At 45.4% G+C, this 144,179-nt stretch overlaps 3 protein-coding genes across 6 annotated transcripts; 2 read left to right on the top strand and 1 right to left on the bottom strand.

The window, feature by feature from the left end:
• The first annotated feature begins 6,784 nt into the window (after positions 1-6,784).
• Positions 6,785-40,250, top strand: MGARP (mitochondria localized glutamic acid rich protein). Its single transcript, XM_069978618.1, has 8 exons — positions 6,785-6,995; positions 11,613-11,716; positions 15,623-15,713; positions 17,154-17,162; positions 26,970-27,248; positions 35,035-35,208; positions 38,057-38,111; positions 40,058-40,250. Exons 1-7 carry the CDS (start codon positions 6,920-6,922, stop codon positions 38,107-38,109), a joined length of 786 nt encoding a protein of 261 aa, XP_069834719.1. The 5' UTR covers positions 6,785-6,919; the 3' UTR covers positions 38,110-38,111; positions 40,058-40,250.
• Positions 40,251-54,543: 14,293 nt separating this feature from the next.
• Positions 54,544-111,775, top strand: ELF2 (E74 like ETS transcription factor 2). Of its 4 annotated transcripts, XM_069978614.1 has the most exons (10): positions 54,544-54,629; positions 60,184-60,262; positions 77,528-77,685; positions 79,380-79,545; positions 103,509-103,622; positions 104,898-105,071; positions 105,208-105,294; positions 106,143-106,335; positions 107,412-107,744; positions 110,254-111,775. In XM_069978614.1, exons 3-10 carry the CDS (start codon positions 77,611-77,613, stop codon positions 110,876-110,878), a joined length of 1,767 nt encoding a protein of 588 aa, XP_069834715.1. In that variant the 5' UTR covers positions 54,544-54,629; positions 60,184-60,262; positions 77,528-77,610; the 3' UTR covers positions 110,879-111,775. The 4 variants fall into 4 exon arrangements, with proteins under 4 accessions (XP_069834715.1, XP_069834716.1, XP_069834717.1 ...); XM_069978615.1 differs by lacking the exons at positions 54,544-54,629; positions 60,184-60,262 and adding an exon at positions 77,307-77,395; XM_069978616.1 differs by lacking the exons at positions 54,544-54,629; positions 60,184-60,262; positions 77,528-77,685 and adding an exon at positions 77,967-77,993.
• Positions 111,776-118,251: 6,476 nt separating this feature from the next.
• NOCT (nocturnin) lies at positions 118,252-127,184 on the bottom strand. The gene is made up of 3 exons (XM_069978613.1): positions 126,776-127,184; positions 120,287-120,556; positions 118,252-119,296 (listed from the first exon to the last, which is right to left on the bottom strand). Exons 1-3 carry the CDS (start codon positions 127,056-127,058, stop codon positions 118,461-118,463), a joined length of 1,389 nt encoding a protein of 462 aa, XP_069834714.1. The 5' UTR covers positions 127,059-127,184; the 3' UTR covers positions 118,252-118,460.
• Positions 127,185-144,179: the final 16,995 nt, after the last annotated feature.

Below are 144,179 nucleotides of genomic sequence, written 5' to 3'. Positions count from 1 at the left end.
TCCGATACATCAAATAGATATGAGGTTGTGAAAAGAAGTTTATTTGATGTATCGTTGGCAGAACTTTTCTCCAAAGGGTCTGAATGAGGTCTTAGACACTAGAATTTGCTGAAAGGTTTTTTTTATTTTTGCAACTTATGCTGCATGTAACGATCGTATTTGCAATAACGATCGTATTTGAGCGATAATCGGCTTCTGTAAACCAGGGCTGTGGAGTCGGTAAGCCGCAGCTCCAACTCCATCTCAGACTCCTGAATTTTATCAGGACCGACTCCAACTCCAGCTCCTTCATAAATGACCGGTCATATACCAGGGGAGATATCTATCACACTGGCTAAGCAGCTTCTCCCTAATGTCCTACATGATCCTGGGCCGACTTGTGAGGGAATAAGGAAAGATATAAAGCAGCTTCTCCTGTGTGTGCAGTGGATGCAGCCAGTCTCCAGCCTCCATGTCCTGAACTACTCACAACTAGACTAGATGGAGCAGGTGGTCTTTTCCTGCTGACAGTCTTCTATGTTTCTAACTAAATATTCACCATATACACAGAAACACTTCTAACAATGCCAGATACCTGTAATATAGAGGTCAGCCATAGTCACACAGGGGGTCACACACAGTGATATAGAGAGAGGTCACACAGTCATATAGAGGGGTCACTGTGGGGGCAGGCAATAGCATGCACACACACACTGCCTGCTGCGGCCATAGCACACATACACACAGCCTGCTGCGGCCATAGTGCACACACACACACACACACACAGCTTGCTGCAGCCATAGCACACACACACAACCTACTGCAGCCATGGCACGCACACACGCACACACACACACACACAGCTGCAGCCATAGAACACTGAAGAAAAACACACAATATTGTCCCAGAGAGAAAACACCACACTGAGGACAGAGGACTGAGGACTGCGACACTACTTATGTCTCTTCCTCCTCTATATTACACAGGATATCTCCATATTACACTGCTGCTCATATACAGTCATCCAGCATCCAGGAAGAGACCAGCACAGATCTCCCCCCACACAATGGACTCTTCCAGCTCAGAAACAAACTGCCAAATAGTGACCAACAACTTTTCCCCGACCATCCTTATGTACTAGGGCCAGTGTCCTATTACTGGTATATTCCCCGACCACCCTTATGTAATAGGGCCAGTGTCCTATTACTGATATATTCCCCGACCACCCTTATCTAATGGGGCCAGTGTCCTATTACTGATATATTCCCCGACCACCCTTATGTAATGGGGCCAGTGTCCTATTACTGATATATTCCCCGACCACCCTTATGTAATAGAGCCAGTGTCCTATTACTGATATATTCCCCGACCCCCCTTATGTAATAGAGCCAGTGTCCTATTACTGATATATTCCCCGACCACCCTTATCTAATAGGGCCAGTGTCCTATTACTGATATATTCCCCGACCACCCTTATGTAATATGGCCAGTGTCCTATTACTGATATATTCCCCGACCACCCTTATGTAATATGGCCAGTTTCCTATTAGAATGTTGCTCATAATATATATTCATGAGCAAAACTTGTAAAATTCATATCAAAATTCAATTTTACATTTTTTAAAAGATTTTTTTAAAGCTGGAGTCGGAGTCGGTACATTTCTTTCCGACTCCAGCCAAACCTAGCTCCGACTCCGACTCCACAGCCCTGCTGTAAACACAGCGAATGATCAAGCGAATGATCAACTTTGTAATCGTGTTTCTTAGCCAAATATGCCATTATCTGCATTTAAAAAGCCTTTTCCCAGGTCCCCCCCTCCTTCCTCTTTTCCATCCACTGCAAAAAATCTGGAAATTGTGACTTGTTGCATCAGACGTACCCTGTCTGTTCTAGGGAGAGGGGAGGGGGGAGGAAGAAGGAGGAGGGAGTTAGCTGACAGCAGAAGGCACGGAGCTGGGTGACAGCGGTAATCAGAGCTCAGAGAGGTCAGTGCTGACTGTCAGAGGAGATAGAGGGTGAGGTATTTGCAGATTAACTCTTTCTTGTCCTGTTTTGGTCTTTTATTTAGATCTCTCCATAGGAGAACAATAAAGACAGGGGGGAGAGCTTTAACCTGCCTTTTCATTATAAAAATGCATTTTTTGGCTAATAAACCCAATGACAAAGTTTCTTTAAATCGCCTGTACTATTGATTTCTCCCCCAAAAAATTTCACGACAGTCACACTTTAAATCGTCGTTGGTAGTTCGCTAAAAATTCGCAGATCGCTTTGTGCAAAGTCTTTCAAAGATTCACCCTATGTGTGAGATGGGCTCAAGCGATCTTAAAAATGATTTAAGACACAAGAGGCAGCAAGTGCTTTATTTTGTCAATGCTCCAGTCATTGTACATAGTCGCAAAGTGCCTATAGGTGATTGGGCGAGCTAGTCAAACGCCATTGTCTTGGTTCAGGTAGAAAGTAGATGGCACCAAGGAGGTAATAGAGAGGATGAAGAAGGGATAGCAGAGAGGAAGACGAGATTAGGGAATGTTATAAGTAGAGATGGGCGATCCGGCCGAGGTTCGGGTTTGTATGAACCTGAACTCTCGGCTTCTGATTCCCGCTGTCTGCCCGCTCCGTGGAGAGGGTGGATACAGCCTGAGGACCGCCTGGAAAACTGGGATACAGCCATAGCCATAAGCTTTATACCAGTTTTCCAGGCGGTCCTCAGGCTGTATCCACCCTCTCCACGGAGCGGGCAGACAGCAGGAATCAGAGGCCGAGAGTTCAGGTTCATACGAACCCGAACCTCGGCAGATTCGCTCATCTCTAGTTATAAGCCTGAAAAGATGAGTCCTCAGGGAGCGCTTGAAACTGTGGGAGTTGGAGATCAGTCAGGTCTTTTGGTAAAGCGTCCAGAGAACTGGTGCAGCACGAGAGAAGTCTTGGAGGCCGGAGTGTGAGGTTCTGATTATAGAAGATGTTATTTTGCTTCTGTGCTGATTGCCAGCTGGGATAGTACCCATCCCCCTATGAGTAAATGTGGCAGAGTTCTGCAGTGGAACCATGTCAATTCTTTGTGTGAAGAGCGGCAGGAGCAGAGGCGCCCGAACCCTCTCATAGACAGGTGATGGCACACTGAGGCAGGTGGGATTCCGCAGCGGAATTCCGCCCCATTTACTCAGTGTGAACATATCCTACGTCCACATGTCATTTCCTATAAATAGGGTTCATGATTTAGTTGAAGATTTGCACCGACCTGAAGAAGAAGTCATTTCGGCTCTGAAACAATCTTTCTATTTGGTACACTTGCTTTTTTATTTTATTTTTTTAACATGGTGCAGCGCCTTATGCGGTTTATTTCTCCCTCAACTCTTTTCCTCTTGGTATTTATTGCAGCTTATTTGCGCTGTTTCTGGTACTGTGCACCACTGATATCCATATATTGCCCTGGCATGACAAGAATAGGAAGGTAGAGGACAGGGTGGAGAGTCAATTTAATATTTTTGCCTTGTATTTATTAAAAGAAAACAAAAAAACTTTTTTTTTTTTTTTTTTTTATGCAAATGTACCATCAGGTACATTGCTGGTGCAGGGATGCCGGTGATGCGCTACTTTTTTTTTAAAAACACTGCCTGGTTCCCACGCTCGGTGCCAGCCTTTTTCCGAGTACCAGCCTGCCCTAGAGCACTGGGGGCAAGCCCGCCACCCCCCAGTATGGAGATATCCCCTCCCCTCAGAGGGGATATCACAGAGGGGAGAGGGTTTTGCCACACTGGGGGGGCTCTGGGGCAGTGTCTGCAGTGAAATGAGATGTTCTGCAGCTTTGAGCGAGGAGCTGGCAGGAGTGCTGGGGGAAGGGAGCAAGCAGGGTGGGAGGGCTGTGATGAATGCATTCTGGGACTTGTACTACACAACTGTGGCCAAGGGAAGACTCTGCTAGTAGTTTTATAAACTCCATTGTAGAAAACTAGGTCTAAACTAATTCCAGTTTACATCGTGGTACCCGGCCAGGAAACTACATCTCCCAGCATGCATTGCACCTCAGAGCCATCTGCTTGGTGCCCTCCCCTATCTTGTAGTATCTGCTCACCACTGCCTCCATCTGCTGCTGCTTTGCACAGTAAACACAGAGGGGGAGATTTGTCTTAGTCGCCCCCAGCAACCAATCAGATTTCATTTCCTTTCATTTTCCAAAGCGTCTGTGAGAAGTGAAAGGTGGAATCTGATTGGTTCCTAGGGGCAACTGGGACAGTTCTACTTTACACCAGTGTGATAAATCTCCCCCAGTATCTATCTATCTATCTATCTATCTATCTATCTTCTATCTATCTCCTATCTATCTATCTATCTATCTATCTCCTATCTATCTATCTATCTATCTATCTATCTATCTATCTATCTATCTATCTATCTATCTCCTATCTATCTATCTATCTATCTATCTATCTATCTATCTATCTCCTATCTATCTATCTCCTATCTATCTATCTATCTATCTATCTATCTCCTCTCTATCTATCTATCTATCTATCTATCTATCTATCTATCTATCTCCCTTCTATCTATCTCCTATCTTTCTATCTATCTATCTCCTATCTATCTATCTATCTATCTATCTCCTATCTATCTATTTATCTATCTCCTATCTATCTCTATCTCCTATCTATCTATCTATCTATCTATCTCCCTTCTATCTATCTCCTATCTATCTATCTATCTATCTCCCTTCTATCTATCTCCTATCTATCTATCTCCTATCTATCTATCTATCTATCTCCCTTCTATCTATCTCCTATCTATCTATCTATCTATCTCCTATCTATCTATCTATCTATCTCCTATCTATCTATCTATCTATCTCCTATCTATCTCCCTTCTATCTATCTCCTATCTATCTATCTATCTATCTCCCTTCTATCTATCTCCTATCTATCTATCTATCTATCTATCTATCTCCCTTCTATCTATCTCCTATCTATCTATCTATCTATCTCCCTTCTATCTATCTCCTATCTATCTATCTCCTATCTATCTATCTATCTATCTCCCTTCTATCTATCTCCTATCTATCTATCTATCTATCTCCTATCTATCTATCTATCTATCTATCTCCTATCTATCTATCTATCTCCTATCTATCTCCCTTCTATCTATCTCCTATCTATCTATCTATCTATCTCCCTTCTATCTATCTCCTATCTATCTATCTATCTATCTATCTCCCTTCTATCTATCTCTCTATCTCCTATCTATCTATCTATCTCCTATCTATCTATCTATCTCCTATCTATCTATCTCCTATCTATCTATATCTATCTATCTATCTATCTATCTCCTATCTATCTATCTATCTATCTAGATCAGATAGCAAAAGAATATTACCGCAGCACTCCAATATGCGTGAAAAAACGATGAATAGTTTATTTAAAGCATCACACGGTACAGCAGCTGTACCGTGTGATGCTTTAAATAAACTCTTCATCGTTTTTTCACGCATATTGGAGTGCTGCGGTAATATTCTTTTGCTGTATATCACACCAGGGGATCTGGTGATACTGCAGGCACCCACCGACACTTTGTTGCATTGAGTGCTGCGTCAATTTTGTATTTTTCTATCTAGATCAGATAGAGAGATGAGACAACAGTGTCTCCTTTCCCCTTTACTGCTCAGGAGAGGCTGTTGTTTCCCCGCCCTTGGTCAGGTGATCACTGAGTGATGTCATTGGTGGGTGGGGTTACAGATGAGGCGTTGCAGCTTGCCTGACAACAGAAGAGACAGAGATCATGTGATCTCTGTCTCCGAAGGGAGGGGGAGGACAGAGGAGTGGAGACAGTGTGGACCAGGAAGCGAGGATTTTTAGCAGCTTCAGGACATGTTCACACACTGTATTTTTTTTTGTAAAACACACAATGGCCGTTGTGTATGAACAGTGCTTAATTGAATGGCAGTGAACGGGACAACGGCCATAGTGTATATACACAGTATAACACTACAACCGAAAATAATTAACAGATCTGTTTTTATGACCGTAATTCGGTGAAGAGTGGCCGGAGAAAATAAACAGTGTAAAATACGGCTCCCGGCTGTACGTTACACTGTGGTTAATGGTCCATTGGAGCGCGGTTACACCCGAACCTGCCCACATTCTAATAAAATAAAAACTGATGTCCATCCGGCCGAGGTGAACATGTAGGACAATGGCCGTGTCAAACAACGGCCGTTGTCTTACATAGTGTGAACATAGCCTAAGGGTGTATATCAGGAGGTGCTGTAGACAAACAAAACCAATTCATGTAACAGAAATTTATTACACACCCACTTAGATGATGGGTGGGGATGGAACCCCTGTTAAATCTTTCTTAACTTAAGTTCCCCTTTAAGTACAAATATAAATGCATTTTTAAAAACCGCATGTTTCATACACACCTGAATGATCTCAATTGGCAACAGTCTGTCCATATTATATACAGTAATAGAGATCATATTGCAGAGACCAGACTGTATAGCTTCTAGTCAGGTAAAGAAAGAAAAACGCAACAAAAACGCAGACGTGGAAACAAAGCCTTTAGCTAAATCTCGCCCAGTATTGTCTATCCATTATTGCACAGTCTGTTATTACTAACGATCCTGCACATTACTCTCAGTAACACGTGACACTAAGAATAGCCGCAGCCTCGCAGCCGCATACACACACACACTTGCGTCTTTCTCCCAATAAGGATTATGTGAGCGGCGCATGCGCACTGCAGCTCCTCTAATCTCGCGCATCCGGCTCTGGCACTCAGCCAATAGAATATTGCAGAACATGCACCTGCGGACTGAGGGGGCGGGGAATGCCGGAGGCCCCGCCCCGTGACATCACCTGCCCTTGCCAGTTGCCGGCACCTCCCTCCCCGCCTGTCATCCTCGCTCCGCCGTGCTGTCCGGACAGTGATCTCCGCCAGTCCCCGTCATCATGCATCTGTGCCGGAACGCCTGGCAGAAGCTGGCCCCGCTCACCCACCGGGGAGCCGCCGCTCTTCTCCGCAATGGTGAGATCCTCCTCCTCCTCCATCATCTCTCAGAATGGATAGTGATAGTCGCCATTGTGTCATATAAGGTCATCAAGTGTGAGGAAATCCGGCGCCCTCCCCCCTCACTGAGTCACCATCCCCAGCATTGGAGTCTATGGGGGGTGCTCTTACTCACTTGGTCATATGTCATGGTGTCCTCTGGGCCCCTGTGCCCGCCGGTCAGTGTGGTCACTTAGAGGTCATCCAGTGCACAATGCAATATGGAGGAGTCTCATATATATATATATATATATATATATATACACACAGGATACACTGCAGATCCTTAGAGGCTGTTGCACCAGAGAGGAGAGCTGAAGGTCACACAGGGTATATAGGAGCCTGCAGGGAGGAGGGTGGTCGGCCGCCCTATATTCCGCATTCTTCCTGTGGAGGACGTTGTGGTGTTGGTTATAGTAACCTGGTTATTTATTAGCCGTCTCCGCCTGTTGTACATGTTATTACTGTCATGTAGCTGAGGAATGTGCCGTCCATTGTCTGAGGGATGAGACGCCGCATCTGGCTTATGTCTCCCCAGATCCCGCCAGGCTGAGCTCATTTCCACCTCGTTGCTTTCCTGCGGTATATGGTATATGTGTGGTATATGTGCGGTATAAGTGGCGGGTGGTGTATGTGCGGTATAAGTGGCGGGTGGTGTATGTGCGGTATAAGTGGCGGGTGGTATATGTGCGGTATAAGTGGCGGGTGGTATATGTGCGGTATAAGTGGCGGGTGGTATATGTGCGGTATAAGTGGCGGGTGGTATATGTGCGGTATAAGTGGCGGGTGGTATATGTGCGGTATAAGTGGCGGGTGGTATATGTGCGGTATAAGTGGCGGGTGGTATATGTGCGGTATAAGTGGCGGGTGGTATATGTGCGGTATAAGTGGCGGGTGGTATATGTGCGGTATAAGTGGCGGGTGGTATATGTGCGGTATAAGTGGCGGGTGGTATATGTGCGGTATAAGTAGCCTGTGGTATAAGTGGCGGGTGGTATATGTGCGGTATAAGGGGCCTAAAGCATGCAGTATATGGATGGTATAAATGGCATGTGGTGTAAGTAGCCTGCGGTATATGGATGGTTTGAGTGTATGGTGTATGGATGGGCTGAGTGCACGGTGTACGGATGGGCTGAGTGCACGGTGTACGGATGGGCTGAGTGCACGGTGTACGGATGGGCTGAGTGCACGGTGTACGGATGGGCTGAGTGCACGGTGTACGGATGGGCTGAGTGCACGGTGTACGGATGGGCTGAGTGCACGGTGTACGGATGGGCTGAGTGCACGGTGTACGGATGGGCTGAGTGCACGGTGTACGGATGGGCTGAGTGGCGTGTGGTGACGGCCGCCTGCTTCCTCTGCTTTGTGACAGATGATTTGGAGTTAAGCTGATTTATAAATCTGTCAGAGACGAAAATCAGATACAACATTGTCCGGCTGATGGCGGCCGATCCCAGCTGAGATTTATCTTCCGGTGACGTCTGTGATTGGTTGTTATCTGACTGATTGATAAATCAGGGTTACGGTATTTTTGTTGGGATTGTAGTCAGGAGTACCAGGAGTTGGGTCCAGAACGCTGAAAAGGTGGAAGTGTTTCTGCTGTGTAGAAAGGCGTATTTTTTTTTTTTTTTTTTTTTTAAAGCCTATCTTAAACATTAAACCCTGCCTAGTTTGTGTATTTCCTGCCGACTGGTTGTGAGCTTTGATTCTGATTGTTGAAAATCTGTTTAAAGGGGCACTCCGGCAAAAATATCTTTCTTTTAACTGGTTTAAGTAAGTTATTTAGATTTGTAATTTACTTCTCTATTTAAACCTCTCCAGTCTTCCAGTACTTACCAGCTGCTGTATGTCCTGCAGGAAGTGCTGTATTCTCTCCAGTCTGACACACCGCTCTCTGCTGCCACCTCTGTCCATGTCAGGAACTGTCCAGAGCAGGAGAGGTTTTCTATGAGGATTTGCTGCTGCTCCGGACAGTTCCTGACATTTATATAAATTTCTGAAACCAGTTGATTTGAAAGAAAAAGATTTTCGTCAGAGTACCCCTTTAATATTATTATTATTAATAATATTTATTCTAGTCCTGGGCTTTGGGAAGATGCACAGTACAGTATAATATCATGGAGAATTAGTACTAGTGTACAGCTTAGATTGGGGATAGTCCCGCTGTGGCTCCCACAATCCTCTCTCTATATGTTGGATATATTTCAGGTTTTCTTATATGCGTCTCTGTCGCCTTTGTTAGTAATCGGCCCCCTAGCCGGGATGGGCCGTGTGTCGTGTGACCAGGAAGCCGTCCGTCACTGTAGTGTCGCTCTGTGGCTGTTTGTTTACTTCCTCACTTAACCCATCTGACTCCTGATCTCGGATGTGTAGTGTGAGTGATGTCTCCCGGCAGGCTGCTTATATTATAAGTGTTTCTAGCGCCGGCCTCACTACTGCGGGGGAAGCCGGACAGACGTCTACCCTGATGCCATCCCTGCCTGCAGGAGCTCGGTGCCTGATCCTTGTCCGGCTCTGTAACCTGGCTCCGGTATATTACGGGCTCACAAAGAAGCTTTGGTCAGTTTTTGCTTTCTGGTATAAAAGTGACTGGTGGTTTTACTCTGTGTGAACTGTCCCTTATTATGCAAATGGCAAAATACCAGGGTGGCACCTTTAGCATCAAAGACAAAGGGCCCTATTACATGGGACGATTATCGTGCAAAAAATCGTTACATCGTTCAAATTTAAATGATGATCGTTCTGTGTAATTTCAGGTAAAGATCGAAAAATCGTTCCGATGTTGCTGATCGTTAATTTAGATCTGAACCTAAAATTATTGCTAATCGTTCGCTGTAATTCCACATTCGTTCGCTCAAGTTCCGCATTTTTTCACTAATCGTTCAGTGTAATAGCACATTGCCCGTTGTTTTCCTGAGATCAGAAGGAATAAACGATCATAGTAACGATTGTAATAACGATCGCATCACTAACGACCATCGTTCCGTGTAATATGGTAAACGATTTCAGGTTAACGATAAACAATTTCAATTGCGATCGTTAATCGTTAAAAAATTGCTCCGTGTAATAGGACCCTAACTCAGTTGCGAGTATTGCGACATGACAAGGTTTACCTAAGCCAGGCGTCCATCCATAGGGTAATCGCCCCTCGTCAGTGTGGAGCAGGATTTTGGCTATCAGGGGCAATGAATAGTAGACCAACAAAACACAACAATCACTGAGCTCAGGGAGATCAGTGAAAAAAAAAAAAAAATCTAATGGAGTACTCACTCAATACTCTACATTTACACATTGCCCCCCGAAAAATTTGAATATGCAAAAGCAGGGTCCGTGGAGCCTCAGTTACGAGTCTCAACCCCCCCCCCCCCCCCCCCCCCCCCCATGGGGCACCTTATGCTCCTCTAGTGGAGAATACCTCTGTGTATGTTTGGTTCTGTTCACATCTAGTTTCCCGGTATGCCGATGTGAATCATAGCGCACTTACAGAGGTCCCAGTGGAGCTGTTGACTACTGGTGCACTGACTATGGATGGTCCTATTAACTCTCTGCATGCTGCAGTACAAGGCATACGTGGTTGCTGATGTATACCTTACCGGAGAAACAAGATGGACACAGCCTTATGGTCCCTTTACACGGAGCGATAATTCACCCAATCAAATAATTATCGATTTCGAAGTAATAATGTATTTTTTATAACGATCAGCGTTTAGATATAACTATATATCGTTTGGAAAAATCGTTACTGCTATCGTTTTAAGATCGCTTAAGCCCATCTCACACACAGGGTGAATCGGGGAAAGACTGTTTACACGAAGCGATCTGCGAACTTTTAGCGAACGACCAACGACGATTTAAGAACCTGTTGAAAGATCACAATGAACGATTTTTCGCTCGTCGCTTGATCGTTCACTGTGTTTACACGAGCCGATTATCGCTCAAATGCCATCGTTATCACGAAAATTCGAACGATAATCAATCCGTTCAGCATTAGAGTGCCACAATATGTTCCACCCTACAGATTCCAAATGCTTCCATTGGCATCAGGTGTTGGGGTCCTATTACACGGAGCCATTTTTAACGACTAACGATAAACGATCGCAAACGAGATTGTTTATCGTTAACCTGAAATCGTTCACCATATTACACAGAACGATGGTCGTTAGATACAATCGTTACTATAATCGTTATTGCGATTGTTACTATGATCGTTTACTCCTTCTGATCCCAGCAAAACAATGAACGATGTGCAAATACACTGAACGATAAGTGAGATCTAAATGAACGATCAACGACATACAAGCGATTTTTCGATCATTTTCTGCAATTACACAGAATAATTATCATTTAAATTTGAACGATATAACGATTTTTCGCTCGATAATCATCCCGTGTAATACGGCCCTTACTATCATTCTCCCTTTGTAAAACTGCTATACACGGGCAGCATTGCTAGATACGTATGTAACAGCTCTGTGACATGGAGAAAGTGGACGCTTACAGCCAGCAGTCCCATACGGAGTCCTATACTTATACTATACTGTAGCAGTGTGACGCCTGTATCATGTTGAGTATTTATTGTCCGTTTTCTTTCTCTAGCTCCTGTCCGTCAGATGTCCGCCAGCAGCGTGCCCGGCTCTACCGGAGAGTCTCTGCCTTACTACCTGTTGGTCGGTGTTGCTTTGGCCAGTGGTGGATATTACGTGAGTATTATTCCGATGTCTGCCTGCTTTTTCTGGTATTTTTATATGTTTCCCTAATTCTAGTTTCTGCAGAGGCCAGCTTGTCGTGAGGCTTAGTTCACACTTTTTTTTTTTTTAAATACGTTCCGCTCTTTCTATCCAATGTCTTGTTTTTGCTGTATACAAAGAAAAAAAACGTTGCAGCCTGTATATCTTTACTATGTAATTCAATGGGAAATGAATCCAGCTCTATCAGCAGCATCTGGTTAACGTATACGCTTTTATAAAATGTTTAAAGTGTGTCTGTCGTTTAATTTATTTATTTATTTATTTTGCAGAAATCAATAGTACAGAAGAAATAGAAACTTTATAATTGGGTTTATTAGCCGAAAATGCATTTTTATCATGACAAAGCAGTTTGAAGCTCCCCCCCTGTCTTTATGGTTCTCTTATGGAGAGGGGAGGGCTGGAGGGAGATGAGGCACCAAAACAGGACAACAAAGAGTTAATTTACAGTTACATCACGGGGCTATCTCCTCTGAAGTCAGCACTGACCTCTCTGACCTCTTTCACACAGGTCCCGCTGTGTAATCCTTTGTTCTCTGCTGCATACTAATCTCCCTCCTCCCCTCTCCATAGGTTACACAGGGCTCGACTGATGTAAGAGTCGAGATTTCCTGATAATGAGCAGTGGATGAGAGAGAGGAGGGGGGACCTGGGGAAAGTCTTTTTGAATGCAGATAATGGCAGATTTGCCTAATAAACCCAATTACAAAGGTTCTTAAAATATACATCAGTAGACCCTATATGAGGTGTGACTACTTGGTGGTCCTCCGCACACAGGAATCGCCATCTTCTGGGTCTGTGACACGTTACACAGCTCTCTCCAACACACTGATGTTTTGGCTGCAGCTTCCACAAGCCTAGCACCGTCCATGTCACTTTTATGCTGGGGTCCATCACCCACTAAGCTCTAAGACAGTGTTCCCACGCTGCATTTGTGTGCTCCCCAGTGCTGCCAGGATCGATTATCGACATTGCGCAGCTATTGGTGACCGCATAAGGTTGTGGATTTTGCCGCATGTAGTAGCCGCGGCCTAATGGAGCTCTCTGAGGTGGTTACTCAGTGATTGTGGAGCAGGTAGAAGGGAAGCCATATCTGTCCACCGCTCCATATTGTCCACTCGATATTTTATTCAGCCAATTACGTACCAACATAAGGTGAAATAAGATGTACTCGCCTGCCCTGATCCCCTGCAGCTGCTGTGCCCATATCCCTGGGTCCCGGCAGCCTCTTAGGGTCCTATTCCATGGGCCGATGGGGGCCCGATCAATAATGTAAACAAGTGTCGATTGGCGCTCGTTTACTGGGCCTATTACACTGCCTGATAATTGTTTAGCGAGGGCTGCAGGGACATCGTAACCAATGTCCTTGCAGCCCTTGTTTAAACACCATACTTTACCTAGTTGCAGGTCTTCTCCTGCGCTCCTTCTTTATCCCGATCCCGTGCACAGCAGCAGCTTTGGTGCGGCCCGTCTGAGCTGACAGACCGCTCAGCCAATCACTGGCTGTGGCGGTCCTGGCCAGTAATTGGCTGAGCGGTCTGTTAGCTAAGACAGGCAGCACTGAAGCTGCTGCTGCGCGCAGGATCGGGAGGGAGAAGAAACGCAGGAGAAGATCTGCAACATGCTTTGGTAAAGCATGGTTCTTGTGAAATCGTCGGTCACCCGCTGCGCATCGCTATTCCATGCAGCGATGCACAGTCAGTGCCCGATAATTTTAGGGTGGAACCTAAATTAACGATCAGCCGATGACACGATCATCAGCTGATCGTTGTCTCTATTCCACAGAGCGATAATCGTCCGATTATCGTTTCGTGGAATAGGACTCTAAGGGCCCTATTCCACCGGACAATTATCGTTCAGATTATCATTAAATCGTTCTAATCTAAACGATAATCGTTCGGTTGAAATGCAGTTAACGATTAACAACCAAACGAGAAATCGTTGATCGCTTTATAAGGCCTGGACCTATTTCTATCGTTGCTCGTTTGCAAAACGTTCGCATTGAATAAGACGTCGTTCGCAGTAGATACGAACGCAATAGCGAAGAAATAGCAAAGAAAAAACGATCGCAAATACGATCATAACTAACGATTATCGTTCCATGGAAATGACTGAATGTTTTTAGGTCTTTCGCAATAGCGGTCGTTTGAGATCGTTATTGATTATGCGAACGATAATCGTCCGGTGGAATAGGGCCCTTACTTTAGGTGGTGCTTTGTTAGTGCAGGAAATGCAGACTGCAGCAGAGACCTTCTGGCTAAGGAGATTGGCTGAGTGAGCATTTCCTTCACTTACAAAACCTTCTTGGACCCAGCGAGGACCAGGAGACCTCAGAACGACAGCTGCGGGGGGAGTGGGGGCAGCGAGTATGCCTTCATTTTTTTTTTTTCCCCTATTGTAAGCAACCACATGCTTAAAACATCCCTGGAGATAAATCATCCTAGACTGGAGCTTTGTTCCAACAAGCTTCTCAGCCGTCTCCCTGACTGATGGTTCTCTCCTTATTTGTGTGTGAGCCCGGCGGGGCGGAGAGAAGTCGGCCGGGACCGTCCCAGTGACTCTCGCAGCTTCGTAGCCGGATGTTTTGTAAACTGTTTTCTCTAAAATGTAAAATAGTTTCCGAGTGAATCATAGGCGGCTGTAATACAGGAGCCTGTCCGGTCTCACGCTGCGGAGGCTTCTTCACTGCTCCTGTCCTGTCACTTTAATATCATCCCGAGTGGAAATTTTCCACAGTGAACACGAGGAAACTTTTACTTTTATTACTAACTGGTGACTTATATTATCCGGAGGTGTGATCCTAGAATCCCAGCCCAGAATTCTAAGCCATTGTGCCAGAACTACTCTGGCTACTTAAAGGGGTACTCCACTCAATCATACCTTTTGATATGTTGCTGCCAATGGTGAACTATATAGAAATCCCGGCACTCACCATTTGCATCATATACTTTTATTCGGTTCCATAACCATTGCAATGTGAACAGCAGAACATGTTTCGGCCATATGCTTTTGTCAACTCCTGGAATAAAAGTATATGATGATGCAAATGGTGAGTGCCGGGATTTCTATATAGTACATTGTATCTGGGACTGTGCTCCTCTCCTCGTGCACCACCAGCTGACACGGAGTGCCGCTCTCATCCTTCTCCGCTGCCAATGATGAGACTAGCAATTCTTTTCATACTTATTATTATCATCCATTCAGTCTCCTTCCCCCAGTTCTGAGCTGTTGCTTTCTGCTGAAAACACAAAAATCTGTGTGTGAGCTTTTCTTTGTATCCCCCCCCCCTCCTAAGACAGCTGATGTAAACAAGTCCCTGACTGGCTGTATCTGCAACATTGTAGCTTCTTTGTAATACTGGGAGGATTGGTCAGAGTCAATTCATTAGCAAATTGACCTCAGAATAACCCTCCCTGCATTACAAAGAAGCTACAATGTTGCAGATACAGCCTGTCAGGGACTTGTTTACATCAGGGGGAGGAGGGGGAGACAGAAAGAAAAGCTCACACACAGATTTTTGTGTCTTCAGCGGAAAGCGGCAGCTGAGAACTGGGGGAAGGAGACTGAATAGATAATAACAAGTATGGAAGGAATACCCCCTTTAAGCATGAGCTCTTTTTGCTGTGGCCGTGGACGGTCCGTCTGTGGTTAGGATTGTAGGGTGATAAATATCCCTCAGTCAGAAGTTTTCATTTCCTGAGAAGGCGATGTGTGCAGATTGTTCTGGTTTTCGGGCTGCTTGAGGATTCGGTAGGCGGACAGTGTTACTTGCTCCAGGCCGGGCTCCATAGTGAATTTAGCCCAGTATCTGCTTTACAATCCCCATAGCTAGATCCTTCTAATTTCCTTGTGTCATTGCAGGCTTACCGAACAGTGAGCAGAGACAAAGCGCGTTCCCATGAGCGCCACGAATTCATCAACACACAACTGAAGCCTGTGTTTGAGGAATATGGTGAGATTATTCACTCCTTACATTGCACGCTGCTCCTGTATGTGGTCGATGCCGGAAGGCTGCTCATGTACTGTTACAGAAGAGAACCAGGATTGTGCAAATGTGCTAAGGTTGGGTTCACACTACCTTTTTGCAATCCTTTTTTTTTTTTATAGAGTTTTTGCAAATAATGGATGGGAAAACAGATGCATTTGTTTTTCCATTAACTTCCATTATAAAAAGCATCAAAATGCATCAGTGTTTTTTTAATGTACACAAAAATAACGTCAGCTACATTTTTGTGTATGTAAAAAAAAAAAAAAAAAAAGGAAGTTAATGGAAATACAGATCAAAACTGATGCACACAAATGCATCAGTTTTTTGCAAAAACCTAGTGTGAACCCAGCCTTACTTTAGTTGCAACACTGTTAGGGTTTGTTTACACTGCAGCATCCGCAGCAGTTTTAATGCTAAGTTCAGTTATTTAGATCAAATTTGCTGCGATATGGTATGTGTGAACTACACTTAGGTAGTCCAGAGCAGTCATGACCGGTGATGGCTTTATCCGTATGCACAGTAAGGGCATGTTCACACAGTGGATTTTTCTGTCAGAATCCATAGCAAAAATCTGAGACCCAGCCTTAAATTTCTGCTTCAGATTTGTAGCTTGTGTGCTGCAGATGTGGCCATAACTTTAAAAAGACACCAGGATGATACTTTATGGTGCATTTACACACACAGATTATCTGAGATTGTTGAAGCCAAAGCCAGGAATGCATTTGAGAAGAGAAGAAATCCCAGTCTTTCCTTTATGATCTGTTCCTTGTTTATAGTCTGTTTCTGGCTTTGGCTTCAAAAATCTGTCAGATAAATTTTACTTTATAAAGGCACCCTTAGTGCCATTAAACGCCATGAAAAAGTTTTGACCGGTTTGGGTCCCCACCGATCAGAAGAGCAAGTTAGAAAAAGAGAGCGATGGCGTATTTTACTCCCTGGATCACAGTGATCTCTGTCTAGGCCAGGGGTGTCAAGCTCAGGCCCTCCTTCTGCTGCAAAACTACAATTCCCATCATGCCTGGACAGCCAAAGCAATAGGACATGTTGAAAGGTCACGATCGCCAGTCTGCTGTGTGCCGCTCCTTGTAACGGGATCGGTGGCAGCAGACAGCCGCTGACTTCATTGGGCAGGCAGCCCCTCCCATTGCCCCCACTCGCTATCGTGCATGTAATAGCACAGGCAGCGATGGGGAAGCAAGCTTACAATGACTCTGTATCCTCCAACCCACTCCTCCAAACCGCTAGTACCACCTGACCAATGAGAGTAACTCCTTACCGGTCGTGCCTTTTAAAATGCATCCGGTGCCTTGGTTGGGGTACAAAAATTTTGTTACTGACGTTTTTTTTTTCTCATATTCAAACTTGTTAACTGTATCTTCTTTTCTTTTCCTTTTTTCCCTACAGAGAGTAAAAGTAAGTGGGTTTTCTATCCCTTTTCTCTCTCCTATATATGTGCTTTTCCTATTATTTGTTCCTGATGTCGGCATAATATATATTGCTTGGCCGGGTCGGTTTCCCTGTTGCACCAGTAAGGTTTGTTACAACTGGTTTCTATATGATAAATACCATATACTGGGAACCCAGGCCACGCAGTATACATGGCATGAAAACACCGCTCTCTTCTGAACAAGGATTTAAAAAAATTTTTTTTGCCTATTATTCTAAAATCTCTAATTTCCAATCTTGTTGTCCATATTCTTCTATTTAGATTCATTACATAGGTGTCTGTATAAGTTTGAAAGCTTTGTCCAGTATATCCTTGTTCACAACCGAGCGGGCGTGGTGTGTTCTTGTTTTCCTGTGACTGTGTATGGAAGGTTTTGTGGCGTCTGTTAATTCTGGTTAGATTGTGAATTTAAACTGTATTAAAAAAAAAAAAAAAAAAAACTAAAATAAATTAAAAAATGGCATGAGCAAAGAATTTTATTTTTTATTATTTTTTTTTTGGCTCATGTGAATTTTTCTCTAATTGTCACTTTTACTTCTTACAATTTCCAGAATAAACTCCATGGGGGATATCTACCCAAACTTGAAGCTATAGGAGCAAAAAAAAAAAAGGGACAGTCCATCTTGCCGTGCAGCCTAACTAGTGATGATTATAGTGTCACGTCAGCCCTTAAAAACACCAACTCTTTATCTTAAATGTTTGCGTTTTAACCAATCTTCTGTTTTAATACTGTATGTACAGACCTGTGGTGAATGAGCGGGTTGTATCTGTTGATGATTCTGTAAGAAAACCCATTTATAATCTGTTCAGTCCATTTGATACGGCTGATCGCTCTGATTCTCTGTGTGTAAATGACTGTCCAATAAAAAGACCGCTCTGAATGTTGCGTCTTGACTGCCTGTCCTTTTATTTATTTATTTTTTTTAATGTCGGGGATTTCTGGGTAGTGTAAGTTTCTTTGAGGTGACTAAACATTTCCTAAAATGAGACTAACTTTAATAGTGTGGGGTTTGTGTGTCTTATGTGACTAATGCCTTTGCTTTGCTTGCCGTCCTTAATGCACAAGGCTTCACCTTTTGTAGATTTAGCTTAGTTAGAAGCGAGTGTTTCCTAGCACTGTCTGATTCCTAGATCATTCATGTATTCATATATATTCTATATACTAATGCAATTGTGCTTCTGTCCTGGAATACAAATTCACTTTATGGCCAAAAGTATGTAGACATTTCTTCTAACAAGTAGGTTTAGGTTTAAAAACATTAAAACCAACCAATTTTGCCAACCATTTAAAGGGAATCTGTCACTAGTGCAGTGTAAACTTCTGAGAGAAATGCAGAACAGATCGGAGTATTACGTACATCATTCTGTTCAGCCGTTCTCCTAATATGCAGGAGAATAGGATTCTTGCTACACCCCTCCCTCCAGCTGCTAATTGACAGTTAACTGCCTATACACAGCATGGATAGATAATTGCCAATCAGCAGCTGGTGGGCGGAGTTTTCTGAGTCTCATGAATATCCAGGACTACTGAGCTCATGCACATAATGGAGAGGACTACTTATTGTCCATGTTATTCTGGGGAGATCTCTGGATCAGCTGCACAGAACAATGTAAGTGATACATCATTCTGTTCAGCTTCTCTGTCACTAGTTTATGCCACCCTGCGATAGGAGAGTATAAACCTACTGACCGAGTCTCTTTAAAGGGCTCGTAGGCTCAGAAGGGTTACAGTGTAACTGCTTAAGAATAAAAAGCAGCTATACTCCAATGCCCCTAGTCCCCACCATGCCTTTTGTTTAGGCCGGAACTTCCCACATGGCCCAGTGATTGGGTGAGTGGGCGATTCCTACCCAAACAGAGCGTCACGGGAACAAGTAATAAGACAGTAACAAGGACCAGGAGTATGGCAGGGGAGCAGTGCAGGTAAGTATGGCTGCCTCCCTTCATTTCAGCCCAAGCTAGTACACTAAACCCCCTTTAACTGTATATATGTTTTTCAGAAAGATAAGCTGCTGCCAGGGGTGTCAGGACATGTGCACACTCACTCCACATATCAAAGAACCTGGGTTTGGTAGCTGGAATGAGAATTTTTCATAGCATTTGGCCATGGATCACTATGACACCTAGCGATGTGCACCCAATGATTTTAGGTCTGGACCTAAAGAAACAATCAGCTGGTGATGGTTTCATTGGCTGATTGTTGTCTCTTATTTTTACACAGGGCGATAAGTGGCGGAATCAGGCCGATTATCGCTCCTAGTAATAGAGCCCTTACACATGGGTAGTCTCTATAAAATTTCTCCAGAACAAGAAGCACTCTATCCAACTACTCTCCCTGCTGGACAAAGGATGAGAATTGTAAATGAAATCCCCCCCCCCTCCTTTGTATCGGGATATGTAGTTGTTTTTTTCCCTCTAAACTAGATTCCCCCCCCCCCCCCAACATAGAGGACCATGATAAGTGTTCACATCTCCTCCCTATCACTAACACTATGTGGTGCGGTTACGATCTTGAACACTTCTGCCACTTCTGCATGCCTATATGTCTGAATCACACCTGACTGCATGATACTGATGAGCTGTTAATCATCCCTGTTGGCTGCCCAGGTGTTGCCCACCGATAGAGATAGGAAGAGACAGACTATATAACACAATGCACTGAATTTATCAATGGTTACAACCAGAATGCTGTCTGATCACCTGCTGTTCTTCACCCTGTTTCTTACCTGTCTGCTGTTCGCCCTTTGCAGTTTGTTGTAAGTTTATTAATGCACTTATGCAAAATGATATGTACAGGAGCGGTTTGTGATGATGCCACTAATACCACTTGTTGCTGCTTAGTCGCATTACTTTACAGATATTGACCGTCTTGCAGTATATTGGAATATAGAAAAAAGTTTTTTTTAAGGGTAAGTTCACACTTACCGGATCCGCAGCTGATTTTCTTTCTTTATTTAAATAACTGAACACAGCATTAGATCTGCACCATCAAATCTGCTGCGGATCCTGTAGGTGTGAACGCACCCTAAATGTCCTGTACTGTATAATGCTTCAGAGACGTTATTTATTGAAGACATCTTCTCTTAAACGCCTTTTTAGATCAAAAGTAAAGGGAGCTATGAATTTCTACAAGTGATGGCTAGAATAAAGGATCTGCAGCACTTTCTAGAGGTTGTAGACTCTAAGGTCTCAGATCTATGAGTTGTTTTCTTGAAATGGACTCTCGTCACCTCCAAAACGCTTCCTAAACTTAGAAACAAAGTTGATTTTGAGTCTTCAATTTTTAACTTTTTACATTCTTTTGCTATAAGCCAACAAATGGAGGTGTCTAGTCCCCTCCGTTATAATCCTGAGCTAAGTAGACCTCTCCTATGCATCAACATGCCAAGTTTGCAGGCTTTGAAATGCCAAAGAATTGAAAGATACAGATTACAGATTTGGAATCAGCATTGTTTATCCGATTTGGTGGTTGAGGGAGGTGGGGGGAAGGTGAAAGACTCCCTTTAAAGTGGAACTATTAGCAGGTTAGACTAATGAAACCTGCTGATATGTTCTTATTGCACAGGAGGTGCCGAGGAGGAAGATATGTCTTTTACCTTCCCCTTCTCCGAGCCGTTTCAGTGCAGGAAGTAGTTTGCTCCACAGTCCGGTGAGACCGTTAAGAGCCCTGCCGTGGGCAGAGTGACGCTATAGGGTTGGGCAGTGCTCCCAACGGTCTCACTGGAACGCCGCAGAGAAGAAAGATAAGAGACATACCTTCCTCCTCAGCGTGTCCTGTGCAGTAGTGGCATATCAGGCATATCAAGTTAGTCATCTAACCTGCTGGTAGTTCCCCTTTAACTGGAAGTACACTAGAATATTAACCTCTTAGGGACATATGCCGTACCCGTACAGCATATGCCCGCAAGAGGAGTTCAGAGGGGGGCCCCAGCTCTGAACTGCCGCGATCCCGACTACTATCTGCAACATGACAGCTGCATCTAACAGTGTTAAAGGGAACCATTCACCCCGTGGCCCCCGTTAGAAACAGACAAACAGTTACATAAAGGTCAATATACTTACCATATCGCTCCCGGTCCCGTCCCGGATCTCGTTGTTGACACGGAGAAATCGCCGATTCTTCTTCTCCCGCCCATTATGGTAATGAGCTGAGATGAGTCCAACGTCCATAGGAAACGACGGACGAGTCCAACTTATTCATGAGGTCCTCTTCTCGTCGCCGCCCATCCACGCCTCCTGGAACTTGATTGACGTCTTCAGTCTTCAGTTTCCTCACGAATTCCCGCGCAGGCGCCGTTGCGAAGGTCTCGTCATCTCTTCTGCGCCTGCGCGGTAAACAGGATACGTGCTTGTGACGTTCCTGTGTACCGCGCATGCGCGAAGTCCAACACGTCACTTCAGCTCTGACAATCGGCGCACGCGCAGTAAACATTGAAGCTGTGGAGCGGCTTCAATTGTGAACTGCGCATGCGCCGAAAACGACCGTCACGGCGCCTGCGCGGGATCCGGCGAGAAGAAAGAAGACGAGGAGGAAGAAGACCCGGCGTCAATCAAGTGTCGGAGGCGGGGAGAAGGCTGGACTTCGGGCCGGCGGCGCTCATTACCATAATGGGCGCGAGAAGAAGAATCGGCGATTTCTCCGTGTCAACAACGAGATCCGGGACGGGACCAGGAGCGATATAGTAAGTATATTGACCTTTATGTAACTGTTTGTCTGTTTCTAACGGGGGCCACGGGGTGAATGGTTCCCTTTAAATGCAGCCCATCCATGGTGTCTAGTGGCGGATCCCCCCCACCACGATCCGATCACGCAGGGGGGATCCCTTGGTCTTACCGAGCTGGGCCTCAGCGACGTAATGACGCTGATCCCGACTCGGCATTCTATTGCAATGGTCTGCAGCAGACCAAGGCAATAGAGCACTGATCTGATGGATCGGTGCTGTATTATACAGCTACACTGATCTCCATGAGAGATCAGTGTAGCTGTATTAGAAGTCTCCCAGGGGGACTTCAAATTAATGTAAAAGTGAAAAAAAAAAAATTGTTCTTACAAATACAAACCCCCCCCGCCCCTAATAAAACTCTGAATCACCCCTCTTTTCCCATTTTATAAATAGAAATAAATAAACACATTTGGTACCGTCGCGTGCGTCTATTAATTTATCAGATTTCTGATCTTGCAAGGTAAACGGCTTAAAGAGTCACTGTCGTATTTTTTTTTTTGCAGAAATCAATAGTCCAGGCGATTTTAAGAAACTTTGTAATTGGGTTTATTAGCCAAATCTGCCATTATCTGCATGTAAAAAGCCTTTTCCCAGGTCCCCCCCCTCCTTCCTCTTTTTCATCCACTCTGAAAAATCTGAAAATTGTGACTTGTTGCAGGAGACGTCCCCTGTCTGCTCTATGGAGAGGGGAGGGGGGAGGAGGAAGGAGGGAGTTAGCTGGCAGCAGAAAGCAGATAACAGAGGATTACAGGCACGGAGCTGGGTGACAGCTGTAATCTGAGCTCAGACAGGTCACTGGTCACTGTCACAGGAGATATCCCGTGAGGGATTTGTAGATTAACTCTTTGTTGTCCTGTTTTGGTCTTTTCTTTAGCTCTCTCCATAGGAGAACAATGAAGACAGGGGGGAGAGCTTCAAACTGCTTTTTCATGATAAAAATGCATTTTTCGGATAATAAACCCAATTACAAAGTTTCTTAAAATCGCCTGGACTATTGATTTCTGCAAAAAAAAATTTACGACAGTGACACTTTAAGCGCAAATACCCACCAAATTGCAAAAATTTTTGGTCGCATCAAATCCAGAAATTCAGTAATCCAGTAATGAAAAGCGATCAAAAAGTTGCATATACGCAATCAAGGTACCAATAGAAAGTACACATCATAGCGCAAAAAATGACACCTCACACAGCCCCATAGACCAAGGATAAAAGCGCTATAAGCCTGGGAATAGAGTAATTTTAGGGAATGTTTTTTTGCTATAGAAGGTTTTATTTATTTTTTTAAAAGCCATCAAATACTATAAAAGTTATGCAAGTTGCATATCGTTTTAATCGTACCGACTTGAGGAACATATATAGCACGTCAGTTTTTCTATAGAACAAATGGCCTTAAAAATGAAAAAACCCCAAAGAAAAAGAATTGTTTTTTTTTTTCCATTTCACCTCACATTTAATTTATTTCTGGTTTTGCAGCATATTTTATGCAAAAAGTAAGTATGCCATTGCAAAGTACAATCAGTGTTGCAAAAAATAAGGGCTCATGTGGGTTTCTAGGTGAATAAAAAGCAAGTGCTATGGCCTTTTAAACACAAGGAGGAAAAACCGAAAACGCAAAAACAAGAATTGGCCCCGTCCTTAAGAGGTTAAATGGGAATTCCAGAGCTTCCCCCTGCACACTTTGGAGCGAGCGGCCGGAGCTGTTCGCTTCATAGTGTGAACTGACAGGGTTTCCTACGGACGCAATTCGTTGAATTGCGGCCGCAGAAAACTGACATGTCAGTTATTTGCGGGGCCGCACGGGATCCTGGCCGGAGCGTATACGATGTGTATACGCTCCAGCCGGGATCCCATTGAAACCAAGGCATTGTTCCACCCCGCAAAAACTATGGCCGTTGTTGCCATTGGCAACAACGGCCGTAGTTTTACGTAGTGTGATAGCCTAAAAGGCAGGCAGCTGATAAGCAGACTGCCGAGCTAACACAACGATTAACTTTGCGGCTAGAAATTAGCAAATTTACAGTAACAACAAACTCTCAAGTCATGCATTAGAAGCCTATTATAAACGAGCATAGATTATGGGTGGAGACTAAACGGGTTTAAATCTTTCTTAAAGGAGAAGTCCAGCTCAAAGCGGAGCATGTGCGATCCTAACATCCTGATTTCTGGGGATCTCTCCCACCTGCTTTTTTCCGTCAGCTGGATTCCCTCACCGGGACTGGAGTCTAGAGTTAGCCACGGCGCCCTCCCGCTGCGGCAATTAGGCTGCTTGCTGGTGTGGGGCTGCTCCGGGTGGTTCTGTCTCCCTTCATCTCATCACGCCGGAGCCGTCATCCTGTTTGCACCAACACAGCAGCCGCTGCAATGCCCGCACTTTCGGGAGTTACAGCGTCGCTGGACTGGAGAGAGAGACTCGCTGATTGGCTGAGCTGAAACTGCATTAGGGCCCTATTCCACAGGAGCGATAATCGGCCGATTATCGCTCGGTGGAATAGAGAGAACGTTCAGCCGATGATCGTGTCATCGGCTGATCGTTTATTTAGGGCCAGACCTAAAATCATCGTTCCCCCACCGCGCATCGCTATGGTGGAATAGCGGTGCGCGGTGGGCGACCGACGATTCGAGAAGCACAATACATTACCTGCAGGGCTTCTCCTCCACTCTGTCTTCCTCCCCGGGTCCCACGCGCTCTAGCTTTAGGGTGGCCTGTCAGCTGATGGAGCACCGCAGCCTGCAATTGGCTGAGTGGCCTGTCAGCTGACAGGCCATTCTGAAGCTACAGCATGCGGGACCCGGGGAAGAAGACAGAGCGGAGGAGAAGACCTGACAGGTAATGTATGCTGCAAGGGCTGCAAGGACATCGGTAACGATGTCCCTGCAGCCCTCGCTCGATCAACGATCATCGTTGATCGGGCCCTGCTCGGCCCGTGGAATTGGACCCTTAGTCTCTGCTCAGCCAATCAGCTGCTGCAGCGGTGTCATGCCTCAGCCGCTGATTGGGTGAGCGGACATTTGAATAGTCAGAGCCCGGAACACATGAAGCCCAGAGTGCCAGGTCTGGTGAAGAAAGAAGTCAGAATTAAAGGAGTATGAATTTTCCCCATCTCACTGTGCCCATCCCAGCAAGGAAGGGGGGTCACTTAACCCCCTTCCTTGCTGGAACGGGTGCAGTGTGAGACCAGTCTGGCCCGTATGGGGTTAAGTGGGTATGCAATGCATCCTGACTTACTCCCTGGGGCCAAACTCTTCTGTGTGGCACACAAGGAGTTAAGTGTCTGTACAGATGCTGCATACTCCAAGGGCCCTATTACACGGGACGATTATTGTGCAAAAAATCGTTAAATCGTTCGTATTTAAACGATAATCGTTCTGTGTAATGGCAGGCAAAGATTGAAAAATCGTTTGTATGTCGTTGATCCTTGACTTAGATCTGAACCTAATATTGTTAATCGTTCGTTGTAACTCCACATTCGTTTGGTTTTTTCACTAATCGTTCAGTGTAATTGCACATTGCTCATTGTTTTGCTGGGATCAGAAGGAGTAAACGATCATAGTAACGATCGCAATAACGATCATAACTAACGATTATCGTTCTGTGTAATATGGTGAACAATTTCAGGTTAACGATAAACAATCTCTTTTGCGAACGTTTATCGTTAGTCATTAATCGTTAAAAATCGTTCAGTATAATAGGACCCTTAGGTCCAAGAACACCTGTCCAAATGGTGGGTACTCTCTTCTCCTGTCGATGACCAGCAGATTTTTATGCTTTAATAAAATGGTCAATCGGGTGTGGGGGTGTAAAAGAAGATTTTTCTTTTTGTATTGTCTTTTTTTCTTTACAGGCTTAGTAGTGGAAGCCGTATGATAAACTGCATCCATTACGAAGGTAAACTGGCTAATATTAACCCCCCCACACCCCCATTATTACCTCAATAGCCACCGCCAAAGGGGTACTGGAAAGAGCCAGGTACCCAGTAGTCCTGGTGTGTCAAAAAAAAAAGGTGCTCTTAGAGTGGATGGTGGCACCCTTGTACTACTAGGCTTCTGCTGCTGCTGTTTGGTTTTTGACCTGGCTGGTTATGGAAATGGGGAGAACCTTACACACTTTTTTTTTCATAATTTTTTTCTTAAAATTGGGAATGGTATCCCCCATTTCCATAACCAGCCAGGTAAAAAAAAAAAAAAAAAAAACTAACAACAGCAGCCTAGTAGTACAAGGGTGGGGATAGCCAGCCTGCCAACATCCACTCCAGGAGCACCATTTTTTGATGCCTGGAACTACTAATACCCGCCTCTTTCCAGTCCGCCTGTTGTGGTGGGTACTGGGGTAATAGTGCCCCCCATTATTACCAGTTAATGTTAGCAATTTTACTGGCTAGCACTAAGCCCCGGCTTAGTAAAGGATGATGTCTATCAGATGCCTTTCACTACTAAGCCTGTAAAGTTAATAATAAAACACAATACACAAGTGAAAAAATATTTTTATTTAAATAAAGACACCCCCACACCCCTAATTGACCATTTTACCGCTGCTGATTGACATAGTCCACCAAGTCTGATATAATCCTCAGGATAGCAATATCTGAAAAAAATAAGGAGCGAGAAAAAAAGGGCAGGAGCAGAGCACCCATAATTTTGACAGGTGTTCTGGCATCCAAGGGATTACATGAGGATGCATAGCATTCCCACTTAACCCGTTCGGTGTCATAAAGAACAGTCTGGCCACCAGGGAGTCAAGTGAGTATTCACTGCATCCTCACTTAACGCCCTGGGGGTCAGACTGATCTCACACTGCACCTGTGCCAGCTGGGATGTGTGGGGGGCTCTGCCTCCTCAAATGTCTGCTCAGCTATAACATCATCTGTTGTGAATGATGGGGCAGTAATGTAATTATTGCAGCAGCAACAGGTATAAAGCACACAAATATATTACAACTAAGTGGCGGTATGATTTATGTCTTCATTTTGCATAAGTGTTTGAGAGTGCTCCTAGAATATGTTGAATGTCTTATCATGGAGCCGTGTCATCTTTACTCACCTCCTTTAAAAGGTGATAAAGTGGAAGCCAGTGCAGTGTCTGAGACCATAGAAGAGGCTGTAGAATCAGCCATCGAGGAAGTTGCTGCAGAAGAAGAGGTCACCGAGCAGGAGACGGCACCTGCTGCACCTGTGGAGGAGGAGACAGCGGCAGAAGCTGCATCAGCATCTACAGAGCCGGAGGCCGAATCAGCACCTACAGAGTCCGTGTCTGCATCTACAGAGCCGGAACCTGAGTCAGCACCTACGGAGCCAGAACTAGAAGCAAGCACTGAGGCTGCAGCAGAGCAAGGTTAAAGCAAACATTAGATGCAATATTAAAGGGGTATTCCACTTATACATAACTTTTGCTATGTTGCTGCTCAACATAGACAAAAAATTGCTTCCATACTTGTTATTATCTATTTAGTCTCCTTCTCCCAGTTCTGAGCTGCTGATTTCTAATGAGACACAAAAATCTGTGTGTGAGCTTTTCTCTCTGTCCCCTCTCCTCCCTCCTCCCTTCTGAGACAGCTGATGTAAACAAGTCCCTGGCAGGCTTTATTTGCAACATTGTAGCTTTTTTGTAATACTGGGAGGATTAATCACAGTGAGTTTATCAGCAACTTGATCTCAGATCCTTCCAGCGTAAAAAAAAAAAAAGCTATAATGTTGCAGGGACTTGTTTACATAATCTGTCTTAGTAGGAAAGGGGGAGTAGAGAGACAGAGAGAAAAGCTCACACACAGAATTTTGTGTTTTCAGCAGAAAGCAGCAGCTGAGAACTGGGGGAAGGAGAATGAATAGATAATAATAAGTATGGAAGGAATTGTTAGTCTCACCCTGGGCAGCAACTTATCAAAAGTTATGTTTGAGTGGAGTACCCCTTTAAATTAGTTGGATTCAGATGTGAAACATTCCTATGACTATACATATTAGTATTTTATAGTTTTGTGTTCAGAAAGGAAAGAGCATTTCCAACAGTGCCCATTTTCTGTAAACTCCTACAAAGTTCTGACCAAATCTCATCTATAAATGACGTAATTTATAGCGTAATGGTAAAGTTTTAGTAAGAAAATTACACCATGAATAGGCAGCTTGTATTTTTTTTTTGCCCAAAGCCTTGCTGTGTCCAATAAACAGATGAAGAGGATTTTTTTTATGTATTCTTTAGTAATAAGCCGTATTGTACTTGATTCATGGGCTAAAATGACGGCCAGTCAGATTTCCCACTAAACAGCTTATAATGAATGAAGAACCATTCGGAAAGATATCGTTTACCCTGCATTATCTGGAATCAAAGTGTTACCTTAAAGGAATCTGTCAGCTGCAATTCATGTCCGAAACTGCTGACACTGTTCAATAAATGTCAGGACAAGAGGACACATGGTACCGGTCATATACCGGTCTGTGCTTCCAGAATGCACCGTGTCTGCCGCAGCTGCTTTATCACAGTGCCGCAGAGATTCAGACACTTTCCCTGCTCCACTCTACTACAGGGCTTCCCTGTCCATAGCTTCCGTAAAATAAGGGACGTTAGAATAAGCCCTTGCTTTAAAGGGGTACTCTTTTCTTTCATACCAACTGGTTTCAGAAAGTTATATAGATTTTTTAATTTACTTCTATTTAAAAATCTCCAGTCTTCAAGTACTTATCAGCTGCTGTATGTCCTGCAGGAAGTGGTGTATTCTCTCCAGTCTGACACAGTGCTCTCTGCTGCCACCTCTGTCCATGTCAGGAACTGTCCAGAGCAGCAGCAAATCCCCATAGAAAACCTCTCCTGCTCTGGACAGTTCCTGACATGGACAGAGATGGCAGCAGAAAACACTGTCTTAGAGTGGAAAAAAATACACCACTTCCTGCAGTGTATACAGCAGCTGATAAGTACTTTTTTTTTTTTTTTTTAAAGTAAATTAGAAATTTCTGGAGCTTTCTGGCACCATTTGATTTGAAAGAATTTTTTTTAATGGTGAACTATTCCTTTTAATGTATTTAAAACAGCAACAACTCTAAAACATTTACTTACAGATCTATTTCTGCATGCAGATAAAATAGAAAACTTTCCTAAAACTGCCCCCATTTCAGTACACACGTCTCACCGACCCTTAAAGGCAGTTTTCGTAATGAAGCTTTTACTTCTGACAAACACGGTGCAGGAAAATTCCACCGGATTTACAGAACCTATCCCATTATGTCAGCCTCACCTCTCTTCCCTGTGTCAGCGTTTGGACATGACAACGTGCATTAGTTACAGCTCTCTCACTGGCAGCCTGACAGCTCCGAGCACATTGTCTGGGGGAATTGGTGTGTGCCAAATCCTCAGCTACCATTGCACCAAATACCACTTGTACAGATTCTGTTTGTAATGTTTATTACATATACAGATTGTGTTCTTTTATATTCTATAGTGACCTGTAAAGTGTTTTTAAAGGGGTATTCCTATCTAATTAAGCAATATAATTATACTGTACATATAAGATAGGTATATGTCTGTGCTCTCAGTTTCCAGATCACAAGACATCTATACTTACCACACTGCTTGTGATCTGGCATATGGTTCTCTGTCCTGCGGCTGTCGCTGTATCTTCTGGCCCCACCTCCTCCAGAATGATTGACCGCCAAAGAAGGCGGGGCCTGAAAATACAGTCAGCATGAGGACTAGAGAGCCACCTACCAGATCCAAAGCAGGAAGGTAAGTATAGATTTCTGTTAATCTGGAAACTGACGGCATGAATATATACATATCTGTGCTGTCAGTTTGCATGGCTGCATGAACGATACAAGGATTGTTCATGCGGCCCATCTGCTCAATTTCTAAATCGTCTAAGGGCAGTGCAAATGAGCTAGTCATCTCACTTATCATTGTTTGTTTGCAGCCCCCCACGGCCGAGAAATCTGTGTGTGTAAAAGGACCCTTAGAGTCCATTCAGACATACAGGATCTGCAGCCGATATCAATGTAGGTAAATGACTAAAGGACAGCATCAAATCTGCTGCAGATCCTGTACATGTTAATGGACCCCTAATAGTAATCAGATCTGAAAACACTCGAGCCGTCCGTGTTTCACATCTAAATACTATGGGGGAGATTTATCAAACATGGTGTAAAGTGAAACTGGCCCAGTCGCCCTCGGCAACCAATCAGATTCCACCTCTCATTCCTCACAGACTTTTTGGAAAATGAAAGATGGAATCTGATTGGTTGCCGGGGGCGACTGGGCCAGTTTCACTTTACACCATGTTTGATAAATTGACCCCTGTGTCTTTTGAATAATTTTTTTTTTATTAGGCCTTAGGCAGTATGCCGACGTCCGTGATACTCAGTCCACAAACTGACTTTATACCAAGGGCTGCACTCTTCACCTCTTATGGAACTCTCGGCATCATAATTTATATATTTCCTTGCAAAGACAGCACCCCCCCTGCCCTCAGGATGTGTCTGGTTTTAAAATTCAGCTTCATTCACTGTAAGGGTATGTTCACACTGAGTAAAGCAGTTGGAATTCCGTGGTGGAACTTTCCGCCGCGGAATCCCGACTGTCTTAGTGTCCCATAGCACATCTATGGGAGAGTGCGCGCTCCTAAGCAGTCGCCGCTCTGTCACTTCCCTGAGCGGAGAGCGGCGGCAGCAGAGGAGCGCGCACCCTCTCATTCACTCACAGCGGCACACAGCACAGCAGGATGCCGCGGCACCGTTTACCGCCAGTGTGAACATACCCTAAAGGCCCTGTGACACGGAGTGTTAATCAGCCGAATTGTTCTGTGTAATAGAGAGACCAATCAGCTGATCGTTTATTTAGGTCCAGATCTAAAATTGTTGGGCCGACGGCTGATGATTGTAGTATGAGACAATAAAGTATTAACTCCCCTTACCACGTTCCCTGGTGTCTGCAGCTCTGACGTCTGTTCGGGTCTCTGCACTGACAGGCCATGGCCAGTGATTGGCTGAGCAGCTGGCGGCTGGAACAGAAGGCAGAGCTGCAGACACCGGGGAACGTGGTAAGGCGAGTTAATACTTTATTAATTTAAGACTTTATTTAGGGTTTTTTTTCAAAATATCTTAACAATTAGAAAAAAATTCAGCCGAACACATAAGTTTGTTGCTTCACCAGAAATACGAAAATGTACCATAGAGAGACAAGAGCGCGGTTATTCCATATCCGGATGTACGAAGGAAAGGTGCAGCACAGCTTAGGCAGCCAGCACAGACTGCTTCTAGGATCCATATGCGGAGTAGTGTTCCAGCCAGATAACAAGACAAGACAATCATTCACAGCCACATCCATAAATACTTTATTAATTTTACACTAAAGGCAAGGGCTGCACAGACATCACTAATGATTCATAAAAAACAAGTTATACTCACCGGTGCCCGTGCCCGTGCAGAGCCGCATCCTGCTTCCAGACCCCACCAGCCCTCTTCTGAGCTAGATAGTGACCCAGCTGGCGGATACCCTGCCCAGCCAGTCAGTGATTGGGGTGGAACACCACTGCTGTCACTGATTGGCTGAGCAGGCTAAATCCCACCTGACTGTAATGTGGATCCCAGGTTGTGAAGAACCGAGGAGAAGATAACAGCTGGCAGCGCCTGGAAGCTCTGTGATCTGGCGCAGCACGGGCAATGGGAGCGTTAAGCATAGTGTCTTTTTTATTTTCCCCCCACCCCCAAGTGCCCGTAATGATTTTTTATCCCCCGACCGGAATTCTCCTTTGATTGCTGCAATAAACTGATCAATTATTGCAATTACATGATGCAGTCACATTGGATTTTCATTGCGTTACTGCATGTGTGCACACGGCCTTATCAAACTGAGCTGCATATTTCACTTTTATTAGTATTTTTTTTGTAGTTGCAAATTGCATCCCCCTACTGTTGGTGTATATAGCATGTGTATATAAAGGACAGGGCCAGAATCTGTATATTGGGCTGCTTCTGGAGCTGTCCAGCATAATATGAAGAGGGGCCAGGGAAACGCTCAGTACAGGGATCTCGTCTCCTTACTGTGGCTGCAGCCGGGAGATCAGACAGTATTCTTCTCAGCCATGTAAGCTGCATAAAACAGCAGATGTTCCATTCCTCCCCCGGGCTGTGTATACAGGGATCAGCGGGATCAGTGGCTCAGAGGGGATGGCAGATTCCCTATGACTCCATTTCTTTCACTTATCCAAGTCTTTGAGTTAACCAATAAAAGGCATCATAACTCATAGTAGTATTATTATTATTTTTTTTTTTTTTTAGCAATAATATATAGCTGGTTATCTCAGTAACATTTCCATTCCATTGTATGATCACTGACACTTACATCTGATCTGAAGTCTTGGGAGTTTGTGTGTTGCCTGAAGGGGCAGAAGCATCTGGTTCCTGGATGAACTGGAATGGCAGCTATGAAAGGGTTCAGGTCCAGGACAGACGGGATTAGACTATAGGGAGGTAACATGTTAAAGCAGAGAGCTGAATAAGTAGAAGTGAATTAAAGGGGTATTCCACTCAAACATAACTCTTGTTATGTTGCTGCCCATGGTGAGACTAACCATTCCTTCTATACTTGTTATTATCTATTCCGCCTCCTTCCCCCAGTTCTCAGCTGCTGCTTTCTGCTGGAGACACAAAAATTTGTGCGTGAGCTTTTCTCTCTGTCTCCCCTCCTCCCCCCTCCCTTTTCAAGTCCCTGACTGGCTGTATCTGCAACATTGTAATTTCCTTGTAATGCTGGAGGGGGTAATCTGAGGTCAAGTTGTGGATGAACTCACTGGGGGGTATTTATGAAGACAAGTACGCCAGTCTTATATTAGACCCCGCCCCCTTTTCCCTGGCAGGATTCACTAAGAGGTGCACGCCTCTTAGTGCATCCGGTTGGCCGAGCGCCCGAACCTACGTCAGGTGTAGATTTGGATTATGATTTACGCCTTCAAGCAGGCGTAAATCATGATAAATGAGGCGCGGGAGGAGGCCTCCTCCCCGCCTCGTCATGCCCCCCCCCCCCCAAGCTCCCCCAGCCCTCCCATCGGGGGAGCGGGGCATGCGGGAGGCGTACACCAGGGAGAATGGGCGAATCTGCACCTTCTCCTTGGCGTACGCCTTGGGCGGACGCTTCGTAAATGTCTCTCACTGTGTTTTACCCTCCCAGCATTACAAAGAAGCTGCAAAGTTGCAGATACAGTCAGTCAGGGACTTGTTTACATCAGCCGTCTCAGAAGAGAGGGGGAGACGGAGAGAAAGGCTCATACACAGATTTTTGTGTTTTGTGTCTTCAGCAGAAAGCAGCAGCTGAGAACTGGGGGAAGGAGACTGAACAGATAAGAAAAAGTATGGAAGGAATTGTTAGTCTCACCATGGGCAGCAACATATCAAAAATTATGTTTGAGTGGAATACCCCTTTAAGAAGTGGTGGAAAGCAGATGGGACAAAAGTCGCATATACAGGTGCACAAACCAGAGAACCAGAGGCTATGTTCTCACTCTGTAAGAGACCGGCCGTTCCGTGACCCCGGCCGGGTCACGGAATGGCCGGTCTCTGCACAGATCATCCCGGCCTGTACTGCAGTATCGGGCAGATGATCTTTATGGCCGTGGTGTTCTGATGTGAACTCCCCATAGGACACAATGAAGCAAGCGGCTGAAGCCGCTCGCTCCATTGTGTGAACTGACATGTCAGTTATTTGTGGCTCCGTCTGGGATCCCGGCCGGAGCGTATACGATGTGTATACACTCCGGCCGGGATCCCATAGAACAATAGGCTATGTTCCCCTCCGCACAAAGTACGTCCGTTGTTGCCGATGGCAACAACGGCCGTACTTTTACGTAGTGTGAACATAGCCTTATACTGTAAAATTTAGAGATGCCTGGGGCTTTGTGCGCATAGTAAAAATATCAAAATGCACCTGTCACACCAATACCACAATTACAGCAAAAATGTGGGGGGAAAAAGCGTGAACACATCATCACCTCAAATATTCAGTGATCGCGCCACGTATTGAGGTGCACAAGCCATTACAGGTATAAAACGTTTTAGATGCTCATAATCCAATCAAAACACCATAAACACAAACATATCTGAGCATAGCTACCTCCTATATGGTTAGTATAAATGGCCACATAAATGCTGTAGCAATAGGGATATTGTATAATGTCACAGTCCTGTAGTTTAGCCAGAATTTTAAGATGAATGAAAGAATTACACTGAATTCCTTTTTAGCCATACTGACTACTACATCCGCACTGAAATGATTTTCTATCGCTACATTTCCTCTGAAGCCTCTGGCTTTGCAGAGAGAGACAGAGAGGTAGGAGGACATTTTCTACTCTCCATAAAACCCCTTTAAAAGGAAACTCCGCAAAAATATTTTTTCTTTTCAACTGGTTTCAGAAAGTTATATAGATTTGTAATTTACTTCTATTTAAAAATCTCCATTGTTCCAGTACTTATCAGCTGCTGTATGTCCTGCACGAGGTGGTGTATTCTCCTATTCTCTCCAGTCTGGCACAGTGCTCTCTGCTGCCACCTCTGTCCATGTCAGGAACTGTCCAGAGCAGGAGACGTTTTTTATGGGGATTTGCTGCTGTTCTGGACAGTTCCTGACATGGACAGAGATGGCAGCAGAGAGCACTGTGTCACACTGGAAAGAATACACCACTTCCTGCAGGACATACAGCAGCTGATAAGTACTAAAAGACTTCAGATTTTTAAATAGAAGTAAATTATACATTTGTATAACTTTCTAAAACCAGTTGATTTGAAAGAAAAAGATTTTCGCTGGAGTAAAAGTAAGGATATGTCTATATCATCAACCCCTTTTTTTTCCTCTATTGCATCTAAAATAAAAAAAAAACAAAAAATGAGGAAATGGTCTTTATCTAAAATTGTCTTTCGTTTTGTGAATACGGCTTCCATACAGACTTTTATGGCTCTAGACGACTAAAACAGAGTAGCATTATATATATATATATATATATATATATATATATATATATATATATAGGCAGAGATACAGTTTATACAACAGACAATACAGTATAACAACATGACCTTACTAGTCAGCTATGAATAACATAGTAAATCCCATTAAATGTATATATATATATATTCGTGTATCTGTCCAGTGGAAGCTGAGAATATTGAACCTGTTGGAGAAACATTGGAAGAGACATCTCCTGTGCTGGAAGCAAGTTCAGAAGACATCACTGAGGAGCTGGCATCGGCAGCAGAAGACTGGCCTGAACTAACAGCCAGGAAACCAGAGGAGACTGAGGTGGATAGTGCGCCTGCAGCCCAAGGTAACGACACTCCCTGCAGTAGTCAGAGGACCCTAGGTCTAGTTTGTATTTTGTTTCTGACCCTTAAAGGGGAACTATCAGCAGGTTAGACAAATCCCTACTGCACAGGAGACGCAGAGGAGGATGATATGTCTCTTACCTTCCTCCTCGGCGCTGTTCCTGTGCCGTTAGTCGTTTGCTTCATGGTCCGGTGAGACCATTAGGAGCACCGCCCCACCCCCATAGCGCCGATCCCTTCACACGTACCACAGCTAATTTCACACTGCGACTTAGTAGCGAAATCCGCACATGCAGCTGCGAGCCGCGGGAGGTTATAAGGGACGGGTTACATCATTTTCATTCCGCTGCGGGTATGTAACCCCATTGAACTTCACACTACATGGATTCGCAGCAGATTTCGCTGCAAACCGGAACGGTGCGATTGCTGCATCGTTCTTGCAGCCATTAAAGTAATAATTCAGCAAAAAAAAAAATTCTTTTAAATCAACTGGTGCCAGAAATTTGTAATTTACTTCTATTAAAAATATCCAGTCTTCCGGTACCTATCAGCTGCTGTATGTCCTGCAGGATGTGGTGTATTTCTTCCAGTCTGGAGAGCAGGAAAAGTTTTCTATGGAAATTTGCTGCTGCTCTGGACAGTTCCTGACATGGACAGAGGTGGCAGCAGAGAGCACTGTGTCAGACTGGAAAGAATATATCACTTCCTGCAGGACATACAGCAGCTGATAAGTACTGGAAGACTCAAGATTTTTTTTAAATAGAAGTCAATTAGAAAATCTATATACCTTTCTGGCACCAGTTGATTTAAAAAAAATATTTTTTTTGTAAACAATCCCTTTAAAATTCATTGTTATTGGCCGCACATCTCTTTGTGATAATAAAAAAAAATTCCTTTCAACATCGCCATTGTCCCCTACCTTCACCGTCCGTTACAGAGCAGCTGCATGCAGGGCATGAAGACCATCACCTGCCGCAAATGTACCGCTGGTACATTTGCTTTAATGTAGACACCCTTAGGCTATGTTTCCACATTGTAGAAATGAGGGCAAATAACACAAAACAACGGCCATCATTTGCCCTTATTTTTACATTCTGGCAGCATAGCCTTAAAGGGGTTATCCAGCACTACAAAAACATGGCCACTTTCCCCCTACTGTTGTCTCCAGTTTGGGTGCAGGTTTTGAAACTCAGTTCCATTGAAGTAAATGGAGCTTAATTGCAAACTGCACCTGAACTGGAGACAACAGTAGGGGGAAAAGTGGCCATGTTTTTGTAGCGCTGGATAACCCCTTTAAGAACATTTGTCCTATACAGTGGCCTCTATCTCCTATGTACATTCTGGACAGCTATTCATTGTCGCTATTTGTGGGGGTCTTTAGCATCTGGACTCCCACTTATCAAAGTGTCTACCAAGAATACTTCTTATTTTACATTGTACAGTATCAAACTTGGCAGAAGTACAGACACAGGTCCAGTAATATTACACTTAGGCTGCATTCACAAGTCCCGCGTTCTCTCCGTGAAACAAACATGATACGGACGGTGAACGCCTGTCCTGGACTCTTTAAATCTCCATGGCACTGTAGTGATAGAACCGAGTGGCTGCTTTATTACATTGCTGCAGGGATTGAAACTGTTTCCCCGCCCCCAGCATCATATTGCTACATCACACCGTGCGTGGAAACAGTCCAGAATAGGGATTCACTGTCCGTGTCGTCCGAGTTTCATGGAGAGAACACAGAACTTGCGAATGCAGCCTAAAGAGAAGTTCGGCGAAAATGATAATTTTTAAGTATTATATTGCCCCCCCAAAAGTTATACAAATCCCCAATATACACTTATTACAGGAAATGCTTATAAATTGCTTTTTTTCCCTGCAGTTACTACTGCATCAAGACTTCACTTATTGGATAACATGGTGATGTCACTTTCTGGATAACATGGTGATGTCACTTCCTGGATAACATGGTGATGTCACTTCCTGGATAACATGGTGATGTCACTTCCTGGATAAAAGGTGATGTCACTTCCTAGATAAAAATGGTGATGTCACTTCCTGGATAGCATGGTGATGTCACTTCCTGGATTGCATGGTGATGTCACTTCCTGGATAACATGGTGATGTCCCGACCCGACTCCCAGAGCTGTGCGGCTGTGGCTGCTGGAGAGGATGATGGCAGAGGAATGCTCAGTGTCCCACCAGTGCCGTGTCCCCCTGCCATCATCCTCTCCAGCAGCCACAGCCCGCACAGCTCTGGGAGTCGGGTCGGGACATCACCATGTTATCCAGGAAGTGAAATCACCATGTTATCCAGGAAGTGACATCACCATGTTCGCCAGGAAGTGACATCACCATGTTCGCCAGGAAGTGACATCACCATGTTATCCAGGAAGTGACATCACCATGTTATCCAGGAAGTGACATCACCATGTTATCCAGGAAGTGAAGCTTTGATGCAGTAGTAAGTGCGTCATTTCCTGTAATAAGTGTACATTGGTGATTTGTATAACTTTTGGGGGGCAATACAATACTTTAATAAAAAAATTTGCTGGACTTCTCCTTTAATGATCATGTCAATTATTTTGACCATTGTCCATAAACTTCAATGCAATTTTCATTTAAAACAACGGCCATTATATTGAGGGCCAAATAACACCACGTCTTTTATTTTATTTTTTGTACGAGTGGTAACAATGAAGGGGATGTATCTGTCTGTATACTTTATGTGTTGCGGCTTACTTATTATTTGCACGCATATCTTATTAAGGTTTCTTGAATATTTGTGGGGCGGCTGATTTAATACTATTGATTTTAAGCAATAATGTGAGTTTTTTTGTCTTCATTTAGAGGTTGAAGAGGCTGTAGATGTAGAAGCTGAACAATCATCCGCAAGCTCCTAAAGGTATATTCCCTTGTCTTCTTTCTCCAATCTCCATCTTTAGAGTAATCCCTGTGGAAACCTTTGGGCCCATGTTAGGAAATTTCCACAGTTTTTACTTTATTACTACATTGTTGGGTATAGGATTCAAGAAAGATTATTTTATACCCATTTGAGCACCTCATAACCGGGGACACGGAATCCCCCATATCTTTTTAGCAGCATAGTAGCAATACTTCTGCAGTGCAGCGCTGGTCAGTGCGCACTTCTTCTGAAGTACACATTATTGTAATACAAGCTTATATGTAAATTATTGTGATTTCCACTTTAAGGTCCTTGTTTTTATTAGAAGACTTAAAGCGACTCTGTATCCACCAACCCACCCCACCAAACCGCTAGTACCGTCCGCTTGATGAGAGTAAATCCTTACCCGTCGTGTTTTTAAAAAGTGCCCGGTATCTTGGTTATAGCAAAAAGTTATCTTTTAATCTGTAGCAGGAGAATCAAACTGGCGTGGCCTAGAGTGTCTGTGCCCCAGGTCTGTGACGCCTCTCCTTTCTCCCTGTCCTTCTCATCATTAGGAACTCCCCCAGGCAGGATTTCTATTTATCCCTCATCTAAACTGCACCTGTATCGCTATAGCACATGTGCAGTGTTTAGACAAGTGATAAATCTTGCCTGGGGGTGTTCCTAATGATGAGGAGGGCGGGAGGAAGAAAGGAGAGGCGTCACAGACCTGGGGCACAGACACTCAAAGCCATACCAGTTTAATCCTCCTGGTACAGATTAAAAGATAATTTTTAATAATGATAATAAAGATAATAATAATGTAACCAAGGAACCAGGTGCATTTTAAAAACACACGACTGGTAAGGATTTACTCTCATTAAACAGAAGGTACTAGCGGTTTGGTGGATACAGAGTCGCTTTAAAACCTGTCCTACTCACACAACCGATGTATTTGTTGCCATGTAAAAGCAGTCAGGCCTTATTCCCAAGTTCCGTGTTTCATGGATGACAAGGACGTGGGAGGCCTGCAGTGGAACACCCCCCCTTGCATGCCAGGATCTCCTGTATGAATATGCTCAGTGCTGTAATGACGGCTGTGTCAGTACACAAACCTCTGTGTCAGTACACTAGCGTGAACTTTTAAACTGTTTAGGAGCTCCCGGCATCTTAATTATTTATTATGCTGGGAGCTCCCAGGTCCGGTCCGCAGAACACCGTCCTAGAGTTCTGCAAACATGTGAATGACCCCTTACAGATAGAAGCCTAGTTATCTGATATCAACTTTGATAGTATTTCATAGGAATATTTGTTCAACCCAATCATTTAAAAAAATATTTTAAATGTAATAAAGGAAAAAAAAACGAAACGTAACCCCCCCCCCAGAACATCTCCTTATACAATAACTACAAAAACGCATCAATAAATGACATTTTTCTATGTGTGGTCTATGATAAATGACATTTTTCTACGTATGGTCTATGATAAATGACATTTTTCTATGTATAGTCTATGATAAATGACATTTTTCTATGTATGGTCTATGATAAATGACATTTTTCTATGTATGGTCTATGATAAATGACATTTTTCTACGTATGGTCTATGATAAATGACATTTTTCTACGTATGGTCTATGATAAATGACATTTTTCTATGTATGGTCTATGATAAATGACATTTTTCTATGTATGGTCTATGATAAATGACATTTTTCTATGTATGGTCTATGATAAATGACATTTTTCTATGTATGGTCTATGATAAATGACATTTTTCTATGTATGGTCTATGATAAATGACATTTTTCTATGTATGGTCTATGATAAATGACATTTTTCTACGTATGGTCTATGATAAATGACATTTTTCTATGTATAGTCTATGATAACGCTCAGATGTGGCTGCTTTCAGGACAATGCTTTGTTCTTTATTTTATTTTATAACTTCTTTTTTTCATGCAGATATAGAGAAGTCTTCAGCCATGTCCCGTATCTTCCTACACCAGCCTTAGAATTCCTGACATTTAAGAATTCCCAGATCCTGAAGAAATTCTGTTCCTGTTCATGAAACCACCAGACAGTGCTCACGTGTTATCCCGCAGAGTATCGCAGTTCTTTTTACAGTGTTTCTTAATGAAAGATATATCTGTGGTCAGTACCAATCCTTATTACTGGAAGGTGGCAGGAGATGTATGTACGCCTCCATCTATATCACTGGTGTCAGACTCAGGCCCTTCAGCTGTTACAAAGCTTTAGCTGTCCAGGCATGATGGGAATTGTAGTTTTACAACAGCTGAAGGGCCTGAGTTTGACACCCTTGATCTAGTGGTAAGATGCTGATTTCAGGGTGGGACTTAAAGGGTTGCTCCAGTGAAAATCTTTTTCTTTCAAATCAACTGGTTTCATAAAGTTCTATAGATTTGTGATATACTTCTATTTAAAAATCTCCAGTCTTCCCATACTCATCAGCTGCTGTATGTCCTGCAGGAAGTGGTGTATTCTTTCCAGTATAACACAGTGCTCTCTGCTGCCACCTCTGTCCATGTCAGGAACTGTCCAGAGCAGCAGCAAATCCCATAGAAAACCTCTCCTGCTCTGGACAGTTCCTGACATGGACAGAGGTGGCAGCAGAGAGCGCTGTGTCAGACTGGAAAGAATACACCACTTCCTGCAGGACATACAGCAGCTGACAAGTATGGGAAGACTGGAGATTTTTTAATAGAAGTAAATTACAAATCTGTATAACTTTCTGAAACCAGTCGATTTGAAAGAAAATGATTTTCGCCAGAGTACCCCTTTAAAATGAAATCTAATACTATGAAGATGTCTTGTTTTGACATCTTTATACATGCTAGATTTCATATATACCCCCTATCATTATCTAGAAGATACACATGCCCATTACTGGGACCTCCAAGTTTACTTAGAACAAACAGCGTGTGGAATATTATATACTGAAGTGGCCCCAAACCGGCCATATCTATGTATTACTGGTTACGTTGCAGACCAGGCTGCTCGGATACATAATTCTACATTTCTATTTAGGGATTTTGCCTGGTTTCTCATAAATCACAGATTTATCTAGACCAGTTCTACAATATGCTGCTATTGCTTGACAATCCATAAAGGTAAAAGGCCTCCATCATACCTATATCCATGTTCAGTGTGATTGTAGCTTATAGAGTTAATAATACACACGCCACCCATACTAATACCCAGTATAAAGTAATGAACGGGGGAGTGACAGACACTGGGAACTAAAGGTTCTGTCTGATAATGTGAAGATGACCCCCGGAGGGCGCTGTTCACCGATACAATAAATTTATTGTGGAGAATTCTGTGCTATTCCCCAGTTGGTTGCCACAACGCCAGGATTAACACAGCCTAAAGTTTTTTTTTTTTTTTTTTTTTTACCGTGTAATATACTTACTGTTTAAGGTAACTATCAATAGTACAAGCGATTTTAAGAAACTCTGTAATAGGTTTTATTAAGAAAAAAAGTTTCCTTCTGTACTCAAAAAGCTGTTTTCCTACCTCCCCCCCCCCCTCACTTCAGAAGAAGCAGGATTTCTGTGTCCATTATGGTCTATGGAGAGGGGAGGGGCTTAGGAGGATGAGTGAGCAGGGAGAGGAGAAAAGGCAGCCCTGCACAGCACATCATCCTGCATTCTTCTCTCACCAAGCTCCCAGATAAGCACTGACCCTTCTGACCTCTGAATCCAGCTTTTTATGTGCCCAGACAGTCTCCAAACTGTACAGCTGCTTCTCTGCTCTTCCTGCTCACTCATCCCCCTCAGCCTCTCCCCCCTCCATAGGTTATAATGGACACAGCAAACCTGTCTTCACTTTGCTTCTCTGAATATGACTTTGCCTATTGATGCACAGATAAGAAATGGACTGCAGGGGTCGAGGGGTTGGAGGCTGCAAAACAGCTTTTTTCTAGTAAAGAAAGAGGCTTTTTTGCCTAATAGAAGCTATTACATAATTTCTTAAAATCACTTGTACTATTGATTTCTGCATGAAAAAATTAAAATGACAGTTAAATTTTAAAGGGATACTCCGGCGAAAACTGTCTAGAGCAGGAGAGGTTTTCTATAGGAGTTTGCTACTGCTGTGGACAGTTCCTGACATGGACAGAGGTGGCAGCAGAGAGCACTGTGTCAGACTGGAGAGAATACACCAATTCCTGCAGGACATACAGTAGCTGATAAGTACTGGAAAACTTGATATTTTTATATAGAAGTTAAATAGAAATTACAAATCTATATAACTTTATGAAACCAGTTGATTTGAAAGAAAAAGATTTTTGCCAGAGTATCCCTTTAAATCTTGTTCCCTTCCCATGCCAACACTACCGTTCACAATAGCAATGTGATGACAGGTTACAGTGGCAGCCAATCATTGGCTGCCACAGTGGCATCACTATATACGGCACATTGTGGAGGGTAAGCATGGTGTGGGAATCCAATCATTGCTTGGTGAACTCTTGCTCCTGAGGGTATTGGTTCTTCTTGTGAGTGATCGAGCTGGTGTCGGGAGTCTTACAGGCAATGCTCTCTGGGGACAAATATGCAAATTAGCGCTCCTCCATCTGCAGGTAGCTACCATTCAGCTTAGCGTTCTAACCATTAAAGAGCCTTAGGGTGCGTTCACACCTACAGGATCTGCAGCAGATTTGATGCTGTGTTCAGTTATTTAAATGAAATCTGCTGCAGAAAATCAGCTGCAGATCCTGTAGGTGTGAACGCACCATTAAAGGGATTATCCGGCGAAAATATTTTTCTTTCCGATCAACTGGTTTCAAAAAGTTATAGAGATTTGGAATTTACATCTATTTTAAAATCTCCAGTCTTCCCATACTTATCAGCTGCTGTATGTCCTGCAGGAAGTGGTATATTCTTTCCAGTCTGACACAGTGCTCTCTGCTGCCACCTCTGTCCATGTCAGGAACTGTTCAGAGCAGCAGCAAATCCCAATAGAAAACCTCTCCTGCTCTGGACAGTTCCTGACATGGACAGAGGTGGCAGCAGAGAGCACTGTGTCAGAATGGAAAGAATACACCACTTCCTGCAGGACATACGGCAGCTGATAAGTACTGGAAGACTGGAGATTTTTAAATAGAAGTAAATTACAAATCTTTATAACTTTCTAAAAGAAAAAGATTTTCGCTGGAGTACCCCTTTAAAACATGACTAGGATAGCAGCCAAACCAGAGATTCTCATTTGTAAACTGATGTTTCAGAACCCTAGCCCCTTCCTAGTACTGAGCAGGGGTCTAGCAGGCGGAGCTCCCTAACATAGAAGCAAGAGCTCCAAAATAGCTGGGCTGGAGGTAGATATACAGGCTTACCTCTAGATGGCGATAGAGGGACACTTTTTTTTAACGTTTTAGAGGAGAGCTGTTTTGCATAAAGTTTCAACCTGGTACACATGAGGCTGTATATATATATATATATATATATATATATATATATATATATATATATACACAGTATATACACACACACAATAGCTTTATGTACATACAAAGTTATTAAACTAATAGGTTAGTATAAGAGTTTAAAATAAAGAAGTTTACAAGCATTTTCTACATAAGATATCAATATGAATAAGTATTGATGCAGTTTGTTATACCTCCATATGACTGGTCGTGTGTGTAGAGACGTATGGCATATCCAGTATTTATTTTGTGTGCTGATTGATTCCCAGGAGATGGACGGAGTTGTTTTTCTAGGACTGATTGAAGAACTGAAGGAAGCAAACACTGTGCTAGGGGTTAAAGGGGTACTCCAGCGAAAATCGTTTTCTTTCAAATCAACTGATATGAGAAAGTTATATAGATTTGTAATTTACTTCTATTAAAAAATCTCGTCTTCCCATACTTATCAGCTGCTGTATGTCCTGCAGGAAAAGTTGTTTTATTTTCAGTCTGACACAGTGCTCTCTGCTGACATCTCTGGCCGAGACAGGAACTCTGCCTCGGTTTTCTACGAATCCCCATAGAAAACCTCTCCTGCTGTGGACAGTTCCTGACATGGACAGAGGTGGCAGCAGAGAGCACTGTGTCAGACTGGAAATAAAACAATACTCCCTGTAGGACATACAGCAGCTGGTAAGTACTGGAATGCTGGAGATTTTTTAATAGAAGTAAATTACAAATCTATATAACTTTCTGACCAGTTGATATGAAAGAAAGATTTTCGCTTGACAACCCCTTTAATTCCTTTTGGTCAATGCCAAGGTCAGGCAGACTATGTACATGATGCAACATTTGTGCTCTTCCAGTTACCGAACCGAACAAGGTGCTTATATAGTGGTCAACGCAGAATGGTTACATTGTTACACATACTCTGTCACTTGGCTCCATTGAGTATAGCTGGTCAACATTTTGCGCCGCGTCTAGTCTGTATATAAGATATAGAGATTGATGGTTGAATCGAAGATGCCATTCTTCAAGGGGTAGTTCACAATAAAAAAAAAACTTGTCCTAGCAAGTGCCAGACAGTTGTAATTTATTTCTATATATATATAAAAAAAATCTCTAGTCTTCCCGTACTTATCAGCTGCTGTATGTCCTGCAGGAAGTTGTGTATTCTTTCCAGTCTCTCTGCTGCCACCTCTGTCCATGTCAGGAACTGTCCAGAGCAGCAGCAAATCCCCATAGAAAACCTCTCCTGCTCTCCAGACTGGAAAGAATACACCACTTCCTGCAGGACATACAGCAGCTGATAAGTACTGAAAGATTTGAGATTTTTTAATAGAAGTAAATTACAAATCTATGGCACCAGATTTTTTATGAACAACCCCTTTGATGATTTCTCACTATCTTTCTACATTAGTTAGTGCATTGGGACGGCGTGTAGAATACTTTTTCTTATTTATCTGCCAGCGTTTTAGTTGTTTGTCTGTTTATTGATCTAAGGATGAATGTGGATCAGTCTGTTTCCTCGCATTTATATATTTGGAGTTGGCGCTTTCCTAATCTGGTTATATGCTGCAATTCTCTCTTACTGCCAGCGGGTGTCATCAGTGAGCCAAGCAATAGTATCAGCCACTGTGAATGGCCTTGTACAGTCACTCTCCTACCTCCCCAGACTGCGCTATCATTCCATTCTGATCACTACAGAGTCACACACCCCAGCTGTCTCATCCTATTAGACGCGGTAGGAAGGCTCCAGTGTCTGTGCTATATGTTACACTTGTCTTCTGTATAATTTACAGTATTTCCTTTACAAAACACAATGGACCTCAAGCTGGACAATAAATGCCTCTTTATCGACTGATCTGTGTCACCTGATTCTTTTTTAACAATTTGTTGTCTTGTATTGCAATATAAAATGTAGAAAGTACTGTATGCCTTAGTATGTTTGATACGTTGCTGCCCATGATGAGACTAACAATTCCTTCCATACTTGTTATTATCTATTCAGTCTCCTTCCCCCAGTTCTCAGCTGCTGCTTTCTGTTGAAAACACAAAAATCTGTGTGTGAGCCTTTCTCTCTGTCTCCTCCTCCTCCCTTCTGAGACAGCTGATATAAACAAGTCCCTGGCAGGCTTTAGCTGCAACATTGTAGCTTCTTTGCAATGCTGGGAGGGTCATTCTGAGGTCAAGTTTGTAATGAACTCACTGTGATTAATCCTCCCAGCATTACAAAGAAGCTACAATGTTGCAGATACAGCCTGTCAGGGACTTGTTTACATCAGCTGTCTCAGAAGGGAGGGGGAGGAGGGGGAGACAGAGAGAAGGGCTCACACACAGATTTTTATGTTTTCAGCAGAAAGCAGCAGCTGAGAACTGGGGGAAGGAGACTAAATAGATACTAATAAGTCTGGAAGGAATTGTTAGTCTGACCATGGGCAGCAACATATCAAAAGTGTTAAGCCGTAGTGTCTCAAGGCATCATTGAAGGAGAAGTGGCCAAAGGCTACCCAGGGACCAAGGTGGAACATCTAGTGATTAGAGATGAGCTGGGGGAAGCCTGACCTGTCTGGGGAACCGATTCTCCTGATGCTTCTATAGGGAAGAGTCTTCTCCAGGTCAGTACATGAAATACAGTGGGTAAAAAGAACAGATATCAGATCTTCAGCTCCAGCAGACCACCATGATCACCATATTAAGTGGTCCTTTCAGTCAACATCAAGCTTAGTTATAAGTACAAGGGAGATACCACAGTCAGGTATCCATCCACAGACAGCAGTTTCGGGGTGTTGCCCCTCATCAGTGCGGAGCAGGATTCTGGCCAGGTGGGAGCAATATATAGTAGACAACTCAAGCAAACGATCACTGATCTCAAGGAGACCAGCTAGGGAAGACACTGTAGGCTGCTAGTTAAAGTGCTCAGTGAAAAACTAGGTGCATTGCCCCCTGGGAAGCACAGATATGCAAATGAGCCAATTAACCAGAATATAGCCAGATATCCCTCCTGGGAAGTAAAGCCTTGTGGCTCCGGGAGGAGACCTGGAACCATGGCGACCCAGCTGATCCCATACTGATGATATTAGGCGGCTGTATTGTTCATACAGAGGCACAATAACTGGATTAATGATATTATTCAGGTAGTATGGACACTGTAACACCACCACCAGGCACACCTCCCCACACTGTAACACCACCACCAGGCACACCTCCCCACACTGTAACACCACCACCAGGCACACCTACCCACACTGTAACACCACCAGGCACACCTCCCCACACTGTAACACCACCACCAGGCACACCTACCCACACTGTAACACCACCACCAGGCACACCTACCCACACTGTAACACCACCAGGCACACCTCCCCACACTGTAACACCACCACCAGGCACACCTACCCACACTGTAACACCACCAGGCACACCTCCCCACACTGTAACACCACCACCAGGCACACCTACCCACACTGTAACACCACCATGCACACCTACCCACACTGTAACACCACCAGGCACACCTCCCCACACTGTAACACCACCACCAGGCACACCACCCCACACTGTAACACCACCACCAGGCACACCTCCCCACACTGTAACACCACCACCAGGCACACCTCCCCACACTGTAACACCACCACCAGGCACACCTCCCCACACTGTAACACCACCACCAGGCACACCTCCCCACACTGTAACACCACCACCAGACACACCGACCCACACTGTAACACCACCACCAGGCACACCTACCCACACTGTAACACCACCACCAGGCACACCTCCCCACACTGTAACACCACCACCAGGCACACCTCCCCACACTGTAACACCACCACCAGGCACACCTACCCACACTGTAACACCATCACCAGACACACCTACCCACACACCATCACCAGGCACACCTCCCCACACTGTAACACAACCACCAGGCACACCTCCCCACACTGTAACACAACCACCAGGCACACCTCCCCACACTGTAACACCACAGCCAGGCACACCCCCACACTGTAACACCAGTTACAGTGTACAGGGCAGGTGTGTCTAGTGGTGGTGGTGTTACAGTGTAGGGCGGTGTGTCTAGTGGTGGTGGTGTTACAGTGTACAAGGCAGGTGTGTCTAGTGGTGGTGGTGTTACAGTGTGGGGCGGTGTGTCTAGTGGTGGGGGTGTTACAGTGTACGGGGCAGGTGTGTGTAGTGGTGGGGGTGTTACAGTGTACGGGGCAGGTGTGTGTAGTGGTGGTGTTACAGTGTACAGGGCAGGTGTGTGTAGTGGTGGTGGTGTTACAGTGTACAGGGCAGGTGTGTCTAGTGGTGGTGGTGTTACAGTGTACAGGGCAGGTGTGTGTAGTGGTGGTGGTGTTACAGTGTACAGGGCAGGTGTGTCTAGTGGTGGTGGTGTTACAGTGTACGGGGCAGGTGTGTGTAGTAGTGGTGGTGTTACAGTGTACAGGGTCGGTGTGTCTAGTGGTGGTGGTGATACAGTGTACAGGGCAGGTGTGTCTAGTGGTGGTGGTGTTACAGTGTACAGGGCAGGTGTGTCTAGTGGTGGTGGTGTTACAGTGTACAGGGTCGGTGTGTCTGATAAATACAGACCTGCCCTACGCTTTGTGAATAGTACAGTGACAGCCCAGACAACTTGAATAAGAGTATTAATCCAGTCATTTTTCCTCTGTATGAATAACTCAGCCGCCTACATGGCCGACAATGCTCCAGCTCATCGAGGTCGCATCATTGGGGAACGGCTGCTGGAGACTGGGGACCTCAAATAGAGCGACCTGCACTCCAGACCGGAATCCCACAGAAAACCTATAAGATCCGCTAAGTCGCCATGTAGAGGCTCGTAACCCTTTACGCCAGAACCTCAATGATCTGAGGGCCGCCCTTTAAGAAAAGTGGGATACCATGCCTCAGCCGGACAATAAGTCGTCTTGTGAACAGCATGAAACGTCGTTGTCGTCGTCATTGATGCTGAAGGGCACGTGACCCCTTTAACACTGTAATCGGTGTAGCCAGTTGCAGCAAGGAAGGCCCCCTGCTGGTATTAAGGGGCACAGGGGTAAACCTGCACCTATAAGCCTCCCTGGGAAGGGGCATTTGCTGAAAGGACTAGTTCTATAAAATACATTGCATCACTGCAGTAATAAGAACAGGAACCCCTGGAAGGAGCATAGAGAATACTACAGGGGGCGCTAGATGTGGGGCACACCACTGGGCCTGCTTTATTCCCTAAAGGCCCTATTATACGAAGCCATTACAGACGACATTTGCTTTGTGTAATAAAAGGCAACGATCAGCCAACATGGACAATGTCACCTGATTGCTGTCTTTCAACATGTTGAAAGACAAATGACCCCGATAAGCAATGATCTGTATTCGTGTAATAGGCAGCAGACCACTGCTATCTCTTATGGGAATGATCTAAAGATCGTCCCGGCAGCCCCTTCCACAGCATAAGAGAGGGGGGACATGAGGAGCAGTGTATCTTAGAGAGGGGGAATGGGGGGCATACAAGATAGGGGGCATAGGAAGCAGTGTGTATGAGTATGTACAGTGGCTGTAATTGTGTGATAGACTCTGCATCCGCAGCTATAGGGTTAGGCTCCTAGACATGAGTGGTAGACGCCGCACCAGTGAGGGTAGCAGAAGGATTTTTTAGCAGCCAATTCTTCTTCAGCGGCTCTCCCCTGGTGGTACTCCTTCCAAGTTTCTTCCCAGTCCATAGTCCAGTTGCACTGGGTTGCGTGGACGGGTCACTGCCGCAGCCCATTTTTCTCGATCTTGCCATAACAGATCTCGATCTCTCCTGAACATGGCTTTTACCAGAGCCAGATCAACTCTCTTTCCATCTCAGCTACTGTTACCTGCCGGGCAAGGGGGCTACTGACCTGCCAGATCAGGGCCTGGGTTGTCATCCTCCTTCTCCACCACCACATGATGGAAAGGCACTGGTGGGGTGTCATAATAAGGTGGTACTGTAGCTCGTGCAGGGTTTGTGTCTTGTCACTGAAGAGCCACTGAGGTAGTGTTGGTGAGGGTGGAGGCCTAGCCTCTGTGTACCTTCTGCGGCAGCCGCCGGTGGTGAATCCGATGCTCCGGGCACTGGAGCAGGCCTACAGCTTCCTCCGCCTCCTCGGAGACTGAGCTCATACATGGTTCCCTCATCATCGTCTGGACCAGGGACCCGTAGCAGCTGGGGCAGTCCGCTCACCGGGAGGCGAAGCAGCACCACTGGACCGTTGGCCGCAGGGTTCGGGCCTACACTAATGGCTGGGTGAAGCTCTGAGGGCAAGCGAGCCAGGATCCCCACGATATCCGCCAGGGCTTTGGCCCAGCGGGGCGAATTCTCAGCAATCTTTGCAGACAAAGTCCCACAGTTGGCAGGGGCGCTCCCCCACTTCTGAACTTGCTATGGGGAGGTAGTTTAGCTGGATCAGGCTCTGTACAGCGGTCAGCTCTGCGGTACCGTGCCTGGGGTGAATCACACCGATGAAACAGCACACTTGCCTTTCTTTAGGCATTCTTCGCACTTGTACAAAAATAAAGTATGGAGATTGGCCCCCGCAACGACCGCGCAGTATTTCACCAAAAATGCACCTCACAAAAATTTGCATAAAACACCAAATTTTCACAGGAAACAGCAAAATAGTGTAGGGGCCCTTATGTATGTAGTGCAGTACTCTGCCAGGATTGTGGTGTAGATACGTGAAAGAAGAACTTCTACTCACGTTTATATATTGACTGGGCATATACGACTGCCTTCTGCCCCACCAGCTCGGAGACCACCAGGCCGAGTCCTAGGTCTCTGTCTTTAGGTCGAGATCCCACTGAAGATTTCCCCAAGTGGACGAGCATCGTCAGTAAGATACGTCGGCACTAAGCAGCTTTGCCTTACTGGGGATCAGTCCCTCTGCCTCTCTTCTAGGGGGTGACTGTCTTGACATTTAAGAATGGCGTGACACCCAAGTTACTTTCTGAAGAGCATTAAAGTGACTCTGTACCGCTGTACCCCAAACCGCTTGTACCGTCGGATAGCTGCTTTAAATCCAAGATCTGTCCTGGGGTTCGTTCGGCAGGTGATGCAGTTATTGTCCTAAAAACAACTTTTAAACTTGCAGCCCTGTGTCAAATTGGCGTGGCCTAGAGTGTCTGTGCCCTAGGATTGCGACGCACCTTTTTCCTGTCGGATTCAGCAGTAGAAATGAGGCACGAGAGAATTTGTGGCATCGCCCAGGTTTTTGGTTAGGGTTTAGTTTCTTGGAGTAAGGCAGTAACCTTCTAGACAACATGGCGCTATTTCTCATCATTATGCAGGCACGGGGTTGTGTCCAGGAAAAAAAAAAAAATTCACTATAGTTTACAGAATGAACTATGACTTAGTATCCACACATTACAATCTGCATGAAAAACCCTCCAGTGTGTACAGGACCTTAGGCTGGGTGCACGCTGCGCTTGTGGTTGCATGTAATGAATACTTTCTCTACTGACAAAAAGGATAAAAACTACATTTAATATATTTAATATATTAGAAAAATGCGCCGTGTGGACCGTGCCCCATAGCAAATACTTGTATCCCCAATATACCATAGGGGTACACTGGCAAACCCCGCCCCAGAACAAGCCACACCCTGGTTAGCCACACTCTTATCTGCCTACATGCTTGACACTTATTATAAGGGTGGGTTCATACTGAGGAATTCTCGTGGACATGTCACTTCTTTCGGCGGATAGCGGAATACGCCGGCCAATAGAATGGTGTCTATGGAGCCGGCGAAAAGGCGCGCGGACAGCCAACAGAATTCGGCGGATATTATCCGCGAGAATTCCTCAGTATGAACCCACCGTAACTACAGAACTACAGAACTACAGAACTACAGAATTTGTGTAATTTTTGATGATGATGTAATGTAACCGGACAAAGCAGTGGTGCTGCCCCCCAGTATAGCCCTCTACTCCAGGCAGCAGCCCTCTCCTCCGGGCTGTAGTTCTCTCATCCCAGCAGAAGCTCTCGTCCCCGGCTGTAGCTCTCTTCTCCCGGCTGTAGCTCTCTTCCCCCGGCTGTAGCTCTCTTCCCCCGGCTGTTGCTGTCTCCTCCCGGCTGTAGCCCTCTCCTTTCGGCTGTAGCTCTCTCTTCCCCGGCTGTAGCTCTCTCCTCCCGGCTGTAGCTCTCTTCCCCCAGCTGTAGCCCTCTTTTCCCCCGGCTGTATGTCTCTTCCCCCGGCTGTAGCTGTCTCCTCCCGGCTGTAGCCCTCTTTTCCCCCGGCTGTATCTCTCTTCCCCCGTCTGTAGCCCTATTTTCCCTCGGCTGTAGCCCTCTCCTCTCGGCCGTAGCTCTCTCTTCCCCCGGCTGTAGCTCTCTTCTCCCGGCTGTAGCTCTCTCTTCCCCCGGCTGTAGCTCTCTCTTCCCCCGACTGTAGCCCTCTCCTCTCGGCCGTAGCTCTCTCTTCTCCTGGCTGTATCTCTCCTCCCGGCTGTATCTCTCTTCCACCGGCTGTAGCTGTCTCCTCCCGGCTGTATCTCTCTTCCACCGGCTGTATCTCTCTTCCCCCGGCTGTAGCTGTCTCCTCCCGGCTGTAGCTCTCTCTTCCCCCGACTGTATCTCTCTTCCCGGCTGTAGCTATCTCCTCTCTGCTGTATCTCTCTTCCCCGGCTGAAGCTGTCTCCTCCCGGTTGTATCTCTCTTCCCCCGGCTGTATCTCTCTTCCCCCGGCTGTAGCTCTCTCTTCCCCCGGCTGTAGCTCTCTCTTCCCCCGGCTGTAGCCCTCTCCTCTCGGCCGTAGCTCTCCCTTCCCGGCTGTATCTCTCTTCCCCCGGCTGTAGCTGTCTCCTCCCGGCTGTATCTCTCTTCCACCGGCTGTATCTCTCTTCCCCCGGCTGTAGCTGTCTCCTCCCGGCTGTATCTCTCTTCCCCTGGCTGTAGCTGTCTTCTCCCGGTTGTATCTCTTCCCCCGGCTGTAGCTCTCTCTTCCCCCGGCTGTATCTTTCCTCCCGGCTGTAGCCCTCTCCTCCTGGCTGTATCTCTCTTCCCCCGGCTGTATCTCTCCTCCCGGCTGTATCTCTCTCCTCCCGGCTGTATCTCTCCTCCCGGCTGTAGCCCTCTCCTCCTGGCTGTATCTCTCTTCCCCCGGCTGTATCTCTCCTCCCGGCTGTATCTCTCCCCCCGGCTGTATCTCTTCCCCCAGCTGTATCTCTCTTCCCCCGGCTGTATCTCTCCTCTCGGCTGTATCTCTCTTCCCTTGGCTGTATCTCTCCCCCCGGGCTGTATCTCTCTTCCCCCGGCTGTATCTCTCCTCCCGGCTGTATCTCTCTTCCCCTGGCTGTAGCTGTCTCCTCCCGGCTGTATCTCTCCTCCCGGGTGTATCTCTCCTCCCGGCTGTAGCTCTCTTCCCCCAGCTGTATCTCTCCTCCCGGCTGTATCTCTCCTCCCGGCTGTATCTCTTCCCCCGGCTGTATCTCTCTTCCCCCAGCTGTATCTCTCCTCCCGGCTGTATCTCTTCCCCCGGCTGTATCTCTCTTCCCCCGGCTGTATCTCTCTCCTCCCGGCTGTATCTCTCTCCTCCCGGCTGTATCTGTCTTCCCCCGGCTGTATCTCTCTCCTCCCGGCTGTATCTCTCTCCTCCCGGCTGAATCTGTATTCCCCTAGCCGTATCTCTCTTCCCCCGGCCGTAGCTGCCTCCTCCCGGCTGTAGCTCTCTCTCCTCTCGGCTGTATCTCTCCTCCCGGCTGTAGCTGTCTCCTCCTGGCTGTATCTCTCCTCCCGGCTGTAGCTGTCTCCTCCCGGCTGTATCTCTCTTCCCCCGGCTGTAGCTGTTTCCTCCCGGCTGTATCTCTCCTCCCGGCTGTATCTCTTCCCCCGGCTGTATCTCTTCCCCCGGCTGTATCTCTCCTCTTGGCTGTATCTCTCTTCCCCCGGCTGTATCTCTTCCCCCGGCTGTATCCCTCTTCCCCCGGCTGTATCTCTCTTCCCCCGGCTGTATCTCTCCTCCCGGCTGTATCTCTCTTCCCCCGACTGCATCTCTTCCCCCGGCTGTATCTCTCTTCCCCCGACTGCATCTCTTCCCCCGGCTGTATCTCTCTTCCCCCGGCTGTATCTCTCTTCCCCCGGCTGTATCTCTCTTCCCCCGACTGCATCTCTTCCCCCGGCTGTATCTCTCTTCCCCCGGCTGTATCTCTCCTCCCGGCTGTATCTCTCTTCCCCCGGCTGTATCTCTCCTCCCGGCTGTATCTCTCTTCCCCCGGCTGTATCTCTCCTCTCGGCTGTATCTCTCCTCCCGGCTGTATCTCTCTTCCCCCGGCTGTATCTCTCCTCTCAGCTGTATCTCTTCCCCCGGCTGTATCTCTCCTCCCGGCTGTATCTCTCTTCCCCCGGCTGTAGCTGTCTCCTCCCGGCTGTATCTCTCTTCCCCCGGCTGTAGCTGTCTCCTCCCGGCTGTATCTCTCTTCCCCCGGCTGTAGCTCTCTCTCCTCCCGGCTGTATCTCTCTCCCCCCGGCTGTAGCTGTCTCCTCCCGGCTGTATCTCTCCTCTCGGCTGTAGCTGTCTCCTCCCGGCTGTATCTCTCCTCTCGGCTGTATCTCTCCTCTCGGCTGTATCTCTCTTCCCCCGGCTGTATCTCTTCCCCTGGCTGTATCTCTCCTCTCGGCTGTATCTCTTCCCCCGGCTGTATCTCTTCCCTCGGCTGTATCTCTTCCCCCGGCTGTATCTCTTCCCCCGGCTGTATCTCTTCCCTTGGCTGTATCTCTCCTCTCGGCTGTAGCTGTCTCCTCCCGGCTGTATCTCTCCTCTCGGCTGTATCTCTTCCCCCGGCTGTATCTCTTCCCCCGGCTGTATCTCTCCTCCCGGCTGTACCTCTCTTCCCCCGGCTGTATCTCTCCTCTCGGCTGTACCTCTCTTCCCTCGGCTGTATCTCTTCCCCCGGCTGTATCTCTTCCCCCGGCTGTATCTCTCTTCCCCCGGTGTGCGCGCCGCCCTGGTCCCTCCTCCTCCTCCTCCTCCCGCCCGTGCTCTCTCCATCCTCCTCCCTCTCTGTGTGTTGTCACCGCTGCCACCCCCACTCTCCAGCGGCAGCAGCAGCGGCTCCGGGACCCGGGACCTCATTCTGAGCACGGTAAGGGTTCCCTGCCCGGACACCGAGCTCCACCGATCCTCCTGGCATCGCCCCCGTCTGCACCGTGTCCACACCGGGAGAGCCCGCGGGCAGCGGACATGATGGCAGCGGTGATCCCGGGCTCCGGGGTGCAGGCTCCTGCCCCGGTCACCCCTCTGCCCGGTGTATCCTGCGGCCGGTGATGCCCTTGCCCTCTAACCTCCCCGGTGCCTGGTGCCCCCCGGGAGGGGTTAGCAGGCGGGGGTCCCGGTCCCTCCATCGCTGCCCCCCGCCGCTGCCATCCTGAGCGCCCGGAGAGCGGCCCCGGCTGGTGGGGGCGGGCGGCGGTGTCATTGGGGCCTACATGTTTGTTGTGAAACCGAGTGCAGTGAGCAGCATGGGAGGGGAGTGCCCGGGAGAGCGGGGGGCCTGGCACTCGGTGCCCCCGGGGTGGCTGGCAGGATGCGGGCACTACAGGCGGTGCTGCTGCCGGGGATCGGGCCGGACCCTGCACTGCGCCCGGGGCATCACGTGACAGCGCCGGCCTCAACTTACTGTCACTTCTGCCGCGCACTCCCGGGGGTGATTTACTTTCACTTCTCACAGGAACAAGGCCTGACATGTCCGTGTACTTACCGGAGACCCCCAATACAGCCCGGAGACCCCCAATACTGCCCGGAGACCCCCAATACAGCCCGGAGACCCCTAATACAAGGCCTGACATGTCTGTGTACTTACCGGAGACCCCTAATACTGCCCGGAGACCCCCAATACAGCCCGGAGACCCCTAATACAAGGCCTGACATGTCCGTGTACTTACCGGAGACCCCTAATACTGCCCGGAGACCCCTAATACAGCCCAGAGACCCCTAATACAAGGCCTGACATGTCTGTGTACTTACCGGAGACCCCTAATACTGCCCGGAGACCCCCAATACAGCCCGGAGACCCCTAATACAAGGCCTGACATGTCCGTGTACTTACCGGAGACCCTAATACTGCCCGGAGACCCCCAATACAAGGCCTGACGTGTCCGTGTACTTACCAGAGACCCTAATACTGCCCGGAGACCCCTAATACAAGGCCTGACGTGTCCGTGTACTTACCAGAGACCCTAATACTGCCTGGAGACCCCCAATACAGGCCAGAGACCCCTAATACAAGGCCTGACATGTCTGTGTACTTACCGGAGACCCCCAATACAGACCAGAGACACCCCATTACTGCCCGGAGACCCCCAATACAGGCCAGAGACCCCTAATACAAGGCCTGACATGTCCGTGTACTTACCGGAGACCCCTAATACTGCCCGGAGACCCCCAATACAGCCCAGAGACCCCTAATACAAGGCCTGACATGTCCGTGTACTTACCGGAGACCCCTAATACTGGCTGGAGACCCCCAATACAGCCCAGAGACCCCCAATACAAGGCCCGACATGTCCGTGTACTTACCGGAGACCCCCAATACTGCCCGGAGACCCCTAATACAGCCCAGAGACCCCCCATTACTGCCCGGAGACCCCCAATACAGACCAGAGACCCCCCATTACTGCCCGGAGACACTCAATACAAGGCCTGACATGTCTGTGTACTTACTGGAGACCCCCACTATAGCCCGGAGACCCCCAATACAAGGCCTGACATGTCTGTGTACTTACCGGAGACCCCCCATTACTGCCCGGAGACCCCCACTATAGCCCGGAGCCACTATAGCCATGTCTGCTGTTTAAAAAAAATCTCAGGTATTCCTGTACTTATCAGCTGCTGTATGTCCTGCAGGAAGTGGTGTATTCTTTCCAGTCCGGAGAGCAGGAGAGGTTTTCTATGGGGATTTGCTGCTGCTCTGGACAGTTCCTGACATGGACAGAGGTGGCAGCAGAGAGCACTGTGTCAGACTGGAGAGAATACATCACTTCCTGCAGAACATACAGCAGCTGATAAGTACTGGGAGACTGGAGATTTTTAAATGGAAGTAAATTACAAATCTGTTTAACTTCCTGAAACCAGTTGATTTGAAAGAAATCCATTTTTGCAGGGGTACCTTTAATGCAGATTGTTTGTGTGTTGTTGGCCTGAGGATGCCACTGGCTGCATACTTCACCCTCTGGTCTACCTATCTTTCACAATTGTGCAGGAGAGCTGCGGCCTGCATTCATCCCCATCTACATGGGAGAGGTTACATGGCTTAGTTTTGTCCTGGTGGGCTGCAGTCACCAGACCCTGTGTATATGTGCGGCAGCTCAGGGGGATGACGCCTGTCTGCTGAGCGGGCTGACATTTCCCATTATATCCTGCCTTACAGCCGCTGTGAGAACATGTATTATGCACTGCAGTAATGGAGGCCTCTAGTATGTTTCAGGTAGTTGCATCATATTGTAGCCGGCAGTATCGGTCGCCCTATCTCATGTGGTAATGGAAGGCGCTGTCCACGGCCGCCATCACAGATTCTGTCACTGTTAGTGCGAAACATAATACAGGATGCAACCGCATAACAGGACACAAAGATTGGACCAGACGTACTTTTCCCATAAACCAGAGGAAGTATGAGAATGGATGGTTGAGAAGGGGCTGAAATCCTAAGTGGTAGGAAAGAAGGCATAAATGTTAGAATTAAAGGGGTATTCCACCCAAACAGAACAGTTAATATGTTGCTGTCCATGGTGAGACTAACAATTCCTTCCATACTTGTTATTATCTATTCAGTCTCCTTCCCCCAGTTCTAAGTAGCTGCTTTCTACTGAAGACACAAAAATCTGAGTGTGAGCCCTTCTCTCTGTTTACCTCTCCCTTCTGAGACAGCTGATGTAAACAAGCCCCTGACTGGCTTTATCTGCAACATTGTGGCTTCTTTGTAATGCTGAGAGGGATAATCACGTTGAATTCATTAGTAACTTCACCTCAGAATAACCCTTCCAGCATTACACAGAAGCTACAAAGTTGCAGATAAAGCCTGCCAGGGATTTGTTTAAACCAGCCATCTCAGAAGGGAGGAAGGGGAGACAGAGAGGAAGGCTCAGACTCAGATTTTTGTGTGTTCAGCAGAAAGCAGCAGCTGAATAGATAATAACAAGTAGGAAGGAATTGTTAGTCTCACCATGGGCAGCAACATGTCAAAAGTTATGTTTGAGTGGAATACCCCTTTAAGAGGAAAGGCTGCACAGTTGGAATGGAGGTTGGGGATAAGAGTTTTTTGTGTCTGTTTTTGTTTTCTTCTATAAAATAAACCAAATAAATAAAAATTATTTTTGTACATTAGGCCTTATTCACACGTTTGGTAAAGTTGCCCCTGATAAGTTCCCTTTAAACCGTGATTACGGATCTGCCCAATCGGGCTGATATGGTTCCCTGAACTGCTGTATACAGCTCCTGTAGCAGCCGCGGCACGTACCAGCCGCCGCTGCAGCAGGAGCTGTATACCCTAAAAAAAAGGACTTTAATCCCCCGGGTGCGTGACAGGCAGAGGTGGGGATATAGTCATCTGGGCGTCTCCCTGCCTGTGTCTAGTCACCGCTCTTTGCCTGTCAGGGGGATTAAAGTCCTTTTTTCGGGTATACAGCTACTGCTACAGCCGCGGCTGATACGTGCGGTGGCTGCTGCAGGAGCTGTATACAGCAGCACATTGATTGAGGGTATGTGCACACTGAGCAATTCTCGAGTAATTGAAGAGGAAAGTTTTCTGCTTTAAATTCCTCATCTATTCAGCTCAGGCAGAATTCAAGCAGAATTTGAGCCCCATTGACTTCTATAGGATTCCTCTAGCAGAATCCGCCCAAAGAATTCGGGCGGAACGCGGAATCCAGACGGAATTCCGGACTGAAAATTCCGCTGTGTGCACAGACAGACGGAATTCCCATTTTGTTCTATAGAAAGGAGCAATGTTGCATTTAAACGGGCGGAATTCTGTGTGTATTCCTCGCGTATTTTGCGTCGGAATCCGCGAGAATTGCTCAGTGTGCACATACCCTTATATTGGGTTAGTCACACAGTCTGTGTTAATTGTGATCCGTTTCGTAAAAAAAAAAAAGGACATGTCCTAGTGCGGATTGTGATTGCGGTATCACCAGATCACCAATAAAAGTCTATGGGATCCGTATTTTTTACGCGACGTCAGGGATGTCACATAGACAAAGAACACTGATCAAATCTATGCATACTAGTATTGTCCACGTTTTACGGAAACAGATGCAATTACGTATGGAAATACGGATGATTTTTCACGGATCACGGAGAAAAAAATAGTCAGAGGTTTTGCGGCCCAGAAAAATCACTGAAGGTGTGAATGAGGCCTTAGTAGCATACATCAGGCCCGTATGGTAGACAGATTTGGAAAACACCTTTTTGAGTACAGAAAGAGAATTTTCTGCCTAATAAAACCTATTACAGAGTTTCTTGAAATCACTTATAAAGAAATATTTTAAATGACATTTAGGGGGTAGTATTAGACGGGCCAATGGGAGCCCGATATTAACTGTAAACGAGCGCCGATCTGCTAGATGCCTATAAGGGTCCATTTACACAGAAAGATTATCTGCCAAAGATTTGAAGCCAAAGCCAGGAATGGATTTTAAAAGAGAATAAATCTCAAGCTTTCCTTTATGACCTGATCTCTGTTTATAGTCTGTTTCTGGCTTTGGCTTCATATCTTTGGCAGATAATCTGTCAGATAATCTTTCTGTGTAAATGGATCCTTACACGGCCCGATAATCGTTTAACAAGGGCTACATGGACATCGATTCCCTTGCAGCCCTTGCTAAACTGGCATACAGTGGCGGTCCCGGCCTGTGATTGGCTGAGCGGCCTGTCAGCTAAGACAGGACGCTCTGAAGCTGCAGCGCACGGGACCCGGGGAGAAGCACAGTGCAGGAGGAAGCCTGGACTAAGGATAGGGAATGTATTTACTTTGCTAATCGTCAGCCGCCGGCCGCGCACTGCTATTACACGTCCCAGTGCGCTGTTGGTGGCCGACAATTATAGGTCCAAAACTATATCAACGATCATTGGCTGATCGTTGTGTTTATTACACGGAACAATAATCGGCCGATTATCGTCCCGTGTAGTAGTACCCTTATGGTACTTTTACACGGATCGATAATTTTCCCGATCGCACGATTAACGATTTTTGAATTAACAATGTTTTTTTAATAACGATCAGACGTTTAGACGGAACGGATCGCTTAAGCCTATCTCACACATGGGTGAAATCGTTGAAAGAATGTTTACACGGAACGATCTGCGAATTTTTTGCGAACGATCAACGACCATTTGAGAACATGTTGAAAGATCAAAATAAACGATTTCTCGCTCGTCGCTTGATCGTTCGCAGCGTTTACACGGAACGATTATCGCTCAAATGCGATCGTTATCGTGCAAAAACGAACGATAATCGTTCCGTGTAAAAGGACCATAACACATTAAGATGTAAGAGCGCAGTGTTCCGATCTGATGTCACATGACCACCAGCCTTATCCGTATCCGTGCTTTACACTTCTGCCTGTATTTAGTTGCCGTGATAATTGTAATATGTTTTATATTCCATGGATATATATAAATGACCGGCTCCATTCTTTTCTTAGGTTTCCCGGTGCGGCCTCTTCGGATCGTATCATTAGTGTAAGGTTGAAGATTTCCCCAGAAGGCACCAGTAGCGCCCTGGTAAGCTGCACCGCCATGGCTTGTTTTGTCTCTCGCCCCTCGTGTGTAACATCTGTGCACGGACAGTGTGTTTCAGCTTAGGAATCAAGGACACCGACGTCAAGGAGATTTGTCCGTCCTGGCACAGTGCGCTCTGCGTTGTGTTCTCTGCTGCTGACGCTGGTGGTAGGGATGTACTATTATATATGTTACATATAGATGTTGCAGCGGTTGCTTTATGTCTAGGTCTCCATGTTTCTTATAACTATTTGCTTTTTTATATGTTGTTATGAAAAAGTCTTCAGTGTGTGTTCACATGGGGCGTAAATGCAGTGTGGATTTTCAGCACACAAAACTGCAGAGGACAATTTGCAGTATATACAGTATAATATATATATATATATATATATATATATATTATATATATATATATATATATATATATATATATATATATATATATATATATATATATAATATAGCATGGTCCAAATGTAGCTGGACAGTGGGGGAGATTTATCAAACATGGTGTAAAGTGAAACTGGCCCAGTTGCTCCTAGCAACCAATCAGATTCCACCTTTCATTTTCCAAAGAGTCTGTGAGGAATGAAAGGTGGAATCTGATTGGTTGCTAGGGGCGACTGAGCCAGTTTCACTGTACACCATGTTTGATAAATCTCCCCCTTCATAACCCTATTACACGTACTGTCCGCCCACTTTTGGACTATTAAATCACTCGGAGTCCTCAGTCTCCTAACTTTTTCCTTCTAGATCATGGATGGGGAACCTTCGGCCTTCCAGCTGTTGCAAAACTACAATTCCCATCATGCCTGGACAGCCAAAGCTCCGCTTTGGCTGTCCAGGCATGATGGGAATTGTAGTTTTGCAACAGCTGGAGGGCCGAAGATTCCCCATCCCTGTTCTAGATGTTTTTATATAGATAACTATTTCCAGTACTTATCAGCTTCTGGGTGTCCTGCAGGAAGTGGTTTATTCTCTCAGGTCTGACACAGTGCTCTCTGCTGCGACCTCTGTCCATGTCAGGAACTGTCCAGAGCAGCAGCAAATCCCCATAGAAAACCTCTCCTGCTCTCCAGACTGGAAAGAATACACCACTTCCTGTAGGACATACAGCAGCTGATAAGTACTGGAAGACTGGAGATTTTTTTTTTTATAGTAAATTACAAATCTCTGGCACTATTCGATTTGAAAGAAATTTTTTGGGGGTGAGAAACCCCTTTAAAAAAGGAAACATGATAGCGCCCAGTTTTCAATTTAATTTCGGCAGGTATATGACTGGAATGGCATAGCGCAAGGTCCTGGGAAAAGATGCTTTGAGAATCATATTTTGTGTTGCTGCAGACTACTAGAGCGGTCGCTGAAGACCAGATTGGAGGATTTAAAGGGGTTATCCAGCGCTACAAAAACATGGCCACTTTCTTTCAGAGACAACACGACTCTTGTCTCCAGGTCAGGTGTCGTTTGCAATTAAGCTCCATCTGTTCACACAATGATGAAATTGAGTGGATGGCCGCCATATAACAGTAAATAACGGCCATTATTTCAATATAACAGCCGTTGTTTTAAAATAACAGCAAATATTTGCCATTAAATGGCGGCCATCCACTCAATTTCAACATTGTGTGTACAGATCCTTTCTGTGTTTTTAATCCACTCCTGGTTTTGGTTGCAATACTGACTGAAATATACATATACTGACTGAAATATACGTAGTGTGAACACAGCCTCAAGGGGCACCCAGTGGACATTTGATGTCTAATTTGCATATAAGACTTAAGTAATTAAATGGAGCCTATCTAGTCCCTGATGCCCCACACACTTGCTTCAGTACCTGACAGATGAGGAGCGTAGTGTTCTCCTATCTGCATTGCTGTAAACACAGGACGGCTGAGTATTTATTCATTCCGAATGTTTTTATGGCTGACGTAATCCGGTCCAGCTGATGGTTTTGCATTTATGTATTAATTTTTTAATGCTTTGTCTAGGAAGTTTATTAAAGTCATATCCTATACCTTTTACTTATGCCTTTTTGGTTTGTCTAGTCTATGAAGTGATTTGTGACCGGTCGTCAGTAAATGTTAGCCTGCTGATTGGACGTAGCATTGTATCTAGGTCTCCCAGGTGGTATATAACAGAGTGTAGGGATTACCAGGGAGGGGGTGGGTTCCTGTGTATCTCAGTGCTGAAATCTCTCGTAATCATTCAGATTGGAAGTTTGGCCTGGTAGTGTAGCGCACTGGTGTGGGATTTCCTCGTCTATAACTCTCAATCGCAGTGGGTTTCACGACTGAGACTTGTTGCCATCTTAACTTTTGTTATGTCTGAGCGACCTGTCAAAAGTTAATGGAAATGACAGTGACGCTTAAAGTTTTGCCGTGAGCGGCTACCGGCCCTGGTAGACTAGTGGCAAAAAAAAAAAAAAAAAAAAAAAAAACTTCCAGTATCAGCAGGAATGGTTGAGCTTGTGCTGACAGCGGCAGAGATCACTGGTACGGGGACAGGACTGTCCGCACTCTGTGTCACTGGGGTCTTTCACCCATGACCTGATGATGAGCACAGTCTCAGCTAGTTTAGCCCTATATGAATGGGGGCAGCCATAGTAAAGCTGGTGACGTGTGTTAGAGGGATGCTTAGAGAATTTCATGCAATGAATCTGCTGAGAGAGGCGATGACCCGGTCACTGAGATGCTTGTGTTGTGGTCGAAAGTGGGAGTACTGGAGCCGTAGTGAGAGCAGTGTCACTAGGCCGCTCGATGCTATCGCCAGTACGGTTCATTCATTTTCTGATCAGATTCTGTCATTCTTCTTAGAAGCTGCTGAATTATTAGGATCAGAGGGATCAGTTTATCATCTGTCATGAAATATACAAAATATTCTGCTTTATTTACTGTCCGCACCATCCACACTCTGATCCCGTTGTCTCTGATCCCACCAGGGTTCTGATATTTTTTTCCTGTCAAAAAGATGTGATAGCACCCTCATATACAGAAGTGGCACAGGGTTGTGTGAGGGGAAAGACCTTAAAGCGAATGTTCTACTAGGTACATTGCTTTAGTTATTTTATATGAAAGACCGGCGCGGGGATACACGCCTGCCCGCCCCCAGTGTGACTAAAACCCCTCCTCTCTGACGTGTCTCCATTGATTGTAATGGAGCCGCGTCACAGTGGGGAGGGGGTTTTGTCACACTGGGGGCAGGTGGGCATGTCTCCAGTGCTTTAGGCCAGGCCGGTGCCCGGGAAATAACTAACGCCATGTGCGGGAACTGGGCCACGGTTCAACAAAAAAAGGACTGCAGCATTGGCATCCCCGCATCGGCGCCGGTCTATTCATATAAAAAAGCGAGGTGCAATCGCTTTAAAGGAACCGGTCACATAACATAGTAACAGAGTAAGACTGGGTTCACACTACATTTTTGCAATCTGTTTTTCGCAAAAAAAAAAATGGATGCGTGTGTGTGCATTCGTTTTTTCCATTGAATTCCATTCTAAAAAAGAAACGGATCAAAACAGATCCGTTTTTAACATACACAACAACGTAGTCGACCTCATCTTTGTGTCCGTTAAAAAAAGCACAGATCTGTTTTGATCCGTTTTTTTAATAATAGAATTCAATGGAAAAATCCAAAAATGGATTGCAGAAACGTAGTGTGAACCCAGCCTAACATAGTAACGTCTTTCTGTGTAATAAAGACAACGATCACCCAATGAAAACGATTGTCGGCTGATCATGTCTTTTGGTCCCGACCTAAAATCATTGGCTGCCGGCCATGCATCACTACGTGTAATAGTAATGTGTGGCCGACGGCTGATGACTATGTAAAGAAAATAGTAAAGTGTATACGTTACCTCTCCATGCTCTCCGGTGTCTTTCTGGCTTCTCCATAGCAGCTAGTGCAACTTCAATTGTGACAGGCTGCTCAGCCAATCGCTGGCTGGGATGGGACCGCCGCGGCCAGTGATTGGCTGAGCAGTCTGTTGCTTCAGGGACCGGCTTTGTATTTGCACCAGCAGTTGTGGGGGGGAGAAGCCAGGAAGTCACCGGCCCCTTTCTAATGATAATGAATGTAATGCGCTGGCCGTGGCCTGATCGGTGCTATGGGGGCGGGCAGTGCTCCTAACTTACCAGAACATGGAGCAAAAGACTGACTAACTGCACAGGAATGGCGCCAAGGAGGAAGGTAAGAGACATACTATAAGAGACATACCCTCCTCCTCTGCGTCTCCTGTGCAGTAGGGACGTATCAGCAGGTTACATGTGTCGTACCTGCTGGTAGTTCCCCTTTAATGTGAGTATATAGTGTAGCCTTGTAGTTGTGCAGTCCATGTGACGTGTGTTCATTGAATGACTTGTAGCAGGCAGCGTAGCTGTGATCTGTTGTTAGGTGTCTGTGAATGAAGCTTTGTGCTTATTATTGCATTGTGTTTCGTGCTTATGTAATGTGTTTAGTAGAGGCGGCCATTGCTTGGTAACTTTCTCAGCTTAACATGGATTAGAATACAATGAGCAGTAATATGTAGGCTGATGTACATGGATGGTGCTAGAACAGCTGCCTATGGCTCTAGAGACCCTCTCCTCTGTGCTGCAGTCTCGGGGGGGGGGGGGGGGGACTCTCCTCTGTGCTGCAGTCTCGGGGGGGGGGGGACTCTCCTCTGTGCTGCAGTCTCGGGGGGGGGGGGACTCTCCTCTGTGCTGCAGTCTCGGGGGGGGGGGGGGACTCTCCTCTGTGCTGCAGTCTCGGGGAGGACTCTTCTTTGTGCTGCAGTCTCGGGGAGGACTCTCCTCTGTGCTGCAGTCTCGGGGAGGACTCTCCTCTGTGCTGCAGTCTCGGGGAGGACTCTCCTCTGTGCTGCAGTCTCGGGGAGGACTCTCCTCTGTGCTGCAGTCTCGGGGGGGACTCTCCTCTGTGCTGCAGTCTCGGGGAGGACTCTCCTCTGGGCTGCAGTCTCGGGGGGGACTCTCCTCTGTGCTGCAGTCTCGGGGAGGACTCTCCTCTGTGCTGCAGTCTCGGGGGGGACTCTCCTCTGTGCTGCAGTCTCGGGGAGGACTCTCCTCTGTGCTGCAGTCTCGGGGAGGACTCTCCTCTGTGCTGCAGTCTCGGGGAGGACTCTCCTCTGTGCTGCAGTCTCGGGGAGGACTCTCCTCTGTGCTGCAGTCTCGGGGAGGACTCTCCTCTGTGCTGCAGTCTCGGGGAGGACTCTCCTCTGGGCTGCAGTCTCGGGGAGGACTCTCCTCTGGGCTGCAGTCTCGGGGAGGACTCTCCTCTGGGCTGCAGTCTCGGGGAGGACTCTCCTCTGGGCTGCAGTCTCGGGGAGGACTCTCCTCTGGGCTGCAGTCTCGGGGAGGACTCTCCTCTGGGCTGCAGTCTCGGGGAGGACTCTCCTCTGTTCCTCTGTGCTGCAGTCTTGGGGAGGACTCTCTTTTCCCTGTTGGCATGATGTCAGCTGTTCTTCTTCCAGATACATATTCCTATATTTCCCAGCTTTCTGCAGGACACTGTATACACATAATTCCCCATTTAGCTGCCGGCCGGCCTGGCTCCTCTGTCGTGTCACAAGGGTTTGTCTGTGTGAGGATAATGGTGCGCTGCTGTGAGGGCCGATGTGTTTGTAGCAATGGGGGTTATTGTGCCTGTAATCCTCTTAGGAGAAAGAGTCGGAGAGGTAATGATATGATGGTGTTGGTGGCAGCTCTGGGAGAAGCAGTATACACCTGGTATACACCCTGCCCTCAGTGACATGCTGCTGCTGCATCGCTTTCCTTTGTATGATGTCACTAGGTTATATTGGGACGTCTCTTGGGCCGTGTACAATGGTCCGCAGAGTACCCAAACGTCTGTCTGCACCTTCTGCGCTCACATCATCCTCCCTAAGGCTGGGCGCGCTCTAGACCGTTGTTTCCTTCTTGTGATAGATACCGACCAATGGCGGATAGATTGGCTTTGTGGGATTACTTACAGTGTATCTATTGTTTAAAAACCTGTCCCTAATTTTAAAGGGGTTTTCCACTCAAACACAACTTTTGATATTTTGCTGCCCATGGTGAGACTAAGGGCCCTATTACACGGGACGATTATCGTGCGACAAATTGTTATATCATTGGAATTTAGACGACAATCGTTCTGTGTAATTGCAGGCAACGATCATAAAAATCGTTCGTATATTGTTGATCGTTGATTTAGATCTGAACCTGAATTATCGTTAATAGTTCGCTGTAATTCCATGTTCGTTCGCTCAAGTTCCGCATTTTTTCACTAATCGTTCAGTGTAATTGCACATTGTCCATTGTTTTGCTGGGATCAGAAGGAGTAAACGGTCATAGTAAACGATCGCAATAACGATCATAGTAACGATCGTAACTAACGACCATCGTTCTGTGTAATATAGTGAACGATTTCAGGTTAACAATAAACAATCTCGTTTGCGGTCATTTATCGTTAGTCGTTAAAAATTGTCCTGTGTAATAGGAACCTAACAATTCCTTCCATACTTGTTATTATCTATTTAGTCTCCTTCTCCCAGTTCTGAGCTGCTGCTTTCTGCTGAAGACACAAAAATCTGCATGATAGTTTTTTTGGGGATTTTCATCTCCAAAGGCCGATATCTTCCCGAGTAATAGAGACCATTGAATCATTTGAGGCTTCCTCGTCGGCTAATCGCAGTCTTTCAACCTGTCCAAGAATCATCAGCCATCAGTGTAATAGGTGATGCGTTGCCGATGACTTATTAAAGCAAGGACTGCACGGACATCACTAGCCCTGGCCTGACTATTATCCTATTATCGTGTAATGATAGTTAGTTGTAGTAAAAGGGTTAAAGGGGTAGTTCACCAAAACCACTGGTGCCAGAAAGTGCCAGTCTTCCAGTACTTATCAGCTGCTGTATGTCCTGCAGAAAGTGGCGTATTCTTTGAGAACTCGAGCATTTTTTTGTGGCAATTTGCTCCTGCTCTGGACAGTTCTTGACGTGGACAGAGGTGGTAGCAGAGAGCACTGTATTAGACTGGAAAGAATTCACCACTTCCTGCAGGGCATACAGCAGCTGATAAGTACTGGAACACTGGAGATTTTTTTTTTTTTTTTATAGAAGTAAATTACAAATCTAAAATTAGTGAACAATCCCTTTAATGGCCTTATTATCTTCTTGTTTCACCCCATCCCCATCAGATGGTATATTCCAGTCTTCTGAAAACGATCTCGACATGTCGAATAGGATCCTGTAAATTGTTGTCTGTCCGTGTGATGATACGTCAGCCGGCAGAGTCCGGACTGAATACCGGCTTATTAGATTTCCTTATCCTGTTTATACTCGCTGTTGTAGGTTATGGAGAATGGAGGAAGTGCTGAGCCAAACAGGAAGATTACAGGTTGCCTAGCAACAGGATAGGTAGGGAGCGGAGGGCTATGTAATCCCCACAGGCCCGCTCCCGCCACGCTGCCTTTCCATTACTCATCTCTCACTCCCTATTAACACATTCATTGTGCACATCTGTCTTCCCGAGGCCTGGATCCCGGCCAGCCACTAACAATGGCGCATATTGTCGCCGCAAACAATCCAAACAGTGTTCAGGAATGCAGATGTATTCTTCCATTAAGCCTATATTACAGCGGCGTATAATAAATACATGGTAATGAGGAGTCCGTCCGACGTCCGCCTCTTATTTACGGTTCTGTCGTAAGAGAATCTTCCTGTCAGGATGATAAACCGAACGACTACGTGAGAGCGGGCTGTGTTATATGTATGTATAAATATAGAAGAAAGACCACCTGCTCCATCTAGTCCGCCCTGATATAGTCTCCCATCTTATTCTCTGAGGACAGATATATGTGTATCCCAGACAGGTTTATATTCAGTTACCAACCTCATCTGCTGGGAGTTTGTTCCACGCATCTACTACTCTTTCAGTAAGATAATATTTTCTCATGTTATTTCGGCTCTTTTTCCTCAGATTGTTCCGCTTTGTTCCCGTGTTCAGTTTCTTATTAAGGCTATGTTCTCACAACGTATATTTTTGTAAAACCACGGCCGTTGTACAACGGCTGTGATTATTACGAAAATATACGTTACCTTGCTGTCTATAGGATCCCAGCCGGAGCGTATACACATGGTATACGCTGCGGCTGGGATCCCTAGCCACGCCGCAGACAACTGACATGACCGACTGTCTCTTCCGTAGTGTGAACATAGCCTAAAACTGTAAGTAATGTGAAGACAAGGGTTACGGGTTAAGCTGGGTTCGCACTATATTTTCGTCACCTGTTTTTTTTTTGTTAAACAAAAAATGGATGGAAAAACGGTTACATTTGCGTGCATCCATTTTGATCAGATTTTTTCTATTGACTTCCATTATAAGAAAAGAATCAAAACGCATCTGTTTTTTTTTTTTTTTTTTTTTTTTTGTGTGGTCATGTGGTCGACCATGTTCTTGTGTATGTTACCAAAACGGATGCATTTTGATCCTTTTTATAAGGGAAGTCGATAAAAAAACGGAACCAAATGAATCCGTCTTTCCAAACTTTCTTGTAAAAACTGTTAAAAAAAAAAAATATATGTTGTGTGAACCCAGCCTTATTTATATTAGGCTATGTTCACACAACGGAGGCTGATTGCAATGGAATCAGTGTCCGTTCTTTTCTGCAGGGCGGAATTGCATTGAAGTCAATGCAATGCTGCCCGCTGTGTTCACACATGGTTATTTTAATGCCCGTTCTTTGGAATGGGCGTTAAAATCATGTACCTGCCTATTATTTCCAGACGCTGTTCAGCGGCCGTACATTACATTAAAGTGAATGGCTCATTGATTTGCGGGCAATAGTAAAAAAGAACGTTCCAGCAGCCGATACATAGGCATTGACTGCCGGAACGTCCTGATAGAGTCTATTGCTATGCAACGGGTGCTGTTAAACCAAATGTGAACATAGACTTAAATAAAAATTATTTTAGTTATAGAAATAATTGTATTTTACGTTTATTATTTTTACATTTTGAGGCTATGTTCCCACAGAGTATTTTTGCTCAGTATTTTGCAATCAAAACCTAAAAGCTACGTTCACGCACTGTCGATATTTAGTGGATGGCCGTCATTTAACGGCAAATAACGACCGTTGTTTTGAAATAACAGCAATCATTTGCCATCAAATGGCAGCCATCCACTCAGATTCAGCAGTGTGTGAACATAGCCTTTCTGTGTGTTCAATCCAATCCTGGTTTTGGTTGCAAAATACTGAGCAAAAATACTGTGTGGGAACATAGCCTAAAGCTTGTTTTGGAGCCGCTGTTTTATTCTCTTCTTCGAGGCATCACAGGACATGAGGAAACTGGGACACAGACATAAGCTTCTCTTCCACCGGGTTACAGGGGTCATCTCATCCGTGAATACCCCTTTTAAAGGGAATGTGTCACTTTGTTATTACTGATTAGAGCCAGACTCTCCTTTTTTTTAATAATTTGTTTCTATTTTCTGATTTATACGGTTATTTATTTATAACGGATTTATAATTATTTTTAGGATATTATTTTGGGGCTGCCATCTTGCCTGATTTTTTTTAACAGCATTTAGTGAAATGCATTACGGCAAGTGAACATAAACTCATGACCTCTTTTCTTTGTATGGGGGCATGCTCAATAAAGGGAGCGGGATCTACTGGAGTCACCTTCAAGTGTTCCTACTTATCATCACAGACCGTACGGGGAGTCTCAGCTTTGTTGTATCCCTAGCTGCAGCAGCTGATAAGTACTGGAAGAGTTGAGATTTTTTTAATATGTACCCAGCTGTTAGAGATGTCTAGGTACCCTGGGGAGAAGGGAGAAGCAGCATGTAACCCTTCAGTCTTCTGCAGCCTACATAGAGCTCAATAAGCACTATACAATGAATAGAAGCAATGTCACCGCTGCTGTCTCTATGGCACCTGGCAATCATGTGATATAGAAGGAAATCCTGGCAATCATGTGATATAGAAGGAAATCCTGGCAATCATGTGATATAGAAGGAAATCCTGGCAATCATGTGACTACCAATGGCCCCATATACAAAGATGCTGTGTCTAAGCAGACTTAGATCTGCTCTGCCAGTGATTAAAGGGGCAGTTCAGCAAAAAAAAAAAAAAAAAAATCTTTCAAATCAACTGGTACCAGGAAGTGGCAGAGATTTGTTATTTACTTCTATAAAATAAAATCTTCCAGTACTTATCAGCTGCTGTATGTCCTGCAGGAAGTGGTCTCTGACACAGTGCTCTGTGCTGCCACCTCTGTCCAGAGCAGGAGAGGTTTTCTATGGGGATTTGCTGCTGCTCTGGACAGTTCCTGACATGGACAGAGGTGGCAGCAGAGAGCACTGTGTCAGACTGGAGAGAATACATCACTTTCTGCAGGACATACAGCAGCTGATAAGTACTGGAAGACTGTAGAGAATACACCACTTCCAGCAGGACTTATTTAGTGTTCTGAAGTGGCTGGAGATCACTTTCATCATTAGTAATAATGTACTGCCATGTTGCGTCAGATATATTTACTTGTACCAGTATAGCTGACAAACTGTCATGTCCACACAGACACACACACACACCTACCTGTTAGGCTGCAGCGCCACCAGCAGTCTCCTATGGGAGCTGCGTCTAGCTGAGTGGAAGGTTCCAGTAAGGGGCGGAGCTATGTTAATGAACTCTCCATGGATGCCGGGCTGTGACAGGAAAGGAGGGTAGTCATGAGTTGCGGTGGAGCTGGAGTCACTGTCTGCTCGTCCAGTTAGTAAATAGGACAGGGAGTCCCTCACTGACAGGAATATTAGAGGAAAAGCTGAGAGGTTGGTTATTAAAGGGATTAAAGGAGCCGTACCTCTGCCCAAGGAGAATTCCTCGAAGTACTGAGTCTATTACTAGGACCCGTCCCTATTGGCCTCAGGCCCGGCCTAGATATCCAGTAAAGCCCAAGTCTCAGTGTATAGCTGCAGACATCTTAGTGACCTCCATCATACAGCGCAGAGTTACCCATCTGAGGCTGTCAGCCATAACATCTCTATGACAGGACTGTACTGTGTGACCTTGCCGACCTCAGACACGTTTCAGTCACGTTTACTATTTGTGTGATGTACTACTACGCTCATCCTTGTCTGGTTTTCTTAAAACCGCACCTCACTAGCTCTAATGGTGCGTTTACACAGAAAGATTTATCTGACAGATTTTTGAAGCCAAAACCAGTAACAGACTATAAACAGGGAACAGGTCATAAAGAAAAGACTGAGATTTTTCCTCATTTCAAATCCATTCCTGGCTTTGGCTTCCAAAATCTGCCAGATAAATTTGTCTGTGTAAACACACCATAAGGCTCCGTTCACACGAAGCAAAACTGGCCAGCCTCCCTGTCATAATGACAGTCTATGGGAGGCTCGCACGCCTCCTCTCTCAGCGTCTCTCTGTGCTGAAGAATGAACATGTTCATTCTTCAGCGCGGAGAGAGGAGGTGCGCGAGTCTCATTATGACAGGGAGGCTGGCCAGTTTTGCTCTGTGTGAACAGAGCCTAAGGGCCCTATTCCACCTGATGATTATCGTTCAGATTATCGTTAAATCGTTCAAATCTAAATGATAATCGTTCGGTTGAAATGCAGTTAATGATTAAGGACCAAACGAGAAATCGTTGATCGCTTTATGAGGGCCCTTTTCCACCGGACGATTATCGTTCAGATTATCGTTAAATCGTTAGAATCTAAACGATAATCGTTTGGTTGAAATGCAGTTAACGATTAACGACTGAGCGAGAAATCGTTGATCGCTTTATAAGACCTGGACCTATTTTTGTCGTTGCTCGTTCGCAAAACGTTTGCAAATCGTTCGCATTGAATAAGACGTCGTTCGCAGTAGAGACGAACGCAATGGAGAAGAAATAGCGAAGAAAAAACAATCGCAAATACGATCATAAGTAACGATTATCGTTCCATGGAAATGAGTGAACGTTTTCAGGTCTTTCGCAATAGCGGTCGTTTGAGATCATTAATCGTTAACGATTATGCAAATGATAATCGTCCGGTGGAATAGGGCCCTAAGGGCGTCCCCGTTAACCAGATAATTATATCAGGGAGTTACCCCCGGGGAACTACAAGAACCATCATATACCACCTAGGTACAGCCCCTTCTCAACCTCTACAACAGGACGATAGAGAGTTCAGAAGCCAGCCTGCGAAGAGAGCCCTTTGCCATCACCGTTAATAATCTAGTCTGCTGCACATACAGCAGCTGATAAGTACTGGAAGACTTGAGATTTATTAGAAGTCAATTCTCTGGCACCAGTTGATTTGAAATATATATATATACATATATATATATACAGTGTTGCCTTGTATTACGAGCATAATTCGATCCGGCACCGTGCTTGTAATCCAAATCCACTCTTATACCAAAGCAAATTTTCCCATAAGAAATCATAGAAATGCAGAAAATTGGTTCCACACCCCAAAAATAATGATTTATTATTCTGAATAACATGTAAAACAGATTAAACAAACATTCAGAAACAGCAGAATCTGTGATATTATAAGTTACTGTACAGTAATGGAGAGGATGGGAAACACAAGGGCTGACAGAGACTGCAGGGAGCAGGAAGGAATGAGCAGGGCAGATGTGGGCACATACATGCAGCGCTCTCTGTCCGGGGAGAGAAGGGTTACAGCTATGGAGAGATTACCTCCACAGTCCTGTCCCCTGATGTAAGCCCCAGCCTGAAGTGGATCTGCTATGATTTGGAAGGTGAAGGAGACTCCCTGGGTCAGAGTACAGGGCTGTAGACCCCGCTATGCAGACCATGCCCCTCCTCCACTCCCCCTCCCACACAGTACAGGGAGCTTTTACACCAAAGCAATGCTCCTAATCCAAGTCACAATTTTGAAAAACTGTGAGCTCTTAAACCAAAACTCTCTTAAACCAAGTTACTCTTAAACCAAGGTACTACTGTATATAAAACCCCTTTAATGTAACAACAGAAAATGTTCTTCAAAGGTCTTTCACAACCTCATATAGGACATACTGTGTTATAACATAATGTACAAAATATAATACAAAAAATACACATGTAATTGGCTCCCTAGACGGCTGTATCTGTGACCTCAGATTAACCCTCTGGCATTACAGAGTGCAGATACAGCCTGCCAGGGAGCTGATTACATTAGCCATCTTGGAATGGAGGGCGGAAGAAGGGGAGACAAGAGAGCAACTCACACACATTTTATTGTGTCTTCAGCACAAAGCAGCAGCTCAGAACTGGGGGGAAAGAGATTGAAAAGGTAATCACAATTATAAATCAAATTGTTAGTCTCCAGGAGGGGGGATGATTCAACATGTATTTTATCTGAGTGGAATACCCCTTTAAGGGTTTCTCAACTGGTGATGTTATCCCCTATCAACAAAGGGATGAACTGCTGGGGGCTGCTCGTGATATGGAGAATGGGGACCTGAGTCTCCCACTAGAATGGAGTACATGGGCGTCCTTACTCCATTCATCTTCCATGAGACCTGCTAGAGATAGTTGATCACAGCATTCTGCTGTCTCTGTGTTTCTATAAAGTAAGAATGGAGCTGGCACTGACAACGTCACAAGCTTTTTTTTATGACTGGTATGCTTTTTGCATATCTGTGACAGTTTAGACTTAGTAGAGCTTGTTGATGTGTCATTGTGTGGGACGTTCTCATGGCAACCCAAACATCCAACGTCCGCTGTGTCTGCACACACAACTCTCATTGTTTGCACTTTGATGGGTATGCTTTAACGCAAGTGCATTCTGTTATTTGTTTATTTTTTACTACTTTTCTGTTCTTCCCTGTTTGTGTTTGATTAGATATTATGTTATCATACCTGATACCTGTAAGTTTTGAAATCTTACAGTAACATCATCAGGTACATTGTTTTTTTTTGTTTTTTTTAACCTTACCCGATCAGCGCTGGTACGGGGCTTCCAGCATCTTGTTACTTCTTTCAAAACCCCGCCGATTCCCCGTTCCCGTGCCTGGCACTGTTCTTTTTCTACTCACCAAGTGGAAGCGTCTTACAGAAGGGATCTGGTAAAACTGGGGGCATAGAGCCGGGCCAGCGCATGGAAAAGGAACAGCGCAGAGATTGAGAACCAGGTGATGTTTTAAAAAAAGGACCGTGCCACTGGCATCTCCATGCTGGTGCCAACTGGGCAATGTAAAAAAAACGTGATAGGAGAGAAGTACTGAAAAGTGGTCTGTACAGTAGTGTCTGCTCTGTGGCCGCTGTAAAAATGACACGGTACCATGTATGTTTTTTTTTTTTTTTTTTTTTTTTTTTTTTTTTTTAACCTAGATGAGGGATATAAGATTCTAAGAAAACACCAAAATGTTAAAAAATCTTTTTGACCCAAAACTTGATGTAAGCAATATGTTCTCTTCTGGTGACACATTCTTCTTCACATCTGTGATGCAGGTTTGTGTGGTAATAATTCTAAACAACGGAAATGGACAATTTAAAGTGTCACTGTCGTTTTGTTTTGTTTTTGTTTTTTTTTGCAGATTTTTAACAGGCGATTTTAAGAAACTTAGTAATTGGGTTTATTAGCCGAAAAATGCATTTTTATCATGAAAAAATGGTTTGAAGCTCTCCCCCTGTCTTCATGGAAGGGTGGAGGGAGATGAGGCACAAAAACAGGACAACAAAGAGTTAATTTACAGCTACATCACCGGGCTATCTTCTCTGAAGTCAGCACTGACCTCTCTGACCTCTGAATAGCGGCTCTCACACAACTCCCACTGTGTAATCCTTTGTTCTCTGCTCTCTGCTGCCGACCCATCTCCCTCCTCCCCTCTCTATAGAACAGACAGGGTTGTGTCTGATGCAACAAGACACAATTTCCTGATATTTTGCAGTGAATGAGAGAGAGAGAGGAGGGGGGGGGGGGGGCTGGGGAAAAGCTTTTTAATTGCAGATAATGGCAGATTTGCCTAATAAACCCAATTACAAAGTTTTATAAAATAGCCTGGACTATTGATTTCTGCAAAAAAAAATTAAATAAAAAAAAATACAACTGTGACACTTTAACTTCTATTTTTATTTTATGGCTATGTTCACACAACCTATTTTTTGTGACAAGACTGGCCGTACTTTTCAATTAAAATAACGTTTGTTCTTGTCACAGAAAAAATGTGTTGCATTGAAATTGGTGCCAACGGCGGCCGTTGTTCACACAATGTATTGAGCAACGGATTTTGTTCGCTACCGCCTTCAAAGTAATTGATATGTTCTGCATTGACTTCAATGCTATTTTCACTGCATACAACGGCTTTTGTTTTTAAGCCAAACAACGGCCACTGTCGGTACCGTGTGTGAACATAGCCTATAAGAGGAAACGGACAATGGCGCTTAAAGACAACTCCGGAACCTGACCAAGCCGAGGCTATACTGACACTGCGTCTGATGTAGAGAAGAAACGCAGTGTGAACATAGGCAGAAAAGTGCACATAGTGTCATAAACTCCTCTGGGTTTCCTGTGCCTAAAACCACACTTACATTTTTTTTTTTTTTTTTATTAGACCACCTTTAAATCTTTTAATAGCTACAGGCAAGAAACCAAAAAGCAAAATCCTGGGGGATGGTAATGTAGTGTAATGGCTGCTGATATATGGCGGCAATGGTTTATTATTCTTGTGCTATTATTGCGGAGGCTGTACCAGTGTGCCCTTTCCTTTATCTCTTGTGCAGTAGTGATGTTTGCCAATTCTTATTTATCATGTGGCTGGGTTATGCAGTTTGGATTATAGTGTGAACCGGAACCTTCTGAGGCGTGTTATTTATAATCATGTTGTCATGTCTTTAGAAGTGGGAGCATGAATAGGTGTGTGACATACACCGCCGCTGCCTCCAGCGTATACGTCTCCTCTCATCTGTGCTGAAGGAAGGTGCAGCAGCCGCAGCACACATACATAATGGTTTGGGCGTTAGGATCTGGACCATCATTGCAGCAAATACAATTCAGTGGAAGGACCGGCCCATAAAGCTACATTACAGTCATGGGACCGTTGTGGTTGCAGTGTGACTTGGTTACTCATTGTAGGTAAATAAAGCCTGTGTGAACCCAGCGATAGGGTATGTTCACACTCAGGAATTGAAGAGGAAAGTTTTCGGCTTGAAATTTCCTCTTCTTTAGCTCTGGTGGAATAGGTGCGGAACGTGAGCGGAAAGCAGAAATGCAAAGCCCCAATGACTTCTATAGGATTTCTTTAATAATAATTATTTGTATAGCGCACACAGATTCGCCAGCACTTTACATAGTATGGCCAATTATTGCTCCCTGTCCCCAATAGGGCTCACAATCTAAATTCTAAATCTAAATTTGTGGGTCCAGAGTCGCTTTAAGAGCAGAAGTATTGAGGAATGTCATTTCGAGTGTCCTCTGCTTTTGGATCCATTCCTAGTTTTGGCTAAATATGCTTAGCCCTTGTTTTTCTCGCTGCTGATCTCTTAATATATCAGGTAAACAGGTTTTTTTTTTTATTTGTTAATGTGAAACAGAGTTTTGGACTTTGCTCGTATTGACTTACATAGTTAACAAATAAGCTACACTATAATTTCCTATCCAAAAAAAAAGAAAAAAAGCAATGTAAGCCGTCTATTTAGAATAACTCAAATACAGATATTCTCCAGAAGTGATTTAGCAATGTCTAAAGAACCGGAAAGGACTGTGATGAGGGGTTCAAATGTGTCCCCTTTAAATAGACACGTAAGCTGTCCAGTGAGACTGTCAGGAGCACTGCCCCGCCCACATAGAGCCGACCCAGCCGGCCCACTCCATTGATTATAATAAGAGAGGGGCGGCAGTGCTCCTAATGGTCTTACCAGACTGTGGAGCAAACTACTAGCTGCACTGGAAAGTCTCATGTGCAATAAGGATATATTAGCAAATTAGATTCTTTTAACTTGCTGACAAGTTCCCCTTTAAGCCAATCAAATGGCAGCATCGATCAGTAATGAACAATAATCGTCTGTGTAGAGAAATGTACGTTCACTTCCAAAAAATTTAAGAAAATACCACACGAGTGCAGCATCAGACTGCAGAAGGTTTGTTTGTAGTCTGTTACCATGGAGATAGGTGTGGCTGTATAGGAGCTCTTGCTGCATAAAGGTAACCTATAAGGTCAGTTAATTTATCTTCTGTGCTATTAGATTCTCGCACATCTTACCCAGTTGAAAGTTTTTTTTGTTTAAGCCTCTGCTATTTTTTATTTTTAAGGAAACCAAAGTCTCTAACTGCTTCTCCTTTTGACAGGATCGGTGTGAAGATCGGTGTGAAGCGGTTCTCGAGGCGACTGGTTGACCAGTTTGTTTGCAGCTAGATTCAGGGGATGCAACATGACCTCCGCTGTGGTGGATGGTGGAGGATCAGTGGGAAGCTATGTCAGCAATGGAGTGGAAAACGCAGAACAGGTGAGGAAAGAACAGAATATAGAACAAGGTCAAATAATATAAGAAAGGGCCTAAACATGTCCCATACTGGTGACGCTATATGTTATGTACCCCTGGTCAACCTATAGTGTTCTGTACAGTTCAGTATAAAAAGACGCAGCTACGCAGAGAGGTCCAGTTGCCACGGCAACAGTATGAAACCCAGCGGCGTCTGCGCACAAGCCCTTCTCTAATTAATAGGACTTGTGCACAGAACTTGCTGGGTGTTGTATGGTTGCCTTGGCAACCCAACCGCCCAGTGTGAGCTGCATCTCTCCATGCCGAACTGTGTAGGACAGGAAATCTAGAAGTATAATTTAAAGTGATACTGTCCCCCCCACAGTCGCTTTATTTCATCGGTTAACAGTGTCAACTAGGCGGGGCTTCATGGCAGTTGGGCCACAACTCCTGGCTAGGGAAACGGCTCAGTTGCTGTGAAGCCCCGCCTAGTCGACACTGTCATCTCCCACTGAAACAATGGGTTAGTCGGAATTTCAAGCAGTGTCGGCTCCACTTGAAATTCTGCCACTTTTTCTCAGTGTGTCCCTTATTGTCATTTACAAAAATTTTCACTGAAACACATCAAAAGTTTGGATAGGTCAGGGACCGGCTTGCCGAGATCACCATGAATGAGCATATACTTTCTTTCTCAGCCATTCTTCTTGTGATTGGGCATGGTCTCAGCATTCTGACATCAATCAAAAGTTTTGACTTTCACAGATAATAGTGACAGTTAGGCTGAGTTCACACTATGTTTTTTTCATCCGTTTTTGCAAAAAACTGATGCATTTGTGTGTATCCGTTTTTTTCCATTGACTTCCATTATTAAAAAATATAAGCATCAAAACACATCTATTGTACACAAAAGGTTGACCACATTTTTGTGTACATTAAAAAAAGATGCAATTTGAGCTTTTTTTTTTTTTTTTAATAATAGATGTCAATGAAAAAAACAGATGCACACAAATGTTTTTTGTAAAAGCGGATGAAAAAATGGTGTGAACCCTGCCTTACACTTCAATTTCAGAAGATATGGGTATCAAGGATAGACTGATGTGGATAAGTAATAGATTTTTCTGATGTAAAAAAAAAAATCTTTTGCACAGGGCATAATAATAATAATAATACATGAACCGCAGCACTCTTCCCGATGATAACTCAGCGTGGCCACCATCCATTCGATAGTCCAGGTTTTCATGAGCTTATCAGGCACAGAAATGAAGAACTAGTGAATGGGAAGAAAGGTGGTGGTGGTGGCGGTGGGGGCTAGGGAAAAAATGCAGGAACTACTGGAGCGTCAGCTAGACAAGGAGGATGACAGCTGAAGTTTAGTCTTGTTTTTGCAAGTGGCATATTCTTTCCAGTGTGACACAGTGCTCTCTGCTGCCACCTCTGTCCATGTCAGGAACTGTCCAGAGCAGGAAAGGTTTTCTATGGGGATTTGCTGCTGCTCTGGACAATTCCTGACATGGACAGAGGTGGCAGCAGAGAGCACTGTGTCAGACTAGAGAGAATACACCCCTTCCTGCAGGACATATAGCAGCTGATAAGTACTGAAAGACTGGGACCAATTAATTTGAAAGAAAAACATTTTTAACTACACCGATCTAGTTTTTGTTCTCATAGATATAGAACTCTAATTCATTCTCTACTGTGAATTGTTTTGGTCCCGACAGGAAGAAGTTCAGGAAACCGAGTACCCTGCTGTCATTGTGGAGCCAGTTCCCAGTGCCAGGCTAGAAGAAGGGTATGCTGCTCAGGTCCTGGTGTATGATGATGAGACCTTCATGATGCAAGATGTAGCAGAAGAACAGGAGGTAGAGACCGAAACAGTGGAAATAGGTTGGTGTCACCTGCTTTACAGGACTGTAATAGTCATTCAAGCCACATACTACTACCACTAATACGTTTACACCACAGAATAACATATTACTACTTGTCTCCCGGATGGTAGTGAAGAGGTTATTGTAGTTTTCCCTGGTGGGATAATCGAGCAACAAGCGCTGGGCAGATATAGTTAGCGATGTCTGTGCAGCCCTTGTAAAAAAACAAACAAACATACCTCTCTGCGCTCTCTGCTAGCTGTCCTGCTAGCTTCAGCACGCTGCAAGCACTGTCTTAAGTCACAGCCGCTCAGCCAGTCACTTGGACTTTGCCTTCAGACAGTGCCTGCAGCCGGCCAACTTTTTTTTTACACATTCATCAGCCACCGGCCGCGCATTGCTATTACACGTAGTTATTACACGTAGCGATGCGCTCCCTGCGGCCGATGATTTTGGGTACGGACCTAAAGAATTGATCAACCAATCAGCTGATCGTTGGCTCTATTACATGGAGCGATAATCCCTCGAATCGGCCGATTGTCACTCTGTGTAATAGGGTCCTAAGGTGGTTGAGGAGTTAGTGTAGGCTTCCCAAGTGGGTTATGGTTATAGTAGTGAAGAGGGATAATACTACGAAATGTGTCAGTGCAGGGTAGAAGATGAGTTAATGCCGCCATCCCTGGTAGTCTGGGGTAGTGATCATATTGATGAGTGCAGGCAGAGGCCAAGGTGACTGTATACAGTATCACAGTTCTTTCTAAGATCACATGTGCTTTCACTTAGGCTAGGTTCACACTGCGTTTTCAGCATCTGTTTAACTAATCGGTTTTTTGCAAAAAACGATGCATTTGTGTGCATCTGTTTTTGATCCGTTTTTCCATTTACTTCCATTATAAAAAAAAAACGGATCAAAACAAACGTGTTTTTTTTTTGACGCACAATAAAGTACTGTTGACACAACTTTTTTGACCGTTAAAAAAAACGGATCCGTTAAAAGGATTGCAAAAACGCAGTGTGAACCCACCCTTATTTGAGTATTACCAATTGTACAATTTTTTTCTTGTTGTGACAGCTAGAGATGAGCGAATCTACAGTCTGTCGGTTTGTCATCCGGCTGTCTTTGAACGCCCCTTCAGTCTGCGTGCCTGGAAAAGCTGAATGAAGTCCTGGGAGAAGCGCATCCAGCTTTTCCAGGCACCAGGAGCGGAGTTAAAAGGCAGCCGGCTGACAAGCTGACGGCTGAGCGTAATTTCTAGTGACGGCCCAAAAAGTCCGGTATAATCAGTTCTGAGTTCTCAATTCCAAATGGGTCCCCTAGGAATCAGTTTTCTGAATCGGGAAGGGGGCCCCATGCTTGAGAGAAACCACTCCTATAAAATGAATTTATTTCTGTAGACTAGAATAAAAGTGCAAATGATATTATTATTATTATTGTAAATAATACCTTAAGAACGTGCAGGTAAGTGAAACTTTTTGGTGTCACATTTGAAAGTTTCTTATATAAAATTTAGAATATTATTTTTTATCATTATTTTTTTAATATGTGTTTATTAAGGGAGAACTCCGAGCTGGGGTAATTTTTGGCTGTGAAGTGGGAGAATGAAAGAAGTAACATGCGGTCACCCCTGGTCCTAGCTGCTTCTGGGTCTTAGTGGGGATCTGGGATGTGGCATGTTAGGCCCACTCAGCTTGTCAGTGGCCAGGATTAGGGGACCCGGCACCAGCGCTGGAGCTGGGGAGGTGAGAGCATATTACCTCTTTCATCTCTCCCATCCCCCCCCTCCCCTTCCCAACAAAAAACACCCAAACCCAGAGTTCTCCTTAAAATTTTTTGTTTGTTCACACACGTCTTTCTTTTGTGTTTTTGGCCGTATTTTAGGACGGCCGGCATTTTAAGGGCTAAATAACATCCGTGATTATACAAGCAATGGCCGTCGTTATAAAGTAACGGCCAAAAAAAGTGATTTGTGAACATCGCCTTAGAAGGTTACTACACCGTTTTCAATCTGCCATGTCCTTTCCCGAGTAATTGTGTATTTTTATTTTTTTTTAATTCTGAATTTTTTGAATTTTACAATTCTAGGCGCGAGTTATTGTAACTTGAAATCACTTACAGCTATTTGTTATGTGTGTTTTATGTTTTCTCTGTGGTTTTGGAGAGTGAGATGATACTACTCTCCAGGTGTGCCAGGACGAGCTGCTCTTTTTTATTACTGTACACCGGCTGTGAATTTACGGCCCTTTTAGTTGGTAAAACAGATACCTAATACCGTCTCCAATCTAGTAGAATGAGACCTGAGGCGGCACAGTTATCAGTGCAGGGTCACATTAATAATTGCTGCCTCATTTGGAGGATCCTTCCTTTACATCATTGTGACAGCGGCCCCCCCCTTTACAGATGGAGATGGGGCACTGACTAATGATGATTTGGAGGCCGCACAATTCCAGCGCCTGATCACTGGGTCTTTATACAGACATTCTCTGTGGAGTTCAGCGCTCTGAAGTGTTCACCGGCCCCATAGAGAATGAATGGATGTTGGATAGCATGCCCAGATGAGACTACCCCTTTAGGCTATGTTCACACTGTGTATTAACATTTGCGGGCACATTTGGGTGTTCCTGCATGCCAAATCACCATAGAACTCTATGCAGTGCGTGGCCATCAGAACGGCCATACGTGGTGTGAACAGAGCGGGAACAACGGCCATTGTTCATGCTATAGCGGATGCAAATAAATAACAGGGTACAAACCCACACACCGTATACGCAGCAGATACGCAACAAATACGCAGCAGATTTGATGGTTTAGATTTGATGCTGTGTTCAGTTATTTAGATCTAATCCGCTGCGTATTTACTGCGTATCGCAGCAGTAAATACGCTGCGTATACGGTGTGTGGGTTAATACAATACAGATCTCTATGCAGTGCATAATTTTAAGACAGGAACGGCCATTGTTTTAATTGCCAACAACGGCTGTTCTTGTCTTAAAAAATACAGTGTGAGAACATAGCCGTAAAGAGGTTATACAGGAAAAAAAAAACACTTAGGAGGTTGTGGAGGGGTCCGACCTCTGTCAATATCCGTATTAGGGTCCTATTACACGAGTGATTTTTAATGATTAACGACTAACGATAAACTATCTCAAATGAGATTATTTATTGTTAACCTGAAATCGTTCACAATATTACACAGAACGATAATCGTTAGTTATGATCGTTACGATCGTTACTGTAATCGGTTACTCCATCTGATCCCAGAAAAACAATGGACAATGTGCAATTACACTGAACGATTAGTGAAAAAATGCGGAACTTGAGTGAATGAACGTGGAATTACAGCGAACGATTAGTGATAATTTTAGGTTCAGATCTAAATCGACGACATATGAACGATTTTATGATTGTTGCCTGCAATTACACAGAACGATTATCGTTTAAAGAAGCAGTTCACTTTTTTTTTCCCCCCCCCCCGGGAAGCCGCTGTCAAGTATACTTACAGAAGATGATCGGTGTCCCGTTCCCGTCGGTCAGTTCCGTCCCGCGATGCCGTTCACATCGGGCGCGCGCTCACTTCCGCCGGCGCTGTGACTCCTCTTCTCCCCCTTGTCATTTGAACGCCGGAAGTCACACGCTTCCATAGAGAATGCATGGAAGCGAGTGACTTCCGGCGTATAATCACTGGTCAGAGAAGAGGACTCGCAGCAGCCTGCGGAAGTGAGCGCGCGCCCGATGTGAACGGCACCGCGGGACGGAACTGACCGACGGGAACGGGACACCGATCATCTTCTGTAAGTATACTTGACAGCGGCTTCCCGGGGGGGCGAAAAAATAAAAAGTGAACTGCTTCTTTAAATTCGAACGATATAACGATTTTTCGATCGATAATCGTCCCGTGTAATAGGGTTCTTAGTCCCCGGCTTCTACTGTGTGAAATGTGTGATGAAGACTTTCTTTTGAAGGAACTAAAGTTGACATTTGAACTGGTCATAAATCAGTTTAGAAGTTGAAGGGAGGAGAGGAGGAGGATGACTGCCGAAATTACCGATAACAAGCTCTAGGAGACAAGTAAAACACAGCATAAAATGTACATGGACAACATGCAGTCTATGTTCACACACAGTATTTTGCAACCAAAACCAGGAGTGGATTGAAAACACAGAAAGGCTATGTTCACACACTGTTGAAATGTAGTGGATGGCCGCCATTTAATGGCAAATAATTACTGTTACTTCAAAACATCTCTCTTTATCTTCCACTAAATGACGGCCATCCACTACATTTCAACAGTGTGTAAATGAAAGGGGGAGATTTATCAAACATGGTGTACAGTGAAACTGGCTCAGTCGCCCCTAGCAACCAATCAGATTCCACCTTTCATTCCTCACAAACTCTTTGGAAAATGAAAGGTGGAATCTGATTGGTTGCTAGGGGCGACGGAGCCAGTTTCACTTTACACCATGTTTGATAAATCTCCCCCATAGTCTTTCTTTGAATTCAATCCACTCCTGGTTTTGTTTGCAAAATACTGTGTGGGAGCATAGCCTCAGGTTGGAACTATAGGCTATTGGAGGGTTAGGGTCCTATTACACCGAACGATTAACGACTAACGAACGATCGCAATCGAGATTATTTATCGTTAACCTGAAATCGTTCACCATATTACAAAGAATGATGGTCTTTAGTTACGCCATCTGACCCCAGCAAAACAATGGACAATGTGCAATTACACTGAACGATTAGTGAAAAAATGTGGAACTTGAGCGAACGAATGTGGAATTACAGCGAACGGTTAACGATAATTTTAGGTTTTTCGATCGTTGCCTGCAATTACACAGAACGATTATCGTTTAAATACGAGCGATTTAACGATTTTTCGCACGATAATCGTCCCGAATAATAGGGCCCTTAGAATATACCACTTCCCCCTGATGATATCTATTACAACATTTTCAATTATTATTAAATGTACATTAGTGGAACATTCCTTTTTAGTATATATTCCTGCTTGCTGATTTCTATGCTCTTTATTTATATAAGGGTATGTTCACACATGATGGGTATTCTGCTGATTTTGCTCAAGAATTTGTTGCAGATTTTCTCAATAAAAGGAATACTCCGGCAAAAATCTTTTTCTTTCAAATCAACTGGTGTCGGAAAGTTAAACAGATTTGTAATTTACTAATTTACTTCTATTTAAAAATCTCCAGTCTATCAGTACTTATCAGCTGCTGTATGTCCTGCAGGAACTGGTGCATTCTCTCCAGTCTGACACAGTGCTCTCTGCTGCCACCTCTGTCCATGTCAGGAACTGTCCAGAGCAGCAGCAAATCCCCATAGAAAACTTCTCCTGCTCTGGACAGTTCCTGACATGGACAGAGGTGGCAGCAGAGAACACTGAGAAAAACTGGAAAGAATACACCAGTTCCTGCAGGACATACAGCATCTGATAAGTACTAGAAGACTGGAGATTTTTTAATAGACGTAAATTACAAAACTATGTAACTTTCTGACACCAGTTGCTTTGAAAAAAAATTTTTTTTGACAGAGTACCCTTTTAACTTCACTAGGAAAATCAAAATCTACAGTGATAGGCCGTGTTTCCACATGTCTGTTCAGACTTTAATCCGAACGCTGTAAAAACCTTGCCCCTCCAATGCTCTGCAATCCACGAAGGTTATGGAGCATAAAGCTGCGCAGTGGGCTAACAGCCCTCGCGGAGTCTTGTATCAATATGATGCTGGGAGAGCTGAAACAGTTTAAATTTGCAGATATTTAAACAGTTTTTGTTCTCCCAGCATCATATTGATACATCACTCTGTGAGTTCACTGCGCAGCTTCGCTCTTCATAACCTCTGAGCATTAGGGGCGTGAATAAAGGCCTAAAGGTCCCTTCACACTCACAGATTTCTTGGCCATGGGGGCTGAAAGGGAGCACCGATCAGCAAGATCAGCGGCCAGTCTGCAATGACTTTACACAGCACGATTAATCGAGCAGATGGGCTGCATATATGATCCTGGTTTGACTCATGCAGCCCTGAAAGCTGACAGCGCTATAATTAATATATATATGTGTACATAAATATATATGTGCTGCCAGTTTCCAAATCACACAGCAGCGCATACTTACCTAGTGTGCTGCTTGTGATCCTGTATCTGCCTCTCTGGTTCTTGCTCCAGGCCTCACCTCCTCTGGCTGTCAATTGTTCCAGAGGAAAAGAGGGAACCTGAAGTTACAGCAGCAGCCGGGTGACTGGAGAGCCAGTTTACAAGCAGCGTGGCTGGTGAGTATGCACTGCTGTGTGACCTGGAAATTGATAGCACAAATATATACATACATATCTATCTATCTATACACATATATCTGTGCTGTCAATTTTCCTTTATCTTTCTTGGCCAAACAAACCACTGTTTACACGGGAAGATGTGCGGCCGATAAAGATATATTTTAAAGCAGGCTAAAAATGTGATCAGCCGATAATCTGGCTTTTGCCGCTTTTCAGCTGATCGCTGCCACTTTTCCATGGGCCGATTAGCGGCTGCAGAAGCCTTTCTAGTGAAAATTGGCCCGTGTAAAAGGGTCCTTAGGCTGCCGCCAAAGCAGCTTTTTTGGAAATTGGCTACTGTAATTTTTTAACTATAGGTAGAAGAGGATTCAACAGGACGGGGAAGCATATTTCCTGCGCCTTCTGGATCCACTCTTTAGTTTTGCCTCAAAAACTGCATCTTGGCAGTTCCAAAACAAACAAAAAAAAACCATGTGAAGGCAGCCTTAGGGTACTATCACACGGAACGATAATAATCAGCCGAATCGGCCCGATTATCGCTCTGTGTAATAAAGACAACGATCAGCCGATGATTGTTGTCATCGGCTGATGGTTGATATAGGTTCTGACCTATAATTTTTGGGCGCCGACTACGTGTAATAGCAGTGCGCGGCCGGCGACTGACGATATACATTACCTATCCAGGCTGCAGGGCTCCTCTTCCTCTATGCTTCTCCCTGGGTCCCGCACACTCCAGCTTCAGAGTGGCTTATCTCAGCTGACAGGCCGCTCAGCCAATCACAGGCCAGGACTGCAGCGGCCAGTGATTGGCTGAGTGGTCTGCCAGCTGAGACAGGTCACTCTGAAGCTGGAGCGAGCGGACCCGGGGAGAAGCATAGAGGAAGAGGAGCCCTGCAGCCTGAATAGGTAATGTATAACGTTTAAGCAAGGGCTGCAAGAACATCAGTCAACGATGTCCCTGCAGCCCTTGTTAAACGATTATCGGGCCGTGTAATAGGCCCAGTAAACGAGCGCTGATCTAGCAGATCAGCTTTCGCTTACATTTATTATCGGGCCCCTATTGGCCTGTCTAATAGTACCCTTACATGACAGGTAAACTACAAAGCCATGTCATTCGCAAATAAACTCTACGGGAGATATTTATAATTTGTGACTTTTTCACCTTTGTTTAAGCTCGCCCCTTTTTCTTTATGCCCGTTTCAGCCGTAGAAAATTGATCATAATGTTACGCAACGTGTGATGAATTTGCAGTTTTCTTTTTTTTTTTTTTTTTTTCACTTTTTTTTGTTGTGTGGTTTTTTACGCCACCAATTGAATACATTACAGGTAAAAAGACGGAATAAATGGTGTACGTGCTTGATAAATGTATCTAGGAAGTGAAGAACAAAAAAACAAACAAGAAAAAAAAAATCTACAAAATATGGCAACACAACTGACAAAATGCATGATCAATTCCCCTATGACTAGAGAGTGGACTTGGACATGTGGACCATTGTTTTCCTGGACCCCTAAAAAAGTTTAGACTCTGATGCATTCGTTTTTTAAAGGAGAAGTCCGGCAAAATCTTTTTATTTAAGTATTGTATTGCCCCCCCAAAAGTTATACAAATCCCCAATATACACTTATTACAGGAAATGCTTATAAAGTGCTTTTTCCCCTGCACTTACTACTGCATCAAGGCTTCACTTTCTAGATAACATGGTGATGTCCCTTCCTGGATAACATGGTGATGTCACTTCCTGGATAACACGGTGATGTCACGACCCGACTCCCAGAGCTGTGCGGGCTGTGGCTGCTGGATGATGGCAGGGGGATGCTCAGTGTCCCTCCAGTGTCCTGTGTCCCTCAGTGTCCCCCTGCCATCATCCTCTCCAGCAGCCACAGCCTGCACAGCTCTGAGAGTCTGGTCGTGACATCACCATGTTATCCAGGAAGTGACATCACCATGTTATCCAAAAAGAGACATCACCATATTATCCAGGAAGTGACGTCACCATGTTATCAAGGAAGTGACATCACCATGTTATCAAGGAAGTGACGTCACCATGTTATCAAGGAAGTGACATCACCATGTTATCAAGGAAGTGACGTCACCATGTTATCAAGGAAGTGACATCACCATGTTATCCAGGAAGTGAAGCCTTGGTGCAGTAGTAAGTGCAGGGAAAAAAGCATTTTAAAAGCATTTCCTGTAATAAGTGTATATTGGGGATTTGTATAACTTTTGGGAAGCAATACTTTAATAAAAATTTTCACCGGACTTCTCCTTTAACTTTTCATTTCTTTGCATTTACAGAACATTTTTCATTTCCTCATAGAATTGTACATACTGTAGGACTTGACTTTGACGTGGCCATTCCCTGGCTAAGTTCACACACATCATTTTTTTTTCAACCAAAACCAGGAGTGTCTTGAAAACACAGAAACTGTGCACATCTTTCCATTATAATTTTGCCCTGTCAGTTCCACTCCTGATTCTGGTCGAAAAAAAAGGCTGATAGAAATACTGTGTGTGAACATAGCCCAAAACTGCATTTTTTTTTTGTTTTTTTAATAAAGGATTTCCAGCGCAAACAAATGGAGTAAATGGATGGAGTAAAAAAAAAAAAGGGTTATATATTTAGTATTTCCTACTTCAGGAATGTTTAAGTTTTTTATTTTCCACTTTGGTGCATGTTTTTCTAATAGCGGCAATAAGATCCACTGACCTATTGTCACACTTCACTATTAACCTCTTCAAGACCGATATAATTTATTAATATCAGCAATACTGGTGTGTTTTTTTTACGCCGTTCACCGTGCGGGAACAATATTGTTATATTTTATTAGATGAGACAATTCCGCACGCTACAATATGTAATATGTTTATTTATTTTTTTTAAATATTTTAATTTTTATAACGGGCAAGGGGGTATTTTAAACTTTTATTGGGAGGGGCGTTTATAAGGGTTTTTTAATACTTTTGAAAACTTTTTTTTTTTTATTACACTTTTTTTCACTGTAAAACATCAATAGATATGCATGCCATAGCATAGCATAAATCTGTGTTATCGGTGATCTATGTATAGAGCCTGCCTGAGAGCACTATAGACTATTCATAGATCGCCAATTTGACAGGACAGAGGTAAGTGACTTACCCCTGCCTGTCTGCACAAGCGATTGGGACCTGATTTGCTCATAACAACGAATCACAGATGTGAGTGACTGCTGTGGACAAAATCAGACAGAAAGACCTACTGATTCATAGTTGCCAACAGTCCTGGTTTTGGTGCCACTGTCTCGATTTTAAGGAGACAGTCCTGACAAAACCATGTCCTGGGAAGCTCCTCCCCCTGCTGCGGGAAGCCCCATTCACTGCCGCCCCCCACACCTTTAGCTATAAGCACTAATGAGTGCTTATAGCCAACAGTGTACTGACACAGAAGGGAACCATAAGCTCCTGCTGTGACAGTATTTTTTGTGGCTGCAGGCAGTATCCTCCTCCAGCCACAAGGGGCTGCTCTCTTCTCCCCGCAATCGGCACAAGTGATGTCACTCATGCAGAGTAGGGAGAGGAGTCGCGGGGGGATTTGAGGAACCACACAGGTACTCATAGCTTTTTTTTTTTGCTTTAATTACAGATGAAGGGGTAGTGATATTAAGGTGGAGGAGCAGCATGAAGGGGGTAGTAGTATGATGATGTAGGGACATTAGGATGAAGGTGGTAGTAGTATGATGATGGAGAGACAAGAGGATGAAGGGGGTAGTAGTATGATGATGGAGGGACAGGAGGATGAGGGGGTAGTAGTATGATGATGTAGGGACATTAGGATGAAGGGGGTAGCAGTATGATGATGGAGGGGCAGGAGGATGAGGGGGTAGTAGTATGATGATGGAGGGGCAGGAGGATGAGGGGGTAGTAGTATAATGATGGAAGGACAGGAGGATAAGGGGGTAGTAGTATGATGATGGAGGGACAGGAGGATAAGGGGGTACTAGTATGATGATGGAGGGACAGGAGGATGAGGGGGTAGTAGTATGATGATGGAGGGACAGGAGGATGAGGGGGTAGTAATATAATGAAGGAGGCACAAACTACCATATATACGGTCAGTCAGTAGAGTGCTATCTCTACGTTACAGGTGTGTAATATACTGGGGACCTGACACTGGGGTGTGTAATATACTGGGGACCTGAGACTGGGGTGTGTAATATATACTGGGGACCTGAGACTGGGGTGTGTAATAGAGACCTGAATCAAAAATAATTTTTCACCAAATACCCTCCCCAGAAGACAGGCAGACGGTCCTGGGGTTTGGGGGGCATCTCTGTGGGTATAGATTCACTTTAAATTAGATAATGCTCTTGTGTATTCGGGGCAGGACTTTGTGTAAATATATATATATATATATATATATATATATATATATATATATATATATAGTTTGCTATGACTTTATTTTTGTGCTCTAAAAGGTTCAGACAATGTGGGGGAAAGTTCTGGGGATTGAAAAGGAATGTGAGATGTATAGGAAGGATATCTCCATCTTGCTGGATCCACTCCTGGTTTGGTGTACATGCAGTCAGTACTCGTAGATTTCACAGTAGGAGAACTGTATAAACAGTCCATTGAAGATGAAGGGTAAAAAGTATTTTTTTTAACCCCTCCACTCCCTTTCTAATATTTAAAATAAAACAGCAGGTTAGACTACACTAATTTGCTGATATGTCTTTTTGTGCACTGAGGATGAAGGTGAGCCTCTTACCTTCATCCTTGGCACTAGTTAGATCTTTATGATACTGCCCCCAGAGCGCCTTTCCAACCCACCCCCAGCAGGCCTTCTCCATTTATTTACATTACAAGAGGCGGGCTGGCAGCCAATCAGTGCTCTGGGGTGGTAGCCCCGCCCCCAGGGCTCCAAACCACCCGATTACCATAAGGTATAAACTTCAGTAACATTGTAACATTTGGTATCGCAGTTTGTGGAATTGTCTGAACTATTACAATATAACATTATAGATTCTTCTCGGTAAGTGGCCTATATGGGTTAACAAAAAATGCCAGAATTATTGATTATTGGTCACCTAGCATCCCACAAAAATGAAAAAAGAAAAAAAAAACTAAAAAGTAATAAAAAGAAGTCCCATCTACCCAAAATAAGATAAAAATGCCAGAATTATTGATTATTGGTCACCTATCACCCCCCCCCCCCCAAAAAAAAACAACTGTAAAAAGTAATAAAAAAAAAAGTCCCATCTACCCAAAATAAGATAAAACAGTAGATTCACCATGCAAAAAAATACATTCTCATACAGCTTTAGGCTCTGCTCATACAGCACAAAAAAAATACAGTTTTCATGTAAAACAACGGCCCTAGTTTTCTGCCGCTGCATTGCACATAGCGGTCACTGCAATAACAGCCGCAGTACTCACACACAGGGAGAGCACTACGGCCGCTGTTCACTTCGGCCGTAGAAAAAAAGGATCATGTCAATTTTCTTGGGTAAACGGCGGCCGTAGTTTTCCTTGTGCTCGAGAAAAATACAGAAAAACCAATGGGTCAGCTCTCCCAGTCGCTGCTTGCTTGATGAATGGTAGTGGAATGCGTTCAGAAACACGTGAAAATATTGCGGGCCACAACCTGTGAGGCATCCAAAGAAGTTAGTGTTCACATTTGCCATGATTAAGAGGCTTGTCCTCGCAACGCGTTTTTTAAATGTCTTGTTTTTTACTTTTGTATTGGCGAATAAGAAATAAGGCTATGTTCACACAATGTAAGTTCCGTGGGAATCACGGCCGTTGTTACAATGGCCATGATTCCCACGGCACTTACGTAGTGCTGCCTTCTGAGGGAATCTCGGCTGGAGTGTATACACATAGTATACGCTCCTGCCAGGATCCCTAGCGGCGCCGTAGAAAACTGACACGACAGTTATTCAGTGAATAGCGGCCGCAGAAAACCCTGTCAGTGCACACAATGGAGCGAGTGTCTCCGGCCGCACGCTCCATAGTGTGCTGTGGGGGGTTCTGATGCGGGCGCGCCGCTGCTGCAGTGGGTTTTTTTTTTTTTTTTTTTGCGAAAAACGGATGAATAAATACATGCACTTGTGTGTATCTGTTTTGTGTATCCATTTAAAAAAAAAAAGGATCAAAAACGGATCCTTTTTTTTTTTTTTTTTTTTACGGACACAAAAATCAGTTTTTGTGTACATTAAAAAAAATCCGTTTTTTTTTTTTTTAAATAATAGAATTCAATGGAAAAAACGGATGCACACATATGCATGTTTTTTTCTTCTTCGATAAACGGATCGCAAAAACGTAGTGTGAACCCATTCTAATGGGATTGCAGAAACACCCGAAGATGCTCGCAATCCACATAGAGATGAGATAATGTATGGGCTGCAGGAACATGTCAGAGAGCGGGAACATAGCCGTGTAGTTGGGGAAAAAATATAGGGATAAGAATTACAGTATCTTATAAAACTTATAAAAAACAAAACAAAAAAAGTGTTTTATTTAATAGTAATAAAACAAAAGTGTCTAGAGCTCTGGCTATTGGGAGGGGAGAGCAACAAGGTCCCAGCATCATTTAGGGTCCATTTACACAGAAAGATTTATCTGCCATAGATTTGAAGCCAAAGCCAGAAACAGACTATAAACAGAGATCAGGTCATAAAGGAAAGCCTGAGATTTCTCCTCTTTTCAAATGCATTCCTGGCTTTGGCTTCAAATCTTTGGCAGATAATCTTTCTGTGTAAATGGACCCTAAATCCTGTCAATCTCTACTCATTCTGGGCTAAGTAGTCAAGTGGGCGGTCCCTTCAATGATTGACAGTTTACTACTTCCTTTACTTAGCATTTAGGTTTTTTTTTTTTTCTCTCTCTCTGATAATAAGGGTCTATTTACACAGAAAGATTATCTGACGACAGATTTAAAGCCAAAGCCAGGAACAGACTATAAACCGAGATCAGGTCATAAAGGAAAGCCTGAGATTTCTCCTCTTTTTAAATGCATTCCTGGCTTTGGCTTTAAATCTTTGGCAGATAATAATCTTTCTGTGTAAATGGAGCCTAAGACTTCATGTGCTTCTTAATCAGTGGCAGAACTACAACTCCCAGCATCCCCTCACAGTTCTGGCGCTTTCTGTGCTCACTGGCGCCTCATTTATTAAAGCCGTTTCTGTTGCCCCTAGCAACCAGTCAGAGCTCCGGTCTTATTTCTTGCTCTGCTCTCTGATTGGCTGCCCGGTGTCTCCTAGATTGTGAACGTTCTATGTGACGGACAATCACCGGGTACGTGTGTGAGTCATGCCAGAATCCGTTATCGCGGAGGAGACGGCGGCACTTCCTGTGTGTGAGGAGGCGGAAGGATCGCGCTGGCAGCACTCCTCCTCAGCAGCGTAGTGAGCGGCTCTCCAGTCTTCCTGTAGGCAGCGGCGGAGGGATCCGGCGTGGCCCCGCCCCTCACACACGCACTGTGTCTCTGGATCCCCGCTTCCTCCTCGGTGCTGCTGCTGCTCGGACTCAATGTGAAGCACAAGCTCCGGGGAAATATGGCGACGTCGCTGCACGAAGGACCGACCAACCAGCTGGACCTGCTGATCCGAGCCGGTAAGGGCAGCGCCGGGGGTCGGCCTGTGTGCTGGGGGTGGGATGCAGCTGCGCACGTTGCAGGCAGTGATGGAGGACGCGGTAGGAAGTGATCACCTTGGCCGGCTCCCGGGATCGGGGCTGCGGACGTGGAGGCCGCGCGGGGAACCAGGAAGTGTCTGCTAACGCGGCCGCATGTCACTGTTCACACGAGCCGGCAGTGCGTGTCATCCGTACGGGCAGTGAGGGCGGCTGCTGCGAGCTCTACCCTGCACACTCATACACATTGTGCGGTATCAATGCGGCTGTCACACAGTGACGCGCGCCGATTTACGTCTTGATTATATTTTATATATTTTTTTACATTTTTTATGTAACCTTTAAAAAAAAATAAAAAAAAAATATCCCGTTCATAGCGGAAGCGCAGAGATCAAACGGGCAGGAGGGTCGGCTGATGGACAGCGGCAGGCAGCCAATCCGCGCCCGGGGATGGTTCGAAATGTGAGCGCTAACCAATGAGGGAGCAGGAGAGAGGACGGGCCGCCGGCCAATGGGCGCTGAGGGCGGCTTTGATTGGCAGCGGGAGCGTGAGCTCACAATGCGGATGGAATTGGAGGGAAGAGAGGAGAGATGTAAACACGGAAGTGAGGGGCGGGGCTTCAGCACCTGGGACGCTGCGGCTCCCGGACACGTGAGGGGATCGGCAGGAGCGATCAGTGATCAGATCTTCTCCTCAGCGGCTGATTCTGGTCTCTTGTGGCCTGTCAGGATGCTGGAATAATCGCACTTCCCAGACTGTTATCTGTTCTCAGACCCTGTTCACACCAGCAGTTTTCTCTCTCATCCTTTGTGCTGCTGGGTGATCAGTAGATGATCAGCGCCCCTCATCCGCCCTCGGCCACGTCAGGCAGGAAGGCGTCATTCATCAGGAGGATTTCTTGCACCTCTCGGGTTGTAGTTGCAGCCATGTGTTAAAGGGGTACTCCGAGCAGGGTTATCTTTAGTGTATGGCCGGGGAAGGGGTGGATATAGAGGCTGCCGGTCACTTACCTCCCTGGGTTCCCGGATCGCGCCGTCCCTTTTGCCGCTTCCTGGTCTGAGCTGCGGCTTGACACGTGACGTGGCAGCTCAGCCCTTCAGCGGTAGTAGCGGAGTCCCACCTCGGCCGCTGAATAGCAGAGCTGCCTTGAGACGTCATGTCTTAAACCGCAGCTCTGACTAGGCAGCAGGACGGGAGAACGGGGCGGCGCGATCCGGGACCCAGGGAGGTAAGTGACCGGCGACCTCTATTTCCATCCCTTCCCCGGCCGTACACTAAAAATTACCCCAGTTCGGAGTACCCCTTTAAGGCCCTATTACATGAAGCGATTGGCCAATAATCGTTTTGTGTGATAGAAACGAAGATCAGCCACCGTCCACGATAACTGATATCTTTCAAAAGGCTGAAACGCTGACAATCCGCTGCTGTCGCGCCATGCGCTGTCTCCTATGGGCTGCCCAAACGGTCTGACAATCACCCCCCTCAGCTCTTATCCGCTCCTCCTCCGCGAGTGCTGAGCTGACAGGACGGCGCTCGCTTGCTCTGCACATCGCCCCATATAATAGATGCTTTAGGCTGCATTCACGCGCTCTCTGTTCCGCACGGAACACGGACGTGAAATGTCTGTAACGGACTCCCGTCATGTCACGAATCAGCCGCGCGTCTCTGTCATTACAGGGAGGCGCATATCTGTACAGTTCCCCCGCTCCCATCATCTTATCACAGATGCTGCCCCGGCGGGGGAGAGTCCGATAAAGACATTCCACGTCCGTGTTCTGTGTGGAACATATGAATGTAGCCTTAGTTGCAGCGTGATCCTGTTCTTTTATGTTTTCCCGTTATGCGTACCAGTCCCTGCACTTTGACAGAGCGATCTCAATTGTGTTACCTAGCCCTGTATTGGGCTGCATTCACACGCTCCGTGAAGTCCTGTCCTGTATTGTTTCCCTGCACAGTATGATGTATTAATATGATGCCGGGAGCGGGGAAACTGTTTGAATCTCTGCAGAACTGGAATGAGCCAGCCACACAATCATTGAGTTTCCCCTGTCCCAGCACGATATTAATACATCATACCGTACAGGGAAACACTCCAGTACAGGGATTGACTGTCCGTGTTACACGGGACATGTGAATGCAGCCTAACATGTACAATATGATGGCTACCTATGTACAACACTATAGAATAGTAAGTAAGGCTCCTTTTACACAGACAGATTATCCGACAGATCTTTGAACCCAAAGCCAGGAACAGACTATAAACAGGTCATAAAGAAAAGACTGCGGTTTCTCCTCTTCTCAGATCCATTCCTGGCTTTGGCTTCAATAATCTGTCAGATACATCTCTCTATGTAGAAGAGCCCTAAGGGTTGGGCCACCTGCAACTTTTTGTGGCGTTACTTTATTGCTTTTAACCCTTGAGTGACAGCTGCAGTGCACGACATCGCATACAACATGATGGATTTCTTCATAGTGCAGCTGTAGTTCAATGGCTAAACTCAGTCTGTAGCACTTTAAGAGTCAGTGTAGCCCTGGCTCTCACGTCTCGGGGGGAGCTGGAGGTGTCACTTGCCTTGTAGTCTCTATGTATCCTGTAACTTCGCCCCCTTCAGTGATGGAAGCCGACCACGCATACTTGCCACACTCGCATACTTATAGATTACACCTTGTCTTGTGCCTCATGTTGCAGTCAGAACTGTGAGACGTCTATAAGAATTATTCCCATGGGGTTCTCCTGGCTATGGCTTTAGGGCACTCATTCCAGGGAACTCTCCTCCATGGTTTATACTAAGCCCGCCTTCCTTCCGGAATTATCCCACAGTCATGTTATCTCAGAATGGAGGGGATGAGGAGTAAGAGAACCCATGTGTCATTTGAGTATAATGAAAAATCAGGCCCAGCCTGCCTGGATCCCTGTAAGATAATTGCTGGATTCAGGCCTATCCTGTCTTAGTAAGTATGTCTTTTCCCCAAGAAATAACGCTTTTGCAATGTCTTATTAAAGAGGTACACCAGCATTTTCTTTTCTTTTAAAGGGGTAGTGCAGCGCTAAGAAATTATTCACAAAATAACACACATTACAAAGTTATACAACTCTGTAATGTATGTTATGTATGTGAATGGCCCCCTTCCCGTGTTCACCGACCCCCGCCCGTGTACCCGGAAGTGTAGTGCAGTATACATACCTGATCCGTGTCGACCACCATCCGCATTTCTTCTGACAGTGATGTAATCTTCGGGAGGCCGGCCGACCCGCTCCATCCATCCCTCATGCCGGCCCCCCTCTGCCGCAACATAACTGTGCTCAGCCGCGATTGGCTGAGTACAGTTATGCTCAGCCAATCGCGGCTGAGCACAGTTATGACGCGGGGGCGGCATGAGGGACGGCAGGAGCGGGTTGGCCGGCCTCCCGAAGATTACATCACTGTCAGAAGAAATGCGGACGGGGGTCGACACGAATCGGGTATGTATAGTGCATCACACTTCCGGGTCCACGGGCGGGGGTCGGGGAGCACGGGGAAGGGGGCCATTCACATACATAACATACATTAGAATATTGTATAACTTTGTAATGTGTGCTATTTTGTGAATAATTTCTTAGCGCCGCACTACCCCTTTAAATCAACTGGTTTCAGAAAGTTGCATTGATTAGTAAATTATTTCTATTTAAAAATCTCCAGTCTTCAAGTACTTATCAGCTGCTGTATGTCCTGCAGGAAATGGTGTATTCTTCCCAGTCTGACACAGTGCTCTCTGCTGCCACCTCGGTCCATGTCAGGAACTGTCCAGAGCAGCAGCAAATCCCCATAGAAAACCTCTCCTGCTCTGAACAGTTCCTGACATGGACAGAGGTGGCAGTAGAGAGCACTGTGGCAGACTGGGAAGCAGGGATGGGGAACCTTTGGCTCTCCAGCTGTTGCAAAACTACAATTCCCATCATGCCTGGACAGCCGAAGCTCTTCTCTGACTGTCCCGGCATGATTGAAATTGTAGTTCTGCAACAGATGAAGGGCCGAAGGCTCTTCATTACTGTTCTAAAGAATTCCACTTCCTGCAGGACATACAACAGCTGATAAGTACTGGAAACCCAGTACTTTAACCAGTAATTTAATAGAAGTAAATTGTAAATCTATATAACTTTCTAAAACCATTGGCCTATTACATGTTCTGATAATCGTTTAACAAGGGCTGCATCGACATTGTTACCTATGTCCTTGCAGCCCTTGCTTAGACTCTATACATTACCTATCCATGCTGCAAGGCTCCTCTTGCGGTCTTCTCAGTGGGTCCCGCAGCCTGCAGCTTCAGAGCGGCCTGTCTAAGCTGACAGGCTGCTCAGCCGATCACTGGCCGTGGCGGTCCCGGCCACCGATTAGCTGAGCGGTCTGTCAGCTCAGATATGCCGCTGAGAAGCAGAGCGCAAGAGGAGCCCTGCAGCATGGATAGGTAATGTATAGAGTTTGGAGATCGTCAGCCGCCGACCGCGTCCGACAGTTATAGGTCCAAACCTATATCAACGATCAGCCAGTGATCGTTGTCATCGGCTGATCGTTGTGTTTATTTCACGGAGCGATAATCGACCGGATAGAGCCGATTATCGTTCCGTGTGATAGTACCCTCAGTTTTTATTGTATGGGGAGACAGTTTTTGTAGCTTTAGGCCGTTTTCTCCAGTCTCAATCATGGCACGTCAGTCAGGATCAGCGCTGGTGATCAGGCCTTTTCATCACTCTAACAAAGTTGTAGCTCGGGGCCAGTTTCAGCTTTTGCCATGTAGGAATGTTCTGCTACAGTAGTACAGACAAGGATCAGCCGCTCTGCCGTAGCCTCGGGCGAGCCGCACCGCTTCCTTTATCATCGCTCAGGTGATGGGTGTTAATGTGAAGGTAATTTCCCTTTGTAATGTAGATGGGTTAGTACACCCGCTGTGTGTAGCATTTCCTACTGCCTGTAGTGTAGAAGCCGTTCATGTCTGGTAACACAGTCCAGGGGACCTCTAGGTTTTTTGTGAGGATGACACTGTTGAGGAATTAAAGGGGTTTTCCAATTTAAAGGGAATGTGTCGCCTAAATTTTCTTTAACTGATATGAGTCAGATACTAAAACTTGTTCTTTTATTCTAATCTGTTTCTATTTTCTGACTCTTAATTTGTTTCACTATTTGTACATTGTTATGGGGGCTGCCATATTGCCTGAGCTGTTTTTATAGCGGTACTCCGGCAAAAATCTTTTTCTTTTAAATCACTGGTTTCAGAAAATTATATAGGTTTGTACTTTACTTCTATTTAAAGAATATTAAGTTATCCCATACTTAACTGCAGCTGTATGTCCTGCAGGAAGTGGTGTATTCTTTCCAGTCTTACACAGTGCTCTCTGCTGCCCCCTCTGTCCATGTCAGGAACTGTCCAGAGCAGCAATAAATCCCCATAGAAAACCTCTCCTGCTCTGGACAGTTCCTGACATGAACAGAGGGGGCAGCAGAGAGCACTGTCAGACTGAAAAGAATATACCACTTCCTGCAGGACATACAGCAGCGGATGAGTACTGGAAGACTGGACATATTTTAAGTTAATTACAAATCTATATAACTTTCTGGTACCTTTTGATTTGAAATTTTTTTTTTTTTGCTGGAGTATTCCAGAAGAGATGTATATACTGTATCTTCTCATCAGGTCTTGATGATATAGCAGCCGGTTAAAGGGAACCTGTAACTGGGGACGCGGGCACAGAGCCCGCCCGACCCCCGGTGAAGCCCCCGGATACTTACCCTTTATGGTGAGTCCCGCTCCTGGAGCCGGTCCCGGGACAAAGATATTAGCGCCTGAAGCCGTGCGCGTACCCCATGAGACGGGTCCGATGCCCGTAGAGAATGACGGCTTCGGGCGCTGATATCTTCATCCCGGGACCGGCTCCAGGAGCGGGATTCGCTGGAAAGGGTAAGTATCCAGGGGCTGCACCGGGGGGTCGGGCGGGCTCTGTGCCCACATCCCTGGTGACAGGTTCTCTTTAAAGTCTACCTATCATTTTAACAGTTTACTGACGTGTTGTAAGCGACAAGTGAGCAGTATCGACTGGTTGTGGTCTGGGTGCCGAGACCCACACATGTTGCTAAAATGAGGGGGGGCTAAAGCAGGTGACTGAGTGCCAAGCCGCTTAGTTTCTTCTTGTTGTTCCTCCTCGGATTAACCAGGAGAATATAGTGTCCACTGATGTGCTTCTGTGACCTGCCAGAATACACTTTATACCAGGAGTGGGGAACCTTGGCCTCCCCAGCTGATGCAAAACTACATTTCCCATCATGCCGGAGGTTCCCATCCATGCTTGGAGTGCACCAGTCAGGAGGTAGCGGCATTTTGTCGCTGTAGCCACCTGTTGTCCTTGCAGTAGTGATATTGGACATACAGCTTTCCTCCTCCTCCTCCTCCTCCTCCTCCTCCTGCTCAGCAGGTGACCGTCTCGCCGCCCTCCCGGTATGTTAGCGTTTGCACTAATTGTGTTGGGGGATTATCACTTCATATTGATGGTTTCCAGAAATAAACCTACAGTTCCTGCATCTGTAAACGTGTGGTTATCGTAAAGCTTAGAGGAGACACGAGTGACGTCCATCAGTCGTCTTCTCCAGCAGGCCGCACTATCCATGGGCACAGTCATATGGTTCAGGTTAGAAGTGACTGCTCGCTGTAACGCCCCCGTCATTCTCTACACTAGTGACAGCCGGACGTTATCACTAGTTGGCCGCTATTATAACAGGTGGCATAACATGAGTGACTTGTGGCATGTGAGGACTATGGCGGCCCGGAGGGGCCTGTGCTGCCAGCTAGCTGACCCGTGGGCAGCACTCATCCCCATACATTGTTAGTCCTGTGTATAGATGCAGATTAGCCATACGAAGCACGTCCCCACATAAATGAGAGCTGTGAGAGTCTGGGGTGGCTGTTCCCGACTCCTCCCGGAGCCCCTGGCTTTGGCTTTGTAATCCATAGAGACTCCCACCAGTGACAGATAACCAGGGGCAGACTGAGGATTCTTGGCTGCCCGCCATTTGTGGTTGCTTTTTTTTTTTTTTTTTTTTTATAAAGGTTTTAACTACTTATTGTCCTATTACTGTGTGATAGAACATGGTGAGTGTTTACTGGTGTTCCTACTAGTATTTATATATATATATATATATATATATATATATATATATATATATATATATATATATATATATATATTATATAATATATGTGTGTGTTATTATAGAAGTATAGAAGCTGGTGGGCAGCAGGGCCTGTGTGGCATCCAGGATGGTGGCGGCTTCATCCTCCATGTGATTGTATCAATATCAGGAACATGACTGTAGCTAATAGAAATATTGTACCCTTTATTATTTTCCTTATTCACCTAGAACAAATGCTGTGCCCCCACCATACTGATGGCCTATCCTGAAGCCATCAGTAATCACCTGTCTTAGGCAGTCAGTTTTACAAAATGTTAAAGGGGAACTATAAGCAGGTTAGATTAATATAACCTGCTGATTCCCCTCTAACGTGCACGGTGCCCGAGGATTAAGATCTGTCTCTTACCTTCCTCCTCGACACCGTTCCCCTGCAGTTAGTAGTTAAATCCACTGACCAGAGCACTGTTAGGAGTACTGCCCATCCCCATTGCGCTGATCTAGCCTGCTCACTTCATTGATTATCATTAGAAGGAGCAGGTAGCTCGTGCTATGGGGTCGGGCAGTGCTCCAAGCCATTTATTCAACTACTAACTGCACTGAAACAGCGCCGAGAAGCAAGGTAAGACGCATACCTTCCTCCTTGTTGTCTCCCCGTGCAATAGGGAGATATCAGCAGGTTAGATGATTCATTTAACCTGCTCATAGTTCCCCTTTAAAAATTGTCCATCAAAAACAAAAAAGACATGTTAAACGATCTATTTGTTGGATAGAACCGGGAAAAACCTTCAGCTGAGCGCTGAAATCGTTATATTGTTCGAATTGAAACAATAATCATTTTTTGTGTAAATGCAGGCAACGATCGAAAAAATCATTCATATGTCGTTGATTGTTGATTTAGATCTGAATCTAAAATCATCACTAATCGTTCGCTGTAATTCCACATTCGTTCACTTATGTTCCGCATTTGTTCACTAATCGTTCAGTGTAATTGCACGTTGTTCATTGTTTTGCTGGGATCAGATGGAGTAAATGATCATAGTACCGATTGCAATAACGATCATCGTTCTGTGTAATATGGTGAACGATTTCAGGTTAACAATAAACAATCTCGTTTGCGATTATCGATAGTCGTTAATCGTCAAAAAATCGCTCCGTGTAATAGACCCTAAATGTTTAACATGCGTCTGTGATTTTTTTTTCCCCTGTAATGACTAGAGATGAGGGAAACTGGAGCATGCTGGAGTCCATCCGAATCCGAACAATCGCCATTTGATTAGCGGTGGCTGCTGAAGTTGGATAAAGCCCTAAGGCTATGTGGAAAACATGGATATAGTCATTGGCTGTATCCATGTTTTCCAGACAACCTTAGAGCTTTATCCAAGTTCAGCAGCCCCAGCTAATCAAATACCGAACGTTCGGGTTCGGATCGACTCGAACCCGGTTCACTCATCTCTAGTAATGACCCTTTAAGTTATTGTCAGTGCTGACCATAGAGTGATCTTTCATGTCGGTGTGCCAGTGTACACATACAACGCTGCTGCTCTTCTCCCATCATGAATCGCTCTTGTCGGGATCCCGCTGTTTGTAGCATATGTTCCGGCGTCCCCGACTCAGTTGGTTCCGTCCTGCAAAGTCCCTCGCTGTAAAATTGTTGTGCAGGAGGAGGAGGCAGAAGAAAGGGTCACCTAAAGATAGGCTCAGGCTGCGCTGGCTGGCGGCGGCTGGGATCAGCTGTGTGCACATAGCCATACATGGCCAGAGGAATCGGAGATGGCACCTTGCAGCGGGTGAGGGGCAGCAGGTGCTGGGCTGCCTCGCTTACTTTAAACACTGTCACAATGTGGACATTCTTCCCAATTCTGTCCAGCCACTTACATAGATTTGCTTGTGTTTCTCCCCCCTGCCGTGCCCGGCTCTCTATACTCTCAGCCAGGATTTCTTCTAGTTTTTCTCCCTTAGTATTACATGTCGGATGTAAGTTGTACTTATTGATTTGTTACCTGTTAATTCCGGCCCCTGAATCCCTTGTTCTGGCTCCTTATTGCACTTCCTTTTTCCTCCGTGTCCTCAGCTGCTCCCACAGTATAGTATGCCTGACCTGGTGCACACAGCTCCCATTACTGATCTGTAGTGTCATCTTTCTGCTGGATTTCTACACATGGATACGTGTTAAAGGGGCACTTTTTATTTCAGGTCAACAGGTTTTACAAAGTTTAAATAGATTTGTAATTTACTTCTATTTATATACTTTTCAGCTGCTGCATGTCCTGCCAGAAATGTTTTAATTCCAGTCTGACATATTGCTCTCTGCTGCCACCTCTGTCCATGTCAGGAACTGTCCAGAACAGCAGCAAATTCCCATAAAAAACCTCTCCTGCTCTGGACAGTTCCTGACATGGACAGAGGTGGCAGCAGAGAGCACTGTGTCAGACAGGAAAGAAAACATTTCCTGCAGGACATACAGAAGCTGATAAGTACTGGAAGACTAAATTTTTAAATAGAAGTAATTACAAATTACAAATCTATATAACTTTTTGAAACCAGTTGATTTGAAAGAAAAATATTTTTTATACAGAGAAGGAATTTTCTAGCTTTAGGCCCTTGTGTAAGTCCTCGCTCCTTGGACCTGTGTAGATATGAGGCGCGTTATTCACCAGCGGTAGTGAGAGCTCTGGGTGATGAGTAAAGCTTCTTACGCCGGGTAAGATGGATACAGGTCACAGTGTAGATTATGATCGGGTCTCTATTCTGTGTTGAACAGCTTGATGAGTGAAGCAAAAGTTTTATATATCTAAGCATGAGCAATGTGATTGGTGTATTCCAAGTATGTAGACCACTGGATCCATCAAGTGACAACCCATCCAGAATGATATTAATCTCTATCCAGATGAATATCTAATGCCGCTGCCATTTGTTCCGTTTTCCAGTTGAAGCATCTGTCCATAGCAGCAATGTTCACTGTACAGACAAGACCATTGAGGCAGCGGAGGCTCTGCTACACATGGAATCTCCCACCATCCTGCGCGACTCCAGGAGCCCAGGTAGATACTTTTTGTACTACATTAAGCTTATATACCTGTTGGCGTACACCTTGCTTGTTAAAGGGGTAGTTCACAAAAAAACTTTTTCTTTATTAAAAAAATCTCCAGTCTTCCAATACTTTCCAGCTGCTGTATGTCCTGGAGGACATGGTGTATTCTCTCCAGTCTGACTCAGTGCTCTCTGCTGCCACCTCTGTCCATGTCAGGAACTGTCCAGAGTAGTAGCAAATCCCCATAGACAACCTCTCCTGCTCTGGACAGTTCCTGACATGGACAGAGGTGGCAACAGAGAGCATTGTCTCATACTTAAAGGAGAAGTACAATGATTTTTTTTTTTTAAGTATTGTATTGCCCCCCAAAAGTTACAAATTGCCAATATACACTTATGACGGTATATGCTTATAAAATGCTTTTTTCCCTGCACTTCTGCATCAAGGCTTCACTTCCTGGATAACATGGCGATGTCACTTCCTGGATAACATGGTGATGTCACTTCCTGGATAACATGGTGATGTCACTTCCTGGATAACATGGTGATGTCACTTCCTGGATAACATGGTGATGTCACTTCCTGGATAACATGGTGATGTCACTTCCTGGATAACATGGTGATGTCACAACCCGACTCCCAGAGCTGTGCGGGCTGTTGCTGCTGGAGAGGATGATGGCAGGGGGATGCTCAGTGTCATTCCCCCCCCCCCTTCCCAGTGCCCTGTGTCCCTCAGTGTCCCACTGCCATCATCCTCTCCAGCAGCCACAGCCTGCACAGCTCTGGGAGCCGGGGCATGACATCACCATGTTGGCCAGGAAGTGACATCACCATGTTGGCCAGGAAGTGACATCACCATGTTGGCCAGGAAGTGACATCACCATGTTGGCCAGGAAGTGACATCACCATGTTGGCCAGGAAGTGACATCACCATGTTGGCCAGGAAGTGACATCACCATGTTGGCCGGGGCGCGACATCACCATGTTGGCCGGGGCGTGAAGCCTTGATGCAGTAGCTTTTCCCGTAATAAGTGTATATTGGTGATTTGTATAACTTTTGGGTGGCAATACAATACTTTAATAAACATTTTTACCTGACTTCTGCTTTAAAAGAATACACCACTTCCTGCAGGACATACAGCAGCTGATAAGTATAGGAAGACTTGAGAATTTTTAAATAGAAGTAAATTACAAATCTATATAACTTTGATTTTAAAGAAAAATATTTTCTCTGGAGTACCCCTTTATAAAGAGTGTGTAATGTGCATTTTGGTTTTCTGTTACAGTGGAAGTGTACGTACCACCGTGCATCTCCACTCCAGAGTTCATCCACGCTGCCATGAGACCGGATGTCATCACAGAAACTGTGGTGGAGGTGTCCACTGAAGACTCCGAGCCCATGGATTCCTCCCCCATTCCAATATCTCTTGAACTCGGAGAGCCTATGAAAAAGAAGAAAGGTGAGTGGATGACCATGGTGGCGATGACTCTATCACTTTCTGACATCACAAATGTACTGACATCACAGATATACATTCACTAACATGTATAAGGATTGTAAAGTTCTCATGGCCGTTCCCTTATTTCATTACACAGCTGGTCGGAAACCAAAGATGCAGCAGCCCACCTTTGCCAATGGTTCTCCGGATTTGGGAATAAAGAAAAAACCACGGGAAGGAAAAGGTAAAAAAACCCCCCAAATAATATTTATAGAGAGATTGTGATATTTTCCGATCTTTACTAACTTATTCCCACTGAAAAGCTGTTTACAGTGTGTACGGCTCAGGCTTGGTTCATACTATATTTTGGATTTTTTCCATCTGTTTTTACAAAAAAAATGATCAGAAAACGGATGCATTTGTCTGCATTTTTTTTTTTTAACATACACAAAAATGTCCATGATCCATCTGTGTTTTTTTTTTTTTTTTATACCATACAAATGGATGCGCACATGCATTCATTTTTTCCAGCCAGTTTAAAAAAAAATAATGAAAACCAGTATCAGACTTTTAGGTGATGGCTAATAAATCTCCTTGTGGTCAGGCTTAAAAAAGGGAACATGTCACTATTACAGATCGCCTAGAAGATGCAGCTGTGTTCATTAATCTGCATGCCCCCCCCCCTTTAATTTTTTTAAAGTTTACTTGTCATTTATAGAAAAAACACAAAATTTAACGTGAAAAACTTTAATCGTCGGGGTCTAGGTGTTCAGATCCCCACCAATCCCTAGATTTAGCAGTTAAGTGCTTTTCTCATTGTCACACACTGTGCCATAGACGTCTATAGAAGTCCTTCCCCTGCCTCAGCGATAGAGTGGGGAGAGAAGATGCTTAGTGAGCGCTTCTTCCAGTGGAATAATGGAGATCTAAACACCCATGTATGAAAACTTCTGTCACGCCTCTAGGACATGTCAAAATGTTTGTTACATGCCAGAGTCCATTTAAGTTGATGTGCATGGCAAAAGCTTTGGTCCACATGAGCATGTGAGTGCAATGTGAGATTTAGGAGTTGTTTTATTTTGTTTCCTCTAGGAAATACAACTTACCTCTGGGAGTTCCTCTTGGACTTGCTTCAGGATAAGAACACGTGCCCCAGATACATTAAGTGGACACAAAGGGAGAAAGGCATCTTCAAGCTGGTGGATTCTAAAGCCGTCTCTAAACTTTGGGGGAAACACAAGAACAAGCCAGATATGAACTATGAGACTATGGGAAGAGCTTTAAGGTACCCATAAAAAAAAAGTGTTAGTGACTAGAACATGGCTTCTTTTAAAGGGGTGTTCCACTCAAAAATAACTTTTGATATGTTGATGTCCATGGTGAGACTAACAATTCCTTCCATACTTGTTATTATCTATTCAGTCTCCTGCCCCTAGTTCTCAGCTGCTGCTTTCTGCTGAAGAAACAAAAATCTGCATGTGAGTCTTTCTCTCTGTCTCCCCCTCCCTTCTGAGACAGCCGATATAAATAAGTCCCTGACTGGCTTTATCTGCAACACTGTAGCTTCTTTGTAATGCCGGAAGCATTATTCGCAGTGAGTTTATTAGAAGCTTGACCTCAGAATAACCCTTCCAGTGTTACAAAGAAGCTACAATGTTGCAGATAAAGCCTGCCAGGAACTTGTTTACATCATCTATTTCAGAAGGAAGGGGGAGACAGAGAAAAGCTCACACACAGATTTCAGCAGCAGCTGAGAATTGGGGGAAGAAGACTAAATAGATAACAAGTATGGAAGGAATTGTTAGTCTCACCATAGGCAGCGACATATCAAAAGTTATGTTTGAGTGGAATACCCCTTTAAATATAAGGGTAGTTCACTCTGCATTTGCAGTGTTTGCCAGTTATTATGACGGAAGGATTTTCCTGTGCATATCCCTGACTTTTATTTTATAAAGAAGATTATGGCATCAGTTATTGTGCAGGATGTCTCGGGATGGAATAGTGTTGACAACTAAGCTATGGGACCCAGCAAAAAAATCTAAATAAACTTGCCGAATAGCCTCCACGGCATATGGAGTGAAGATCAACCCGAAGCTTGTGATGGAAAATCTTTAGATTCTAGTAGAAAACAATTACTGTATCTCATCCTGTCTATTGTACAAAGCTGATAAATCCGATCTAGACTTGGCGCACTAGGCTTGGTGGTTCATAACATGAATACCCACTTAGAAGAGGCTGTCAGAAGGACCATTGATGTTAGTGGTGTTCTCCCATGAGTACTTACATGAGTGCAATGTGCAATGGATGCTGCACATACTTGTGGCTGGTTGTGTTATTTACGCTTTTTCCCTTATATTTTAGGTATTACTATCAAAGAGGAATTCTAGCAAAAGTGGAGGGTCAGAGGCTTGTGTATCAGTTCAAAGAGATGCCCAAGAACATTGTGGTCATAGAAGATGACAAAACCGAGGCGTGTACAGAAGAGATCGTCTCTTCCATTGATGACAAGTCTCTGGAGCGTGTATCTATCCCTGCGGAGGGCATCCTTAAAATGTCTATGCCGGCTCGAATAGAGAAAAGTCCCACGCAGCAAACCTCCCCCAGAAAGCCGAGATTGGTCACTCTGGCTTCTCCTGTCAGTGAGGCGTCCTCTCCGCACTCGCCCACCAGCACCACACCAAACCCAGCACAGAGGTCAGTATATGAGGAGCACACTACATCATTGCTATGAGGTGCAGGGCGGCTGGGCGGAGCGGTACAGTGTCGGGCGGGCGGAGCGGTGAGCCGCCGGGCGGGCAGTCGGTACAGTAAACTGCAAGGCAGCCTGTCCTGAGAGATACGCACCGGCGGCCTCCAGCCACTTGACAGAGAAGACTGACCTGCCCCCCGCCCCTTACACATGACGTCCCGCTCCCCTCCCAGCCAGACATGCAGGTTCCCGGTCTCTGAAGGAGGCCGCAGGGGCTGTAGAATAAAGTGATAATGTCGCTGTGGGTCCTGGAGCTGTACAGCAGGATTGGGGGTACATTGCACCCCCGGGGACCTGCATGTCTGGCTGGGAAGGAAATGTGTGTGAGGAGGAGAGGAGGAAGGCTATGTAGCCTCCTGCCTTCATCCCCAGCCGCCCCATTGACCCCTCAGTCTGCCCCAGTCCCCCCTCATATATAACTGTACTACTACACCTCTCATCTATACCTGTACTGCTACTACTACACCCCTCATCCACTATACTTCCACTACTACACCCTACCTAGATAGAGGCACAAAGAAGATCTCCTACACTATATGGGGGCACAGAGTGGCACGTATTTAGCAAAATTACTTATATGGGACACAGAGGGGGGCTTTTTTACTACATAGGGGGAGCACTGTTACAGTGGGAAGCAATACAGTTGTCTTAAACTTCATTAAAGTAGTATCTGACATTGCAGGGAGAAAAATGTTCTGTTTATTTAGCAAAAAATAAATAAAATTGAGATTTAAATCAAGAATCGTCCAAAAAATCTTTCAAAAATGAGATTTTATTTTTGGCCATATCGCCCAGCCCGAGTTGGGACGATACAATATTTCTGTTCTGCCCCAGCTATATAAGAGTGTTTAGATCACAATTAATATGTGTAAGGGCCGTGTTACACAGAGCGATAATCGTCCGAATCGAGATCGGCTGATCACATCAAATGCTCTAACACCAAAATCAGCGTCTGAAGGCTGACTATTGCCTGTGATTGGCTGAGCAGCCTTTCAGCTCAGAGACTAACAATTTCTGAGACTAATGATGTCGGTGCAGCCCTTGCTAAAAAATTATCGAGCTGTGTAATAGGTTCAGTAATAGGGCACCAATTTGGAAGGTCAGTGCTTGTCTACATTATTGATCAGCCCGTCTTATAGGAGCCTAATACAAAATCTTACCTACCATTGCACTCAGTAATAGGCCGTCTCTCTACCCCCGTCCAGCGAGTTTCACAGTTTCTCATCCGAGTCATCTACACAGCCTAGAACGCTGCCATTTCTTTACATAGAGCTCCCCCTGCTGGCCACCTATGAAAACTAATGGAGACTGTAGTACAATGCTGTTGCGTAGTAACTGTCTGAGATTAAGGGCGCACTGCGGGGGAATAATCTGTCATACTAAACACCACATTATGGTATGTTCACACTACAGACTTAGCGGGGAAGTTCCTCGTCTATTCCATAGTGTGAACATAGCGGAAATTAGAAATACTAGTTCTTATTTGACTAACTAAAGTATTCACCAGCTTAAATGGTGTCTACCTTCTCAGCAAACAGTATAAATGAGTAATACATATAAATATAAGAAGCATTGTAATATATCTTATTGGAAAAAAATGCTTCCTTCTCCACTTATCAGGCTCTCTTTATGCGCCTCTTCTCTCTCCTACACTGCTCATTAACTCTGCAAAGACTGTTAGTTTAAATCTGTTTGAAGAAGGATCAGCTCACACTGAGGGATAAGGTTACAGCGGCTCATACATATCTATGGAGAGGGGGATAGTTGGGAATGGCTGAGAAGCAGAGATAAGGCTGCAGTTAGTGTTTTCGTTGGCTTAGTACTGCTCTATAATGTCCTCTTAGCTGCTTCTTAGGCTGTGCCATAGAGCTATAGGGGATGTGCAGGATCCTCTCTTCTTTTCTGGAGACCTCATAGAGACCAGTATCCATCCACCAGCTCAGGGACAACTTTATATTAGAGACGGAACCTGCATAGGTGTAAAGTGGTGAAAATACCATATACAAATTATATCATGGCTATAAATAGTGCTATTCCTGTTAATAAGGTTGAAAGAAGACAAGAGTCCATTAGGTTCAAGGTAAACCCTACTGTGTTAATCCATGGGGAAGGCAAAAAACCTCCATGAGGCAGATGACAAGTGTACATCAGCCGTCTCAGAATTGAGGGGGCAGGAGGAGGAGACAGCGAGAGAGGTTTACACACAGATTTTTGTGTCTTCAGCAGAAAGCGGCAGCTGAAAACTGGGGGAAGGAGACTGAATAGATAACAATTATAAAAGCAGTTGTTAGTCTCATCATGGGCAGCAACATATCAGAAGTTATGTATGGGTGGAATACCCCTTTAACCCTTTTGTACAAACGTCTACACGTTATGAGCAGTTCTAGAAACCCCTTTTTAAGCTTCTGATCCTTTTTGCTGAGTTCTATTAAACATCTTGACCTTTCTTTCCAGGACTGTTCGTGTCGCAATGCAAGTGCCTGTTGTGATGACTTCCCTGGGTCAGAAAATCTCCACTTTGGCCGTCCAGTCCATGAGCCCAGGGTCTCCATTATTAGCCAATACCAGCCCAACCACTGCATCAGCTCCAAAGGTTGTGATCCAGACCATACCAACTATGATACCAGCGTCTTCGGAAAGTGACAAATTCACCGTGCAACCTGCCAAAATAATAACCATCCCGACCTCTCAGCTCACCCAGTGTCAGCTGCAGACAAAGCCTAACTTAAGCGGTGCGGGGGGCCTGAATCTGGTGGGCACCCCACTGACTGTCCGAGCACTTACCCCTGTATCTATCGCCCACGGGACCCCTGTTATGAGACTAGCTATGCCTGCCCAGCAGGCTCGGTGCCAGACGCCACCCCGGGTCATCAGCACCCTTATTAAAGGACCTGAAATGAAATCGGACATAGTGGTGAGCAGGCAGGACGGAGAAATGAAAACATTTCAGCTGGTTAAAGAGGAGAAACCGTCAGATGGGGGCAAAACAGTAACTCATGTGGTGGTGGTTAGCGCCCCCGCTGGTCTTACCCTGCCAGTGACTGTCAAACAAGAAGGGACAGTGGTCTGTGACAAGTGAGGAACGTTCCACCAGCGCCTCACAAGATTTGGGTCAAACTGACAATAAACGATATATAGACAATAAACTTATCTGTGGAAGAAAGGGAGGTGGTTCCAGTCCGACGAGACTTTAAAGCAAGCGAGAGACAATGTGTGCGTGTATATGTGGAAACCAAGACTTATTAGTGGAAATGCATTGCTCCCGGTGGGATGGTGGTTCACAGGCTGTGGGAAGAATGCTTCTAAGATCTCAAATTTAAAGGAAAAAAAAACAACAAAAACTGAAAGGGACCAAAGTGTTCATCCATACGTACATGCATAGATCTATTTTTAGGTTACACTAAAGAAGGTGGAACACTAAAATAACTTTTCAGAGCGGCTGTTTGTTCTCCCAAAATCCAAAAGATTAGGTCAAAGTGAAAATGTAAATGATCATGATTTTTTTTTTCTTTATATATACAGTATATATGAGTTGGGTTTGTTCTTATTTTATTACCAGCAATTTATACCACTGTGTACAAATAGCCCTCATGTAACCGGTGCTATGTGACAACTCTGCTAATCCAGTATGTGACCACGTGGGGCGTGTAGAAAAAGACTCTTCATTTTAGGTTTTTTTGAAGCGCAAAGTGCAGATAAGATTTTTGGGTTAGGAGCAGATTTCATATGGAAGCCTTAGACCGATTCAATTTTATTTTTATTTTTTCTTGGAATAAGCTAACAGCTTGTTTGTGTAAAGCAATCTTTTTATATATAAATATATTATAGAAAATATGGAGAGAAAAAAAACAAACCTTGTACCTAGCACAGTATTGGCATAGAATTACTTGTAACATATTTTATATAGTTGTTTAAAGGTTTTTTTTATTTTATTTTAATACATGGCTGGAAATTGTCTAAAAGCTTCCAGCCTTTCTTTCAGCGAAGGGTTAAAATGTGGGCACGACAGGCAAATGGGCCAACTACTGCAACTTGCTTTTGTCACCCGGGATCCATGCATACATTTCAGTTCCTGCTATCCATTTGAAAGGTGTCACTGCACGCATGAGCCCTTTTTTTTTTTTTTTTTTTTTTTTGAGTGCAAGCATTTTGAAGCCTGCTATTTTTTTAGTTGAAGTTATGACGGGGGGCAGACTAGGGGGGAGGTTGGGGATAAAGTACCAGTGTTCAGAATGAACTACAATAGTTTGTATATTCAACATTTGAAGTATATTCTATTTTGTTGTACTCTTGTTTCAAAGTGTATTCAAGTAGATTTTACTGCAATATAGAAAATGAATTTCATGGCTCGTGTCTGGTCGTTCATTTTTCTCCATCGCTTTCTAGGTATTTGTAGCGGACGGTTGCAGCAGTCTGGAAGATCCTGGATTAGGAACATTGGTTTTTGGAAAGTCTATTAGTGTTTTAAGCTTTCACAACAGCTCAGCCAACACCCTGCCCTTCCTTCACTTCAGTCATAAAGTGTAGTGGTGATCTAAACATTTTTGCAGAAATCAACTGTACAAGCGATTTTTAAGAAATTCTGTACTAGGTTTTATTAGGCAAAGAAGCCTCTTTTTGTACTCAAAAAGCTATTTCCAGCCCCCCCCTAATTTTATTTGTGCATTATCAGGCAATGTCGTCTTCCTTATAGAGGAGCAAAGTGAAGACTGGTTTGCTGTGACCATTATAACCTATGGAGGGGGGAGGGGCCAAGGGGATGAGTGAGCAGAGAAGCAGCCTGTGCAGTTTGGAGACTGTCTGGGCACATAAAATGTTGGATTCACAGATCAGAAAGGTCAGTGCTTATCTGGGATCTTAGTGAGAGAAGATTGCGGGATGATGTGTTTTGCAGGGCTGCCTTTTCTCCTCTCCGTGCTCACTCATCCCCCTCGACCCCACTGCCCTCCATAGAGCATAATGGACACAGAAATCCTGCTTTAGAAGTGAGGGGGGAGGTAGGAAAACAGCTTTTTGAGTACAGAAGGAAACTTTTGCTTAATAAAACCTATTACAGAGTTTCTTATAATTGCTTGTACTATTGATACTTATTGATTTCTAAAAGAATAACATTTAAATGAGTTACATGTCAAATATATTGGTCAGGATGATGGGTTCTAACTAGAGATGAGGGAATTTACAGTAATAAGTGAGGGAATTTACAGTAATAAGTGAATCGCTTCCCGATCTCTGCAACCTGCTCATCAGCCGGGGGCCTTTTAACTGACTGCGGCTCCTCTACGTGTGCTGGAAAAAGCTGGATCCAGTCCTTGGAAACATGTTTCCTAGGACTGGCTTCAGCTTTTCCCAGCACCTGGGGAGTAGTTGCACAGCAGCAGTCAGTTATAAGGCAGCTGACGAGCGGATTGCAGAAATAGTGAAGCGATCCACTTAAATACTGTAAATTCGCTCATCTCTAGTTCTAACATTGAGCCAAGGCAGAAAATATTTGTTCTATAGGATAAAAAAGGGAAGAGAAACCTTCGGCTCTCCAGCTGTGGCAAAACTACAATTCTCTTCATGCCTGGACAGCCAAAGCGAAGCAGTTATTGTCTCATCATTAGGAATGCCTCTAGAACATTTTCTCCTGTCTGAACATTGCACAGGTGCCTTAATGATCCAGCCTATGTGCTGGGCTGACACAGGTGATGAATAGTAGAAAATCTGGCTGGAGCATTCCTAATGATGAGGAGGGACAGAGAGGTTGTTCCAGCCTAATGCATACACACTCAGTTTAAAAGTTTTTTAGAACAATAACTGCATCCCCTGCCAAACGGACCCCAGGACAGATCTTGGATTAAAAGCAGCTATCTGAAGGTACAAGCGGTTTTGGGGTGGGGTGGTGGGGGGTACAGAGTTGCTTTAACTATTTTAGAAGCAACTGTGTGTCTTCAGCCGGCCATGGACAAATGCAATGCAGGCTGAAGGGAGACACAAGTAGCCTTAAGGCCCTATTCCACGGAACGACTATCGTTCGTATTCGGCCGATAATCGTCCAGTGGAATAGAGTGCAACAATCAGCCGACATCGTTCATGTCGGCTGATCGTTGCAGTCGCTTGTTTTTCAACATGTTGAAAAACAAGCGACTGATATAGCAGCGATCTGCTGCCATCGCTCCGTTGAATAGGAGCATCGGCAGCAGACGCTACTATATCCTATGGGCTATTACACACACTGGTTTGTGATAGATGTGAAAAATGATCTTAAAATAAGGGATGCAGTACCAAACGGCACCACTAGATGTCACTCTATCAATTAGAAATTACCCATAAATAAAATTGTATACAAATAGAAACACACAATGGGCTTAATTCATAAAAAATGTAAAGAATTTTTATTGTATATAATAGGTACCAATACACAGACAGTTTTACCAATATAAAATGAAGTATTAAAAATATTACCCCAGTAAAAACACATATAAAATGGGTGTCAGCAATGCGGGATTATACCCACAACAAATTTCTAATGTGGGAGTATAGCGTGCAATAGCGAAACGTACGTAGGAACGGTCGGTGCGGTGTCAGACAAACATGGGTATGTGCAATATGTTTTGAATGCTATAGTGGCCACTTGGTTTTTCTTTGTTTACATACGTAATGATACTGAGGCGATACTAGAATAGTACATGACTTAATGCACCTTATAGTTATACTCCCACATTAGAAATTTGTTGTGGGTATAATCCCGCATTGCTGACACCCATTTTATATGTGTTTTTACTGGGGTAATATTTTTAATACTTCATTTTATATTGGTAAAACTGTCTGTGTATTGGTACCTATTATATACAATAAAAATTCTTTACATTTTTTATGAATTAAGCCCATTGTGTGTTTCTATTTGTATATCCTATGGGCTGCCCGGACGATCAGCGATCAGTGGAAAAGCTGGATACAGACTTGGGAAACTTCTCCCAGTTTCCCCAGGATTGTATCCAGCTTTTCCACACACCTGGGAGTCAGTGGCTTTGAGATCAAAGGCAGCAGGCATATGGGCCGAGCAAACAAATGGCTTCGCTTGTAATGTAAATTCGCTTATCTCTAAATATAACCCCTAAACACAATGTAGAATCAATCCTATATTATAACTAGTGATGAGCGAATCTACAGTAGGAACAAGGCAAAGCGCTTCATTCCAACTGGCTTCTTACTCACAAGGCTTTAAAGTCTGCTCCATGCTGCTTCTCCCCCGATGCTGGAAAAAAATAAGTGGACCCAGGACTTGATCCATCTATTCCCAGCACATGGGGAGGAGCTTTGCTTTGTTCCTACTGTAGATTGGCTTATCTGTAATAACATAAAAATCTAAAGAAAACCATCATGTTTACTGTATAATTTATGCAGAAATGCAAATTAATGGTGGAGTAGAAGGAAAAGCATAATATGGGTGCTCCATTTTTTTTTTTTTGTGTCGCTTTCCTGACCGCCAGAAAGAATTGCCAAAGATTATGTTGGCATTTTTTCTCTACTGAACTCTATGAAAGAGGAACATTTGCAGACCAAAAAAGCCAAAACTTCATCATGCTGTGCTTTGGAAAAATTGCCACAGTGCCAAAAGAGAGGGAGAAAACAGCCAGTATGGCGTTTCACAAAATTCCATTGACTCAACTAACATTTGCGACATTCACTGTAAGCACCCGGCTCAGGGCCCTATTACACCAATAGAGTATCTGACCTTTTTTACGCCAAAGCCAGGAATTGATTTTGAGAGGAGAAATCTTAGAGTTTCCTTTCTGTTCTGTTTACAGTCCATTCCTGGCTTTGGCTAAAAAAAAAAGTGTCAGATAATCTGTTGGTGCCCTAACAGTTGGTTCTTAAGGCCCTATTCCACTGAACGATCGGCTGTATTTGGCCGATAATAGTCCTATGGAATAGAAGGCAACGATCAGCCGACATCGTTGAAGTAGTTTGTCTTTTAACATGTTGAAAGAAACTACTTATATGGCAGCGATCTGCTGGCGCCACTACGTGAAACAGGAGGCTGCAGCAGACCGCCGTTATATCCTAAGGGCTGCCCAGACGATCAGCAATCACCTGGGCAGGCCGCACCTGCTCGCTGATGTCGCGTGGAATAGCAGCGGGGAATGAGGAGCAAACGAGCGCTAATAGTGCTTGTTTGCTCCTCAGTCGGCCCGTGTAATAGGGCCTTTACCCTCTACAAAGTTGGGCTCAGCACGAAGTCACAGTCTGTCCGCAATATCAGGCAGTTTAGATAACCAGAGATCAGAGAATCTACAATAGTAATGAAGCAAAGCGCTTTGTTAATGCTTGGCTGTCAGCACTCAGGCTGCTCCTTTTGAACTCTGCTCCAGGTGACTGGAAAAGCTGGATACAGTCCTGGAGAAGGTATAAAAAAAAAAAAAAAGATTTTTGCTTTATCACTACTGTAGATTTGCTATTAATAGTCTGGGATTATCTCCAGCCAAGGTTCTCTCTTCACCTGGCCACCCAGTGGTTGTGATGTGAATTGCAGTCTATCAAGGGTTTTACTAATATGTTGCATCAGTGGCAGAATTCTGGCTGAAAATGCAGCAGAAACATTACATTTTTGTGCCAAGTGTGGCTAAGGGTCTATTTACACAGAAAGATAATCTGCCGAAGATTTGAAGCCAAAGCCAGGAATGGATTTGAAAAGAGGCAAAATCTCAGCCTTTCCTTTATGACCTGACCTCTTTTGATAATCTGTGTAAATGGATCCTAACTGAGGTCTTATAATACACATGATCTAGTGTTTTGGAGCAAAATAGTAGTGTAGCTACATAGGTACGCTAGACTTTATGGCAGTCTATTAAATTAGTGAAGCCAACTGGTGTTCCACATTAATATCCTGTAGAGATGAGCGAACCAGGTTCGGGATCATCCAAACCCGAACTATCGGCATTTGATTAGCGGGGGCTGCTGAACTTGGATAAAGCTCTAAGGTTGTCTGGAAAACATGGATACAGCCAATGACTATATCCATGTTTTCCACATAGCCTTAGGGCTTTATCCAACTTCAGCAGCCACCGCTAATCAAATGCCGATCGTTCGGGTTCGGATGGACTCCAGCATGCTCCAGGGTCGCTCATCTCTAATATCCTGCCATATTCAAACAACTCTTACAGTGTGGAGCTGCCGAGGCTCTTTGCATCATGTTTAGGTAGTACATCAGCAGCTTGTTGGGGTACCGGTACCCTAATATTTACATCTGACCTCTGCTCCAAAGTGATGGAAATGCAGCATTATCTGTACTTTCCTCACTGATGTCCTCCTCTATACAGTTACCTACAATAGTTCACAGAGACAGGAAATCTTCAGCTCTCTAGCTGTTGCAAAACTACAATTCCCATGATGCCTTTGCTTTGGCTGTCCAAGCATCATGGGAACTGTAGTTTTGCAACAGCTGGAGAGCTGAAGGTTTCCCATCCCTGGTCTAACATGTTATATAGAATGCGAGTAACACTAAAAGAAACAAGACATTTCCAATAAATAAACCTTTATAAACTTCATAGTGACACAAGGTTTTGGCATTCTGCCTTTTATCAAATCATTCACATTACAGTGATAAAGGACAAAGTGGTTTCTTCTAAGAAACAGGCCGTAAACCAAGACGTCACGTTACAATGAAACATTCAAGTGTCCAGTTGATTTCTTTTAAAACACGAGTCAAACGTGAAACAGTTCACAGAGTTGGGATGAACAATGCCCAGTGCGATACCTGGGTGCACGCAGGACGTTGTGCCAGTATTATTACATTATAAAATACATTAGAATTATACATTTCTAAGTGTTAGTTCACAAAAAGAGAAAAAAAATTAATATACATTCGTCACGAACCATTCGTGGGGTTAGCTATCCTTAGTGCATTCATTTTTTTTTTTTTTTTTTACAATTCTTATAACATATGGCTGGCGATTTTGATTGATTCACACAAAATAAAAACAAAAAAACGAAGATACATATTTCTGTATGAAAAATCACCATGACGTTAGGTCCTCAGACTGGCAAATCCCTTTATATTGCACTTTAGAATCATTGCATTGAACAATAAACTTGCCAGTCATCAGACCCCCCCCATATCTAAATTAAAGAATAAATATATATTTTACCTGATGAACGCTATTCACTTTGCTTCAAGTAGAAAAATAAATATTTTGAAAAAAAAAAGTGACATTTACACAGACAATTGCAATGAAATGAAATACGCGTGCACTTCTCGTTACAAAAAGGCATTTGGTTTTGGTTAATGCTACAATTCAGGATGAAGGAAAGAAAAAAGGTGTAAAAACCGTACAAAACATCTATATAAGCAGCTAGAGCTCAGGGGTAGGGAACCTTGGCTCTCCAGTTGTTGCAAAACCACAACTCCCATCATGCCTGGACAGCCAAAGCTAAAGCTTTGGCTGTCCAGGCATGATGGGAGTTGTGGTTTTGCAACAACTGGAGAGCCAAGGTTCCCTACCCCCTGAGCTCTAGTGTACCATGTCATGGTAACCCCGCTGGAGTACCATATCTGGTAAGGAAATGGTCACAGATTACAGAACAGATTGATTGTGTAAAATAAATAGCTTTCTTATTTCATGTCCCAGGTATTTCTATCATCCCCGACAGCAGCTACACGTCAGTGACCGGTGCGGAGACTACAACAACCTGTCAGGTTCTATGCTGAAGCTTAAGTCACAGACCAGAGACAGATGATCTGAAGGGTAACTGAAAGACGGAAGCCTGTTGGGCCCAATCTGCTCTTCGGTGAGTAAACTCAAGGCGGAGTTCACTTTCAGGGCATGCTGGGAATACCAGATATAATCCAGAGTGTTGCAGGATTCGCCGGTGGGGCGGATCTTCCAGGTCGTGTAAGGAGGTTCGGTTTCGCCGTCCTCGCTGAGCACCTTATAGGCACTGTTGAGATTCAGACTAGAGGAGGCGAATCGCTTGTATACTTCCTCGGTGGGCTCTGCGTTGAAGTCCCCACAGATGACCAGAGGGATCTTGGCCCCTTGTGTGACAGACTCCAGATTCCGCAGGAGATCTGTGCCCTGTGCAAGTCTGAACCTCTCCCATCCGCTGCGGGCCTTCAGGTGGGTGACGGCAAAGCACACTAACCTACCGGTCTCCTTACACTGCAGGACCTCGGCAATGGCCACTTGGTTGGTTTTCAATGTCCGAGCGGAGAGCCTGATTTTAGTGCTGCTGACGAGCTGAAAGCGGTCCTGATGGAAGAAGAAGGCACAGCCGTCCGGCCCGTTGTTATGTTCTACATCCAGGCAGGGGGACCACGGCTTTGCCAAAAAAGTGCACTGATATCCCAACCGACTAAGGATTGGCTGGAAAGTATCAAAATAGTGATCGACTTCTTGCAGGCACAAGACATCAGGGCGATACAGGAGGATCTCCTCCAGGATCATGTACTTCCTTTCTTCCCACTTCAGCGCCTCCATGGGGCATTTGATGAAGTTGTCCTTCCCTTCTCCGAGAGCTGTGAAGACAAAGAAAACAAGATGTAGTAAATATGAACAGTGTAACTATTATTATCTTTGAGTCTTCATTAAATTTGCTACCTATAACTTATGTTAGGGCCCTATTACATGGAGCGATATACCTTTTACAGTGACTTTTCATTGTCAGGACTGTGCTGGTACTAGTTAGACCCAGCAGCCTCCAACTTCAAACATGTGACTACTGCTACAGCCCCTATTATATACACATTGCTTACTCAGCTCTCTGCATGTGAAAAATAGAACACAGGAACTACATACTCTCCCCAACAGCAAACACATAAAAAAATATATTATTATATAATATATATATATATATATATATATTTATATATTTATTTTATTTGGGGATCATCCACTAACCTTCTAAATGTGATATACAGTACATAGATATGAGATAGATAGCATATACAATGGTTCCTCAGAGTTTAATAGGAGATACATAGAAAGATGGACAGATAGCAGGGGGGGGGGGGGACTGATGTCACAGGTGCTGGGTGACCTCATCCTGCTCTCAGAACCAGAAGTTTTCTGCTTTTGACTGGGAAATCTTGTACAAAAAAGAAGTGCAGTACCAGGACTGGTCCCCAAGAGGCACTGTGGGCCCCAGGACTTGCTTAAATAAGCCAGTTGCTGACGCTGGCCCCCACACACACACACACACACGCGCGGTGCCTTTACACAGAGATTTATCTGGCCAATTCTTAAAGCCAAAGCCAGGAATGGACTGTAAACAGAGAACAGGTCAAAAAGGAAAGACTGAGATTTCTCCTCTTCTCAAATCCATTCCTGGCTTTGGCTTCAAGAATCTGTCAGAAAAATCTCTGTGTAAAAGGCACCAAGTAACGTCCGTGTAGTCTGCCCATAACAAAACAGACTCTGTCCAGGGATAGAATATCAGGACTGGTGCAGGTGGGATGCACCGATGCAGCTTAGAAGAATATTCCTCAACAAAAGTAAACCTAATTTACCTTGAGCCAAGATATTCCACTGCATCACTCGAAAGGTTTGTGGGCCGCTAAAATCATCGGTCCGACTGACAAACTCCCTATGGAGCCTGGCCGGCCGCTCCCGCAGGGCTACTTGGCATTCTTCCAGAAGGTCTTTGGGGTCCAATGGATCCAGCTGCTCATGCTCAGATTCTTCAGGGTAATCCTGGTGCTGGGAAATGGCAGGCGTGCTGCGGAGAGTCTTGGCGAGGGCGCTGTACAAGCGGCTGGTGCTGTTTCCCATGGAACACACTGTTGGGAAAAGAAAAAGAAACAAAAGTGAAAATATTTTTACGTGAAGCTTCTGAAAACAGGAATATACAAGACAATACAAGGGAAGATATAAATCATCATCCAGCTTCTTAAAGGAGAACTCCAGGCAACGTGATGCTAGTAACCCGACGCAGCTTCTAGAATCTGTGATCCTCTAACGCAGGGGTAGGGATCCTTGGCTCTGCAGACATGATGGGAGTTGTAGGTCTGTAACAGCTGGAGAGCCAAGGTTCCCTACACCCGCTCTAACGTTTCGCCCAGCTCTACCACTGAATATTTGCAGCTGGGTACCTACACGTTGTCACCTCTATGTTAAAAAGACGAGGAGGTGTGAATGGAGTGTTAGTGACGGCCATAACACTGAGCTGTGCACTATCCACTGGCCTTCCATATATACAGAATACTGAGGAGGTCCCGTGCTACCCAGGAGAAACAGCAAAGAGTAGCGGAGGTGTCCTACCCTGCACAGACAGGCCATGGTATCCTGTAGTCACAGAGAATTGTACATCCATCCTGCCTGCACTGGTCCTCGCACTCTACGCTGAATGTGTCCCAGTGACCGATCTCTGTCTGATCCTCATACATCAGGGTTTATATCACCTTGCCTGCTAAGCCGTCTAAACCCATCAGTAGATAAAGCCACGTCACTGACATTCAAGGGCGACTATGACACAGACAGTGCGGCCTCCAGACAGGGAGAGAGAAGACTACCCCTCCCCCGCAGTCTACTCCCTAAGGGGAGGGAATGACTATCCCCCTATACCGAGACCTACCGGGACTGACACACTAACCATTGCTTTCTATGCACACACTATACACCTGCTACACCAGTGTGCCCACATACAGCCGCTCCGTATCTGACCACCTTGATGGACAAAGCTGCCACCATACCAATGCTGTAAGGGAGAGGCTGGTGCAGCATATGGTGTGGGGGTCAGCCAGGCGTTCTCCCCCCACCACTCCTCTAAAAAGCCTGGTGAGAGTGGCACAGAACGCAACTTAAAGGGGTATCCCACTCAAACATAACTTTTGATATGTTGCTGCCTATGGTGAGACTAACAATTCCTTCCATACATCTATTCGGTCTCCTTCCCTCAGTTCTGAGCTGCTGCTTTCTGCTGAAGACACAAAAATCTGTGTGAGCTTTTCTCTCCGTCTCCCCCTCCTGCGACGTAAACAAGTCCCTGGCATGCTTTATTGGCAACATTGTAGCTTCTTTGTAATCCTGGGAAGATTAGTCACAGTGAGTTCATTAATAGCTGGAACTCAGAATATCCCTCCCAGCATTACAAACAAGTTTCAGATAAAGCCTGCCAGGTAATTGATTATAAAAGCTGTCTCAGAAGGGAGGGGGAGACAGCGAGAAAAGCTCACACACAGATGTTTGTGTCTTCTGCAGAAAGCAGCAGCTCAGAACTGGGGGGGGAAGGAGACAATAGATTGTTAGCCTCACCATGGGCAGCAACTGAAAAAAAAAAAAAAAAAAAAAAAAATTCTGCTTCTCCCCATATTAATGTATATTAACCCATTGACCTGCCTCCTGCTCCCCATCGTTTTCATGTATTTGCATGTACGCGCCGTTGCTGGCAAGGGCCGCATGACAACTTGCCAGTTCTCGTGGGAGTTCTTTTCATACTAATTATTTACACTGAAGTCAACGCAAACAACGGCCATCGAAATAACGATCTTGTCATTTTATTTCCGGCCGTTGTCCACAGACTTCAATGCAATTTTTATGCAAAACGGTTGTTGTTCTGAGTGCCGAATAACGGCCATCATGTATACATTGTATGAACATTGCCTCTGGCTGTACCCATGTTTCAAACTTCAGCCACCGGCAACAAACTGCAGGTTTTTATCTTCCCATCGGAGTAAACGAGGTAATTGGAACAAGTTGCAGCATATCCGCATCCAAGGCCACACAGATTCTCTGCAGAATGTGAACAGTTTCTTATTATCTCAATCACCTCGCCTGTACTGTGGATTCCCTGCATGAAGATTTAGAATCATATGTATGCCATGACACTACAGCTCCATCATATCTGTACGTGCACCTCAGTACAATACACAACGTCCCCTGTAAGCGGCCATTTACATCTCCATCTCTGGGAACCTCCCAAGGATACTGGCAGCCTAGCAGTGTCGGCTTACTGGCCCTGGACGGCTTCTTTCTCATTCTCCAGTAACATCTTGTACTCATCGCACGGAACAGCGAGCGTGTAGGAGATTCTGTTATTCAGTGACGCGGCGTGTTCCTGGACATTACAGCACACACTGTACAAGGGTCACTTGGCTGCGTAATACATGATAAACACCAGGTGAACCATCCTGTACTATACACTCAGCCAGTTGTAAGTCGGGGTGGGGGGGGGGTCTCAAAAAAACTTGAAGCAAATGCACAATGTGCACAAACTGAAATACTTCTGCTCATCACTTATATACATTATAGAAGACGACCTTGTAAGAGACTGAAGCACTGATCTAACGTTTACGGCACAATAACCCTTAGTACAATGCCGGCTAACTTATGATAAAGCTGTTTGCCAAAACCCGTATGGCCGCTATCCTCCTCTCCTCTCCAATGTCTCTATATGACAGATCTCAGGAGCCAGAACACACTGACAAATCTGTTTCACCTCTATAGAGCATTGAGTACAAGTCAAAGTGTGAACAAAAGGGCAACCAAATGCGGAACGCCTGTCAGCAGGACACCATGGAGGGGTTACATTACATAAGATCTTGTTTACGGCTCCGGAGCCGAAGCCCTTCCTAAACTCCGCTCCCAGCGACCTCTCTGACCTTGGATCACTTTTCCGTCACCCCGAGACAATGGGTCTAGATCGTGTATGAAGAATGCAGCAGTCATTCCTCTGCGTTACCAGAAGAGACAATAGACAGCACTCACTGTTCACTCAGGCAGCTGCCGGTCATCCATGTTGCATATGTGCCAAAGGAAAAGCTATTCAGGACAGGAAGGAAGAGGCCGTGATGGCACCTAAGAAAAGCTGCAAATTTCACCAAGCCGCAGAACGCTGGCAGCTCCAGCAAACACGGCCATGACATTCAAAGTTCACAGTCACGTGGGCAGGAAGAGGAAAAGGAAGGGATCACGGCGACATCTAGTGGCCGTAACCAGAAAATGCAGGAAGGTCAGCTGGAAACACGCGTCCGTCATGTGTCAGAGTGCGAGTCCGATTCACGCTCCAAGATTGTCGCAGGCCTGAGGCTTGTATTACAGAGCAGGTAAGTATTCTATAACCGCTATAACACTGCACAAGCTTTGCTCCTATTTCTAAGTAAATAATTGGACACGGCAGCTGCATAACACCAGAGAGAAGACTGGGAGCGGGGAAAGGTAAGGTATCAGGCATTTGGGCAAGGACTGCATGGACATCACTACTGATGTCCATACAGCTCTTATGGTCCGTTTACACAAAGTGATAATTCGGCTAATCGACAATTTTGAAGCAACGATTTGGTTTTTATAATGATCAGCGTTCAGACGAATAAATCGTTAGAAAAATCGTTATTGCGATCGCTTAAGCCCAACTCACACACAGGGTGAATCGGTGAAAGACGGTTTACACGAAGCGATCTGCAAATTTTCACGACGAATTAAGAACATATTGAAAGATCAAAATGAACGATTTCTCGCTCGTCTGATCGTTCGCTGTGTTTACAGGAGCCGATTATCGCTCAAATGCCATCGATAATCGTTCTGTGTAAACGCACCATTGCTGCCTGATTATCGGGCCGTCTAATAGGTCCAGTAAACGGGCGCCGATATAGTAGATTGGCGCTTGTTTACTAAAATGATCGGGCCATATGGTGCGTTTACACGGAACAATTATCGTTTGGAATTTTCGCAATAACGATCGCATCTGAGCGATAATCGGCTCGTGTAAACACAGCGAACGATCAAGCGACGAGCGAGAAATCGTTCATTGTGATCTTTCAACATCGTCGTTCGCTAAACATTCGCAGATCGCTTCGTGTAAACAGTCTCTTAAAACAATCAATATTTTTCTTATGTATTTTCTAGCGATTTAATCATCTAAACGCCGATCGTTATAAAAACCAAATCGTTGCTTCAAAATCATTAAACGATCGATTATCGGCGAATTATCGCTTCGTGTAAACGGACCACTAGTCGGCCGGTGTAATATTACCGTTCTATGCGACCTAACCGGGGCTTCACACAATCCAGTGGTATGTGGAGAGTCCCCTTTCCTCTATCACCTGAAGGGGCCGTGCAGAGAGCAGCCGTCCATTACAGGACAGTCAGACGGCCGCTTATACCACTCGCCAGCCGCGCCACATTCCTCACAGACGTGTCTGCACATGACCCCCGACCTCACATCACACGCCAGGTCCTGCTAACTCCAAGGCTTCTCTCTAGTGTCGAGCGAACCATCAAAGTGTTTGAGTTTGGCAACGTTCCCTGAGCCCAAACACTCGGCATTTGATTCCCCGCAGCTTTTCTCTAAGGCGGGGTTCACACTGCGTTTTTGCAATCCGTTTTTTTTCCAATGTTTTTTGCAAAACATGTATGAAAAAAAAACAAAAACGCACCGCAAAACCGCACCCAAACTGGAGACAAGAGTTGTGCTGTGTCTGGAAGAAAGCAGCCATGTTTTGCCAAGCATGGACAACCCCTTTAAAGGGATACTCCGACATCAGGTAAAACAGGCCATAAAAGCACCTAGCATCGCTTGTCTCCCTGCCCCAGTTCTGAAACTACCACACGTCCATTTGTTTTGGGAGTCTTCATTTTGTATTTCATGACAGAGCTTCCTGGTTAAGCTCCCAGAATGCATTGCCCCACAGCTGCCACTCGGGTGCTGCTACCCATGGACGGTCAGATGGAAGGAAAACGTCACCCGCTGGATAGAGACTGGCAGAGGAACGGGCAGCGAATAGTGACTAAAGAATGAACCGTGCAGCCAGGGGCATAACTGGTGGGGGAGTCAGCTGTGATGCCACCTCTACGGCCAGAACACAATGCCCACCAGTACCAGGAAACCAAACCATGCCCCAGGAGGATACAGCCTGTGCCCTGGCACACCATGCCAGGATCTCACTGCCTGTCCTAACATGCCCTGTACTCAGGATGGTATAGCCCACTGGGCCCCCAAACCCTGACCCCAGGATGGTACAGCACCCCCTCCTTATCCTAAGGATGGTACAGCCCTGTGTGCCCCGTCTTCAGGATGGTACAGCCCGCCTAGCCCCCCCATTCCCTGTCCCCAGGATGGTACAGCCCCCTATGCCCTGTCCTCAAGGGGTAGAGCCTGTGCCCTGGCACACCATGCCAGGATCTCACTGCCTGTCCTAACATGCCCTGTATTCAGGATGGTACAGCCCCCCCCCCCCTCCTTATCCTCAGGATGGTACAGCCCCCCTCCTTGTGCCCGGTACAAGCCTACTGGACCCCCGTGCCCCCTCAGGATGGTACAGTCCCCCCGTGCCCCCTCAGGATGGTACAGTCCCCCCGTGCCCCCTCAGGATGGTACAGTCCCCCCGTGCCCCCTCAGGATGGTACAAGCCTACTGGACCCCCGTGCCCCCTCAGGATGGTACAGTCCCCCCGTGCCCCCTCAGGATGGTACAGTCCCCCCGTGCCCCCTCAGGATGGTACAGTCCCCCCGTGCCCCCTCAGGATGGTACAGTCCCCCCGTGCCCCCTCAGGATGGTACAGTCCCCCCGTGCCCCCTCAGGATGGTACAGTCCCCCGTGCCCCCTCAGGATGGTACAGTCCCCCCCGTGCCCCCTCAGGATGGTACAGTCCCCCCGTGCCCCCTCAGGATGGTACAGTCCCCCCCGTGCCCCCTCAGGATGGTACAGTCCCCCGTGCCCCCTCAGGATGGTACAGTCCCCCGTGCCCCCTCAGGATGGTACAAGCCTACTGGACCCCCGTGCCCCCTCAGGATGGTACAGTCCCCCGTGCCCCCTCGGGATGGTACAGTCCCCCGTGCCCCCTCGGGATGGTACAGTCCCCCGTGCCCCCTCGGGATGGTACAGTCCCCCGTGCCCCCTCGGGATGGTACAGTCCCCCGTGCCCCCTCGGGATGGTACAGTCCCCCGTGCCCCCTCGGGATGGTACAGTCCTGCCGCACTGTGTCTCCGGTACCGCAGTGTGTGTCCCCGCCCCTCCCCCAGTTACATAACGCAGCCGGCCCCTCCATCTCCCCGCACTCACCTGACCGTGCAGCTGCCCGTGCAGGACTCCCGGCCGCTCCGCCCGCCGGCACCGGAGGGGATGCTGTGCCCGGGTTAGCTGCCGCTTTAGCCGCTCCGTCCCCGATCCAGCCGGCCAGACTATGGCAGCAGCCGAAGCCGGCCAGGGAGCCCAGGACGGGCGGTGAGAGCGCTCTCCTCCTCCCCGGGGAGTGGTGGGGCTGCTGCCGCAGAGAGGAGGCGCACAGCGCGGCGGGCACGTCTCTCAGCGCCGAGCACAGTCTTCCTGCCGGGCCCTGATACATCCCGTGCGGGGGGCTGCGGACTCTCCGGGGCTCGGTACTCGGCGGCTGCTCGCTCTGTCTGCGGGATTCCCCGGACTGCCAGTGTCTGCATCAGCCGGCTTCTAACTACCACTCCCTGCGCTCCTCTCAGCGTTACGTCACGGCTACGTCATGTGCTGGGAGGTACCACAGCACAGCGAGGGTGGGGGTGTCTGAAGGACTGCCCTCTAGGTGGAGTTACTATTAGTGATAATGGATACGACCGGGTCCGGTTTACATTAGATGTTATTTAGTTTTCTGTCAGATCATTAATATAGTTCTGGCAGACTTGTACTTTCACGTGTTTGAGTCTCCCCCTATGATGATAAGGAGTGGTACCGTCCGGAGCCGGGTTTCCCTGAGCTGAGGGACGATCGTAGGAGGCTTCAGTGACTCATGGGAAGTGGGTGAAAGGTGACACGAGCGGAGAGCGGAGTCTGCGGCCTTATAAATAGCTGCAAAATGCTGACGGTCCCTAAGGAGCCTGACGCGGCCCCTACACATTCCATACAGCCCCCTGCAGCGGGTGATGGACGTGTACCTGACCTCTGACCTGGGGGATCTGCTGCCTCCGGGAGGGGGAGGGGACCTGTAAGGCTGAGGGAGACATGGAATTCTGGGAGAGCCGCACAATCTGAATATAACCACCGTGCACTGAGGGGGAAGGGAGGGGGGGACACTTACTAAGGAGTCTGTGGGACACTACTGATAGTGGGGATTGGTCTGTATTTTGGTTCAATATTTTGTGGCTAATTTATTAAAATGTAGCGCTGCCATAGTGATTGTATCTTAGTAAAAAGGCGCAAGCAGATTCACCACAAGTCTCTGAATCCTTTATAATATGGTTGTTGTTCTGCTGCCACCAATGAGGAATAAAGCACCTGTTACCATTACTGTCACTACTGGTGCTGCATGGTTTTGTAGCCACTCACACACACCACCCCATCAGGCCGTCTACACACACCACACACACACCACCCCATCAGGCCGTCTACACACACCACACACACCACCCCATCAGACCGTCTACACACACCACACACACACCACCCCATCAGGCCGTCTACACACACCACACACACACCACCCCATCAGACCGTCTACACACACCACACACACACCACCCCATCAGGCCGTCTACACACACCACACACACACCACCCCATCAGGCCGTCTACACACACCACACACACACCACCCCATCAGGCCGTCTACACACACCACACACACACTACCCCATCAGGCCGTCTACACACACCACACACACACCACCCCATCAGGCCGTCTACACACACCACCCCATCAGGCCGTCTACACACACCACACACACCACACACACACCACCCACACCACCCCATCAGGCCGTCTACACACACCACACACACCACCCCATCAGGCCGTCTACACACACCACACACACACCACCCCATCAGGCCGTCTACACACACCACACACACACCACCCCATCAGGCCGTCTACACACACCACACACACCAGCCCATCAGGCCGTCTACACACACCACACACACCACCCCATCAGGCCGTCTACACACACCACACACACACCACCCCATCAGGCCATCTACACACACCACACACACACACACCACCCCATCAGGCCGTCTACACACACCACACACACACCACCCCATCAGGCCGTCTACACACACCACACACACACACACCACCCCATCAGGCCGTCTACACACACCACACACACACTACCCCATCAGGCCGTCTACACACACCACACACACCACCCCATCAGGCCGTCTACACACACCACCCCATCAGACCGTCTACACACACCACACACACACCACCTCATCAGGCCGTCTACACACACCACACACACACCACCCCATCAGGCCGTCTACACACACCACACACACACCACCCCATCAGGCCGTCTACACACACCACACACACACCACCCCATCAGGCCGTCTACACACACCACACACACACTACCCCATCAGGCCGTCTACACACACCACACACACACCACCCCATCAGGCCGTCTACACACACCACCCCATCAGGCCGTCTACACACACCACACACACACCACCCCATCAGGCTGTCTACACACACCACACACACCACCCCATCAGGCCGTCTACACACACCACACACACACCACCCCACCTGATTCCCCCCCCCCACACACCACCCCACCTGATTTCTCCCACATACACACACTACCCCCCCCGACCCCCCCCCCACTCACTAACCCATCTGCCACACCTGACCCCCAACACACACCACCCCACCTCACCCCCCCCACACACACTACCCCACCTCCCCCCTCACACACACTACCCCACCTCACCCCCTCACACACACTACCCCACCTGATCCCCCCCACATACACACTACCACATGTGACCCCCCCCCCACACACACTATCCCACCTGACCTCCCACACACCTCCCCACCTGATACCACCCCATCTGACCCCCCCACACAATACCCCACCTGATTTCACCCCCACACACACTACCCCCCCTGACCCCCCTACACCACCTCATGTGCCTCCCCACATGACACACACCTCCCCACCTGATTCCCCCACACAAACTACCCCACCTGATACCACCCCATCTGATCCCGCCACACCTCCCCACCTGATACCCCCCATCTGACCCCCCCACACCTCCCCACCTGATACCACCCCATCTGATCCCCCCCACACACAATACCCCACCTGATTCCACCACACACCACTCCATGTGCCCCCCCCACATCACAAACACTACCCCACCTGACCCCCCCACACACACTACCCAATCTGCCTCACCTGACCCCCCCCTCTCACACACACACTACCCCATCTGATTCCCCTCCACATACACCCTACCCCACCTGACCCCCCCACACACACCCTACCCCACCTGACCCCCCCCACACACACACACACATACCACCCCACCTGACCCCTCCACACACACACCACCCCACCTGACCCCCCCACACACATACCACCCCACCTAACCCCCCCCCACACACCACCCCATCTGACCCCCAACACACACAAATGACCCCCCCCACACACACACACACTACCCCACCTGACTCCCCCCCCCACACACACACTACCCCACCTGACTCCCCCCCCCCACACCACCCCATCTGACCCCCAACACACACAAATGACCCCCCCACCACCACTCCATCTACCCCACCTGACCCCTCCCACACACACTACCCCACCTGACTACCCCTCCCCACACACACACACACACTACCCCACCTGACTCCCCCCCCACACACACACTACCCCACACCCTCACAGGAGAATTTTAGCTCAGTATTTTGCAACCAAAACCAGGAGTGAATGGAAAAAAAACAGAAAGGATATGCTCACACACTGATAAAATGGCTGACTGGATGGCCGTCATTTAATGGCAGATATTGGCCGTTATTTTAAAACAAATGCATCCATTTTCGTATAGTTTTTCCCATAAAACAGATACGTTAGACGGGCAGCAGAGAAAAACAAAAATAGTGTGTACCCAACCAAGGTCTGCCAGAAAAAAACATGAAGGGTGCCTTCACACGTACCGTATCGCTGCTTATTTCTCACACAAAACTCGCATCAAACTCGCATGAAAGTAGCTGCGTTTTTTGTGGTGTTGAACTCGCCTGTGAAAATGTAAAAATCGTACCAAACACGCAGTGAGAATACACCTACCTTGGCTTGATAGCAATCAGTATCGCTGTGGATCTATTTGTGAGAAACTCGCAGCGATAAATACACAGTGATACGGTACGTGTGATGGCACCCGAAAAAGCATTTTTATGGGTTTTCTTTGTGGTGTTTTTTTTTTAGCAGCCCCAAAAAGTGCGGTGGGTGTCTGAGAGAAGCCGTAACCCGTTCATTTACATTCTTCATGTTGTTGTCCTGAACACAAATGAGTAAGATTGTCATCAAGGCCAAGCCGTAAAACAAAGGCCGCTGACTCAGGTAACGCTCCTTACATACTTATAAAGAAGTAAATAGGGGTCCTATTACACGGAGCGATTTTTAACGACTAACGATAAACGATCACAAACGAGATTGTTTACCGTTAACCTGAAATCGTTCAACATATTACACAGGACGATGGTCGTAGTTAGGATCGTTATTGTCATCATTTCTATGATCGGTTACTCCTTCTGATCCCAGCAAAACAATGAACAATGCGCAATTACACTGAACGATCAGTGAACAAATGCGGAACTTGAGCGAACGAACGTGGAATTGCAGCGAACGATTAACGATAATTTTAGGTTCAGATCTAAATCAACCATCAACAACATACGAACGTTTTTTCAGTCGTTGGCTGCAATTACACAAAACGCTTATTGTTATCGTTTATCGTTAAACGTTATTGTTAAACGTTAAATCGTTATCGTTTAAATTCGCACGATATAACGATTTATAATTGTCCCGTGTAATGCTGCGTTTACACGGACAGATTTATCTGACAGATTTTGGAAGCCAAAGCCAGAAATGGATTTGAAAAGAGGATAGATCCCAGTCTTTCCTTTATGACCTGATCCCTGTTTATAGTCTGTTCCTGGTTTGGGCTTCAAAGATCTGTCAGATAAATCTGTCTGTGTAAACGCTCCATAATAGGGCCCTAAGTCTGTAGTGTATATAGTGTATATACAGCCATGCTTCAGTAACCCCAGGAATGGTGTTGTCTCCTTACTTCTTGATAAATAGGAAGTTACTGTACAGCTGTGTCACTCTGAATCCACCAGTGTCACTAACTAAACAGTCCATCAGGATAGTGCGCACACAGATAAACTACTACTAAGCCGCCAGTACAATGGAGTAGTCACAGAGATGATTAAACCCCAGGACATACATGACTTCTGATTCACTGATGGACCAGGTAACAATGTTCTGCTGCTGAGCTCATCCTAAAGGAGTCGTACTTTCTTAAAGGAGTAGTTTAGAAAAAATTTTAAAAATTCTTTCAAATCAACTGGTGCCGGAAAGTGCTAGAGATTTGTAATTTACTTCTATTGAAAGGACTGAAAAGAATAAGTGTCCCATTACACGGAGCGATTTTTAACGATAAACGATCGCAAACTAGATTGTTTATCGTTAACCTGAAATTGTTTCATTTACACAGAAAGATTATCTGCCAAAGATTTGAAGCCAAAGCCAGAAACAGACTATAAACAGAGATCAGGTGATAAAGGAAAGCATAAGATTTCTCCTCTTTTCAAAGCCATTCCTGGATTTGGCTTCAAATCTTTGGCAGATAATCTGTCAGATAATGTTTCTGTGTAAATGGACCCTAACACAGAATGATGATCGGAACACGGAACGATTATCATTTGAATTGTAGCGAAAACGATCGCATTTGAGCGATAATCGGCTTGTGTAAACACAGCGAATGATCAAGTGACGAGTGAGAAATCGTTCATTGTGATCTTTCAACATGCTCTCGCTAAAAATTCGCAGATCGCTGTAAACAGTCTTTCAAAGATTCAGCCTATTAACGATAATTTTAGGTTCAGATCTAAATCAACGACATACGAACGATTTTTCGATCGTTGTCTGCAATTACACAGAACGATTATCATTTAAATTTGAACGATTTAACGATTTTTCGCACGATAATCGTCCTGTGTAATAGGGCCCTTAGGGTGTGTGCACACTACAGAATCCAGTTATATAACCCAATGTGGATCCTGCTGCTCGCCCCTGCTCACATTTTCACCCGCGCCATAGACTCCATTCTATGCAAAGGCGGATTTCCGCCATCTGCCCAAAGAATTGACAAGGCAGAATACGCCTGTCCATAGAATAAAGTGTATGGCTATAGTGGAGATGCTAGCGGCAGAATTTGCGGCGGGTTACACGCACCCTAACACTTCCTACAGGGCATACAGCATCTCTGGTACTGGTACAGGTACTGGAAGACTGGAGATTTTTTTGCTGTTGTTACTGGACTACCCCTTTAATTCCCATATTGGGTGTGCTGAGCAGGTACCAGAATATTCTCTATCTTGTTTTTCTCAGGGCATGGAGCATCAGGGAGAAAGGAAAGGTCATGGGGTCCACCTAGTAATAATGAAAGCATGCAGCAGATTACAGAACCGTTTTAGACCTATATATATATATATATATATATATATATATATATATATGGCCACAGGCTTCCTCTGCATTGTATACCTATGTTATATAAAGCAGCAGCATTTTCTCACATAGAACATCATATGTTTTGTCCATAGGTTCATGAAAAACATGCAGTGCTGAAGTGATGGAACACCTCTGACACAGATAGAAGTTACACTCTCCTGTGGACTAGATGACTCCAGCCCGGATGTATAAACAGAGAACTGATAAGTGACCCCCGCACCAGCGATAACCTGGAATCTTTACAAAAACAACAACATTAAATTGGTGCCCTGGCTGCATAAGGTGAGAGAAGTGTGGGAAAACAGCTTTTCCTGCAGGACATACAGCAGCTGATAAGTATGGGAAGACCTATTTTTAAATAGAAGTAAATTACAAATCTATATAACTTTCTGAAACCAGTTGATTTCAAAGAAAAAGATTTTCACCAGAGTACCCTTTTAATAATCCAGTGATTGACATGTTAAAGGGGTTGTCCAGTGAAAATCTTTTTCTTTCAAATAAACTGGTTTCAGAAAGTTATATAGATTTGTAATTTACTTCTATTTAACAATCTAAAGTCTCCCAGTACCCTTCCAGACCGAAAAAGAAGCTTTTTAAATGCAGCTGTCAACTTTGACAGCTGCATTTAAAAAGCTAATTAGCGGGCATGGTGATCAGACCGTGCCCGCTAATAGCTGCGGTCCCGGTCTACAGATAGCACTCAGGATTGCGGCGGTTCAGAGCCCCCCTCTGAACGCCCTTAATGACGCAAGGGCGTAAATTTACACCCTTGGTTGTTAAGGGGTTAAGGCAGTGTTCTTTCCAGTCTGACACAGTGCTCTCTGCTGCCACCTCTGTCCATGTCAGGAACTGTCCAGAGTAAGAGAAGTTTTCTATGGAGATTTGCTGCTGCTCTGGACAGTTCCAGACTCAGACAGGCGTGCGCCTCACCTGAAGGCACATCATAGACCAAGAATGGATGATTTTAAATTAATTTTTTTTTTTTGTTTACAACCCAAAATACAGTTAAAAGAAAGTTTGTGCATGTAATTTTACAGCTGTAAAAGTAAAGCCCCCCCAAAAAACACATGTAAACAAAAGGGTTGTTTTATATGTATGATTTAAAGGTTAAAACATTGCTCCAAAGTCTATGCATCAACATAGCCAAAATCACAACAATGCACAGTTAAAATAGCATATAAGCTGCCTCCCATATTTATTTCTCATATGTCAAAAAATGCAAATGTTTCCAAATGTAAAATAACACACTTGGAGAGGAGGAAACCTCTATCCGAGTATCATATCTGTGTTGGCAAAGACTTCAGAAGAGAAGGGTAGTGATTTCTGATAGCCTTAAAATGAGTCACCAGTGCAGACAGGAGGTAGGGAAAGCAAATCATATATTGGGCTGTATATATAATGGTTGCATAACAACCACTGCATCTACCTTCTAACAACAACTGCATCTAACCTACCAACAACCACTGCATCTACCCTACCAACAACCACTACATCTACCCTACCAACAACCACTGCATCTACCCTACCAACAACCACTACATCTACCCTACCAACAACCACTGCATCTACCCTACTAACAACAACTGCATCTACCCTACTAACAACTGCATCTACCCTACTAACACCCACTGCATCTACCCTACTAACAACCACTGCATCTACCCTACTAACAACTGCATCTACCCTACCAACAACAACTGCATCTAGCCTACTAACACCACTGCATCTAACCTACCAACAACCACTGCATCTACCGCACCAACAACCACTGAATCTACCCTACTAACAACTGCATCTACCCTACTAACACCCACTGCATCTACCCTACTAACAACCACTGAATCTACCCTACTAACAACTGCATCTACCTTACTAACAACCACTGTGTCTGTGCCTGGCAGCTGTAAAGTACTGGGGCCAAGTCACTTTTCCCCAGGGAGGTGATTGGTTTCCTCTAACTGGTCGGGTGACAGAAATCCTCCTCATCAGTTATATTTCTATTCCAGTAAAGTAATTTGGTGGGGGCAGAGGGGGCGGCCGCTCCCGGGCCCACACAGGCTGGGGGCCCACTGAAGATTTTGCCAGTTAATGCTGTCCGCAAAAGCTATTGCTTAACAAATGTCTATTGGCTGTAGGTGGCCCCTGGCCAGCAACCAGTGCTCCTGGGGGGCCCACACGGCCACCGAATGTTGTGTCTGACCATTTAGCTGTATGCGCTTGTATGCGAGGAGAACATACAGTTGAATGCAGCAGGGTGATTGACAAGGTGAGGAGAGCATTGGCTCTCCACCCTGCCAATCACTGTTGTGGCCACAAGAGGCCGTTCCCTCCATTAGATCTGTGGGACATGAGTGAGTTGACATGAGAAGATTACAGTAGTGCAACCGCACAGCAGGTAAGTATGCCTTTTTCCCTTAGTTATAGAGGAGGAGAACTATGTGGGTGGGGCTAACTCCTGGGAAGGATGTTATCTATGGGGGTTGGGGTATGGGATTTGCTGGCTAACTGAAAAGGGGGTACCTAATCTGGAGGTAGTCTATTCATAGTGGTGGTGGTGGGGTTGTCTAAACACCAGGATGATTACCAGGGAGATTACTGCTGGGGAAGGGGGTGGCTGCATGGGGAATACATACTGGGGGGATTACCAACATGAGATGGTGCTGGAGGGGATGCCTACATGGAAAATACTACCTTTGGGGGGGGGGGGGGAATTGCCTGCACCGAAAGGTCCAAATATTAGATAGATGCACAGAGGGGAGTCTAACTTCTATATGAGGGCCTAACTACTATATAGGGGTGAACAGGGAGGGTCTATCTTCTATATGGAGGAAAAAGGCGGAATAATCTACTATGTTAGGGTATAGATGTGGCCTTTTTACTATATGAGAGCATAGAGGGACCCTGCAAACTATATGAGGGCTAAAATTGGGTGTACATACTACATAGAGGCATAAATTGGCTGCTCTCATATACCCTGTACACCATGGTTATTGGAGCTGATTTCTCCTACATATTTATTGTATTGTCATGTATTGTTTCTATGAATTATGTTGCAGTAGTTTGTTTTTTTCTATATAGGTTATTTAGTATAGTTGCCTTGAACTGCATGGGACTATTTTTTTTTTTATTACCCGGCATTTGTACTATATATTACTCTATTAGTACTGCGGGAAAACCCTGCGGTGTTGGTAATTGGGTCATTGACCATCAGCTATGATGCAGTCCTCATGCTGCCCAATAGATATTAGGCAGATAGATATGAGATAAAGAGATAGAAGATTGGATGGATGGCTAATCAGAAAACAAAAACAGCGCCATAGCTTCCTCTAGGTTGTTTGTGGTATTACAACTTGGTTCTGTCCTCTTTTAGTGGAACTGAGCTGCACTACCACATCCAAGCTTTGTGGGAGAGTGGCGCTGTTTCTGGCAAAAGGCAGCTATGTTTTTGCAATGCTGGATAATCCCTTTAATTTTTTATGTCTTTTCCACTGTTCACTATGAATAATGTAGTAGAAAATACCATTTATTATTCGGAAAGCATTGTCATCTACTGAGGTTCCCTTTGGGTAACATAATTGGTTGGAGGCCCACTGAGACTCACTCGCCCCCCTCGGCTGAACCCCTAGCTACACCCAGGTTCTATTCCCATTTATCCAGTTTAAATGCCTGTCCAAAAACAATCTGCCTCCCTCACCAAGTTTTCTATCTTCAGTTAAATGAGTAACATCTAAGTAAACTCATTAAGAAAAAAACACATTCCACCTTCTAGAATCCCTCTGTGCTATCTGATAGCAGCAGTACAAACTCCTGTCCTACGCTGGTTCTTATGTAATGCCAGGTAATGGGTGCAAAAGGTTAAAGTGTCAAAGGTCGGCTTTATTTAGATGGTGTTATTGTCTCAGTAATCCGCTCATACTTTACTGGTTTTAGACTGAAGGTCACAAATGTGTCCTCAAACAAACATTAACTTCCAAATCAGCAACATTCAGGATAATCTCAGTAACCTATAGTCAGTACTACATGTACCACCCAAGAAATGGACACACACAAGATGTATTGTACTGTGCTTTTCATGGAAAGATAGTCTCTCTATGTTTTTTTTTTCTTACTCAAGTCATTTAAAGGAGAAGTCCGGCCATAACAAATTGTCAGGTGTCAAGAGCGAAAGCGAGCATGATCGATTTCTTTCCTCTGCCTCTGATGCACCGTCTGACCGCCCTCGGGACTGGCTTCTATTTTAGAGACTATTCTAGAGGACTGGCTTCTACATAAGAGACTGTTGGGGAGTGCTGGTTACTATATAAGACTACTGGAGAGAGATGGCTACTATAAAAAAAAATATTTGGGCTGGCTACTATATAAGAGACTATTTTAGGGACTGGCTTCTATATAAAACACAATTGGGGAGGGCTGGCTACTATATAAGACACTATTGGGGGCTGGCTACTATATAAGACACTATTCGGGGCTGGCTACTATATAAGACACTATTGGGAAGGTTGGCTACTATATAAGACACTATTAGGAAGGTTGGCTACTATATAAGACACTATTGGGAAGGTTGGCTACTATATAAGACACTATTGGGAAGGTTGGCTACTATATACGACACTATTGGGAGGGCTGGCTACTATATAAGAGACTATGGGGGTAGGTTGGCTACTATATAAGACACTATTGGGGAGGGCTGGCTACTATAAAAGAGACTATTGGGAAGGGGCTACTATATAAGAGACTATTGTGGAGGGCTGGCTACTACAAATGAGACTATTGGGGGGGGGGCTGGCTACTATATAAGAGACTATTGGGGGGGCTGGCTACTATATGACACTATTGGGGGCTGGTTACTAAATGGGACACTATCGGAAGGGCTGGCTATTATGTAGGTCTCTAATAGTAGGCCTGGCTAGTATGTGGGGCACTATTTGGGGTGGCAACTACATGGGGAACAATTCTGGGATTACCTACTGCTTGAGGGATATAATGGTTAACTTTCATGTCAGGAAAATTACCTTAGGATAGGCAGTGTCAGGAATGCCGCACGCTGCTTTGACAGTGTCAGAAACGCTGCATGCAATCTTCATTAAATATCATGGTTAGACCGCGACTTTGTCCAATTTTTTAATTTTGGCCCACTGTGTATTTGAGTTTGACACTCCTGGTCTAGATCAACCACTCACAGATTTTGTCGGTGGTGATAGGGGCCGGATGGAAAATCATGGCTGACCTCTTTGTTTACACTTACCCCTCCCCATAGAGAACACAGGAAGGCTCGGCCATGTTCCTGTGTATGGGGAGGACGGGCGGCAGGCACGACATGTAATGGCCCTATTCCACATTAACGCTACTCGGCCGGATTGGCCCGATTCGGCCGATTATCGTTCGGTGAAATAGAGAGAACAATCAGCCGATGATCGTGTCATCGGCTGATCGTTCATTTAGGGCCAGATTTAAAATCATCGTTCCCCCACCGCGCATCGCTACGGTTGAATAGCGGTGCGCGGCAGGCGACCGACGATTTGACAAGCAGCAGTATACATTACCTGTCCAGGCTTCTTCTCCTCGCTGTCTTCATCCCCGGGTCCCGCGCTCTCTATCTTCAGAATGGCCGGTCAGCTGACGGAGCGCTCAGCCAATCACAGACCAGGACCGCCGCGGCCTGTGATTGGCTGAGTGTGGCCTGTCAGCTGACCGGCCATTCTGAAGATAGAGAGCACGGGACCCGGGGATGAAGACAGCGCAGAGAGGAAGCCTGGACAGGTAATGTATGCTGCTGCAAAGACATCGGTACCGATGTCCTTGCAGCCCTCGCTCAACGATCATCGGGCCGTGGAATAGGCCCAGTAAACAAGCGGCGAACTAGCAGATCGCCGCTAGTTTACATCGTTGATCGGGCCCTCCTCGGCCCGTGGAATAGGACCCTAACTAATAGTCGGACGATTGTTTGTCAGTCAGTTATTAAATGTGTTTCTAAGCCTTCATGGGGCATGGAGCAAGGTTTACAGACACATTAGCCAGCATTTTATTTCTGTGTACTATGTTGAATTTTTTTAAACACAGACGACCATGACCACAAATAGTTTAAAGGTGAAATGTCATGTAATAATGGCATACCAAACTGCTGACATGGCTACATAGCTATATATGCAGTGAGACTGCCCGTATCTTTATTCTAATTGTCTAAGGCTGCAATCACCTAAAAAAAGGCTTTTTATCACCGCTGTGAAGTGTCATAGAGGCGTGGTCAGTGCACTTTAGTCACCTTGCCCCGCCTCTATGACACTTTAGAGCCGCAATAGAAAGGTTTTCTTTTTGTGATTGCAGCCTTGAACAACTACAATAAAGATGTGGATAGTCTTACTATGTAGCCTTGTAAGAAGTTTGGGATGTTTTTTGTAGCTGACGGTTTCCCTTTAAGGTCCAGCTGACTATACCAGAGCAATATTCATTGTACTGTATAATGAAACATTACAGGAAGTTAACAGGATATGTTATGTATCAATTCCTTGTTCTATACTTGTTCTAAATAGAAAAAAATATACAAACTTAGGGCATGTTCACACAGAGTAAAATTGGCGGAACTCTGTGGCGGAGCTCTCTGTCACGGAATCCCGCCGGCTATTTCAATAAAACGCTTCTGTCGCTCTCCGCTCAAAGAATCCACGGATTTTACTTTGTAAAATCGGGCCCTAAGGCTATGTTCACACACAGTATTTTTGTTTAGTATTTTGCAACCAAAACCAGGAGTGGATTGAAAACATGGAAAGGCTATGTTCACACTGTTGAAAATTTAGTGGATGGCCACCATATAATGGCAAATAACGGACGTTATTTATAGCCTCTCTGTGTTTTCAAATCCACTCCTGGTTTTGGTTGCAAAATACTGAGCAAAAATACTGTGTGTGAACATGGCCTTAAATAGTTTTTGCAGCCTGTGCTGCCAGAGGGTATTTTACTTACAAATATAGACTTCTGGCATCCAGCAGTACTCAATGGTTCATTATACTACCGTGGACTATGATTAGTAAATACACTATGTTTGTCAAAGGGAAACCAGATAAGGTTTGAAAAGCTGATATGCAGTGGCTTACTTATACAACATACCCAAAATAAGGTTATATGCTCCTATATATCTATGTGTTTGGGAATTGTGGTCAGTTCAGCTCAGTTTTTATATAAATTTTTCAACAACGGAATAACTTGATATTTTTCCTGAAAACCTAAGTACTGCCTACTATTCCTACTGTTCAGGATGTATGTAGTAGGCACCAGGGGCATGACTATAGGGGTGCAGGCTGAGGGGGCCTTTCCTATAGGAGACCAGTATAGTAGGGGGCCTTCTAAAAGATTTTGCTCCGGGTTCTAGCATCTTTAAACTATGTCTCTATGCAACAAAAGAACATGTGTAGCACTTCATTGGCGTGAGTGGTGAAGCACATATGCAAGTACACTGTGCAGACTGTGGCCCCTCTTTTCCTTTTGACTTGAACACTCTTCTAACATTTTGGATGGCCTGCATGAAGAACAACCTGCTTAAAGGCAAGGTTGGACCCAGGTGACATTTACCCCTTCTCTGGGTTTAGCAGTGCATAAATAGGGGTGATCAGGACTAACCTCCTATTGGTGGGGAAAGGGCTAGAAGAGTTGAGGTGTAAGAGTGTGATTGGGTGAGGAGTGTGAGGCACCCAATGAACAGAAAACACACAGTTAACCCCTTTATACCTTCAGCTGTGCACAGAGAATAAGGGAAAGTGAGACACCAAGTGGTAATGGGGCAAAATGACAGCCATCATCCCAGAGTGTGACACCAGACAGAGTTAACTTTTTGCAGGTGAAATAAAGCTTAGTGGCACACCTGGACTGAGACACTACAAATCGCTGGCTGAGCGGGCAATCACTCATCCGAGCTGTGATATTGCAGCTGGAAAAGCTGGGTACGTGACGTGGGTTTTCCCTACTTGCAAAGTTATCCCCTATGCACGAGATAGGGAATAACCATCTGATTGCACAGGGTCTGACTGTTGGGGCCCTTATAGTCTTGAGAACGAGGACCCGAGTCTCCTGTTGCAATGTAATAGTGGGCCGTCAATGATCCATTCATTCTCTATAGAAGCTACAAAGCCACGGATACAGTGAACACTGCACTTGCCGATTTCGGGCAGCTACTATAGAGAATGAAAGGAGTGACCACGAATATGCGCAACCTGCTACTGGACTCTAACAAGAGACATGGATTCCTGATCTAAGATCACAAGGGGTGCCAGCATTCAGCACCGATCAAATGTGGATAGAGAATAACTTTATCCTGCCGCATTGGCTGAGTGGGCTGTCAGTAAACCGGGACCTGGAGGCTGGAGCACAGCAGGGGATCGCGGGGAGGTAAGCATTCGCTGTTTGTTATTTTTAACCCCCCAGCAGTGCAATAGTTAAAGAAGGCAGCGGATTTTCATTCTGCTGCGAGAATGCACGGCCATAGACTATGATGTTACTAAGTACTGCATTGTGAAATCCGCTGCGAACTTGGTACGTGTAAACGCACCCTAAAGGGTCATCCCCATCTCAACTAATAATGTATTTTGGAGGGAAGCCGGTACACGGGGCAGGAGACGGGACTCAGAAGCTGGTGAATGGATTTTACCTGCTGTGACGGATACTCGTCCAGTATGGTTGGCAGCTACAGAATGCCTATTCTTCATCTCTGTGATGTCACATGACATATTCTAGCGCTGGAGGCGCTGACTATAACTAGGGCTTATATTCAGGGTAGGGCTTATTTTTACAGAAACGGGTATTTTTTTTTGCAAATACATTCACTTAGCAAACTGGTTGCTCTTTCCCTTCCATGGTTGACAGCTTGTTGTCTAGGTTACCAACCACCAATCTGCTCTAAAAACAGTGATCTGGCTGGTATATACATAGCTATAGTAAATATATACTAGAGCTTATGTACACTTTATCGCTATACATTTACTATAATATACATATATATATATATATATATATATATATATATATATGTTTGTGTGTCTGAGCACTGATGATTAGTGGGGCTGTGTGTGGTAGAAAGAAGAGAGGTGATAGCGTGAATGGAGAGGGGAAAAGGCCTGCACCTGTAATAGGTGGAAGACACAACATGAGACAAAGACAGTTAACTCATGAGACCTTCATCTGTGCTTAGTACAATACATCCAATAAATACCACAGTGACATCTAGTGGGGAAAACACACAATACACTTTTCCTTCATCCCCTTTTGTGAGAACCTGAGTGAGTTACTTTGCCCAGGTGCATAGAGGTCCACGGAAGGTTTACACGGAACGATTATCGTTCGTTTTTGCACGATAACGATCGCATTTGAGCGATAATTGTTGCGTGTAAACGCTGCTAACGATCAAACGACGAGCGAGAAATCGTTCATTTTGATCTTTCAACATGTTCTCAAATTATCGTTGGTCGTTCGCAAAAAATTCGCAGATCATTCCGTGTAAACATTCTTTCAACGATTTAACCTATGTGCGAGATAGGCTTAAGCGATCACAAAACGATCGCATAACGGTTTTTCTGTAAGATGTATCGTTCAATCTAAACGTTGATCGTTATAAAAAAAACATTGTTCATTCAAAATCGTTATTTGTGCGAACGGGCGAATTATCGCTCCGTGTAAAAGTACCATTAGTGGCACACCTGTGCTGGGACACTACACAAACTGACACACAGATGTCTCTAACGGTGTGCTGCACTCTACTTGTGTATATAGAGGTCAGTATAAAAGACAATGGACATAATGGCTGCCTGCCCTCTCATTGGTGCACATAGGTAACCATGATACAGTCATAGCCCTTCTTTATCCATCCATTAGAATAATTAGTTGTTCCTTCCGTCATGATGCCTGAATGCAATTTAACCAGTCAGACCAGCAAACCCTGTCTATACAGGATGTCACAGGAAACCAGTGGACAGGATGCAGTAATGTTTTGTCCAGCCGCCTTCTAGCGTAAAATCACATCACCTTTTATTTGTGGATTCTTTTTTTAAATTTAGTTAGAAAAGAGTGAGATTAATCCCAGGGAGGCGGCATTTGGCTGTTTTGTAAAGGGTAAAGAAATTGTTGCTATTTGTTAATGTATCTGGGTTTATGAATAATCCTGACAACCCTTTTACTCTAATAAAGCTGCCAACCTGGACGTCTGCTGATTGTCCTGCCTCCAGCTTCTGGTAGTACCACCTTTTATAAAAAAACAAACAAACAAAACATTAATATGCCCGAGTATGAAGTGGGGTAGTCTTAGCTGTCCTCCAGAATCAGCGCCGCACTGTTCACAGGTTGGGTATTGTGTTGCAGTTCTAGTCCTTTGTAGTGAATGGGGTTGAGCTGTAATACCCCACATAACCTGTGGGCAGGTGTGGCACTGTTTTTGAAAAAAAGCATGCCTAATCTATTGCTCTAGGCAATTGATTTTTATTTTTATTTGAGTTTTATTTTTTTGAGTTTTTGCTTATTGTCATCACCTTTCCACATCGAATCGCTGTACAGAAAGGTTTAGTGTGATCTGGGATGAAGAATGGTATGCTAGCTATTCCCCAGTTTCCACACATGCTTTTCCCAATAGAGTTGTCCCCAGGGCTGGCTCCAGGTTTTTGTGGCCCCTTTGTGGCGACAGTAAAACCAACATGCGCTGTACAAATATCTGTATCCCCACCATACACTGACCCATTTAGGGGTAGATAGCAATGGTGCACAGGCTCTGCACATCATATAAGTGATTACAGTACAGTTACATTCAGTGACTCACAGGCGGTATCTTCTCTGATCGGAGTTGCTCACTTTTCCTTTTCTTTTCAATTTGGTCCAGGTCATTGGTGTCTCCTGGCCACAACTTGCAGAATCTACCAGACAAACATTTTAGACATCACTCTGTAAGTAATCACTCCTAGTAGTTATCAACCATCCCCCTCCCG

This window comes from Dendropsophus ebraccatus, chromosome 7 (genome assembly GCF_027789765.1).
Source record: "Dendropsophus ebraccatus isolate aDenEbr1 chromosome 7, aDenEbr1.pat, whole genome shotgun sequence".
NCBI classification, from domain to species: domain Eukaryota; kingdom Metazoa; phylum Chordata; class Amphibia; order Anura; family Hylidae; genus Dendropsophus; species Dendropsophus ebraccatus.
This window is presented reverse-complemented; position numbering and strand designations above follow the sequence as displayed.

Excerpts from the sequence above, each read along its gene's own strand:
- NOCT (XM_069978613.1), bottom strand. The coding sequence starts at position 127,058 with ATGTATCAGGGCCCGGCAGGAAGACTGTGCTCGGCGCTGAGAGACGTG. Across the intron at positions 120,557-126,775 it reads ACGGGCAGCTGCACGGTCAG|TGTGTTCCATGGGAAACAGC; the intron begins GTGAGTGCGGGG and ends TTTTCCCAACAG. Across the intron at positions 119,297-120,286 it reads GTGGAATATCTTGGCTCAAG|CTCTCGGAGAAGGGAAGGAC; the intron begins GTAAATTAGGTT and ends TTGTCTTCACAG.
- MGARP (XM_069978618.1), top strand. The coding sequence starts at position 6,920 with ATGCATCTGTGCCGGAACGCCTGGCAGAAGCTGGCCCCGCTCACCCAC. Across the intron at positions 6,996-11,612 it reads CGCCGCTCTTCTCCGCAATG|CTCCTGTCCGTCAGATGTCC; the intron begins GTGAGATCCTCC and ends TTCTTTCTCTAG. Across the intron at positions 35,209-38,056 it reads TAGTGCGCCTGCAGCCCAAG|AGGTTGAAGAGGCTGTAGAT; the intron begins GTAACGACACTC and ends GTCTTCATTTAG.
- ELF2 (XM_069978614.1), top strand. The coding sequence starts at position 77,611 with ATGACCTCCGCTGTGGTGGATGGTGGAGGATCAGTGGGAAGCTATGTC. Across the intron at positions 105,072-105,207 it reads GCCTATGAAAAAGAAGAAAG|CTGGTCGGAAACCAAAGATG; the intron begins GTGAGTGGATGA and ends TTCATTACACAG. Across the intron at positions 105,295-106,142 it reads AAAACCACGGGAAGGAAAAG|GAAATACAACTTACCTCTGG; the intron begins GTAAAAAAACCC and ends TGTTTCCTCTAG.